The sequence below is a fragment of the Lagenorhynchus albirostris genome, chromosome 21, assembly GCF_949774975.1.
Source record: "Lagenorhynchus albirostris chromosome 21, mLagAlb1.1, whole genome shotgun sequence".
Lineage (NCBI taxonomy): Eukaryota > Metazoa > Chordata > Mammalia > Artiodactyla > Delphinidae > Lagenorhynchus > Lagenorhynchus albirostris.
The window spans coordinates 4398440-4520335 of record NC_083115.1 but is presented as its reverse complement, the minus strand read 5'-3'; the positions used below and the strand labels follow the sequence as shown (position 1 = coordinate 4520335).

General features: G+C 37.2%; 2 protein-coding genes across 2 annotated transcripts; one reads left to right on the top strand and one right to left on the bottom strand.

Annotated features, from left to right (window-relative positions):
- Positions 1-262: 262 nt before the first annotated feature.
- LOC132512679 (A disintegrin and metallopeptidase domain 3-like) lies at positions 263-110004 on the bottom strand. Its single transcript, XM_060136488.1, is given in 22 exon segments — positions 263-337; positions 3531-3587; positions 6004-6169; positions 15502-15616; positions 17583-17666; positions 26334-26526; positions 28289-28379; positions 28874-29069; positions 31810-31896; positions 31898-31909; positions 42639-42825; positions 47997-48136; positions 57925-58006; positions 59099-59265; positions 59501-59572; positions 67687-67749; positions 76680-76857; positions 77323-77399; positions 93948-94026; positions 105810-105865; positions 109328-109410; positions 109947-110004. Coding segments are annotated over 22 exon segments (2277 nt in total). The 3' UTR covers positions 263-303.
- LOC132512780 (endogenous retrovirus group FC1 member 1 Env polyprotein-like) lies at positions 101875-102980 on the top strand. Its single transcript, XM_060136704.1, has 2 exons — positions 101875-102644; positions 102822-102980. The coding sequence occupies exons 1-2, from the start codon at positions 102354-102356 to the stop codon at positions 102978-102980; spliced, it is 450 nt and encodes a 149-aa protein (XP_059992687.1). The 5' UTR covers positions 101875-102353.
- Positions 110005-121896: the final 11892 nt, after the last annotated feature.

Here is a 121896-nt window from a genome sequence, read left to right as displayed (position 1 = left end):
ATCAGGGAGTTGGCAGTTTTGAGCATGAGCTGCCCGTTCTCCTTGGCTGGTCCTTGCAATAAACATTAATCTGCTCCAAACACTGACGTTTCCCTTTGTTTGGCCTCCGTGTGCATTGGGCACACAAACGGGCTCGAGAACAGAATGAATCGACACAACGCGACATACTTTCACTCACAGGATTTACTTTTGTTTTTGAAATTGAAAGCTTTAAGCCATCACAAAAGGAGAGAAAAGCAGATTTTTTTATTCTTGAACCAGTCCAGTTAATGGTGTGTTTCTTGGCAATATCTTTTCTCCAAATTATGGCTTTTGACGGTATTGTTTAGTTACCATTCTAAAAGAAATACAGAAAAAAGAAATGCTACATTTTTAATGGTTAATAAAAGCTGTCTAATTTTACTACAAAGCTATAGGTATATCAATTAATTAATATAAGACAGTTGATACTGTCACAACCTATACCTGTGCTCTACAGAATCTGTAAACCCAAGTTCTTTTTGTTTCTTTGGTTTGATTTTTTCCAGAAACATTTGTGATAGCCACATTAAAAGGAAATGCTATAAACTGCTATTTATATATGTCTCATTTACATGGACTCTATGTTTCACATGGATCAAAGAAAGTCATGAACAAGGAAACAGAGAGAAAAAGAGCAATACAATATGTGAAGTAGGAAATAATTGCTCTTTTCTCTATTTTTATCTACAGAGGAGGAGAACTCCCAACAGTCCTCTGTGCGTTTCCAACAGGTGTCCCACACACACATGTTCAGAACAAACTCCTTCTTTACTCCCCTCCGCTTCATGGCTCCAAAACTAAGCTGGTTCTCAGCTGCTGTACAACACGCCGTTAGTAAAAGCTGTCATTATCCATTGTGTCGGAAATGTTTGTCTTTGTAGTTCTCTTTTATTCTAACCCAAATATATCTATCCAGTCACCACTTCAACCAAGTCTACCCGTTAGGTCTCTGAAAACTGTGTTGTTCTTTCCGTCTTAACGAATCCTGCCCTCATCACACTTTTCCTGTGCATTCCATTTCACTAGTCTCCAGTTCTGACTGAATCTGACTGAATTTTCTCCTAATTTATCCCTGTGAATTTTGTAAAAAGCACACCATATCTTGCTAAATCCCTCCCTTACCACGTCAAAAATACTTCAACTACGTTCCATTCATCTATGAGGAAATGTAACCTTTTAATCGTGGCATATCAGACACTGGTCCTGGCTCAAAGTTACCTAGGCAGATTTTCTCCTTCAACATCCGTACATTTTAAAATAAATTTTTAAATATATTAAGAGCACAAATTTAGACACAGAGAGGTCTGGCTTTACATGGTAGCCTAGCTATCTTCCTGCTGTATATCAATGAACAACATTTAAGTACTTCTTCTTACACTCTACAGCCAAACTCTCAACTCATTCTGTTGGTTCACCTTCAAAATTTATTCCTAAGACCATCTATACTATCCCTGGTCTGAGGTAACATCTCTTCTCTCCTGGATTAGTCCTGACATTTTTTTTTCATTGTATCATTCATGTGTTTGAAAAGCTCCTGCCCAGGTATATGCATGGGCTGCTCTGCCAGCTCTATGCCTGTCTAAGACAGACTTGGTTTACAGCTGGAACGGTAAAGCTCTCTCTTTACCTGTGGGAAAGGCTGAATATCTGGTTTCACTTTTTGCTGAGATAAGGGCAGTGGGATTTATGATGGGCTTTTTAAAATTTAAAATAAGGAACCTTGAGACCTTGTGCCTGAGGCGTCTCTCTGACCCACAGTGCTTGCCTGCACCCTCTCTTGCTGTACTGTATCCTTTGCATTTAGATAGAAGCCTTCTGTGAGCTGATGGTGATGTCAGGTGACTCCTTTCAGATATCTAAACTAGGTCATTATTTGCGCCTCCTCCAATTCCTTGCTGACACGTCACTTGCTCCCTAGGGCCTACTCAGTCAGCCACATTTAAAGTTGCCACCCAGTTCCTCCTTCAGTGTCAACTGCCCAGTTAGCCCCACTTCTCTCATCTTCCCCATAAAGAATCACCTTTCAGTACCAACTTATAAAATATGTTTATCGGACGAATGTGTCCAATTCTTGAGGCAAGACCTTAATATAACCATAAAGTACTGGTGGCAGGAGATGACTGTGAAAAATAGAAAAAAGTGTAAAAGAAAGCAAGATATTGCATTTACGAATTAAGACTTGGAGAAGGCCGGGGAGACACGTGCTCAGTGTACTGCTCTAGGAGAAAATGACTGAAGTTGTGTGGAGGTGAGAAGTTCAGGTGAAGACACCCAGCATGATGAAGGAACTATGACGGAGGACATGAGAAGAAGACAGCCGAGGGCCAGAATCTTCACCTAAGATGCGGGCCTTTAGTAAAGAGATCAGAGAAGAGGGAGAGGGTGGTCTAGGCAGAAATAAGACTACTTTACATTGAGGACAGGAGTCATAAATGATTTGCTTGGTGGCCGATAAGGAAACAGAGACCCACTGACTTTTTTCTCCATCAAAGTCAGATGTGGCAGGTAAGTAAAGAGATGATCTCGGGATCTCACACTTAGATGAGTTTTTGATTGTTTTCCTTTACTTCCAGGGATAAGTCTAATATGTCAAATATCACGATTTCTTTACACATGAGTTAGAAATTTGAACGACATATACAGAAGCCTCCTTTATCCTAACTGACGGTAAAGAATTGTTCTTCTGCCTTGGAGGGTGAGTGCATTTAGCATTTGCCTGGCATCCTCTAGGTCCTCAATAAGTGTAAATTCCATTCCCTATCGCCAGTCTTGTATCAGAAAATATGTGGCAAAATTGCAGAGTTCTTAAGAGCTTCAACCTTAGTGTCTGGTTGTCAAACTCAAACTCAAAAAACTCACCAAAATTCTATACATGTGCGGAATTATTTACATTCTTTATGTCTGTTTCCTTATTTCTAAAATAAGGAGAACACAGTGTTCTGTGGCAGCCTGAATGGGAGGAGAGCTTGGGGGAGAATGGATACATGTATATGTATGGCTGAGTTGCTTTGTTGTGCACCTGAAACTATCACAACATTTTCGTCAGCTATACTCCAATACAAAATAAAAAAGTTTAAAAAATATAAAATAAGGAGAACAATAACCCGGGAGTTATTGTTAGTGACGAATAAATACAAGTGTTGGGAGACAACCTGTGTAAACCTCTTAGTTAGAACGTTAAATCTACCAATCAAATGCATGATTGCACATAAATATTTTAAGAAAATATTAAAAATCCCTTTGAAGTCATTTCTTTTTACAAAGATATTGGTTAATAAATCTGTAGCTAATGTGAGTTAACATTAAATGTTTCTAGATAAGTATAAAATAAAATTAACATCAAATGCTTTTTTTAGTCTTTGTTTTAGTATATGATAGCAACAAATAGAAATCAAAATGATGAAATACGGGAATAATATCTTCCTTATACTGAGGTACTGTTAAAAATATTGTTTTAAGTATTTAATGAATTATATCATTTTGTCAATAGTTTGATTCTTTTACTTCACCTTTCATTGTAAGACTGGTTGCTGTTACTGTTCCTACTGCTGTCTTCTGATAGAGACCTGTTTAAAGAAACAGAATTATTTTTAAGGTTAGGAAACACTGTAATCTTAAAGTCAAGAAAAGTAATAAAGCTAGATTTGTCCTAATTACTCAATTAATATGTACCAATATCCACTTTGCTTCCTATATGGTACTCAGGGATCATATATTGTAGTGCTTGTTTTTTTTTCTGAAGTTAGCCTAACTTTTAAATATGTTAAGCATTTTTAAAATTTCAAACTAAAAATCCATCTATTACTTTTCTCTATTTTGTTTACATGGAAGACTGGATGAAATATTAAAATATCTATGATAATGCTTCTCCCAAGTTAAATAGATAATTTATATGTAAATTCTTAAATTATCATAACTTCAGTTATATGATTTCTATCAAATACCTACGTGAATAGTTATTATTTCACTTCTGTTAATGAGGTCCTTAATGAGGCCTCTCTATTAGCTATGCTTAGTTACACTTTATGGTATTTATACAGCCTCCATTTATTCTTTGGCTCCTATACACAGCTCCTGTTGAAGAGGAATGTCATGGTGTAAAGGTTCCTACAAAATGGCTACAATTCTTTGGCCACAGATGATAAAATCAGGCTTGAACACCTAACTCAGGATTATAAATCCAGACAGAACACTGGCTGAAATTAGATACACTTGCAGAGTTATTTCCTTCTGTCTCTTGAGAAAATGAACTAACAGGCATTGGTTTTGGCAGATTACTGGGATTTTTACTTGAAAATGAAACTAGAAAGAGTTGAGATAGGTACTCTGGGCCATGTGTAAGCAGAGCAGTCATCTTGGAGAGAATGGACATGGACAAGAAGAGACGATGTCAACCGTAAAGGCTTTGGGTGATGGAGACAATGGCCTGGCTCATAACCATCCAGTTCCTTACCACCCTTTTGTGTTTCAGCTCTACATCATTTCTTGCCCTTGCAGCCCTGAAACCATCTACTGCTGCTCTAAAATTTAGGCTGTCGCGAGCAGACTTTGTTCTTTATGATCAGTGGTACCTTACTCTAGCATCTCTTCCCAAAGTCAGGTTGAGTTCTTGCAACTATTCAGATTTGTCCAAGATGTCTTAAGTAAGAGCACAGGCAGACATGCCAGATATCATTCAATTAAGTCAGTTTATAACAGTTGAAAGATTGATGAGTCATGCAGAAGACTACCCTGAATTACCTGGTCGCTGCTAACTTCTTCATAAATAAGATTAACTAACTTGGGAAGTAGAGGTGTTGATTGAAATTTGATATCATTATTTTGTCTCTGGCTACACAAATGAGAAACAAAAATGATTTCTTTTACAATGAAGAAACGAGACCCACCTCTTTACCCTTGCTTCTGCATTCTCATTTTCCTAAATATTCACTAAGCAAATTGTGGCTTGTATGTTGTTACAGTAAAGAAAGAAGCAGTATGAAAGTGAAGTAAGTCAGACAGAGAAAGACAAAGTGTGATCCCACCTATATGAGAAATCTACAAAAAAAAACACCCTTACAGATACAGAGAACAGATTGGTGGTTGCCAGAAAAATGGGATGAGGGGGCGGTGAGCAAAATGGATAAGAGGGTCAAAAGGTACAAACTTCCAGTTGTAAAAAAAACAAGTCATGGGGATATAATGTACAGCATGGCGACTATAGTTAAAATAAGGAATTACACTCTTGAAACTTGCTAAAAGAGTAGATCTTGAAAGTCCTCATCAGGAGAAAACCAAATTTTTGTTAACTATGTATGGTGACAAATATTAACTAGACTCATTGTGGTGATCATTTTCCAATATATACAAATATCAAAGCATTATGACATAAACATGAAACTAATATGTCATATGTTAATTATACCTCATTAAAAAAAAGACCTAATCAAGCTCTGCTCTACAAAAAAAAAAAAACAAGAAAAACAAAAAAAAACGGAAAAGCTGCTCAAGTGCTTTAATTCTAATTTTAGAAACACATGAGTGATATTGATTATGTGTAAAATGGGCAGTATCCTATGTATGTTCTCTCCCTCATTCTTTGCCATCTTATATTTTCTCAGTTTCCCCGTATTCTATACTTCCCTGTCTCTATTATCTTCACCTTCTTTATTCTACACTGCTCTGTCTCTATTAATCTTCTTGGCACAAGTGAATGTCAGTGCAAGGAAACAGGGTTGCTTGGGAGTAGACAGACCTTCTAAAGCAGTTACAGCCAACATGGCTTGCTATTCGAAAGGTACTGAGGATTTACTGAGTTACTTCAGTTGTTCCTGGGCCTATATAAACACGAAACTTACCCACCTGCCTGAAATCTGAAAAAAATTTGGTATGTTTCTGAACATTTACCCAATCCATCCAAGAGTCCCTACTTATAATATTCTGAATAATATTTGAATTTTCTCCTAAATCATTTTAAATATTAAAGATAATGAGTTTACTCACCCTTCACTTACTGTACCCTCTCTGTTCCAAAATATCTTCATTTTATTCCATTTAAGAGCAATGATGGGAATTAAAATGAGGAAAGGCAGGAAAACGTAGAAACTGATCACAAGGCCGTTTTTTCGAGAAGTACCACGTCGTTTTACCAACATGTCTGTACTTTTATCTGAAAACATAAGAGTACCTTTTAACTTTTTCAAAAATGGTATTCAAAGCATATTAATAATTTGAATTATAAAACTTTGGAATTCAAATAATATAATCATAGAGTTAATAAACTTAAATTTAAAAGTGTTTTCCAATATTCTGTGACTGTGCCCCAAAGTGTATTATATATTTCTGTCAAATATATATATATAATTTATTTTTAACCTTTGTATGTATATTTAATATTTATTTATGTGCTACTTTCTAATGTATTTTATTCTATCATATTCCCTTCTATGAACTGCTACTTAGAACACATTAGATTGATATTTTCATCTAATAGGTTCTTCCATTTTAAATATAGAGCAAAAAAAGAAAAGAACTATTTTAAAACTTATTTATGGAAAATTATTGATATAACTGAGGCTAATTTAAAAAAAACAATAGTAGACTAGGTTAATTTACATAATAGATGTATAAAGTGATACTGTTTTAATTTTGACTGTACTAATTAGAAAAATAGATATTCCTCTTGGCATTATAAAGACATTACATAAAACTAGAAAACTAAATCTATGGAAACTTGGCCCAGTTAAGCAAAAGAAATAAACCAGACAATTAAAATACAAAAAACTATGTCAAGCAATCAGAATTACAACCAAAGCAACTATTGAGGATATTAAGTGTAAATGAATTTAATGCCCCCTCAAAAAGACAAAAGGATCCGTGATGTTGAAACACACACACAGTCCAATTATATGTTGATTAGAAGTAATTTACCTTAAAGTGATTTAGGAAGTTTTATGTATTATAAGAAATAAATTAGCAAATATATGCAAAAATATTGAAACTAATCAAACATGCAGCAGTCTCATGCTATGGTAGAACTCAACACTTTAAAGCTCTCCTTTCCTGGCCTCACCCATCAGAAAAGGTCCATTCTCCTTTAATCCATCTTTACTAAAATTATCATGTTGCAAGTGGAGCTTCCTTCTCATGTGGTTAATTACTCCAAAGACTGATTAAAGAGATCACTATTAGATTAACTGGGAGATATCCATTACTCTAAGGAAGAAAGATTGGGAGCTTCTACTTGTGGGCATGATGAAATTTTTCCATTAAATGTGTCAAATAATAAAAATATGAAACAGGATAAGACATGAAGGAAATGGTTTCTGGAAGTCAACAGGAAACACAGAACTAAAATATCTGAAGAAAAGAAAACATGATGTTGATTTTATGGAAATACAATTCTACCTATGGATAATTTGCTGATCTCAGAACAGAGAATTGGAGTCCTAAGCAAAGTACATCATTCCCATGGAGCAGAAGACAGAGCTCACAGCAGAAGAAATGGTGGGAACCTGAAGGGTGCAGCATTGAACAGAAAGTTGCTCTGAAATTAAGGATTTCAAAACTGTTAAGGGGATCCTTGCAGGTGTCCTTGGCAGAAGGATAAGGAATATATATGTGTATATATACATACATAGTATGAGACAATCTGAAGCTAATTAGACAGCAGCTCTTACTGGGGTGAGAGTGGAAAAGAGATACCAGAGTTTGAGCAGTAGTGGTAAAAAGAGCACCAAGAAGATCCCAATTTCTCCACATCCCCACTAGTACTTGTTGCCTGTGTTTTTTATTATAATAGCTATCCTAATGAGTGTGAAGTAGTATCTCGTGGTTTTGGTTTGCATTTTCCTAAGATGTTGAACATCTTTTCATGGGCTTTTTGGCCATTGGTATATCTTCTATGGAGGTGTGTTTATTTAAATCCCTTCCCTTTATTTATTTATTTATTTATTTATTTATTTATTTATTTAGGCTGCGTTGGGTCTTCATTGCTGCACGCGGGCTTTCTCTAGTTGCGGCGAGTGGGGGCTACTCTTCGTTGTGGTGCGTGGGCTTCTCATTGCAGTTGCTTCTCTTGTTGTGGAGCACAGGCTCTAGGCGCCCGGGCTTCAGTAGTTGTGGCTCACGGGCTCTAGAGCGAAGGCTCAGTAGTTGTGGCGCACGGGCTTAGTTGCTCCACGGCATGTGGGATCTTCCCGGACCAGGGCTCAAACCTATGTCTCCTGCACTGGCAGGCAGATTCTTAAGCACTGCACCACCAGTGAAGTCCCTAAATCCCTTCCCATTTTTAATTGGGTTATTTGTCTTTTTATTATGGACTTGTAAGTGTTCTTTATATATTCTGGATACAAGTCCCCTATGAGATATAATATTTACAAATATATTCTCCCACTCTGTAGTTTGTCCTTCACTGTCTTGGTTGTTATCATTTGCAGCAAAAAGTTATCAATTTTGATGAAATTCAATCAGTCTATTGTTTCTTTCTTCACCTGTGCTTTGGTGTCTTCGATAACACAGCCTATGCCAAGGTCACAAAGATTTACTAATATGTGTTCTGAGTGTTTTATAACCTTAGCTCTTACATTTAGATCTATGATCCAATTTCAGTTAATTTTTGTGAACCTTGTGATGCAGTAATCTAACTTCGTTTGCATGTGGATATCTACTTGTCCCAACACCATTGTTTTAGAAGACCATCCTTTGTCCTTTGAATTGTTTTGACATCTTTGTCAAAAATCCATGACTGTTAGCATGAAGCTTTATTTCTGGACTCTCTCTTCTATTGAACTAAATATCTATCCTTATTCTTGGGACAGTACTACACTGTCTTGATTATTTAGCTTTGTAATACGCTTTGGAATTGTGTTTTCAGTTTCAAGTTTTCTTGAAAACTATGTTTTCAAGATTGTTTTTACTATTCTGTGTTGCTTGAATTTCTGTAAGACTTTAAGATCAACTTTTCAGTTTCTGCAAAAGAGACAGCTTGGGTTTGTTAAGGATTGTGTTGAATTTGTAGATCAATTTTGAGAGTATCTGGAGTAATAACAATATTGAGTCTTCCAGTACATTAACAGGAGATGTCTTTACATTTACGTAGATCATTCTTTCAATAATGTAGTTTTAGCTTTCAGTGTATATCTTACACTTCTTTCCATAAAATTATATCTAAACTTTGTATTATTTTTGGTGATGTCATAAAATGGAATTTTTGCCTGACAATTTTGCTTTACTGTGGTAAAATACTCAACACATGAAATTTATTACTTTAAATATTTTTGAGTGTACAGTCAATGGCATTAAGTACATTCACATCTTTGTGCATCTATTATTACCATCAAACTCTAGAACGTTTTCATCCTCCCAAACTGAAACTCAATCCTTTAAACATCGATTTACCAGTCCCCCTTCCTCCGGCCCCAGGCAACTACCTTTCTACTTTGTCCCTATGAATTGACTACTGTAGGTACCTCATAAAAGCACAATCATCCAATACTTGTCCTCTTGTGACTGGCTCATTTTAGTTAGCATAAGGTTGTCAAGTTCCATCCATATTGTACCATGTGTCAGAATTTCATTCCTTTTTAAAGCTAAATAACTTTCCATTGTATGTATATACCACCATATGGGTATACTGTTGATGGACGTTTGAGTGTTTTCACCTTTCGGCTATTGTGAATAACGCTGCTAAGAACATGGGTGTCCAAATATCTGTGAGTCCATGCTTTCAGTGCTTTGGGGTATATACCTAGATGTGTAAATTCAGGATAATATGGTAATTCTATGTTTAATTTTATGAGGAACCACCATACCATTTTCCACACGGGCTGCAGCACTTTTACATTTCCACCAGCAATGCACAGGAGTTCCAATTTCTCCACATTCTCATCAGAACTTGAAATCTTCTGAAATTTTTAAATAATAGCCATCCCAATAGGTTTGGATTAGTGTCTAGTTGGAGTTTCGACCTGCAATTCCCTCACAATTAGTGACGTTGAGCAACTTTGCATGTGCTTATTGTCCATCTATGTATCTTTTTTGAAGAAATGTCTATTCAGGTCTTTTGCCAGTTTTAATGGGATTTTATGTTTCTTTGTAGCTGAGTTGTAGGAATATTTTACATATTCTACATATTAATTTTCATCAGATATATGATTTGTGAACATTTTCTCTTATTCTGTGGGTTAGCTTTTTCCTTTATCAATAGTGTCCTTTGATGCATAACAGTTTTTAATTATAAAATTCTAATTTATCTACTTTTTTCTTCTGTTGCCTGTGCTTTCAGTGTCATATTCAATAAATCATTTCTAAATCTAATGTTATGAATATTGCCCCTTTTGTTTTCTTCTAAGGATTTTATAGTTTTAGCTCTTGACATTTAAATCCTTGATTCATTTGGAGTTAATTTTTTTTTAAGGTGTAAGTAAGGGTCCAACTTCATTCTTTTGCATATTGATATCCAGTTATCCCAAAATTATTTGTTGAAAAGACCATCCTTTCTCCCCTTGAGTGGTCATGGCATCCTAGCTGAAAATCATTAGACTGCATATGTGAGAGTTTATTTCTGGACTCCCCATTTTTTCCATTGGCAAATTTCAGTTTTCTAATTTTGTTGCCCAAGTAATATATCAACTTTCAGGAAGGTACAAAAGAGCCCCTCCAGGGCTCTTGTTTTTAAACTTTATAATGGTGGTGTTGATATTGATCATCCAAATGAAATCTCATACTACAAGTCATCAGAGTGGATGATGCTATCATAATTTTCCTCCAACTGAAGAATCAATGAATGAACAGAATATTTCTAGTAACAGAAAGGAAATATGATATTCTCATCCAGTTAATCATACTTCAGCATGTAATATTTTGTCACAAATACCTAGAACATTCTGTATTGTAAAGAAGATCTAGGATAGTATCTTTTCACCTTTTATTACATTTGGGCATGAACATTTACTTGATATGATTCACAAGTGGACAAATATACATGCAAAGTTGATTGAAAGGACTTAGATGATGTAGGAGTGATAAACATTGATTAATCATTTTAATTGGTGCTTATAAATATAAAATTAAAATATGTTCTATTATAGTACAACATTATTTACAGTAGCTCTAAAGAAAGTGAAATAACAAATATGAAATAATAAAATGTACAGTATCTGGTGAAAATTACAAAATTATGATGAAGGAAATTAAAGAAGACATATAAGTGGAAAGAAATACTGTGTTCATACACTGGAAGATTCAATAGTAAATAATAAAAATGTGAAACTTCCTAAATTGATCCATACGTTTAACACAATTTGCATCAAAATCACGGCAAAATTTTTTTGTAAACATAGACAAGCTTAATGTATATGGAAAAGAGAAACCTTAAAATAGCCAAAACCATTTTGAAAAAGAAGAATGAAATGGGAAGACTCACTTTTCCTGCTGTTCAAGATTACCCTATAACTACAATAGTCAAAACAGTGTAGTATTGGTGGAGGGAATGACGCATAGATCAATGGAACAGAATAGAGATCTGAGAAATACATCAACACAAAAATGTCCAATTAATTTTTTTTTTTTCGGTACGCGGGTGCGCAGGCTCAGCGGCCATGGTTCACGGGCCCAGCCACTCCGCGGCATGTGGGATCTTCCCAGACCGGGGCATGAACCTGTGTCCCCTGCATCGGCAGGCGGACTCTCAACCACTGTGCCACCAGGGAAGCCCTGTCCAATTAATTTTTAACAAAGATGCAAAATCAACACAGTGGACAACAGACAGCTTTTTCAAAGAATTGTGCTAGAACAATTTGACACCCATATATCGGAAAATTAATCTCCTACCCTTTATAAAAAGTAATCAAAATGGATCATGGACTTAAATATAAAACATAAAACTATACCTTTTACAGATATCATAGCAAAAAATTTCAAGACTTAAGACTGACAAAGAATTCATATACTTGACACCAAAAGCATAGATCCAAAAAGGAAAAAAAGAAGAGCTTATCAAAATAAGAATTGGAAAAAAAAACCTTTTGGTCTGAGAAAAAAACACTTGGAGAGAATATGTTCAAATCACAAATCCCACAAAATAGATGTTTGTGTGAAAACTCAACATTTAATAAACAATAAAATTAGCAAATGGGAAAAAGATATGAACAGACTTTTCACTGAAGTGGATATGCAGGTGCCAAATAAACACATTAAAGATATTCAATTATCATTATCCATTAGGGAAGTACAAATTAAAAGCACAGTGAGATATTAAAACACACCAATAGAATGGCAAAAAAAAAATAGTGGTATCTTCAAATGTTGGCAAGGCTGCAAAAAACCCATTCATTTATCACTGGTGGGGATGTCAAACAGTATATAGCCACTCTGCAAAAAGCTTGGCAGTTGCTTTAAAAATTATAAATGGCTTACCATAGACACAGCAATTTTACTCTCGGCCATGCTTCCCAGAGAATTAAACATTTATCTTCATGCAGAATCTTCCACACAAAGTTTCATTGCAGATCTATTCATAATAACTAAAACTTGCCATCCACACGATGTCCTTCAATGGGTGAATAATTAAACAAAATATGCTACAGACATACAAAGGAATACTAGTCATCAATACAAAGGAATGAAGTGAGAGGAAAAGACAACCTCAAAAAGATACAAACTACATGGTTCCATTTATATGACATTCATGAAATAACATAATTAGAAAGATGAAGAGCAGTTTAGTGGTTGCCAAAAGTTCGGAAAGGGGAAAGAGGGAATGAGTGTAGCTATATAAAGGAGTAACAATATCAGGGAATCAGTGTAGCTATATAAAGGAGTAACAATATCAGGGAATCAGTGTAGCTATATAAAGGAGTAACAACATCAGAGGCCATGTAGTGATGATGCAGTTCTATATCTTGTTTGTGATGGTGGGTACCCAAACTTGAACATGTGGTGAAACTGCATAGAACTAAATATATGCACATGTGAATGCATACACACACGTATACACAGATAAGTGTATGTATACTGGTGAAATGTGAATAAGGTCTGTGTATTTCATCAATGTCCATTTCCTGGTTTTGCTATTCTACTGTAGTACTGAAACATGTTAACATTGACTGAAGCTGAGTAAAGTATTCGTAAGACTGCCCTCTAAATTTTTTTGCAACTCTTCATGAGTGTATAATTATTTCAACATAATAAGCTAACTAAAAATAACAGTGGGATATCATTACACATCTAAAGCTGGCAAAAAAAAAAATCAAACAAAACCAACAAAAAAGACAATACCAAATGCTTGTGAAGTGTGGATCATCTGTGCAGAGTAACTGGGACTCTCACAGATGAATGGAGGGAAGGAAAATGGTAAAGCCACTTTGGAAAATAGTTTGGCTGTTTCTTAAAAAATTAAAAATACACTCATTAAAAAAAAATACACTGGGCTTCCCTGGTGGCGCAGTGGTTGAGAGTCCGCCTGCCAATGCGGGGGACACAGGTTCATGCCCCGATCCGGGAAGATCCCACATGCCGCAGAGCGGCTGGGCCCGTGAGCCATGGCCGCTGAGCCTGCGCGTCCGGAGCCTGTGCTCTGCAACGGGAGAGGCCACAACAGTGAGAGGCCCGCGTACCGCAAAAAAAAAAAAAAAAAAAATACACTGAGTAAACGATCCAGCTATCTCACTTATAGGTATTATAGTGAGAACTTATATATAGACAAAAGTGCCTAGGTATTTACTCATCAAAAAGTGAGAACTTAAATACAAACGAAAGCCTATGTGCACGTTTACAGCAGCGTCATTCAAAATTGCCAAAATCTAGAAACGACCCAAATACCCTACAATGTGTGAATGGATAAACAAACTATATAGTTCATCTTTTCAATAGGAAGCTACTTAACAGTAATAAAGAATGAACTATTAAAACATATGCCAATGAGAATGAATCTCAAATGCATGTATGCTGTTCAGAACATTCTGGAAAAGGCAAATGTATAGTGACAGAGACCAGGTCACTGGTTGCAAGGAACTGGCAGTGGGAGATGGATACAAAGGGCAGCAGCCAGAGGGAGGATCTGAGGCGATGGACCTGTTGTGCATCATGACTGTGGTGGTTGGAACGGAATACATACATTTTTCAATACTCACAGAACTATATACCACAGAGTGAAGGCTACTGTGTGAACATTTTTAAAAAGCAAAATATTCTTAATAAAAATATTCTTAATAAAAAATAAATATTAAAAAAGAGAATATTAGTCATGACTAATAATTTTTTCAAAATTTCCAGAAATACACGAACCTATATATTCAAGAATCTCGCCAAACCAAGCAAGATAAATTCAAAGAAATACACATCTTGGTAAACCACTATGGAAAATCAAAGATATAAAGTAAGTCCGCAACTCAGACAAGGAATGAAAGAAGCATTATATTATTGGGATGAATAATAAGAATGACAGCTGCATTCTCATCACAAAACGGAAGCCAGGATACAATGGGATTACATCTTTAAATTGCTGAAAGAAGCAATTCTACTTCTAGTGAAAATACCGTTCACAAATTAAGACATTATGAAAACATTTTAAAGACAAAAGCTGAGACAATTGATCACTACAAGGTACACACAAAAAGAAATACAAAAGAGAGTTTTACAGGTTGAAAGGAAATGAACCCACACAGAAATTTGAATGTGCTGGAGGAATTGAAAAGTCCTAGAAAATGGTAAATAGGTTGGGATAAATGTAAATATTTACATTAAAATTCTTTAACATTTCATTGGCTATTTTAAGACAAATACAATGCTCTTTTGTCAGGTTTACAACATATACATAAATAAAATAAATAAAAACAGAGGCACAAAACAGAAGCACAAATGATGGAAAGACCTTAATGGAATTACAGTGTTCTGAGAGTTTCACATTGTGAAGTTTAGAAAAATCAAACATGCTACAGTTGTTCACGAATGTTCACCAAATAAATTTAAAAAAGTTTTGTGCCATCTACTATCCATATACTTTGGATGTGGAAGACTTTATTACTTTTACCTTTCAGTAGTAGAGTTAAAACTTGAAAGAGGCAACTCTGCTGTGAACTAGCACATCACAACAGTTAACATCCTTGGAATATACAGACTACATAATAAAACTATCACCTATTCTATCATTTAACTATACCTATCTAGAAAACTCTGTTGTACAAATAGAAAAGTTCTGGAAACCATTGTTAAAATTAAGAGAAGATCTGTTAAAGTGTTCATGTCTAGATTTGAATTTAAACTGTATACAAAATTTTGATTGACAATATGATCTAGAGCTGCACTGCCTAATTTAGTAGCTACTAATCACAAATGACTATTTAAATTTATATTAAATAAAGTGAAATAAGATGGAAACTTTAGTTCCTTGGTTGCACTACCCACATGCTAGGTGCTCAACAGCCACACAGACCGTGGAGGTGTATACTATTCCTCTAAGTGCAGACGGCTATGTTGGAGTACCGTGATCTGGATACTAACCTGACGTAAGCCAAAACCCATCATTGATACTTGCTCCTGGTGATGAAGGTGTTGGTTCACATTGTGGAGGGGCATATCCAGCATCACAGTGACAGTTATGGAGAGTACTGCAAACCTAAAGCCAAAACCAAATTTTAAAAGTGCGTTTGATGTATAAGATAGAAATTAAACACATTATTTGCTATTTTTAGTCAATGTAAATTATTAAAGTACTATAATTTAGTATATTATAGGTAGTTTTTTGTATTAATGTGGAAAGCAATTCTTAAATTAAAAATTAATATATGTTCATGCAATATCTTTTCAAATGTCCCATAGATTGTCTCTTATTTATCTCTTGTACTTTTAAATAAAAGTATATGATATTCTGATACAACTGAAATGTCTTATTCTAGAAAGGCATAGGAATTATGAAGCTAGAACTTATAAAATAGTGGGAGTTTAAATATACTATGAATTGTGCTAGTTCAAAAAAATTAGCCATGATAAGAGCCAATTTTTACCAAAAAAAAAAAAAAAAATGGGGAAAAACAAAAGGGAGAAGCATTCTTAATCAGACATAGATAGCAAAATTTATTTGGCCAGAAATAGGAAGGCTAGAAAATATCTATAAATGTGATCTGGTGGGTGAACTGAAAGAAGGGCCAGAAACATTATAGAGAATCTAGAAATAGGTTCGTGAAAAACTTAACAAGAAATTAATTGAAATTAAATAAGAGAGGAAAGAAACAGAAAAGAAACTGTAAATAATAGGACATGTAAGTGATCTGGGAGAGAAAAAATTTTTAAAAGACACACAGGTCACTTTTCTCCTGGATTACTATATAAAATAGGAAGCATCAGTATGGCAGGAGACACTAGCCACACAGTTAAAGCCAAAGACATGCTTGGAAAAACTTACAAAGTTTACAAAATTTCTATAACCTGGTAGATAATTTCACAATGGATGGACAAATAGAAATACACATGGAAAATGTGACCATACATACTTAAGGACTGTATAATTAATTACTGAAGAAATGCGAGTTAACAATGGATTTAGCATGTTTGAAGAGATTCAAAAGACAGAGAAACTAGTCTGACCAGAATATAAGGAAATATGCTTTTTTTTTTTTTTTTTTTTTTTGCGGTACGCGGGCCTCTCACTGTTGTGGCCTCTCCCGTTACGGAGCACAGGCTCCGGACGCGCAGGCTCAGCGGCCATGGCTCACGGGCCCAGCCTCTCCGCGGCATGTGGGATCCTCCCGGACCGGGGCACGAACCCGTGTCCCCTGCATCGGCAGGCGGACTCTCAACCACTGCGCCACCAGGGAAGCCCGGAAATATGCATTTTTATACGTGACAGGTGAGACCGAAAACTGGTATAATATTTCTTGAAGACAATATAATATTAATGAAAATTTAAACGGTACATATATTTGGCTCATCAGATTTCACTGCTAACAATTTAAGAAGTCAGATAAATGTGCAAAGGTGAAGGTACAACAGTGTCCACTGTACCATTAGTTACAATAGTTAAGTAAAAATTTAACATTATCTGAAAGTCCATCAGTGGATAACTTTTCAAATATAGTAAGGAAGAGACCTGCAGGGAAACACATTGAAGATGTTCAAGGATGAAGCAGATCATAATGAACAAGAAAGTCTGCTCCCATAAAAATATGAGATTATAAGTAATATGTATAATATATATTGTGTGAGTTTAAATATTTATCAGTACACATACACTCAATTATAAGCAATATTTTTATGTATGTATAAATGTATATGTGTAATCCTTAATGAGCTCATTTCCAAAATTTCATAATCTTAATCTAACATTATGATAATAGATTGTTTCATATTGAATTTTAGTACAACGTTCAAAGCAAATTATTTGCTCATGAAGCCTATATGCTCTGACTGAACACATAAATCACATACATACGTATGAATAATGCAGTCTGCTTTTCTTATTCGATTTCAATTTTCCAAATACATTTCTACACCCCCAAATAATTTTAAGCATTATTATACTGAAAAATGTTATTGACGTGAATCAAAATAACTATACTTAGAAACAGAATAACCATTATACATACCCCATGTCCACTGCACTTTATTTTGGAGATACAAGTTGCGTCTGAGCTGACGTTGACGTCTGTGCAAGATCCTCTGTTACAACACTAAAATGTGAAAACAACCACCAACGACAAAAAGTTTTAAATTTAAAGTCAAGAATTGAACAATTGTACTTGGTATGAAAATTAGATGCACAAGATATATATACCTCAGTTGAATCTGGAATTCAGATCTGCTCATTCTAATAAAAGAACTTGGAGTCAAATGGTGTGTTGTTACCTTGTCAAATATCGTATTTTGAGAATCAGAAACCATTTTTTCCCTTGAGGGAGCAGAACTGTTCATTTATCGATATTAATTGGTATAAGTACAAAAACAGCCAACTTGTATTGACTGTTGGTAATGAGCTAGGATCTGTCTTTGCACTTTCTATGTATTTTTATAATATATACTCATATTGACCCTGTGAAGGAGATATTTTCATCCTCATTTTATATTTGATGAGAATTAAATGTATACTTTTAAGGTCACACCACCACTGACTGACAGAGCCAATATTCAGTACAAGAACTACTTTACTCACAGAGCCCAATACCAGTGTTCCTGTCATTTTTACATTTTTTTCCCAACTTTAATGACCATATCTCTTATCTTTTGCATTAGGAAAGGTGACCTTGAGAAATTTATTTAATCTTCTTTACCTCAGTTTATCCATCTTTGAATCTGGAATAATAATTATAACTATTGCAAGGTTATGAAGGTGAAATAGCTTGTTACGGATAAAGGAACAAAAGTGGTGTTTGGCACACAGTAAATGCTCACTAAATATAGGATATTATCTTATTTATTTATTTATTTAACCTGATTTCTATGTAGACTCTATGTTAATATTTGTCTATCCAAATTTCAATTTAATTTGACTATCTTCGGGAGAATCTACTATCTGATAGATTTTCTTAAGTATCTGGTAGAATACCCCCTATCTGATGAATAGTCTAAAAATATCATTATTTTCTATCACCATTGCTAATTAAGGAAAGAACAAATATCAGCTTGTTCACTAACTGAAAGTGCTCTGATAAAGCCAGCAAGGATAACAAAATGTTGGACAAACCAGAATTACCTGTCCACAAAACTATTTTCATTCTAGTGTTCTTAACATTGTCATTGAGGTAATACCAGTCATACTTCCCTGGCTTGTTTTTAGGAGAAAAATAAACCAGGAAAAGTTAAGAACCATGCTTCTGATATAATTTCTTTCAACTAAACAGATCGATTTCTAGCTGGCTCTTTTGTAATGACAGGAAAAGCAAAAGATACTATGAAAATACTTAGCCTTGGTCAGTGGTTGGGACAGTGTTTTGAATATTAACTAACACATAAGATTTCCCTCTTTAAAAAAGAAACACTAATAGTGTCCCAGAAGAAATCACATCACAGTTCAAAAAAAAATCCTTGATATAACTAAAAAATTATTTCCTGAGGAGAAAATCTTGGGTTATGTGAGCATGTTTTCATACAGTTCTGTGCATAAGAATGGGTAAGGAAAAGACAGTTAATTTCATTTATTCAGTCATTGATTAGCTTAACTGTTTTTTGGACAATTACATGCCCCAGACATTTTCTTCAAGTTTGAAATGATTATGTTAAGAAGATATGCTTAATATCCCTCACCTACTTATATGAGCTACAATCAGTTTGATAAACTCCTGTTTTGTCTTCTAAATAAACAATTCAAAGACGTCTTCTATCACAACCAATATTGAGCAAACTTGCATTGCTGGAATAATGCCTATCTTCATGTAATATATTATTCACTTAATATATTACAGTATTAAATTTAGGAGTATAACATTTATAATTTTTATTATAATTGACAAGGAAGACATACTCTTCTTTATTTTGATAGATAAGAAATAAAATCTCTTTTTCTCTCTTTTCTTATCTATCAATTGATAGACTGATTTTTACAAAGGACCCACATTTGATGAGAATGTGGTAAAGAAGCCTTTACTCTCTAACCTCTCTGAAAACAACTGAACACTGTAGAATAACAAATGAACATAAAGTATATCCTTGATGACTTTTTAAAATAACCAGAGAATGATTCCAATTCAAATTCACAGACAATAGCCTCAAATTCACAGACTTGGCACTCACAATAGCCCCCCTTTTCCCAATAAATGAGAGTAAAGGAAAATCAGAAAGAGACAATTAGAAGAGGAGAGAGTAAAGGACTTCCTGGGATTTTGAAATAAAATGAAGGTCACTGTTGGGTGACATGAAGTGAGAAAGCAACCACAGGGAACACAGTGGCAAAGGGGAGAGCCTAGCTGATCAGCCTTACACTGCTTTAGAGGAGCTGCAGCCTCAGAGTCCTAAGGAAAAACAGGAAGAAGAGCTGAAAGGGCAAGATGGGAAAGGGTGGCTAAAATGTGGAACTATCAATGGAAGTCTGCGTCCAAAACCACAGAACTAGTTAGCTCTCAGTATCAGCTACTCACCTCCCCACTTCTCTCAGTTACAGAACACAGCCAACACAACACTTTATCCCAAGGGAGACAATTTAGAAGAGTATTTTGTTTCATAAAGCAATTGAATTAATGGTGACTACAGAATTCGGGCTTGTCCAGTGGTCTGTCCTCCAGAATTGGCACTATCCGATTAAACGACTGGAAGTACCACGGCCTAAAAGCCAGCTTCCAAAACAGAGACTGTCATATTATTAGAGCGGGGTGGGGGGGACACAGGCCAAATGGCAGGACACCATACATCTTGTAAACAGCAGGAGCCCACAGTCAGACAAAAGAAAAGCAGAAACCTCCAGACAGACAGGAAACCACACATTTTGGGGGTGAGAAATGTCCTGGAAGCAGACAAAGAAAGGTGGGAAAAAGCAGGAATCTCTGGCATCTCAATGCAACCTGTTGTCATTAGGCCCTCATTACAGTAAAATTACCTTGCAGATAAGAAGTTCCCACCATGCACTGACTCCATGACACTTCCAATCAAGGTTAAATAAGGACAAAAATCCCTCCTACCTTCGGGAAGATGGAGCTGGGATAAAAATCGGGGAATTTTGACCCTAAACCCCTCCCTCCCCAGTGAATATTCCATCCCTTCATTTCTACGCCCCACATAACTGACTTGCCATAAAACTCAGGGCAGCTACTCACCTGAGCCTGCCCGCTCTCCCCTTGAGCGCATACTATTGCTTACATAAATCCTTGCTTTGCTTTCTTGACTTCCCTATCTTGTCTCTGAATTCTTCCTGTGATGAGACAAGAACCTACTCCCTGATAACAATGTGACAAACTTCAATTGCATAGAGAGAGCTGCCAATTAGAATTTTTATTAAAAATGGTGCGGGATAGGGCTTCCCTGGTGGCGCAGTGGTTAAGAGTCCGCCTGCCAATGCAGGGGACACGGGTTCGTGCCCCGGTCCGGGAAGATCCCACGTGCCGCGGAGTGGCTGGGCCCGTGAGCCATGGCCGCTGAGCCTGCGCGTCCGGAGCCTGTGCTCCGCAACGGGAGAGGCCACAACAGTGAGAGGCCCGCGTACCGCAAAAAAAAAAAAAATGGTGTGGGATCAAAAAGTCACTGCCAGCTTAAAGCTCCTCCAGACCAAGCAGGAAAAGTCAAAGTCTTTGTTTTTCCTTCCCTTCCCTTTCTTTCCCGTCCCCCGCCTTTCTCTTTCCTTTTCCTTCCATGGGGACATTGCCCAGTTGGGCATGGGCTAATGACTGGACTTCCCCAGGCAGAGAATCTTGCTGGAGAAATGGATAAACTGTAATGCTTTTAGTGGTCAAACAGGGCTGGTGTGAGAAAGCAGAGGTCTTTTAAATAAATGACTCATTTTTCAACAGGACATTTGCTGAATTTAAATGTTATGTGGGATGATAGAAGGCTAGTTACCTAGCGTAGCAATTTTCTATTAGTATTTGTATGTCTAGTGCCCATATGGTTGTATTCCAAATGTTAGTGTAATTGTGTTTATCCAGTATATAAGATGCTGCTTCACTCTCACTAATTCTAAGATTAGTTTTCTTTGTCGTTAGTTTTCAGGAATTTTATTATGCTGTATCTTACTGGATTTCACTGAGTTCATTCTATATCATGCACTTTCAGCTTCTTGCATCTGTGGTTTATGCCTTCTGAAAACCTTCCAGGCATTATTTCCTCAAATACTTTTCCATCCTTAAGTTCTTTCTCTTATTCTTCTAGGATATTAGAATGGCTATTATCATAAAGACAAGGAATAATAAGTGTTGGCTTAGAACTGCAGTAAAGGGAACACTTGTTCCTGTTTGTGGGAATGTAAATTGGTGTAGCCACTATGAAAAACAGTATAGAGGTTTGTCAAAAAGTTAAAAATGGAACTACCACATGACCCAGCAATTCCACTTGTAGGTATTCATCTGAAGAAAATGGAAACACTAACTCAAAAATATATCTGCATCTTAATGTTCATTTAAGCATTACTTATAATAGCCAAGATGTAGAAGCAACTAAAGTGTCCACCAGTGGATGAATAAAGAAAATATAGTATATATACAAAAATATAGTATATATACACAATGGAATATTTTTCTGCCATAAAAAAATGAAATCTTGCTAGCTGTGACAGCATGTATGGACCGTGAGGGCGTTATGCTAAATGAAGTAAGTCAGACAGAGAAATATAAATACTGTATAATCTGACTTATATGTGGAATCCTAAGAAGAATAAAAACAAAACAACCCAAGCTCACAGATACAGAGTACAGATTGGTGGTTGCCAGGGGTGGGATTTGGGAGGTTAGGCACAAACTTCAAGTTATAAAAATAAATAAGTCATGGGGATGTATGGTGCAGTATGGTAATTACAGTTACTAATACTGTTCTCTGTATTTGAAACTTGGTAAGACAGTAAATCTTAAATTTCTCATCATAAGAAAAAAATTATAGCTACATATGGTGACAGATATTAATTAGACTTGGGGTGGCCATTTTGAAATATATACAAGTATGAATCATTATGATGTACATGTGAAGCTAGTATAATGTTATATTTCAATAATATAGAAAAATATAGTAACAAATAGTAATATTTCAAAAACAGACAAAAAGATGTGATAATATATTTGAATTCTTACACATTTATAAATCACTTTCCAGAAAGTATGTGCAAATTTATACTTGGTTTAGGATGATAATAAGTTGTGCTTCTCACCATCAATTATTATTTTCAATTCCTAACTGACTGGACGAACACAACTGTTGGATATTCATTTTTATTTCACCAACTTAGAAGCTCCCTGATCTCAGTGTTCCAAGTTTCTCCAGAGTTCAATCTCCAGCCACGCAACTCTCCTTAGTGGAAGTTGTGAGTAGAACTAAAAGTTCCATCCCTCTAATCAGTTGGTCTTTCTGGTAACCAGCAGGATCCTGAAGCCATCTAGATGCCCCACCCTGTTACTCTATTAGCATAAATTCGGTTTGATCAGAAGGGGCTCACTATGAATAACAACAACAAAATTCTTATCAATCAGGAATTCCAAGGGGTTTAGGATCTTTGTGCCAGAAACCAGGGGCAAAGACAAAATTATTTTTTTGGTGTTATGCCACGTATAGAAGCCATTAGAGTGCTTTTTTTCTAATTAATGAATGATTAAATTAGTTAATAAATTTATTTATTTACTTTGCTATACTTTAGTAAACATTTTGGCACTTTGTTTTTTTTTTACAGTGTTATTATTTTCCAAGTGTACCTTTTTTTTTAACTTGTTTTTTGATTTATTTACATGAATATATGTTGCATTACTATTAAAATTTTAGAAGACAAACATTTTGAAAATCTGAAACAAATTAAATACAATGAAAGAAGCTTATGGAGCTAAATCCATTTGTTTACAAATGACTGGTTATTGTTTAGCAATTTAGATTTTTGAACCATTTCCATTGTGAAATACGGTACTCACACAGAAAAATTGCAAGCTAAAAGTGGAAAGCTCAATGGTTTTAACAAAAATTCATTTACTCAACCCTCACTGAAAAAACAAAAGGACCTCTGCTATTACCCAAGATGGCATCCTCCCAGTTCCTCCTTAATCAGTCTTTTCCCTCCTTCTAAAAATAATTACTATCTAAATTATATGGTACTCCATTTCTTTCTTTCCTTTACATATTTAGATCTAAAACATGTATACATAGGCAGTTTTTAACATCTTTACTGGAGTATAATTGCTTTACAATGGTGTGTTAGTTTCTGCTGTATAACAAAGTGAATCAGCTATACATATACATATATCCCCATATCTCCTCCCTCTTGCATCTCCCTCCCAAGCTCCCTATCCCATGTCTCTAGGTGGTCACAAAGCACCTAGATGATCTCCCTGTGCTATGCGGCTGCTTCCTACTACCTATCTATTTCACATTTGGTAGTGTATATATGTCCATGCCACTCGCTCACTTCGTCCCAGCTTACCCTCCCCGTGTCCTCAAGTCCATTTTCTACATCTGCGTCTTTATTCCTGCCCTGCCCCTAGGGTCCTCAGAACCTTTTTTTTTTTTTTTTTAGATTCCATATATATGTGTTAGCATACAGCATTCGTTTTTCTCTTTCTGAGTTACTTCACTCTGTATGACAAACTCAAGGTCCATCCACCTCACTACAAATAACTCAGTTTCATTTCTTTGTATGCCTGAGTAATATTCCATTGTATATATGTACCACATCTTCTTTATCCATTTGTCTGTCGATGAGCACTTAGGTTGCTTCCATGTCCTGGCTATTGCAAATAGAGCTGCAGTGAACATTGTGGTACATGACTCTTTTTGAATTATGGTTTTCTCAGGGTATATGCCCAGTAGTGGGATTGCTAGGTCGTATGATAGTTCTATTTTTAGTTTTTTAAGGAACCTCCATACTGTTCTCCATAGTGGCTGTATCAATTTACATTCCCACCAACAGTGCAAGAGGGTTCCCTTTTCTCCACACCCTCTCCAGCATTTATTGTTTGTAGACATTTTTTTTTTTTTTTTTGCGGTACACGGGCCTCTCACTGCTGTGGCCTCTCCCGTTGTAGAGCACAGGCTCCAGACACGCAGGCTCAGTGGCCATGGCTCATGGGCCCAGCCACTCCACGGCAATATGGAATCCTCCCAGACCGGGGCATGAACCCACATCCCCTGCATCGGCAGGCGGACTCTCAACCACTGTGCCACCAGGGAAGCCCTGTTTGTAGACTTTTTGATCATGGCCATTCTGACTGGTGTGAGGTGATACCTCATTGTAGCTTTGATTTGCATTTCTCTAATGATTAGTGATGTTGAGCATCCTCTCATGTGTTTGTTGACAATCTGTATATCTTCTTTGGAGAAATGTCTATTTAGGTCTTCTGCCCATTTTTGGATTGGGTTGTTTTTTTGATATTGAGCTGCATGAGCTGCTTGTATATTTTGGAGATTAATCCTTTGTCAGTTGCTTCATTTGCAAATATTTTCTCCCATTCAGAGGGTTGTCTTTTCGTCTTGTTTATGGTCTCCTTTGCTGGGCAAAAGCTTTTAAGTTTCATTAGATCCCATTTGTTTATTTTTGATTTTATTTCCATTTCTCTAGGAGGTGGGTCAAAAAGGATCTTGCTGTGATTTATGTCATAGAGTGTTCTATGTTTTCCTCTAAGAGTTCTATAGTGTCTGGCCTTACATTTACGTCTTTAATCCATTTTGAGCTTATTTTTGTGTATGGTGTTAGGGAGTGTTCTAATTTCATTCTTTTACATGTAGCTGTCCAGTTTTCCCAGCACCACTCATTGAAGAGGCTGTCTTTTCTCCATTGTATATTCTTGCCTCCTTTGTCAAAAATAAGGTGACCATATGTGAGTGGGTTTATCTCTGGGCTTTATATCTTGTTCCATTGATCTATATTTCTGTTTTTGTGGCACTTAATTTTAAATGATCTTCAAAGGGATGACATATTACTTTATAATGTAGTCAGCACCAGTATGTTACTTTGTGATTACTTCATTATTTTTATGTGAGAATATCTCTTCCCATTCTGAGATAGGTTTACTATTCACTTCCATTTTTCTCTTATTTTTTCTTTTCTTAAAATATTATACCTCCATTTAAATTATTTAAATTTAAATGTGAGATAATTGTGTACTGTTTTACATTAGTCAACTAAATTTTCAATGGTACTAGTTTAAAATCATCTATTATGTTTCTTCAAATGTTTAACAAAAAGAAAAACAAACAAAGCTTAAACTCTGTTTTATTCTTGTGTCTTGAGAAAGGGCAAATTGTTAACAAGTATATTGTGCTTTTGGAAAAAGAATTAGGGAAGTAGGCTAATGAGCAAATCAATATTTTAGTTTTATTACAATCAAATTAATTCTCTTCGTTGTTCTTATTATTCAGGATTTTCTGACCTGCTTTTGGGGTGTATTATTTGATTCTTTTCTCTTCCTTGTTTTACACAAATTATTGCAGAGCAGATGCTGGCCTAACAAAGAGGTTAAGTAAGATACTCAAGTGTGAGTACACAACTTTAAATATCTACAGTAAAATTCATAATGAAAAATGACAAAAAGTAAAGCAAGTGTTCCTTTGATCAATAGAAATTTTGACCTTTAAGGCTTAAGATCATGACGCAGTAACCAAAATTGGTAACAATTACAAATTAAAAATCTTAAGTGCTCTCTTTCTCTCTCTCTCATACACAAACACACATACACAGACACTAAGACGCTCACACACCACGTATAGAATCACGAAGAATTTGTGTTTACCTTATTTGGACCACACATAGTGCCACTCTTTACATAGGTATAATCATCTCGGAAGGTTATTGGTGTCGAATTTCTTAGATGTGCACTTAGACACACAATGCCTCCAAGGAAAGTATATTGAGTATCAAAATTTTTAAATGGCACTACTTCTGTACGTGTCCAGAGACAAACTAACTTTCCACAATAGATATCCCTGTAATATAACACAGAAAAAATTACCCATATGTCACTTAGCGACACAATATATTGTTTAAATAACAGTTCAAAACATGAGATAATTCACAATGTTATTCAGAGCATAACACCAAAGCTATTCAGAACATACACCATCTTACTGGTGTGAGGTGATACCTCACTGTAGTTTCGATCTGCATTTCTCTAATGATTAGTGATGTTGAGCATCCTTTCATGTGTTTGTTGGCAATCTGTATATCTTCTTTGGAGAAATGTCTATTTAGGTCTTCTGCCCATTTTTGGATTGGGTTATTTGTTTTTTTGATATTGAGCTGCATGAGCTGCTTGTAAATTTTGGAGATTAATCCTTTGTCAGTTGCTTCATTTGCAAATATTTCCTCCCATTCAGAGGGTTCTCTTTTTGTCTTATGTTTTCCTTTGCTGTGGAAAAGCTTTTAAGTTTCATTAGGTCCCATTTGTTTATTTTTGTTTTTATTTCCATTTCTCTAGGAGGTGGGTCAAAAAGGATCTTGCTGCGATTTATGTCATAGAGTGTTCTGCCTATAATTTCCTCTAAGAATTTTATAGCGCCTGGCCTTACATTTAGGTCTTTAATCCATTTTGAGTTTATTTTTGTGTATGATGTTAGGGAGTGTTCTAATTTCACTCTTTTACATGTAGCTGTCCAGTTTTTCCAGCACCACTTATTGAAGAGGCTGTCTTTTCTCCATTGTATATTCTTGCCTCCTTTATCAAAAATAAGGTGACAATATCACCTCACACCAGTCAAAGTGGCCATCTGCAAAAAATCTACAAACAATAAATACTGGAGAGGGTGTGGAGAAAAGGGAACCCTCTTGCACTGTTGGTGGGAATGTAAATTGATACAGCCACTATGGAGAACAGTATGGAGGTTCCTTAAAAAACTAAAAATAGAACTACCATACCACCCAGCAATCCCACTACTGGGCATATACCCTGAGAAAACCATAACTCCAAAAGAGTCATGTACCACAGTGTTCACTGCAGCTCTATTTACAATAGCCAGGACATGGAAGCAACCTAAGTGTCCATCGAAAGATGAATGGATAAAGAAGATGTGGCACATATATACAATGGAATATTACTCAGCCATACAAAGAAATGAAACTGAGTTATTTGTAGTGAGGTGGATGGACCTAGAGTCTATCATACAGAGTGAAGTAAGTCAGAAAGAGAAAAACAAATACCGTATGCTAACACATATATATGGAATCTAAAAAAAAAAAATGGTTCTGAAGACCCTAGGGGCAGGACAGGAATAAAGATGCAGATGTAGAGAATGGACTTGAGGACACGGGGAGGTGAAAGAGTAAGCTGGGACGAAGTGAGAGAGTGGCATGGACATATATACACTACCAAATGTAAAATAGATAGCTAGTGGGAAGCAGCCGCATAGCACAGGGAAATCAGCTCGCTGCTTTGTCACCACCTAAAGGGGTGGGATAGGGAGGATGGGAGGGAGACGCAAGAGGGAGGATATATGGGGATATATGTATATGTATAGCTGATTCATTTTGCTTTAAAGCAGAAACTAACACACCACTGTAAAGCAATTATACTCCAATAAAGATGTTAAAAGAAATTTTAAAAAAAGAACATACACCATCTTACGAAGTGCACCATATAAATTTATCTTTATATACTATATTCATCTCTCATTTGTATTAAGTGATTCTTTGCAGTACACACACATACACACCCAGTGCATTTGGAAAATGTATATTTTTCAAAATACGCACCGATAATTACAAAAACGACCATAACAGTTTCCAAAGTCATCTGTATGCATATTCACTTCTTGTGAACATAGAGCAGAAGCCCCCTTCGAAACTGAAAATATAAATAAAGTTTCAATTACCCATCTTAAAAAAAAATTAAAAATTAAAAGCGTGGTAAATTTATACAAAGGCATTGAGACAACGAAGCCCAGGCAGTGTCATCTACTATAAATATTTGGTGCCATCTACTGGCTACATATGAAGGAGAAACACTTAACTAAAAACTACCTACTCGAGAATAAAATTGTTATTATCGTCCAGAAACGATTAAGAAGTAAAACAATCATTTGCTCACTTATCTGTAATTCTAGTAGTCTACTCCATTTCCACCAATCACCTGAAACTTGACTAATATCCTATTCTTTTTGTCTCGTACTCACTAGATCTACTTTACCTCCTGACATAGGTCAAAGATGCTTTGTTTTGCAGTTTTATCTCCAAATTTAGATTTAAGCAATAATTATTATTATGGCTATAGGGTGCATTACTGACTTAAGAAACAAATATAGCTTAAATATAAACCTCAGAAAAAAATACAACCATTACATTTTCCAAACAACTCCGCACACTGTTTATTTGTATCTTGGCATACTCCTTGATAGCAAAAGGCAGTCTTATTATTGCACAGTTCTAAATCAGCAGATTTCATATCAGGTACACAAAACTCAGCTATCCCATTGCAAAATTCTGGAAAATCACATATATCCGTGCTTTTCCTACATACCTGTCCTCTTTCAGCTATCTGTGAGACAAAGAAAACCAAATATTTGTTTTTAAAGTAGTAAAACAAAATATACAAATTTAAATAGGAGGATTGTATTTGTAACTATCATTTCCATTATTAATACATTTGTAAGTATTTAAAGTTAAATTATGAATTTACTTAAAAGTTCTGCTGGAATAGATCAGAAAGAAGCCAAATGTCCATCAATGGATAAACAAATTGTCCTATGGACAATGGAATATGTTCAGCCACATAAAGGAATAGAGTCCTGGTTTATGCTACAAGGTGACTGAAACTTCAGAACACTGTATTTAGTGAAGAAAACCAGACCCAAAGGTCACACATTGTATGGTTCTACCTATATGAAATGTCCAGAGTAGGTAAATCCATAGAGGCAGAATGCAGGTGGCTGGTCGCCAGGGACTGAGGGGAAGGGAGAAAGGAAGGCAAGTGCGTAATGGGTCGGGGTCTCCTGTTCGGATGAGGAACCTGCTATGGACCCAGGTCGAGGTGGTTGCACCACATTGTGAACGCACTAAATGCTACTGAATTGTTCACTTGAAAACGGTTAATTCTTTACTGTGTGATTTGCACTTCAATTGAAAATAATGGCTCTGGTGAAAGTTCTCATAGTTAAAATGCTCTGGTTATCCTGAATATTTACTTCAAGATAAATAGAAAATATTTGATATAAAACTACGTGTATTTGTTTTCCAGCTTTTGATTCTTGGGGACTAGTTAGTTGCACTCCTGAGATGTTTTAACTAACTCAGATGCCAGTCTTTGCCATGTTTCTAGAATGTTTCTTAATGGACATCTTTATCCTTTTTGCATTTCAAGTAATTTTCCTTTCAGGACTAACTCCACTTCCACCATGAGGAGTTTATAGCTGACATGAAACTGCTGCTGACGCAGGATGATAATCGGAACCTTCTCCCTAGACACAGTGGTGGGAATTTAACTTAGAACGTAGTGGTGGGTCAGGGTTTCTGCCTCTACCAGGGGTGGAGATGGATGTTGGGAAACAGAGGATCCCTCTGCTCTTCTGAAACATCACACGCTATGGACTAGAAAAGCCAGGAACTTCAATGAGCTATCTGTACTGCCTACAGGAAAAGCGTGTTTGAGAACTGCCAACAAAAAGGCAAGGATATCCAACAGATGTAGAATAAGAATCCTGTTGCTCCTGTTCCAAACAAAGATTCACCTGAGCACAAAGCTAGACTCATGCCTTACTTAAGCTTCATAAGTGTTTGTTATTCTTTGCTTGGCTGTTGATCAAGATACAACTGACCCATAATAACTGGTGTTATGCAGTACCAATCACAGTTTCTTAAATTTCATATAGGAATGTCTGGGTACTGGCTAAAAACACATTAATCACTGTTATGTGTCAAAAAACAGCTGGTTAAACTATTGGTCTTCCATGTCTTTGCACTTGGACTTGTGTCCGTCTAAAATGAAAATTTATAAGAAAAAAACTGGATCAGATCACTAAATTGCAGACAAAAGTCAGTGGAAACTAGCCTAACTGGAAGTGGACAGAGAAGAAAATAGAAAGCCGTTTAAGCTTATGGCCACCTGTAAGAGAGCAGAGTGTAAGGCACATGTCAGCCTTTAAATGACAGCAAAAGCCAAATTCTATGCTATAATACATAATAAAATTAATGTGAACTAACATAGGACATTTAGCTGTTACCCTGAAGCCCTCCCTAGTAACTTATGCTATGAATTTTCATTCGACCAAATGTAGCAATTACCTCTGTTGTAAAGAATTATCCTTTGAGATGTAGGCAGAGGGCAATGGACTGTTTAGAAAAGTCTGACTGCTCAGTTCCAGTGATTTGGAGACAAAGACTAAGATGAGAGCTCTGGTGAAGGAAAGGGCAGCAAGGTTTACTGCTAAGAAGTGGAAACCCTAGGCTGGCCTCTACATTCATGTGCCTTGAAACAAATGACCATTGACTTTAAAAACTAGCCCACTGGGTGAAAAAGAACGCGCATAGAGCAAAGTAAAATGATGTCAGGAGAGATTTCATGGACAAAGAAAAAACAAACTTGGCAGCAAAACCTCTCATTAATCAGTCTTTATGTTTGTCATAGACCCCTGAAAGTGACACAAAAAAGGTGAGTCGCTAAAATGTAGCAATCCCTAGAAAAGAGATTTTACCCTGCCTCCTATCAGGTGTGGCTATGAAGGAAAGTTGAACGGAAAACTTCCCAAGGGAAGTCAAGCGTTCAGTCAGTCACTTCCAGGGTCTTGCCAAAGCTAATCTTCACTATTAGATATGCTACATATTGCTGACTATTTTATATGGATTCCTTTTCTGCTACTTTCAAAATGAGGCGTTTTTATTATTATTGTCTGTTTATTCAAATATTGCATGTCAAGTGTGTGTTGGGTGGCTTATTCATAATTTTGTCATAAGTCGTTCAATCATGAAGAGCTACATTCAGGCACGACCAAGAGGAACTCAAAGCACCCAAATTATCTGGAATTGTTATTAAATGCAATAAGAGGATGGGTCTTGAGCAGAAACTGAAACAATACAGTAAGAGGCAGCACTACGAAAGAGGTTGAAAAAGATCTAAGGACCTTCTCTCAGTTCTGAATTAACTGTGTATGAATCGAGTACATAAAGTAATATAATTTGAAACATGAGTAAAAATAAAAGCAGAAAAAAAAAAGCTACAAAATGCACCCACAAGAACGCAAAAATTTCATGAAAGAAAATAAGGCAATATTTTGAAAACTTACCTGACAAGTTTTTCTGTCACAGCATGGTCCTGTACCACACTCTGCATCTCCAATCAGAGAACATGTTACAGCATCACAGCATTTTTTTATGAGAGCATTGCTAAAAAGCAAATGCAATCAATTTAAAAAAAAGGAATTTTCAATCAAATAAATCATTTTATTTATTGTCATAATATACTAAAGTATGTCTCTAAGTTAATTACAATCACAGTATAATTTTTACTTCTGTATCTATTTTTAACACCACTTAATATATATATCTGAACATAATATATTTTGATATAGAAAAAAAGATGGCAATGAAATTATTCACAATTCCATGCTCAAGAATTTGAACTGTTAAAAATGTAATGTAATTTATTTTAATCTTTGTGTTCATAAATATAGGAATTGTAAATTTTGAGATTTTTTTTCACTTACTACATCATGAGTAGTTACCAATCTTATCAAGTCTCTTCAAGATATCATTCTGTGAATATACAATAATTTTTGGATGTGACAAAATAGAGGTTTCTAAATTACAACAGCATATTATGTTGTAAATGACATTTCAAAGAAATTTTTTGTCATTTTTTTTAGCTCTAAGATTGTATATGAAAGATTGATTCTAGAAGTTATTAGGTCAAAGAATTTAAAAATATTAAAGGCTCTTCATAATATACACTATTTCCTTCCTTCTATATAGTTATCTATTCAGTGTAAGAGTGATGTTAAACAAGACTGATAATATTTTAAAATAAGTAAAGCTGTGACAAAGTGAGAGAGTGGCATGGAACATATATACACTACTACACTACCAAACGTAAAATAGATAGCTAGTGGGAAGCAGCCACATAGCACAGGGAGATCAGCTCAGTGCTTTGTGACCACCTAGAGGGGTGGGAGGGAGGGAGACACAAGAGGGAAGAGATATGGGAACATATGTGTATGTATAACTGATTCACTTTGTTATAAAGCAGAAACTAACACACCATTGTAAAGCAATTATACTCCAATAAAGATGTAAAGAAAAAAAAAAGACTCTTCTTGGCCTATCGAAATAAAAATTTAAAAAAATAAAAAATAATAAAATAAGTAAAGTGTATAGGCACAAATTACTAAGTGTTTATATCTGTTTCAATTTTATTAGTTTTATTATTAATGTGCTGAACATTTTACATATCTGTACAATCTGATTTATACTTTTATGCATACTTTTTGTTGAAGTAATCTTCTGTTTATTTCCTTTATTTGTAAGCACTTTTATATTAATGATGTTAACTCCTAGCCACTAATATACTTTACAGTGTTTTACAATTTGTCATGACAATTTATTTCTATTTTGGCAGTTTTTAAAAAAAATTTTTTGTTATTATGATATTGTGAAATCTGACAACTGCCAACTTTCCTTGGGATTTGTTCTAAAAGTTTATGTATAAAACTTTCCTCCACCCTAACCCCAGTAAATATGTGAAGGTACAGTGTGTGTGTAAAAGTTTTGTTATATATATACATATATGTGTGTATATGTATTTTTATTTGACATTAAATATTTTGAATAGTATATTGTAAAAGTAACTATAATAATGTATCTTTTCCCCAAAAATTAAATTATCAGTTGTGTTTATAGAATAATAATTTATTCCTGATATTTTATTATACCTGGATACTCATATAATGTCCTATATAAAATTAAATATAATGTCTTCAATTACATCAACTGCATATTATTAGAGCATATCCCAAATTCTATTACTATATGACACCTTGTAATATTTACAGGAATCAGATGATATTCTTTCTTTTTTAATTTTCATGTTTCATTATTAAGAAGAATGTGTTATGCTTCACAATATAAATATTTTAATGAAAACTATCAAGAGAATTTAGTGAAGATGGAAGATTAAACACATAGTAAACATTAACATTGGGGAAAATAAAACAAAAATCAATGACGTGAAAGGGAAATCTCTAACACCTAGAATCAAAGAGAAAGCCTACTACAGTGCAAAACATATCTGGACAATACTCAATGTATAATGGAAACCTAGACTAAATACCAGGCTTAGAAATTGGCCTTTTATGACATGTAGTTTAAAAATGGAATTCCATCATGGGACTGGAAGCGAGGGCTTTGTAACATAGGTAACTGTGGTTTATCATTGAGAAATTCGAGAAATCAAAGAACATTCTTTTACTCCTAGCTGTCCAAACATTTTATCAAATGTTTCTTCAATATTTAATATCTTGTAATTTTTATCTGTTACTTTAATGATATATGTTGAAAAATACTGAAACATTTCTCTATTTCTGGAATAAACACCATGAGCATACTCTTTTTCAGATATTTATTGGTTATTTGATAATTTTGACTTAGGCATTTTGCAGGTATTTTCCAAAATATAAACCAGTCATTCAAAGTAATGCTAAGCTGACTACAGGAGGAATCAACAACTTTCATTATTTAATTTTATTTCTATATACTTGCAAAATGCACTGAAAATTGAATTTTTTAAAAAAAAATATGCAATTTACAATAATATTAAAAAACATGAACTACTTAGGGTTAAATTTAAGTAATTACAGACACCTAAATAAATGGAACAATATACCTTGTTCATGGTTTGAAAATCACATTATGTATACTATTCAATTCTCCATAAATTCATCTTTAGATTTTTTAAAAAATTTCAAGAGTTTTTTTTTTTAGGGGGTGGGTAGAAATGGAAAAGTTGATTTAAAATTTTACATAGAAATATAAAGACCTAAAATAGCCAAATCTATCTTGAGAAAGAAGAAACTAAACATGAAGATACATTTTACCTGATTTTGTGCATTAGGATAAGGAGACCTGGTACTGGATAGATACGTAGATTATTGGGACACAAAGTATGTCATGAATGGTTTTTCAGTAAATGTACCAAGGTAATTCAATGGGGGAAGGACAGTCTCTTCAACAATTGAATACCTTGAGAAAAATATACCTTGATCCTTAACTTGCAAAGTGCTACAAATTACTCAAAATGGATCATACACATAAAAACTAAAATTTGTAGACTTCTAGAAGAACATTTACAAGGAAGCTTCACAAATTTAGGATAGATAGGCTACAAGTAGCATAATATATCAAAGAAGAAAATTATAAACTGGACTTCATCAAATTAAAAACTTTGACTCTTTGAAAGATGTCATTAAGAAAACACAAAGCTAAGCCACATACTGGGAGAAAACCTGGCAAAGGCTTGTGTATAGTTTATATTAAGAATTCCTGTAAGTATATAATAAAAAGACAAACAACCCCATTAAACTTTGTAAAATAGTTGAACAGACATTTTAAAAAGGAAACATATGAATGCCCAATAATCACATGAAATACTGTCCCATATAATTAGTCATCAGGAAAATACAAACTAAAACTGCAATGAGATACCAGCACAAACTGAAATGATTAAAATGAAAGACTGGCAGTAACAAAAGTGGTGAGGATTCAGAACAACCGCCACTGTTATACATAGATGGATGGAATGCACAATATTACAACCATTTTGGAAAGCATTTTGACACTTTGTTATAAACAACAGTACAATGAATGTGTTGTGACAGAAATTAGAAGTTTAGATATTTATGGGATTGGCTTGGATGAGGTAAGAGAAAAACTGTCTGTGGTAATGTAAACGTTCTACATATTTTCCACATTTAATCAGGTATAGCATCACTCAAATTCAAAAACTCAGCAAGTCAGAAAGAAAATATAAATAAGTATAATGAAGGCCACCTAGACACATCATGAGTCTCTGTGCAGACAAGAAAAGACAAGGTCACAATGCCTTTGTGGATATAAAGGCAGATAGGTCGCATGGATCATCTGGCCAGGTATGGTATGCAGAAGCTGACTTGTTCAGTAAAGTCTTCAGTGACAGTAAGGGCAAATGGTTTTTGACCACTGTTGTTGAGACTCCTGAAAGGTTCCATCAGTGGGAAGTGATGGTCTTGCGACACGAAACAAAGTTTATTGGGCTTGCTGTTCACCCACCTATACTTTCAAGAAAATAAAAACTATTTCCCTTCTGCTGGTGGCCATAACTATAGATAGAAAAGTCCTGGTGATCAAGACTGGTTTAGTCACTACAAAATTTACTGAGATATGTTCTTACAATGAGTAAGAAAAGAAAGAAATTAGAGATGTGCTTAGGCAAAAGCCTGATGAAGTCATAAAGTCTCATCCAAATAGCATATTATGGATCGTTGTAAGTTTTGCTGGATATGAAGGCTTCAAAGTCACACAGTCACTTTCAGAACCAACCTCATGCTCTAAGCACCACTGGTCAATGAACACACTGTCTAATGACATGGATGTGGAGAAAGAGAATGTAAAGACCTATCGGGGCTTACTGCCGTAGGTCTTGTTAAAAGATAACCTGAGGCATATTAAAACTTTTAAGAGTTTATTTGAGCAAAAACTGATTCAAAATGGGCAGCATCCAATTTAACAGTTAGAAAGAAGCTCCACGGGACTTCCCTGGTGGTCCAGTGGTTAAGACTCTGCACTTCCACTGCAGGGGGCACGGGTTTGATCCCTGGTCAGGGGACTAAGATCCTGCATGCCACACGGCATGGCCAGAAAAAAAAAAAAAGTAAAAAAAAAAAAAAAAGAAGAAAGAAACGCTTAAGAGCTGTAAAATATGGAAGACTTTTATAGGCAGAAGGGGGTGGGAACAAGGAAGTTATACTGGCAAAAAGGTGGGCTGATTATTGCAAAGTTACTTTCCTTTAGGGGATGGCAGGGGTCTATCAGGCAGATTACCTAACTAGTGCTGGCCAGATGATTCCTGATTGACTGGTTTAAGATTCCATTTCTGGAAGAGCCAAAAGTGTAGTTAAGGTAAATCTCTCAGTTTGGTGATGTGAGGTTTAGCATAAGGGACTCCATTTGGGGCCTGGTGTCTTGTTTTCGTTTTTGTTTGTTTTTAATTCATTAATTAATTTATTTATTTTTGCTGTGTTGGGTCCTCGTTTCTGTGCGAGGGCTTTCTCTAGTTGCGGCAAGTGGGGGCCACTCTTCATCGCGGTGTGCGGGCCTCTCACTGTCGCGGTCTCTCTTGTTGTGGAGCACAGGCTCCAGACGCGCAGGCTCAGTAGTTGTGGCTCATGGGCCCAGTTGCTCCGCGGCATGTGGGATCTTCCCAGACCAGGGCTCGAGCCCGTGTCCCCTGCATTGGCAGGCAGATTCTCAACCGCTGTGCCACCAGGGACGACCCTGTTTCTTTTAACAGTCTTTACAGCTATAATAAAACAGTGGCCTATCCAAGATGAATTCTCATTTTCCAATACATACCCTTGAAATCCAGTGGGGCGAGCTACCTCTTCCCTTAGGTCCACTGTGACTCCATCTTGGATTTTAAATGAAGACTTGAGAGTGCCCAGATGATGAAATAGTGACCCAAATCAGATTAATCAGTTCATCCACACAGTGCAAACAGGCTATCAGAGACAACTGAACGTACTCTTGTATCGCAGGAATAATCTTTGAAAAACTATTGAGGAACTGGGCAATAAACTACCCAGAATGGACACCTTGGCAAAAGCTAAATGTAATTTCCTGCAGGCCAAGGGACAGAAAAATCAATGGTTCAAGTCTGAGTCCTATGTTCACGTAGACATGGATATTAGGCCAGAGAGAATCTAATGCGGAAATTGTTTGTCTGCCCTTCGGAGAGAGTCTCTCTCACTACCGGGCTACAGAATAGCCATGGTACCCTAAGGGTTGGGCTGTGAGCAGGAATTATTCCTGGACACCATGTATTGACTATTGGCAGACTATCCTGTCTGACGTGATACCACTCGATTGGCATTCACCCAAATGTTTGGCACCCACTCTGTACACAGATCTTACCTCCTTCAACAATAAACAGGATAAGAATAAAGGGTTTCATCCACATGAAATGAAAGCCATATATACTGGTCAAGATGGATTGGAGAAGTGATGGTAACCAAGTTGTCAAGCCTTTCATCTATCCTGAGCACAGGCCATTATAGTACCAGGAAGTCCCCAGGGGTGAGATTGAAAGAATATTCTTACTAGATTTGGAAATGCTCTCAAATCACATACACTTCTGGTGGGTTCTTTAGGGCTAACACACACCCAAACAGTCATAAATAATAGATTTATGCTGAATAGATGATGGGGATAGATATTCTACATAAATGTAACAGTTCTCTTGATTTTAAGGGACGCTCTCAATGTGGAAATGCTACGATTAAGACAGTGGAAGTAGGGATGAGTATATGACTGGAAGCCACATAGCTATCCTGGCCTATCTAGATTGTTATTGTGAAGCGGCACAAGATACAGTGGTAAGGAGAGGGGGAGAAAGGAATAGGAAGGGGAAAGGGAGCTGGTCAGAAGATCACTGTCTTGATCAAGGAGACAGCATATACAGGGATACTCAAGAAAATCTGTCATCTTATAATAGCCCTGCCTGGCCAGTAAAAGGTGGCTTATATAAGCTAAACATGGCAGTGGCTCCAATAGCAATGGCAGTTCCAGGTATGATGCAGTTACAGACCGAAGGCACTTGGTGTGTGGTGGTGGAAATTATAGTAAAATCTTTCTTCAGTATCTCACTAGACCCAAAAGATCAAAATCAGCTTGCAAGTTTAGATATTGAAAACAATTTATAACACACCTATGTGTTCTGAGACACTTGCAATCCACTTATAATCCAAGACTGGGCTCCAAAACAAGACCTAGTGTTTCCAGCACTTGGGACCGAGGAAGACAGGCAAATGTGTCTTTTCTACCAGTTACAGTCAAGTGAGAAAAGGAAATCCAGGGCACACAGCCCAGGGCAATGGATATGGCCAGTCCTCACAAATACAGCATGTTAGCCCCTAATCTCCTCTCGAGGGTATTGTTTGACATTGACTGCAATAGACACCTTTCCAGATATGACACAGCAATTCCTCTGCACAGCAGACATGAATCATACTAATCAAGTACTCCTAAATGGATGATATTTACACATCTAGTCAGACAATGGTGCCACCTTGAAAGCCAAGGATACTCAGTACTGTGCGATTAGCTGGGGCAGGCCATGGACGTTCTATGGTCCACATCACGCACAAGCAGCTACAAGTAACTTTAGAGCCAGTTACATTTTCTGCAAATGTGTATGTCTGAGCTTATTAAACAATGAACTACCCTGGCCATTAGTTTGTTTTACGCCTTTTATATATTTTTGTTCTTTTGTTAGTCTTTATCATTGGATAAATTTGTTCTCAGGTCTCAGACGTGATGTATGTTGGTGATAAACTAAGAACTGCCTATACTCCTAAAGCGTTTCAAGGTTGTAAAATGTTGCAAACGAGAAAAAAAAAAGTACTGTCTGGCTAGAGGAAGTCACAGGTAATTAGAGTCTTATATTAAAGTACTGAGGTTTAAACGGAAGTAGAAACCATTGTTCCCAGAGTGATTAACAAATCAACAATAATTAAAATAATTTTTGCCACTACTGGCCTTTAGCATATAGCACTAGATACTGCTAGTACTTTTCACTAGCAGTAAAAACTTCCATTCTGGGAAGCTGACGAAGTTCATTTCAATTTCATTAGGCAAGACTTAGAGCACCGCTTTACTCTCCTCCCCACAATAATATGTCATCTCAGGATTATACCAAATCTGAAATATTATTATGCCAGTGTGAAATATTATTGAATGTATAGGTATTCTGTCAAAATCATAACACATTTATAATGGTCTGCAACTGAGAAAATTTGCATCCCATGCTATTTAAGCATATATGACTAAAGACAGACTCTACAATCCAAATAATCCATCTATACTGACTTACAAAACAAGCAGTTACATTTCAATGGGGGTAGGTGGAGCTCAGCCAGAAGAATCATTGAAAGCAGTCCAGGATAAAAGGGAAAAAAAACCCCGCCACTGGGCACTGTAACTGATTAGGACCCCCTACAACCGCAGGCATCTCTGATCACTTACACAGCCGATTTCATCCAATGGCCCTAAATTTCCTGATATCCACTGGCTCCTGGAATTTGGAACTAATGAACTTTATCCCATGGTTCAGTGAAGAACTTTTCCCGGGAAAGTTCCACTATAAACAGATTGGCCTCTGACACTGGTAAAGTCCACAAACAGGAAGCTGTACACCCATAAGAAACAGAAATAGCCCACCTACTCCTTTACCTAAACTACTAGGTCACTGAAGGTCCTCTCTGTAAGACTCGTCTCATGCCGAAAAAACTTAGTTTACTGAAGAATCAGCATACATCCTAGCCTTCCAGCATATTGGTGATAAATTCCTGATAATTCATACAAGTGAATGCGAATGAAATGACAGACAAATGTGTAAAAGACATGAAAAGACCATGCAACCATAGGAAAACCCGAAGTAAGTAAGATATCCTCAAAGTTATATATACATGTATACCTCATGACACAGCACATTCACTTGTTGGTACACATACACCCTAGTGAAACGCAGGCACGTGCAGCAGGAAACATGTGCAAGAAAATTCATAAATAAATGAGTCTTTACAGTCATAAATTGAAATAAACTTAAGTTTTCATTTCACAAATAATGCATAAATATACTGAAATTTTCATAAACTCAATACTAAAAGCAATGAAAACAACTGGAATATAGCTACATTCAAAAGTTGATGGATGTTCCAAGTACAATACTGGGTGAAAGACCAAGTTACAAATGACACAAATCATATGATTGCCAATTATATAATAGTAGAACACAGTTAATCAAACTATATTGTATAAAGATGGGAAAATAGGAGGTAAAACTAAAACTATGATGACAAGAAAGTACTGAAATGATACCTTTAAATTCTAAATGATGATTGGGAAAAGGAGGCATATTGAGAGTGGACACACAAAGAAATTCTTTGGCAGATGTAAGGATTGTTTTGACCTTAGTGCAAAGTATTCAGGTGCTTGTTAAGTATCTATGTATTACACTCTTCATCCATATTTCCTGTATATATTTCATATATATTATATATCACGGTGAAATAATGGAATGGTATAAATATTTACTGCTAAACAAAAGTGGGCGGAGTTTACTATAGAGAGAACTGTACTAAAATATATTTTAAAGAAAATTATAATTAAATGGGAGATTATTTCTGAAAGAAACTTCGACATACAAAAACACTGATAAAAAGGAATGGAAGGTAAAATAAAGCAACTATTTTCTGAATAAATTCTTCATAGTACTTTCTAATGTAAAGAAATGAAATATTTTACAAGAGTATTTTACAAGAAAGTTAATTGGGTTGTAAACACTGTGATCTGGGAAGAAGGTGGCCCAGATAGATGTTTACCATTAAACATCTATGGTAAAAATACAAAGATAATCACTAAAGGAAAATAAACAGTACATATAGACTAAATCACTAAAAGAAATACTGGAAGAAAGGAAAACAAAATAAACAGATTCAACAAAAATTCAATTAAGAACAAATGTGGCAAATTGAATATAGAAAATATAAAAATTTTGAGACAACTAAAATTATAAAAATATGCAATCTAGAGGAGCATAAGAAAAGTAAATGTAATGAGGTATCCTGGAAAAGATCCTGGGACAGAAAAATGCCATTAGGTAAAAACAAAGGAAATCTGAATAAACTATGGACTTTAGTTAATTTAAAAATATGTAAAAGTATTAATCACAATAATATTTGAGTTAATCTTATAAATCAAGGACAGACTGAATAATAAATTAAAACCTAAGGTAAATACTGAACTTAATAGTAAAGAAAACCTAAATGAGAATAGAGAAATATCAGGGAAATACTAATTTAAGGAAGGTGTGTGCATAGATATAGACATAAAAATATGTATACAGATATACAGATATATACCAGACCAAATAGACATTAAAACAGAAATCAACATTAGAAATAAAGAGATTCAGTATTTGAAGGTAAAGTATTAAATTTCTAGGAAGGTACAACAATTGTAAATAAATTTACACCATATAAAAGAAATACAAAATATATAAAATGTGAATTGAGTAAAAGATAATGAGAATTAGGCAAATCCAACTGTATAGTTGGAGATATCAATATTATTTCTCGAGTGCTGAGAGTTCAGGCAAACAAAATTAGTAAAAATATACAGAAGATTTGAGTCATTCACTTAAAAATTATAATGCAATCAGATTATACAGATTTTAGCTCCTAACAATTAGAGCTTACATCTCAGCAAGCAAATATGAAACATTAAAATAATCACCGCACGAGTATATGAAGGCAACAACAACAAAATGCAATGATTAGCTATCTTACCAAGCACAAATGAAAAACAAGAAGACAAATAGCAAAAAGCTAAATATAACAACAAACCAAGGATTGTGATTAACCCAATTCTGCGAAACGAAGTTAAAATAAATGAGGCTCTATACATGCAAGAACTGGAAGTAGGAGATGAGGAGGTGAACAAGAGCATACATTTAATAACTCAGTGATCCAATTCAGGCACTTTGGAGGAATTCAGGGATGATTTAGGTGATAATTATACTACTGTTGGAACTGATGTTTATGATACAGAAAGGTGGGTAATGTTTACACAACAAGGAAAATCTACTTCTTTAACCACACTGCACTTACCCCAAACTTAAATTCTTCAAATGTTTCAAATTCAGGATGAGCCAGTTATCATATGCCTTGTATCTCCCCATCTTAGCTATTTGATAAAATGGTGCAACATTAAAAAAAAAAGCTCTCCCACTTATATCACAACTATATTTATAAGACTACATGAGGAACACAGAAACAAATCTTTAGATAAGCTATTAATGTTTCTCACCAACCTCTGGCCCACCACAATCACATTGCTCTGGCGGTTCCAAAACTCCATTGCCACAAACTGAAACTCTTCCTTGTGGAACCACTTTTGAAACTGTTCGATTCTGAAGACATTCAAATTCAGGCTGTGAAGCTGTATGTTTGAATTCATCCATGCTGCAACTGCTGAAAAACTTTACACCACGGGAACGTCTGAAATTAAATTATATTCCTCAGTTAAAAGGAATAAAATCAGTATCAAAGTAATACTCCTTCCATAATGTACTATGAATTCTGTACTACTTCACTTAGAGAATAGCCAAAACGGGAGACTGCTTTATTTTTAATACAATTAGTAATGCAAGAATAAGTTCATTTCTATTATAATTCAATATAACAGACATCTAATAATTATAATAATATAAATAATAATAAAATATAATAATTATTATATTGGGTATTATTAAATTATATTATTATATTATATATTATTATACAATTATTATAATTATGATGGTGTTGTCAATAATAATGAAAATAGTAAATAGTAAGACATACTTAAACAGAGCTTTTTGTGTGCCAAGCACTATTTTGTTTAATATATTCTAAATCATGTAACCTTAACATCCTCTACTTAAGAAAATGAAACATACTAGGAATAATATGGAAAAATGAAGGAATAAACAACGGTGGACTGTGTTAATTAAAAGTCAGAATTATTTGTACTTTGGTAACAAAATTAATTAATTAAAATATCTCAACACTGAGTATATAGAATGTATAAACCCTAGATTCTTTTTATTTTGATATTTTTATATTTCTAAGCGCACTGTTTAATGGGCTTTTGTTTAAATTTGTAACAATCTCTATGAGATTAGAGAAATGATACAAAAGTTCGAAAACCAAATTTTGTTTCCTGAAATGGTTGAGTAAGTTGCCAACGGGAGATCCTGATTACTCTAAATATTTTAATGTATAACTCTTACATAATAATGAATTCTCTGAAATCACACCTTCAATATCAGGAAATAATGATACGGTGCTAAAATCTAATCCTCACATCACATTCAAATTTCCCCTTCATCACAGTATTGGCACTTTATAGCAAAAGGATCCAGTTCAAAATCAACCACTGCATTTAGTTCTCATGTCTCCTTAGCTTAGTTGATTACAATTTTTGTTGAATTTCATGACAGTGAAACGTTTTATAATTACAGGCTGATTATTTGGTTAAATGTCCCTCAATTTGGGTTTATGAAATGTTTCCCCATAGTTAGACTGAGGTTATACATCTTGGCAACCTCATCACAGAAGTGTTGCTGACTCTGTCTGCTCCATTGCATCCTAACAGACAGCACATGATTTCAACTTGTTATATTTTTGGTAAAAGTCACTTTGATCAGTTGATTAAGGTGTGTCTGCCAGTCTTCACTCTAACATTTCTTTCCTTTCTTATCACTTAATTATTTGAAGAGAAGTTTTATGTAAAATCTCATTTCTAATCACATTTTCAATTCATTCATCTACTTACATGAATATGGAATCATATCTTCCTATTACGCTCAGTGGGTTATAATCCATTACGAACATTACAAATGACTTTCAAATTGTCCCAGATTTGCCTATGGGGAGCCCCTTTCAAACTGCTTTGTGTCCCTGTGACAAATCTCCATAATCCTTTGAACGCCTCCTTATACTCTGACACAAATGTTCCAGGCTTGTTTGCTTTTGTCTGTCGTAGCCCTGGAATCAGGTATATGATGTCTCCAACTTTGTTCTTCTTTCTCAAGATTGCTATGGCTATTCAGGGTCTTTTGCTATCAAGAACTGCCTGTCTGTTATAGCTCCATGAAACCCAGGAACACAAGCTCCCCTGCCACTAGGGCTACATGATCAACAGGTGTCTCCAAGGCAGCAGCCACAAAAACTAGTGCACCAGGCACCTGTAGAAGCTCCTTTATGGAAGAGACTGGCACTCCAGGGTACAGCAGATAGAGAGTCCAGTGATAGCACTCGCCCTCTGCGGTCTCTGGAAAGGATCACAGTCAGTTGTTGGATTTGTGTTTAACTAGAAACCTGATTCTCATGCAGCAATTATGAAGGTAAGCTAAAAGACTTCTTTCACAGAAAGACTGCAATTCTGGTTCTAGGGTCTGTTTGCTGTGCCATGCAGGTGGCAACCAGCTGAAACACTTTCTCTGTGGGTTACTGTCCTGTGGTACCCACAAGCATAAGTCCTGCTGGCCACCGAGCCAGGTGGTCTACACAGGTTCCCTGGCAGCAGCAACAAAATTCAGGGCGCCAGACAAGGTTGTAAGGTCCTTTCTGAGAGACGCCGAGGAGCTGGAGCAAGGAAGGGGGAGGGTGAACAGTTATGCCCACTGGCCTCTGCTTGTTGAGAGAATCACCGTTGGCCCCAAGATGCGAGCCAAACAGTCAGCATGCCCCTCAGGCAGACGCTCCTGGACAAGTAAATGGGCCACTTTCACAGAAAATCTGGGGTGTGTTTCAGTCTGCTACCCGTGCAGTGCCCTGGCGTGACAGCTCGCCATGAACTACCGCTCCAATCGTTACTGTTACAGTCCCAGGGGACCCAGGAACGCAAGTCCCTCTGGGCACCAGAGCCGGGCCACCAGGGGGTGTCTCCTGGGCAGCAGCCTCAGAAACTAAAGCAGCAGAAGCCTGTACAAACTCCCCTCCTGGAGATACCGGTTCTCTGGAACATGGCAGATGGAGGCCTTGAAGATAGTTCCCATCCTCCAAGGCCTCTGAAAAAGATTACAGTATGACTTTAGACATGGGTTTCATTAGAAACCTGCCCCTCAGGCCACAGCTATGAAGATAAGCTAATAGGCCTCTTTCACAGAAAGATTGGGTTCCTAGGACTGTGGCCTCTCGCTGTGACCTGGGGGTCGTAGCTGTTTAAGAAAACTTGTTCCATTGTTTATAGTTTTGTGGGACCTGTGAGCTTAAACCCAGCTGGCCGCCAGAGCCCAGTGATCTAGAGGTGGCAACCTGTGGGTGGCAACTGCAAAAACTGGGGTGCCAGGGGACGGTGCAAGCTCCTTTCCAGGAGAATCCAGCAAGCTGTAGTGAGGTAGAGGGAGAACACAAAGGTGGCATCCACCAGCCTCCATCCCCTAGCAGGCTTCTAGATGTGTGTTCAATTAGAGGCCTGACCTTCCAGCCAACACGTTAATATGAGAAAATAAGCCTCTTTGGCATAAAGACTGGGTGCCTCTCAATAGGCCACAGAGGTGGCAAGTGAGTTCAAAAGTTTTAAGATCTCTTTCTTGGTTCACTATAGCCTTATTTGGCTCACATGTGCAAGTCCAATTGTCTTTCACAGCTAGATGTTTGGGGGTTCATCTCTCAGTTGCAGGTCTTACCGGTTAGGGTGTCCAATGAGTGTTCAAATCCTTCACCCCTCAGAGAGAATCTCTAGGTTTGAGTTCCCTCCCAATTGTGGGTCACCTTGCTGGGGTTAGGAATTATGGTGAGATTGGTTCTTAGCCTTTCCTACCCTCTTCGATGTCGTTTCTTCTCGTTTGCCCTCTGTGTAGGTGTCTTGTGTGTGTGTGTGTGTGTGTGTGTGTGTGTGTGTGTGTGTGTGTGTGTGTGTGTAGGTGTCTTGAGCATGCTTTCTGGTTTTTTCTGAGGAAATTGTTCCATGCGTAGCCATAGAGTTGGCTTGTCTGAGGGTGGACAGAAGTTCAAGTTCTTCCTAACTCACCATCTTGAACCAGAACCTCTATAAATCTTGACATCTCTCTTCCTCTCAGTCTTATGAAACTGCTGTAGATTATTATGAGAATCATTATTTACCAAATACTGTTGCCAAAGTGCTCCAGGTCTCTGCTCAAAACCTGCCAACGTGCACATTTATCAGGAGTTAACATAAATCTTTAAGGCAAAGGGTCCAGAGATAAGAAAGGAAGCTACAAACAAACAAAACAGATGGAACCAGCTGGGACCAAGATGGCAAGGAATCTGACCTCCAACAGACCCTGAGTCTCATTATACACTGATTTTACTATATTAGTTTATTAAATGACACACCTACCAGTGCCTATAAATGGCCACTAAGGAACAAAAAGGATTAATAAAAGGGGGCTCCCCACTCCCTCAAAACAGCCCTGCCTCTGCCCTTGTGGACTAACGCATATGCCTCCGCATCATCAGCCTCACTCTTCCAGCCTTTGTCCTTACTCTTTAAAAGTAAATCCCTCTCACCACATGGGTGAGAAGTTGATCTGTGAACTTAGTTGCTTCTCCATTCCTTGACCACTGAGGAGAGCTTGTGCTATGTCGATGGATCTCAGCTTCGGTTTCGTTACTCTGTTTCTTGAATAAAACAAAAAAAGAACTCTCCCCTGCCCAGGCAGAGAGCCTAGGGTCTATAGAACTTAATTCAGTAACAATATTACTATATTGCTGTTCTTTCTGATATATTTAACATTCATGTTACAAAATATATTATATTATCCATACTGCATAAATCAATTAAAATGTGTTTTTTAAAATTTATCATAAAATCCCAATTTCCACATCATGATTGCTTGCTCAGGCTCTTTCCTACATTTCCTATTACCTCCTGGACTTCTTCCTCTGACTCATGGTTCCTTAGCCTCTTTGTATTTTACTTTCCTTTTTTGTTTTTTTAAATGTCTATGCCTTTAACATTCTTCCTTATAGTTTCAGCCATTTCTTTTGTTTCTTTGTTTTATCCCTCCCCCAAGCCCTTTTTTCCAGTCTTTTGAGCTCTTAAAATTTTTTGCTATCCAAGTATCACTTCACTTGCTTTCCCTGAAAAGTTTTCAACAGGTTCTTCACATGACTAGATTTATTTCTTCTCTTTCAGGTCCTAACATAAGTTTTGCCTCATAGAAAACTTCCTAGACCACTTTATCAGAAAGTTTCTCCTCCCCATGTATTCCCTATTTATTTCCCTCCTGGCACTTATCATAAGCTGTTTAAATCTTGTTTATTCTTATTTCAACTGTTTAAGTTTCTGCCCTGATGGACTAATATAAGGTATATAGCTTTTTTCTATCTCGCTAATCATTTATATGACAAACACAATACTTGTGACACAGTACATACTTTAAAATTTTTTTGATAGAATGAATGAATTTCACCTCAAGGTTCTAGCACTCCACACAAAGGCATCATCAATGACTCGATACTATAGCACTGAATATAGAACTATGAAGCACATTTTCTACAATATCCAATACTCATTCCCTTTAATAAGCTTTAAAATAACTTGTATGTATTTAATAAAAATATTCTTATTCAAGTTATACTGAGAGAAATTATTCATCAAGAAATGTAAGAAACACCTCCCAAAAGAAGACAAAGATTTGATAAAAATAACATCTTACATTGCTTCAGGATTCATTATGCATGTAGTTCCTGGACAGTAACAACTGTAGATGTCATTATCATATGTTAATCCCAGGTTAATTCCAAGCAACTGTGCCAAAACAACTGAAAATGCCTCTAAGGTTATCATCTTTGGATACTAAATAGAAATGAAAAACAGAATGGTTGCTTAAGTTATTTTTTCAACCCTTGGTCTTTTCATGTAATTGTGGCCATATTACCTAAATGCAAATACTAATTTAATAAACTAGTATACCAAAGATCTTAAGATTTTCTTAAGAGCATTTTACAAAGTTAAATTTTGTTATTCTTTTTGAGTAATAGTACTTTCAACCCAAATGGCATTGACAAATAACAAAATAAGATTAATCATATGTTTTCATGACACATTACTGGTTTAATTCTAATAAACTTAAAAAAATATTTCGAGAAGATTAATCATTGTTTCAGTAACTATATCACTTTTAATGTTAACACTGAAAAATACACAGATTCTTAAGGGTTTAACTGACAATCAGTTTTGATGTCAAAAATAGTTTTAGGAGAGAAAATCAAACATTTTTTTTCTAAAGGCAGAATACTAGTATTAAAAAACTAAAACTTCAGAAGTAGTGATACTTCTGATATAAGTGATACACACAAAGCCCTGGTTGGTAATCAATGATATTTTTAACTATCTCCATAGTTTTGCCTTTTCCAGAATGTCATAGAGTTGGAATAATACTTTGTGTGGCCCTTTAAAATTGGCTTCTTTCACTAACCACTTTACTTTTAAAATTCCTCCACATCTTTTAATTGCATGATGGCTAATTTTTAAAATACTGAATAATATTCCGTTTTATGGATTAACTCCAGTTTCTCTATCCATTCACCGATTAACAGACATCTTGTGTGATTTCAATTTTTGGCAATTATAAATAAAGTCGCTATACATAATCATGTCTGAGGAGTCTGTGGATGTAAGTTTCCAACTAATTTTTGTAAATGGTATAGAGGACAGCTGCTGGATCATATGGTAAGGCAATATTGAAGTTTATAATAAATTGCCAAATTGTCTATCACAGTGGCTGTACCATTTTGTATTCCCATCAACATGAATGCGACTACCTGTTGCTGCAAATCCTCACAATATTTGGTATCATTAGTTCTGCATGCAAGTACAAAGCTGAATAAGAATGGTAGGTTACATTCTTGCCTTGTTCCGAATCTTAGTAGGAAGCATTTCATTTCTAAACATTAAGTTTGATGTAAGCTGTATTGTTTTTGTAGACAGTCTTTCTGAAGTTGAGGAAGTTGCTTCTATTGCCACTTTGGTGAGTTTAATCATAAATTGTGTTGGAATTGTCAAATGTGTTTTCTGCATCTATCGATATAATCAAATATTTTCCATTTTAGCTTATTGATAGGATCAATTAAATTAATTGATTTTTACATGATTATCCAGCCCTAAATATCTGAAAAATTCCAGATATAAATATCAATAGAGAGATATAAAATATTATAAAAAGAAATTCTGTGGTAAAGTAAAATCAATAAACAAACATTTACTGGAGGTCTTCAAAAGTAGACTTGGTCAGGCAGAAGAAAAATCAGAAATGAAGACAGGTCATTTGAAATCACTTTTTCATGGGAGCAAAAACCAAAAACAAAATGTAGAAAAAGAGACGAGCTTATGGACTCTAACAAATAGAGCAATACATGCATTATGGGTGCCTCAGAAAGAGAAGAGAGAAAAGAAAGGGACAGAGGGCTTATTTGAGGAAATCACTGACACAAACTTTATAAATCTGAGGACATGCAGATTCAAGAAACTCAATGACCCCTAACTAGGAAAATCAAGAGACCTACGGAGAAACGTAATGTAATAAAACCACTGTAAGTCAAAGACAAAGGGATGAATCTTGAAATCAACAAGAGAAAATGAATTGTCAGTTATCAGGGAGGTCTCAAGGTTATTATCGGATTTCTTAGCTGAAACATTACAGCCCAGAGGTATTGGGAAAAATACATTCAAAGTGCTGAAAGAAAGAATCTGTCAATCAACAATACTGTATCCAGTAAAACTGTCCTTCAAAAAATAATGAAGACTTTTCCAGGAAAGCTGTGGGGGTTTATTACCAACTGACCTGATGTATAAGAAATGAGAAAGGGTGGTCTTCAAGGTTAAAAGGAAGGATGCTCGATAGCAACATAAGGCCAAAAGAAAACTATAAAATCCTCTAATGAAGGTCAGTACATGGATAAACATACTAGCTTATATCTTCATAATTTTGGTGCACATATGCACTTTTAACTCCTGTATAAAATTTAAATGGCAGAACTAATATCTACGCAATAACATAAAGAGAAGGATAGAACTGTAAAGGAATAGAGTATATGTATGTAATTGAAGTGAAGTTGTTATCAGTTTTTCAGTTTAAAATTATAAAATTGAGATATTCTTAGTAATTGCATAACTAACCATAACCAAAATATCTACAATATACACAAAAGGAAAAGACAAGGGAACCAATGCATTTCACAATTTAAAAAATCAATGTAACACAAAGTACGGCAGAAAGAGAAGATGAAAGGGACAAAAAGCTACAGGATATAAAGAGAAAAATTAACAAAACGGCAAAAGCTCTTCCTATTAGTAATTAATTTAAATGTAAATGAATTAAACTCCTCAATTAAAAGACATGTATAGGCTAAATAGATTAAAAAACAGGATTCAACTATGTCACTTTAGATCTGAAGACTTACACAGGTTGAAAGGTTATGGATGAAAAAGATATTCCATGCAAATAGTAACCAAAAGAGGGCTGGGCATGGCTATACTAATATCAAACAAAATATACTTTAAATTCAAGACTGTTAAAAGAGACCAGGAAGAACATTTCATAATGATAAAAGGGTCACTTCACCAAGAAGATACATCATTTAATATTTATGCACCAAACATTACAGCACTAAATATACGAAGCACCTCTTGACCAAATTGAAAGGCTAAATGGACAGCAACATAATAAACTTTAATACTTCACTTTGAATAGTGGACAGAACAATCTGACAAAAGATATTATGTAAATAATGGACAACAGGATAGACTGACTGGTCTTAACTGACATGTGGAACATCCCATCCAACAACAGCAGAACTCATGTTCTTCTCAAGTGCACACAGAAATGTCTCTAAGGTAGACCACTTGTTAGGCTACAGAACAAGTCTGTCAACTTTAAAATATTGAATTTATACAAAGCATATTTTTCTGATGCTGATGGAATGAAACTACAAATTAGTAAGAAAAGTAGAACTTGAAAATCTGCAAATTTGTGGGACTCCAACAACACACCATTAAACACCAATGATTCCAAAGAAGAAATCACAAAGCAAAGTTACAAAATATGCTGAGAAAAAAGAAAATGAAAATACAATATATCCAAACTTATGGGATCCAGTAAAAGCTCTGTTAAGAGGGAAGTTTATGGCAGTAAACAAATACATTAAAAAAGAAGAAATATCTCAGATGAAAAAACATGAGTTTACACATCAGAGAACTAGAAAAATAGGAACAAACTGAACTCAGAAAGATAGAAACTCAGACAGAAAGAAAGAAATAATAAAGTTCAAAGCAGGGATAAATAGAATTAGAGAAGAGAAAAAAAAATGTAACAAAAAGTTAATTCTTTGAAAACATCAGCATAATTGGCAAACTCTTAGCTAGATTAACTGAGAAAATAAGAGATAAGGCTCACATGACTAAAATAAAAAACAAAAAAGCATACACAAGTCAATACCCTTTTTATGATTAAAAATCCTCAACAAACTAGGAATGTAAGAAAACAACCTCGGGACTTCCCTGGTGGCACAGTGGTTAAGAATCAAGCCCTGGTCTGGGAAGATTCCACATGCCACGGAACAAATAAGTCCATTTGCCACAACTACTGAGCCTGCGCTCTGGAGCCCATGAGCCACAACTACTGAGCCTGTGTGTCACAACTGCTGAAGCCCATGCACCTAGAGCCCATACTCCACAACAAAAGAAGCCACTGCAACGAGAAGCCCGCAAACCACAATGAAGTGTAACCCCTGCTCGCTGCAACTCGAGAAGCCTGCGTGCAGCAACAAAGACCCAATGCAGCCAAAAATAAATTAATTAATTAAAAAAAAAAGAAAACAACTTCCACATAACACAGAGCATGGAGAAAAGAACATAACTAACATTACACTCAATGGTGAAGTCCTGAATGTTTTTCTTCTAATATTATGAGCAAGGTAGGGTACTCACTCTTGCCACATCTGTTTAATATAGTATAGGAAGATCAAACCAGAGCAATTAAGCAATAAAATAAATGAAAGGCTTCTATCTTGAAAAGAAGAAAGTAAAATTATTTCCATTTGCAGATGATATGGTCCCATATGTAGAAATCCACAAATATTCCACATAAAAGAAACGGTGAGAACTAATAAATGAATTCAGCAAAGTTGCAGGATACAAAATCAGCACAATTGATTGTTTCTATACATTAATAATGAATAATCTGAAAAAATATAACAAAATGATTTCAGTTACAATAACATTAAAAAGAGCAAAACACTTAGGATTGAACCTATCTAATGAGATGAAATACCTGCACATAGACACTGCAAAACATGGCTGAAAGTAAGTACAGAAGACACAAATAAGTGGAAAGACATTCCATGATCATGGACTGAAAGGCTTAACATTGTTAAGATGTCATTACCACCCAAAGCAATCTGTAGATTCAATGAAATCCCTACACAATCCCAATAGCATTTGGGGGGCAAGAATAGAAACAAATAATCTCAAAATTCATATGGAATCTCAAGGGACATGAATATACATAAATTTTTTGAAAAAGAAGAACAAAGTTGGAAGACTCAGATTTCCTGATTTTAAAACATATTACAAAGCTCTAGTAATCATAAGAGTGTGGTATTGGCATAAAGATATATAAATTGAATACAATAGAGAGCCTATAAATAAAACATCATGTATATGGTCAAATGACCTATGACAAGGGTGCCAAGACCACAAAATGGGGAAAAGGACAGTTTCTTCAACAAGAATACTCAAGGGAGAAAAGACTGTCTCTTCAAGAAATGGTGATGGGAAAATTAAGTATCCACATACAAAAGAAAGTGTAGGACCCTTATATTACACCATATACAAAAATTAACTCAAAATGGTATAAAGATCTAAATGTAAGACAGCAAACTGTGAAACTCCTGGAGGAAAACATGGGGAAAAACTTCACAATATTGGGTTTGACGAAGATTTTGTGGATATGATGCAAAAATCACTGACCTCAGGGGCAGAAATAGACAAACAGGACTAAGCCAAACTTAAACCTTTGTTCTTCAAAAGGCACAATCAACAGAATGTAAAGGCAATGTACAGAAGGGAAGAAAATATTTGCCAATCATTCATCTGATAAGGGCTTAATATTCAAAGTATAAGAACTCTTATATTATCAAAGATTAGCAAACTGAATTCAACAATGCATTAAAAAAATCATACACCATGATCAAGTAGGATTTATCCCAGGGGTGAAAGGATGGTTCAGTATCCACACATCAATCCATGTGATACACCACTTTAAAAATTTCAAAAAGAAAAATGATACAATCCTCTCAACAGAGGCAGAAAAAGCCTTTGACAAAATTCAACATCCATTTATGATAAAAACTCACCACAAAGTGGGTATACAGGGACCATACCTCAACATAATAAAGGCCATATATGACATGCCCACAGCTCAGTTGTGAAAATCTGGAAGTATTTCCTTTAAGATCAGGAATGGGATAAGGATGCCCACTCTTACTACGTTTACTCAACATAGTATTGAAAGTCCTTCCCACAGCAATCAGACAAGAAAAAGAAATTTAAAAATCCATTTTTGAAGAGAAGAAGTAAAATGGTCACACTGTTTGCAGATGACATGATACTATATAGACAGAATCCTGAAGACAGACCCCCAAAATTACTAGAGGTTACCAATGAACATGCTTAAGTTGCCAGATAAAAATTAATTTACAGAACTATGTTGCATTTCTATAAACTAACAACAAACTATCTGAAAGAGAAATTAAGAAAAACATCCCATTTACAATCACATCACAAAGATTAAAATATCTATGAATAAATCTAGCTAAGGAGAAAAAAGACCTATCCTTGGAAAACCGTGACACTGATGAAAGAAACTGAATACAGCTCAAATAGATGAAATTATATACTGTATTTAAAGATTTGAAGAATGAATATTGTTAAAATAACCATATAGCACAAGACAGTACAGATGCACTGCAATTCCTATCAAAATACCAATGGCATTTTTTACAGAACCAGAGTAAACAATTCCAAAATGATTATGGAAACACAAGAGCCTGAATAGCCAAAACAATCTTAAGAAAGAAGAAAGTTAGAGGTACCACACTGCCTGATTTTAAACTTTACTACAAAGCTAAAGTAATCAAAACAGTATGGTACTGGGACAAAAACAGACCCATAGTTCACTGGCATAGAATAGGAGAGCTCAGAAATGAACCCACAATTATATGGGCAATTAATCTCTGGTAAAGGAGGCAAGAATATATCATAGGGAAAAGACAGCATCTTCAAGAAATAATGTTGGGAAAACTGGACAGCTACATGCAAACGAATCAAACTGGACTACTCTCTTACATCCTGCACAAAAATAAATTCAAAACAGTTTAAAGACTTGAATGTAACACCTGAAAACACAAAACTTCTGGAAGAACACACAGGCAATAAGCTCTTTGACATCTTAGTAACTTTTTGTATCTGTCTCCTTTGACAAGAAAAACAAAAGGGAAAAATAAACAAATTAGACTACATCACACTTAAAAAGCTTCTGCAGAGTAAAGAAAACTATTAACCAAATTAACAGGACACCTACTGAATGGGAGGAGATCATTGCAAATGATATAGCTGATTAGGGGTTAATATTAAAATTACACAAAGAACACACACAACTCAACACTGAAAAAGCCAACCCAATTAAAATATGAGCAGAGGATCTGAATAGACATTTTTCCAGAGAAGACATACATATGGCCAACAGGCACATGAAAACATTCCTAAACATCACTAATCATCAGGGAAATGCAAATCAAAACCGGAATGAGATATCATCTCACACATGAGAGAACTGCCATTATCAAATAAAAACAACCCACAACTATTGTTGAGGATGTGGAGAAAAGGGAATTCTTGTGCACTCCTTGTGGGAATGTCAGTTCATGCTGCCACTATGGAAAACAGTACAGAGATTCCTCAAAAAATTAAAAATAAAATTACCATATGATTCAACAATTCCACTCCTTGGTATTAACCATAAGAAAACAAAAGCACTAAAGGAAAAAATATATGCACCCCTATGTTCATTGCAGCATTATTTATGATAGTCAAGGTATGGAAGCAACCTAAGTGTCCATCAATAAAAGAATGGATAAAGAATAAATATATGTATACACACACACACACACACACACACACACACAGGAATACTACACAGCCATAATAAAGGACATCTTGCCATTTGAGACAACATGGATGGACCTAGAGCATATAACAGTAAGTATAACATGTCAGACAGAGAAACACAAATACTGTACAATTTAACTTATATGTGGAATCTAAAAACAAATGAAAAAGCATAACAAAGCAGAAACAGGGACTTCCCTGGTGGCACAGTGGATAAGACCCTGGGCTCCCAATGCAAGGGGCCCGGTTCAATCTCTGGTCAGGGAACTAGATATCACATGCATGCTGCAACTAAGAGTTCGAATGCCACAACTAAGGAGCCTGTGTGCCGCAACTAAGGAGCTGACAAGCTGCAACTAAGGACCCCGGGGGCTACAACTAAGGAGCCTGCCTGCCGCAACTAAGACCCAGTGCAACCTAATAAGTAAATATTTTTTAAGAAAAGAATTATTATTAAAAAAATTGCTGAAACAGAGTTACAGATACAGAGGACAAACAGGTGGCAGCCAGAGTGGAGGGGTTTGGGTAAGGAAAGAAAAAGGTGAAATAGATTAAGAGATACAACTTCCAACTGCAAAATAAATGAGTCATGGGCACAAAATGTAGTTTGGGGAATACAGTCAATAACTATGTAATATCTTTGTATGCTAACATGTCATTTCTAGAGTTATTGTGGTGATCATTTTGAAGTGTATAGAAATATCGAATTACTATGTTGTGTTAAGGAAACTAACATAGTGTTGTAGGTCAATTATAATTCAAAACAAACAAATAAACTCATACAAAAGAGACTAGATTTGTGGATACTGGGAGCGGGGGTTGAGAGGAGGGGGAACTGGATGAAGGCAATGCAAAGTTACAAAAAAAAAAAGGAACTCCTATAGCTCAACAACAAGAAAATCAAATAATCCAATTAAAAAATGGGCTAAGGTCTTGAATAAATATTTCTCCAGAGATGATATACAAAACACCAAAAAGCATATGAATAGATGCTCAGTATCACTAGTGATCATAAAAATACAGTCAAGGGGCTTCCCTGGTGGCGCAGTGATTGGGAGTCTGCTTGCCGATGCAGGGGACATGGGTTTGTGCCCTGGTGTGGGAGGATCCCACGTGCCACGGAGCGGCTGGGCCCATGAGCCATGGCCACTGAGCCTGCGCGTCCGGAGCCTGTGCTCTGCAATGGGAGAGGCCTGCATACCACAAAAAAAAAAAAAAAACAATACAGTCAAAACCACAATGTGATATCACCTCATACCTATTACGATAGCTAACAACAACAAAAAAAACAACTGTTAGTGAGGATGTAATGAATAAAATATATTCTGTGAAATGCTGGTGGGGGATTATAAAATGGTGCAACCACTATGGACATCAGTATAATGATTCCTCATAATATTAAAACAGAAATACCATATGATCCAGCAAACCCACTTCTGGGTAAATGTACAAAGTAACTGAACTCTATCTCAGAGGGATATCTGCACTCCCATCTCCCATGTAAAGTGCAGCATTATTCATAATAGCCAAGATATGGAACCAGACTAAGCGGTCATTGACATATGAATGCATAAAGAGAATGTTTCTATATATGGATAAATGTATACTATGATAGGATTTATATATATAATTCATATAAATATATGTATATAAATATGAAATATCATTCAGCAATACATAGAATGAAATCCCACCATTTCAAAAATATGGATGAACCTGGATGTATTATTTTAAGAGAAATAAGCCAGACACAGAGAGACAAATATTGTATGATCCACCTTATATGTGGGATCTAAAAATATCATACTCACAGAAGCAGGCAGTAGAATGGTGCTTGCCACAGGGTAGAGGTGTGGAATATGGGGCCTCGTTGGTCAAAGGGTACAGACTTTCATTTAAGCAAGGTGAAAGTTCTAAACATCTGTTTCACAACAATGTAAATAGACAACACTACTGCACAGTGCACTTATAATTGTTAAGATGGTCAATTTTATGGGATATGTATTTTACCACAATAAAGAAAACGTTTAAAAATGATAACACTTGAGGATTAAAGTAAAAAATAAAGCACTATAGGGCTTCCCTGGTGGCGCAGTGGTTGAGAGTCCGCCTGCCGATGCAGGGGACACGGGTTCGTGTCCCGGTCCGGGAAGATCCCACATGCCGCGGAGCGGCTGGGCCCGTGAGCCATGGCCACTGAGCCTGCGCGTCTGGAGCCTGTGCTCCGCAATGGGAGAGGCCACAACAGTGAGAGACCTGTGTACCGCAAAAAAATTAAAAATAAAAAAATAAAGCACTATAAAAAATATTAATTTAATAAAATGGTAGATATACTATATGTACTTCTGTTCCTTGAAGTGGATATTAAATTTCAAACTGTGATACAGTTACTGGAGAGATGGGAATAAAATGCATACCAGAGCAATTCCTGCAGCAAACTTTGGATCGCATGCCATTCCATGATATGTTGCTCCCACATAATTAGGATGGTCCCTATAACTAAATAATAAAATTTTTCTTGTGGATAAACGCACTTTAAATTTTTAAAAACTTAATGATCTTTTAAGAATTGGATTCCTCAATAATGCTGCTGCTTTCTTTTAGACGTGAATATTATGTATCATGTCTAATGCTTTCAATCATGTTGTATTTGGGTAATCTCCCACAGTGCCTACAAAATTAAGTTCTAAAGGCAACTTTAGCATCGTATGATACACAGCTTAAAATCCAGCAGTGCCTAATCCTTCCAGAAATTAATCACCACTGTTGTCAACACTGGATGGATATAATGCAAAGACATAAAAGTCAGGGTAGATTACTGCCATGATTTGCAGGTTGTAAAACCTTAGAATGCGTGAAAAGTGTTGGATTGGACAGAATGAGAAAGACAATATGCAGCACAGTCACTAGGAAAAAGAGAGATGGGATGTATTCTGTCCTCACACATTTCAGTCCTTAGTTAATGCTGCTCCTCCACCCCCAAGCCTGATCTTAAATTCCACAGAGACACCCAGAGATTCATAAATATATTCCATATTGCTTAAGATCTTCAGAATCGTGTTTCTGTTTTTTCCATCGAAAATAATCAAACTAGTAAAATAAAAATCTATATAAAGATTCGTGACAGTTACAGTGCAAGCAGTTAAACAGCTACACTTTAGGTCAGGATAGAAATACCATTAGGTCACCACATTACCATACTTATGTTTTCCAGTGTAACCAGCTTTACATGCAATTATTGCATTCTGTTAACTAATGTATGCTTTATTTAATGTTAAAATGCTGGTTTCAATTATCTACCTCTGAGAAAATCTTTAAAATCATAGAGGCCCTATGTTTTCCCGAGGCTTTACATATTATCAGTTCTTTAAATTTCCATAGGTAAGCAGCCCACTCTGAGGATAATGGCCTACAATGCTTTCGTGTCTTACATTTTATTAGATTTTTATAGCTTGCATTTTGCCAACAGTACCCACATAATCTATTTTTGAGATGTCTTGTCATCATAAATAATAAATTTTGTATATAATTTTCATGGTTAACTTACAAGTAATTTGATAAACTTTATACCAATGAAAATAAATCACTTACATTAATAAGTATGGCATATCATGGGACCTTTGAAGTAAAAATTTTTCTCTCCATGACACAAATCTTTGTAGAACTTCATTAGCATCCCCATTAGTTGAAATCTTATTTTGATCTGACCAGAGCTCCAGAGAAGTTAATGTAACCAACACTTTAAGCTGAGAATACATCTGAAAACAGAAGATACATGATATATGGTTTTAGGTAATCATAAATGTAACACTATATCTCTCTATGTAATGTTAATATATTCAATTTACTAATTTTTAGAGATGAAATCCATCGGTGGAAGAAACTAGTTGGTAGGACTATATAGTTTATAAAAGTGCATATGCTATTTATTCAAACAATGCTACTGTATTAATATGAATGTTTCTTATTTAAATATGAAACATAAATACTCACAGTGTTGATGAGACTAAAGATACGGACAACTTTCTCAGATGCAAGTGCCACTTCAGAGCCCATATAATCATACTGAAAGGCAAATTTTGTTTTTTAATCACTAATAAAAATGACTAAACTACCACGTTTCAATGGGTATAAAAATGTTAAAATAATGCCGTGCTCAAGTGAAAGGACAAAAGCAGAATTAAGACTTATCACATGCTTAGTAAGTTCTAGATTTAAGCCTAGGGACATTACATATTAAAATGTGATGGTGATGAGTATCTTCTTCTTTATGCATGTAGTTATTTAGGATCAAAAGTTAAGGTTCCAAGACTGCATAACTAATAAGGGTAAGAAGCAGGACTCAAATCTCTAACTAAACTCCTAAGTCTTCTTTGCCTGCTCAACTGTGTTGCCATCTTTTGTCTTCATTCCCATAAGACAACATGACTGTATATCCTGGAGAAAAACATGTACTTTCTAAACACAGAGCTCTGAGAACTACATAGTGAACAATTTCAAGAACATGTCTTCATTCAAGGGAAAAAAATCACAACATTTTTCACTGAAACATTTCTAATTTTGTGTGTACACGTATTTCTAAGCTTACTTATAATTAATGGTAGAGCAACTATATATATACATATATATATATATATACACACACACATATATAATTTAACAAATTTAGATATAGAAAATTACAATCATAGTGAGGGATTTTTACATAGTTCTCATAATCGTTAATAGCTCAAGCTGACAAATTTACAACAAGCAGCAAATTTACAGCAAAAATATTAAAGGTTTTAAAAACTCAAGCAAGCTTTGATATAATATGCATATATACAAGCTTATATAAAAAATGAGAGGGATATTTTTAAAGTATACCTGAAAGTTTTATATAAATTGACTCATATTAGGCCATAAAACATCGGAATATAAAACACAGTATCACTTAGCTCACATCATCCAACCACAATGCAATCAAGTGAACTTGATTGTAAACTTGATAAAAAGTATTTCAATGATGTTATTTTTACTTAGATGGATAACTTGATTGTGGATATATATGATCTTATTCTATGTAAATGCACACTGAAAAAAAGCTACAAATGCAATTTACAACTTACTTTCACATGGAGACAGCACAAGTAACAAAGGGAAATAGTATTAATAAATCTGAGTAGAGAGAATATAGCTGTTCTTTGTATTATTCCTATTCCTGTTTCCAAATACAATATTTAAAAACAGAGATAAAATAAAGATACTTTCAGATGAACAAAAACTGAATTCAAATGAATTACTACAGGTTAAACAGAAATATCAGAAAAACCAACCTGCGAGAAGAAGAAATGTAGAGTTTGGAAATAGTAAATATGAAATATGTTTTTCCTTTCCTTAATTTCTTTAAACAACAATTGGATATTTAATGTAAAATAATTTATTTTGTGGTTGATTACACAAGAAGAAATAAGACAGACTACAATAATATCACAAGGGGTTACACAGGATTTTACTGATGAAACATGTTTACATTTAAAAAAATATATTATTGAAGTGTAGTTGATGTACAATATTATATAAGGTACAGATGTACATCACAGTGACTCACGATTTTTAAAGGTTATACTTCACTTATAGTTGTTATAAAATATTGGCTATATTCCCTGTGTTGTGCAATATATCCTTGTAGCTTATTTGCTTTATACATAATGGTGGATACCTCTGAATCCCTACCTCTATTGTGCCGCTCCCTATTCCCTTTTCCCAATGGTAACCACTACTTTATTCTCTATATCTCTGAGTCTGTTACATTTTTTTTATATTCCTAGTTTCCTTTATTTTTTAGATACCACATATAAATGGTATCATACATATTTGTCTTTCTCCCGGTGACTTATTTCACTTAGCATAACAGAGCCTCCAAGTTTATCCATCCTGTTGCAAATGGCAAAATTTCATTACTTTTTATGGCTGAGTAGTATTCCACTGTGTGTGTGTGTGTGTGTGTGTGTGTGTGCGTGTGTGTATCACATCTTTATCCATTCATATGTTGATGGGTATTTAGGTAGCTTCCATACCTTGGTTATTGTAAATAATGCTGCTATGAACACTGGGGTGCATGTATGTTTCCAATTAGTATTTTCATTTTTTTCAAATATATACCCAGGAGTATAATTGCTGCATCATATGTTAGTTCTATTTTTAATTTTTTGAGGAACTGCCATACTGTTTTCTACAGTGGTTACATCAATTTACATTCCCTCTAACAGGTGTACAAGGGTTCCTTTTTAACCACATTCGTTATTTGTGGCCTTTTTGATGATAGCCATTCTGATAGGTGTGAGGTGACATCTCATTGTGGTTTTGATTTGCATTTCTCTGATAATCAGTGATGTTGAGTATCTTTTCATGTGCCTGTTGGCCATCTGCAGGTCTTCTTGGGGAAAAATGTCTATCCAGTTCTTTTACCCATTTTTTTTTTAATCGGGTTGTTTTCTGATATTGAGTTGTATGAGCTATTTATATATTTTGGATGTTAACCCTTTATCAGTCATATAATTTGCAACTATTTTCTCCCATTCAGTGGTTCACTTTACATTTGTTTATGGTTTCCTTTGGTGGGCAAAAGCTTTTAACTTTAATTAGGGACCATTTGTTTATTTTTTTCTTTTGTTTTCTTTGCCCAAGGAGACAGATGAAAAAAACCAAAACAAAACAAAACAAAAAAACATTGCTATGATTTACGACAAAGAGTTTTCTGCCTATATTTTCTTCTAGGAGTATTATGCTCTCCTGCCTTACATGAAGTCTTTAATCCGTTGTGAGTTTATTTTTCTATATTGTGTGAGAAAATGTTCTAATTTCAGTCTTTTACATGTAGCTGTCCTGTTTTCCCAGCACCACTTATTGAAAAGACTTTTTTTCTCCATTGTATATTCTTGCCTCTTTTGTTGTAGATTAATTGACCATAAGTGCATGAGTTTATTTCTGGGCTCTTTATTCTCTTCCAGTGATCTATGTGTCTGTTTTTGTTCCTGTATCATACTATTTTGATTACTGCAGATTTGTGGTATAGTCTACAGTCAGGAAGTGTGATGCCTCTCTCTGTTCTTCTTCCTCAGCACTGCTTTGGCTATTCGCAGTCTTTTTTGTTTCCATACAAACTTTAGAATTATTTTTTCTAGTTTTGTGAAAAATGCCATTGGTATTTTGATAGGGATTACATTGAATCTGTAGATTGCCTTGGATAGTATGGTCATTTTAACAATAGTAATTCCTCCAATCTATGGAAACAGTGTATGTTTCCATCTGTTTGTGTACAGGTCTTTCATTTATTCCTAGGGAGTATTCTTTTACATGTAGTGGTAAAATGAGATAGTTTTCTTAATTTTTCCTTCTGATAGTTCACTGTTAGTCTATAGAAATGCAACTGATTTCTGTATATTAATTTTGCATCCAGAAACCTTATGAAATACATTGATGAGCTCTCCTAGTTTTTGGCAGTGTCTTTAGGATTTTCTATGCATAGTATCATGTCATCTGCAAACAGTGACTATTTTACTTCTTCCTATCCAAGTTGGATTGATTTGATTTCTTTTTCTTGCCTGATTGCTGCGGCAAGGACTTCTAATACAATGTGGAACAAAAGTTGTGAGCAAGGACATGTTTGTCTTGTTCCTGATCTTAGAGGAAGTGCTTTCAGCTTTTCACCATGAAGTATGATGTTAGCTGTGGGTTTGTGCTAATATGAGCTCTATTATGTTGAGGTATGTTCCCTCTATGCCCCCTTTCTGGAGAGTTTTTCTCATAAATGGAGGTTGTATTCTGTCAAAAGCTTTTTCTGCATCTATTGAGATGAACATCTGTTTTTTTATGTGGCTGTTGGCTATCTGTAGGTGTAACACACTGATTTTTTGGTGGATATTGAAAAATCCTTGCATCCCTGGGATAAATTCCACTTAATCATGGTGTATGACCCTTTTAATGCCTTGTTGGAATTGGTTTGCTAATATTTTGTTGAGGACTTTTGCATCTATGTCCATCAGTGGTATTGGCCTGTAATTTTCCTTTTTTGTGATATCTTTGTCTGGTTTTCATACCAGGGTGATGCTGTTCTCGCAGAATAAGTTCAGAAGGGTTCCTTCCTCTCCAATTTTGTGGAATCATTTGAGCAGGATAGATGCTAACTCTTCTCTTAACTGTTTGCCAGAATTCACCTGTGAAGCCATCTGGTCCTGGACTTTTGTTTGCTGGGAGTTTAAAAATTACTGATTCAAATTCATTACTGGCAATTGTTCTGTTCTTATTTTCTATTTCTTCCTGGTTCAGTCTTAGGAGATTGAACATTTTTAAGAATTTGTCCATGTCTTCTAGGTTGTACATTTTATTGGCATACAGTTGTTCACTGTAGTCTCTTATGATCTTTTGTATTTCTGTGGTGTCAGTTGTAACTTCTCTTTCATTTCTGATTGTACTGATATGGGCCCTCTCTCCTTTTCCTTGATGAGTCTGCCTAAAGTTTTATCAATTTTGTTTATCTTTTCAAAGATTCAGCTCTTAGTTTCATTGGTCTTTTCTATTGTTCTTTTATACCTATTTCATTTATTTCTCTTCTGTTCTCCTTATGCTTTCTTTCCTTCTACTAATTTTGAGTTTTATTTGTTCTTCTTTTACTAATTCCCCTGGCTGTAAGGTTAGGTTGTTTGAGATTTTTCATGTTTTCTGAGACAAGCTAGTGTCTCTATAAACCTCTCTCTCAGAATTGCTTTTGCTGTGTCTCAGATTTTTGGATCACTGTGTTTTGCTTTTCATTTGTCTCCAGGAAGTTTTTATTTCCTCTTTGGTTCTACAGTGACCCATTGGTTGTTTAGTAGCATATTGTGTAGCCTCCATGTGTCTGGGGGTCTTTTGCAGTAGTTTTCTTGTAGTTCATTTCTAGTCTCATAGCATTGTGGTCAGAAAAGATGCTTGATATGAATTCAATTTTCTCAGATTTACCGAGGCTCGTTTTATAGTCTAGCATGCGATCTATCCTGTACAATGTGCCATGTGCAGTTGAAAAGAATGTGCATCCTGCAGCTTTTGGATGGAATGACCAATATATCCATTTGGTCAAATGTGTCACTTAAGGCCTTTGATTCCTTACGGATTTTCTGTCTGGATGATCTGTTCACTGATGCAAGTGGGGCACTAAATTGCCTACTGTTATTGTGTTACTGTCAATTTCTCCCTTTATGTCCATTGATATTTGCTTTACAGATTGAGGTGCTCCCATGCTGGGTGCATGTATATGTACAATTGATACATCTTTTTTTTTGGATTGATGCCTTGATCATTATGTAGTGTCCTTCTTTGTCTCTTGTAACAGTCCCTTTTTAAAAACTATTTTGTCAGATATAAGTATGTCTAATCTTTCTTTCTTTTGATTTCCTTTTGCATGGAATACCTTTTTCCATCCCCTCCCTTTCAGTCTGTGTGTCTTTAGATCTGGAGTGAGAGTCTTTCAGGCCATACGGGTCTTGTTTTTGTATCCATTCAACCACTCTATTTCTTTCTTTATTGGAGCCAATAATTACACTTAAAGTAATTATTGATATGTGTGTTCTCATTTCCATTTTGCTAATTGTTTTGGACTTGTTTTTATAAGTCTTTTTTGTTCCTTTCTTCTTCTTTTGTTCTCTTTTCATATGATTTGAAGACTATCTTTATTGTTATGTTTGGATTCCTTTTACTTTTGTGTGTGTGTATCTAGTATAGGTTTTTGGTTTGCAGTTACTGTGAGGTTTTTATAACGATATAGATATATAGATATGAATGACTGTTTTAAGTTGCTGATCTCTTAATTTCAAATACATTTTAACAACCATGCATGAATACTCTCCTCCCCTCACAATCATTGTTTTTAATATCTCATTTTACATCTAATTGCTTTATGTATCTCCTTATTCCTTATTCTGGATATAGGTGACTTTGTTAAAAGACATAAGTCTTTTAACCTTCCTTCCAGCTTTGCATGTGAGATGATATCCTACTTTTACTGTATGTTTGCTTTTACTAGTGAGCTTTTTTCTTTCATAATTTTTATGTTTCCAGTTCTTGGACCTGGCTTTTTTCTTAGCAAAATTGTTTTGACATTACTTGTAATACTGGTTTTGTGTTGCTGAACTCTTTTAGGTTTTGCTTGTCTGTATAGATTTGGATCCCTGTATCAAATTTGAATGAGAGCCTTGCTGCGTACTGTATTCTTGGTTGTAGGTTTTTCACTTTCAACATGTTAAATATATTGTGCCACTCCCTTCTGGACTGCAGAGTTACTGCTGAAAAGTCAGCTGATAGCCTTATGGGAATTCCTTTTTATGTTATTTGTTGTTTTCCTTTTCCTGCTTTCGATATTCTCTTTTCATCTTTAATTTTTGTCATTTTTATTACTATATGTTTTGGTATGTTCATCTTTGGGTTAATCCTATATGGACTTTCTGGGCTTCCTGGATCTGGATATCTGTTTCATTTCCCATGTGAGGGAAGTTTTCAGCTATTACGTCTTCAAATATGTTTTCAGTTCCTTTCTCTCTCTCTCTCTCTTCTCCTTCTGGGACCCCTAAAATGCAAGTATTAGTGTGCTTGACGTTGTCCCAGAGGTCTCTTAAACAGTCCTCATTTCCTTTCATTCTTTTTCCTGTTCCACATCTGTAATTTCCATTACTCCGTCTTCCAGCTCATTGATCCATTCTTCTGTATCATTTAGTCTACTATTGATTCCTTCTAGTGTATTTTTCATTTCAGCTATTGTATTCTTCATCTATATTTGGTCATTCTTTATATTTTCTAACTCTTTGCTTAAAATTTCTAACATTGCTCTTGCTCTGTGCATCCATGCTTCTGCCAAGTTCTTTGATCATCTTTACGAGCACTACCATGACCTCTTTCTCAAGTATGTTGCCTGTCTCCACTTCACTTAGATCTTCTTGTGGGCTTTGATCTTGTTCCTCCATCTGGAACGTGTTCCTCTGTAGCCTCATTTTGCCTAAGTTAGTATTTGTATGTTTATGTACCTGATAAGTTGGTTGTGTTTCCTAATGCTGGAGATTGGCCTTTTACAGAAGACCTCCTGTGTGTTCCAGCAGCATTCTCCACTCTCTTCACCTGTGGTATAGACTCAGGTGGTTCCCCAATGTGGGCTGTGTGGGTCTTCCTGTTGTGGCAGGCTGACTATGTGGGAAGTCTGGTGAGCTTTCTTGGCCCCTGGTTCAGGTGGTTGCCAGTGCTGCCTCAGGCACAGGCTGCCAGCTGCTGGTTGTCAGCACCAGGTCATAAGGCAGCTGATTGTGAAACTCCAGGGGGCTCTGGGGATAGTGCTGGCTCGCTGCTGTATGGAGTCAAGGTCCAGAAGACTCCAGGGCTGTAGCCCTCCCACTGGTGGGTGAAGCCAAGTCCTGGGGTTCCTGCCAGTCTACTGGTAGGCAAAGCTGGGTCTTGGAGTCTGGTTGCAGGGCCCAGGGGTCCCAGAGCTAGTGTCATATCATTACTTCCTGTTAATACTTTTATAAAAACTATTTAAAGATCTGAATATTTCCTTTTATGCCAAAAATCTAGAACATCATGAAACTCATTGAGAGACTTATACAAAATTACTAGTGATAACGGACAAAGCAAGTTTTTTCGTTAACTTGCTGCCTGCCCATAAGTTTTTGCTAAAACTAATTGTATAAACAAAAAGTTCCATAATCAAATATGTTCCTATGAATTATTCTTCCTATTTTTTAAAAATGAAATTTCCAACAGAGAACCCAAGCAATTACACAGCATAAAATAATCTTATAAAAGATAATATTTAATAAAAGGATCTTCAATTGAGTAATAAATGAAATAGATTTTAAAATGGAAATTGATTTAAGGAAGAGTTTCACCACAATTTTGGGTGGATCCAGAAGTATATGCAACTAGTTATAATCCAATAGATTACAGTGCAATACAATCCTCCCTTACATATGAAGTTTTACATTCTTTCTATTAAATATTGGTATTGATTCCCCCATGCCAATGGAAAGGCAATTGACAACATTTTTTATGTACTGCTATACTGAGATACAGATTTTGAACAGTGACGTATATCTGTATTGCAAATAAAGATTCTTTTACATATCCCCTTTCAATTTAAATACAAAAAAGATACAATGAAATATATCAATAATGCATACCAATGCTTTATCCATAATGACTTGTATTTTCAGAACTCTTTTCAACAGCACACCAGAATTTTTCTGCAAAACAGAGAACATGAATTAAATAAAACATTTAAAAAGTTTTACATTGTTTGTAATTATCATGTACACTATATAATTATATACATACAGACACACACACACACACACACATACAGAGTTATAGATAGATACACAGACAGAAAGATAGAGAGATATAGGTAGATAGATAGTTAGGTGGTAGATACATATACAAATACATAAAGCTATAGATATTAGAGAAATAAGAGGATTGATGCCCACTGAGTAAATAAGCTGGTGAGATTCTATATGAAAATTTTAGGAACAAATCAGAAGCTTTCACCTTATATTCTTGAGAATTAGAATCCTCAAAAAAGTTACTGAAATGAGGGAGAATCCTTGTTCCTTCCTCTGAAAACCTTCCTCTTGGTCCCTCACCCCAACCTTCAAGCTAAACAAATTCCATCAACTTTCCCCCTAACGTTACCTCTATTTTATCATCATTTTTGTACTTGTAATTATTTATATTAACTTTATTGTGGCCTACCCTCAATAAAATGCATTTATTTTAAGAATAAAGTTACATGAACTGGTAGCAATATTTACACCCATTCAACCATTTCCATCACTAAAATAAATAATGTTTCCATCACCCTCTTCCAAGTTAATAGCCTACAAGTCTCAAGGCAACCAGTGATCTGCTTTCTCTCACCATAGGTTACAATAACTTACCCTAGAATTTCATACAAATGGAATCATATTGCATGTCTTCTTCTATATCTGGCTTCTTTCACTCAGCACACATCTGTGTTGCTGTGATTATTAGTGATCCATTTGTTTTTATTGCTACGAAGTGTGCCATTTTAGAAACACAAAACAGTTTGTTTATACATTTAACTGTTGATGATCCTTTGGATTATTTAATCATCTTAGCTATTGTAAATATAGTGGCTATGAATATCCATGTACAGGTCTTTGGGCAGTTATAGTCTTTCATTCTTTCTTCGTTACTTAGAATTGGAAAACCTGATCCGCATGATACTTGTATATGTGTAAAGTAGTACAAAAGTTCCAGATTACTTTCTAAAGTAGTTTGATCATTCTGCTTTTTCTCCAAGAACTAATAAGAATGCCAACTGCTCCACATTCTTGCCTGTATTTGGTATTGTCAATCTTTTGCATTGCATGCATTCTTGTCAGTCTGTACCGAGATCTCACTGAGGTTTTAATTCGCAGTTCTTGGGTGATTAATGATGTTGAACATCTCTTCACAGGCTTATGGCTCATTAATGTGGTTTCTCCAAGTCCCCTACTAGAAATTTTATGTTTAGCCTTGACTATGCTCTAATTCATGTTTTTGGAATAAGGGTCAATTCCCATTTTATTCCACGTGGAAATCCAATCTTCTTGCATCACTTGATGAAGAGATCATTCTTTACTTTTCAAAGGCCTTAGCACCTTTGTGGATAATAATTTTGGCAAGAGCACTTGGGTCTACTTCTCATCTATTGTGCTCCACTGTCCTATACGCCTACCCTTATACCAAAAACACGATATGTTTCTCCACAGCAGGGGTCAGCAAAAGATGGCCCATGGTATAACCACCGGTCTGTAAAAAAATATTTTATTGGAACACAGCCACCCCCATTTGTTTATAGTTTGTCTATGCTGATTTCACGCTGCAAAGGGTGAGTGAAGTAGCTGCAACAGAACATATGCCCCACAAGCCTGAAATATTTACTATCTGGCCGCTTAAGAAAAAGCAATGTAAGTCCTTCACCTTGTTCTTTTTTTCAATTTTCAAAACTCTTTGACTCTTCTAGGTATTTGCATCTCCTTATGAATTTGAGAATCAATTTCTACAAAATGTCTTCTGGAATTTTGATTGGGATTACACTGAATCTACAGATCAATTTGGGGAAAATGAATATCTTATCTTTCTTTTTCCCTGTGACTTTGCTAGACTCTCTTAATTAGTCTGGATTGCCTTAATGGAGGTTCTTTAGGACTTTCTATGTAGAGAGTTAGATCACTAAAGAAATAGGGTTATTTTTCCTTTCAAAAATTTATACCCTTTATTATTATTCTTTGTCCTTTTGCACTACCTAAGAACTCTAGTAAAATGTTGACTGGAAGTAGTGAAGGCAAACAACCCTGCATTATCCCTAATCTCAGGGGTGGTTTTCTTCCGTTTGGGGCTATAACAACTATACCATAGACTGGGTGGCTTAAACCACAAACATGTATTTCTGACATTTCTAGAGGCTGGAAACTTCAAGATCAACACACCAGGAGATGTGATGGCTGGTGACACCACTCTTCCTACTTTGCAGATCTCCTGTACACTCATGTGATGGAGAGCAGAGAGAGGGATCCCGTGCCTCTTCCTTTTTGTATAAGAGCATTAATCCCACCATGAGGGCCCCACCCTCATACATAATCTAACCCTAATTACTTTCCAAAGGCTTCAACTCCTAATACCATCCTATTGAAAGTTAAGGTTTCAAAACATGAATTTTGGGGGAACACAAGCCTGCAGTCCATAACAGGAGCAAAGCATTCAGTTATTTACATTCTTTACGTTAGCTGTGGATGCTAATAGATGCTCTTTATGAGATCAAGGAAGTTTTCTATTCCTACTATTTACCATGAATGTGTACTGAATGTTGCCAAATGGTATTTCTGAAACTATTGCCATGATTCTGTGGTTTTCTACCAAAATCTGTTAAATTCATTCAATTCTTGTTTTCTTTACTGACTTATGTAATATTGTCTCAAAGTCTTTGAAAAAGCACACGTTTTTGGAGTATAATGGCAACTTGACCAGATAACAAATTGCTGGGATATTGTGTACCTCCCTGGAGAAGCCATTTTCTCTACTCCCTAGTTAGACATTCTGACTATCTTACAAGCACTACATTTTGGCAAAGGCTAATTCCAGTCTGAGTTTTTCTACCTTTGTCGGTGACTTTCTTTGAGGCCAAGATGCCTATAGCATTATTCATTATTTATTGATAAAGTCCAAAATACATTGTATCTTGGTGTCACTGGTTTTCATAAGGATTTTTTGTAATTTGAAAATTTTCAAGTTCAGGACTTGTTTATTTCAACAGAGTTTTCTTCCTTCATAAGTTGGAATACTTTGGTTGTGATTTTATTCATGAATGACAATATTGATTATCCTGAGTTTCCATTAGCAATCTTTCACACTCTATTAGTCAGGGTTCCCCAGAGAAACAGAACCAATAGTATATGTGTGTATATTTACACATTTCATATACTTATTATAATTAGATGTATGACAAGTAATTGGCTCATATGGTTATGGAGGCTGGCTGGTTAGCGGGATGGAGACATGGAGAGAGTTGATGCTCCAGTTCCAGTTGGAGAACTGTCGGCTAGAGAGTCCTGTCTTACTCAGGGGAAGTTACATCCTTTTCTTATATTCAGGACTTCAACCTATTGGATGAGGTCTACCCACATTCTGGAGGACCATCTGCTTTACACAAACTCCACTGATATAGTTCTTAATCTTATCAAAAACACCCTCACAGAAACACCCAGAAAATATGACTAACCATCTGGGCACTGTGGCCCAGGGAAGTTGATACATAAAATTAACCATTACACAGTTTTGGTTTTCTCTGCCATCATTTTTATGTCATTGCTTTCTCTATTTCTTTAACCCTGACTATAACATCACCTTGGGGTTTTAGCACAGTGTCTATTCTGTTATTCACTCGTTCTATTGTCAATGTCTTTCATTTTAAAAATGGCTTTATTTTTCTCTTACGTTTATTTCTTGAGCACCTCCAGGATCTTTAATAAACAGACTGTGTAAGGGTAGACGTGTGAGTGCTAAAGAACGTTATCTCTGGGGTTGTATTATTTAGGTTAGAATTTTAAAGCTGTAACTTACTGGAGGATTTCCTAGGATAATGATTTAAACTCTCTAGGTCCCTGCTTCCTATCTGAAGAGAGGGACAATGGTCCTCACTCTCAGAACTGTAGAAAGAACTGGAAAGACAGGGTATACTGTAAAGCTCTTAGAACAATAGGTGGCACCTGTGAGGCAGACCATGCATATATAACAACATCAATATGGTTTTTTAACTCACTTTGGATCCTGTATATGTCTTATATGCTATATTTCTATTCATTCTTATGCCTCATGTTTATTCCTTTTGGAGTCTTCTTCTTTTAGAATACATTCATTTCTTTTGTGTCAAACTTTCATTGAACAAGTGGTGGGGATAGGTGACTTATACTATAATTCAGCAGTCCCCAACATTTTTGGCACCAGGGACTGGTTTCATGGAAGACAAGCTTTCCATGGACTGGGGTGTGGGGATGGTTTCAGATGATTCAAGCACATTGCATTTATTTCTGTTATTATTCCTTTATAATATATAATGAAATAATCATACAACTCACTAGAATGCAGAATCAGTGGGAGCCCTGAGCTTGTTTTCACTTGCCACTCACTGATTGGGTTTTGATATGAGTCTACAAGCAATTGATTTATGATGGTCTCTGTGCCGTCAAACCTCTCTGTTAGTGATAATCTGTATTTGCAGCTGCTCCCCAGCGCTAGCATCACCACCTCAGCTCCTCCTCAGATCATCAGGCATTAGATTCTCATAAGGAGAATACAACCTAGATCCCTCCCTCGCATGTGCAGTTCACAGTAGGGTTTGCACTCCTATGAGAATCTGATGTCACCACCAATATGACAGGAGGAGGAGCTCAGGCAGAAATGTGAGCGATGGGGAGTGGCTGTAAATACAGATGGAGCTTCGCTTACTCGCTGCTCACCTCCTGCTGTGTGGCCCCATTCCTAAAAGGCCATGGACCAGTAATGGCCCGGCAGTTGCTATACTTGCTTTATAAGAAATGGCCAATTATCCAAGAATGATGTTTGCTCCTTCTCCAAGAGAGAAGTCTGTGAGAGATAGCTGTCCAGGGCCAGCAGCATCAAGGAGGGGATGATATAGACACTCTTTTCCCTTAACTCCTGTCTAGATTCAAAAACTAGTGGGGGACAGTTTGGAGCCCCGTGTTGAAGCTAGAAAGGGAAACAATCAGCAGTTTCATCCACCTTGGTCTTTGCCTGAGCAAAGCACATATGTGATGTTAAGCCACTGACAGTCGGGAATTGGTTGCTTCAAAATCTAGTGGTATTTGACCTAATAGTGGTTCTCGAGAAGAATACAGTTTGAGGAAGCGTACATAGTTGTTCCATCTTTTGATCTGACTGAAAGTTCACTGTATTTGGCAACTACCCCTTATGAATTTGGTTGTGATTGTGGCTGGCTATTATTTTCATTCGGGATGAGATTAGAGTCTCTTTTTTTAAAAAGTGTGGTTTGTTTCACACATTAGGAAGGACAATTCACAATAGGGAGGAAAGAAATGGCTTCAACCAAAAAAAATCTCAATTTTATAGTTCTGACTGGGTATAGAATTATAGGCTGGAAATCACTTTTCCTCCTTTTAAGTAACTGTTGTATTGCCTTTCAACCTCCAATATTGCTGCTAGGTAAGACCATGCCATTCTGCATCTTCTTTATATATAAAAAGCCAGATTTTTTTAAATATTGGTCCAGAACCTCCACTTAAATCATTCTGAGAATTTTTCGTGGATTGTTTTGTGATTTATTCAACACAATTTTCTATGTTTATTTGTACCAGAACTCAGATTGCATCACCCATATTGTTATTTTAATTGAATTTCTTCTCTCTCAAATTTCCCTGTCATTTTTGTTTATATTTTAGTTTTTGTGTGATTTCTGGAATTTTATCTTGTGAACTTTCTTTTGAGCTTTTACATAGCTTCAGCATGCTTTTACCTTCCAGGAACTGTTATCTGCTGAGTGTTATTTTTTCAATAGCACTCTGTTCTTATTTTGTGGTGAAATATTTTCTCCTACCTCTCTGAGGATATTGTCATTTTGTTTTCTTCACTCTCTCTATTCCTTGGGACCTCAGGCTTTAGCACTTTGAATTTTTCCATGTCTCTATCTACCATATTCAATTGTTTCATCACATGTCTAGTGCCCCTTCATATCAGGCATCGAGCATCTGACAGCTTATTCCAACATCTATGACCACATACGGAGCTTATGGCCTGCTGTCTTCACAGAGAGTAAATTGTCTGGGTTGTTTGCTGGGAACACCCTGCTGTCAACATGGTTAGTTTTGATTCTTTTGGGTGGTTTCATTCCCTCCTGGGTTCTAATGAACATCTTGGATTGTGTAAACCTGTTTCCCAATATCTAGTGTGCCAAGTTTAATTTACAACAGAAACAATCGATTAGGAGAGGAAATCAGGTTTTATACATATTTATACAGCTTATTTTCAACCACTTCTCTTCCTAGCCCACCCTTAATATCATTTCCTAAGGTATTCGGACTTGCAGTTCCAAAAATATTTGAGTAGTTCTGTAGTGTGTATCAAGTTTCCTATAGCCTATCCCAATTGCCAGTTAAGGATTCAGCTTTTTAGTGGCTGAATCAGCTGTCTATCTGCTATTCAACTTCCAATGTTATTACTATTCTTCTGTTCTGTTTGTGTGTGTATGTTAATGCCATGTTAAAAACTCCTTTTCGCTTTAGTGGGGTTTAAGGAAGGGGCAGGGTAAATGCATGTGTCCAATATGTCTTTAACAGGTAAGCCCTTTATGTATTTTGTTTGTTCTACTTTTCACTGGTTATCATGAAGGCCTTCACCTTGATTATGAGTTTATTTGTGTTTCCTCTCATAAATGTCAAAACATGCCTAAAATATAAGATTTTGTTTTTCTCTCTCTCTTTAAAATATCTGTTATATTGAAGATACTCACTTTGTCTATTTGTGCTTGTAAAACATGCTTGGGAAAACATGCTTCTCTAAAGCTACAGATTTAAGCCTATCAAATTCAGGGTGAAAAGCAATCATTTAATTCACAAACATGTCAGTACCCATTCTTTCCATTCATTCCTGCAGTGATATCCCTGGCTTCCTCTAGGTTCTGAACTTTTAGTCTCTTTTATTTCATTATTGCATTTTGTTTTGTATCCAAACTTTCCATAATTAGTCCCAGTTACCTTGCTTTACTACATTAGAAACTAGAGAGAGCAAATGTTAATAGTAGTAGTAGCGATATTTATTGATCACTTATTTTTCCCATATATGCTAAGTCATTTTCAATTATAAATTTATGGAATCTTTAAAATATTTGTGTGAGTTAGGGATTATTTTTATTATTGGATTTTTACAGATGAGAACATTTAAACACAGAAGGATGATGGTACTCGGCCAAATTCTTGTGGCTACAGCCTGACCGACCTGAACTTCAAGCTAAGGCAGCTGGAACTGTATGCTATCTCTGTCTCTTCCCATCCCTCTCTTATTGCTGAGTCACTGGAGGGGGATGGCTTCCAGTGCAGTGCTCTTTGTCTCTCCCAAAGCATGTCAATCCCTTCAGGTTTGCCCACTGCCACAGAAGAGTATTCATGGAATCCTTTAAAGTTATCCAATTTACTTCATGTGACACTGCTCTATTTCAGTTATGAAAATGGTCTGCAACTGTGTCCAGTGTTGTACTGCAATATGCAGATGGCATAGGGTTAGGGGTCACATCTCAGTTCCATTAAAAATGAAATTTTCATTTCTATATATGATTATATTTTATCATTTCTATGACTTTCTGAAAGGGCAATTTTACTAATCTGTATTTGTACCAACATCTTTGGCAAAATAAATAAAAGCACATTAAAGCAACAGTGAGATGGAGATCATCAAAAATTAAATTCAAGTTTAATCTGTTACGATTTTGTTCTGCTTCTCTAAACAGGATATCTAATTTTCATGAGAATATGTGGACAGAGATTCATTTCCTTAACCACTGATGGCAAAATGTAAAGTTGTGCAATCACTCTTAAGGAGGAATTTAGTATGTATACATATCTAAAAAACTTTGGAAATATGCCTATTCTTAGATACAGGTATTTATAAAAAAAAGTGTGACTGCTCAAAAATTTGATACATTACTGCTGTTCATTTCTGGATTAAAGTAAAAATACAAATATGCAGAATATGCCATAATTTTGTAAAGTAGATATTTTAAGTTTATATATATATATATGTATAGCATGAAAATATATATATTATATATTATATATATATATTATATATATATATATGTATTTCATGAAAAAGCATGAAAGAGTACAAATTAAAATAATTGCTCTGAATTCCACACAACATTTTCTCTAGAAAACAGTATTATGGTAATTTCTTATTTTCCTTATGCATACATTTAATTTTAAATCAACATTAACTAATGTTAATTTAAAATAATAATAAATGTAACATAATTTAATGATAAGAGAAAATATGCATTATCCTCTTAACAGCAATTTTAAGGGGAAATTTCAAAGAAGCATATATGATTAGATAATTTTTTGTTAAATAAATCTTCTTTTATAAATCAACCTTTATAACTAGATACAGTAAAAGAATTAGAACAAATACTCCAAAGTTCTAAGAGCACTATATCTAGACAATGACATTTCAGATGATTTCTTGCCTCTTTTCTACTTTTACCTTTTCTATCAAAATAACACTTCCTTACAAAGAAAAAAAATGCACTGGAAAAATTGATGACAGAGTCAGAATCAGCAAATTTGAGTATCATTATATTATTAGGTTGCAAATTCAGTAACAGTGCAACTGTGCATATATGCATAAGAATACTTGCAATTAAGTATATGGGAGAATATTGATTTTTGGATTATATATTTATATCTATTACATTTTTAAATATTATATGACTAAACAGAAAATACTTTAAATAAATACCTTACAAGAGAAGGTTTATTTATCATCAACATCAGTTTAAATTTGTTTTCCAAATGTAACAAATTTCAACGTGAATATGTTTATCAAAAGTTGCACAAATGAAGATCCCATAAAAGGGGTTACTTACTTCTGATTTCACAAGAATTTTGTAGGACTGATCTGCCAATTGGGTTGTAGAATTATTTTCTGCTATGGGGGGAAAATCAATTTCATTATCCTTTATCTGATAAAGCATGTGTTCATATGTAGCTGAAGATTCCAATGGTTGAATTCCGTAACTGACATTCTCCAACTGCAATAATCCCCTGAATATTTAAATACATAAAAAGAAATTTAAAACATAGATTTCTCAATGATAAACATAAATCAATATTAAGTGAAAACATTATACAGAAATTTGATAGTGGCCTTTGTTGTCTAATATCTAAGAATCATCCCATCTTCCTTGGATTAACATTTAAACCCAATTTTCTACCTTCTTCTATCTCTTACAGCATTTAGGAGTCATTGCAATTGTAGTGTGGCTCAGTAATGTGGATATTTCTTATACTAGTGGCAGCTTTTTCTGAATAAATGTTATAACTGCAAGCCTGGGAGAGAGACAAAGCAAATAGGGAAAATGATAAGACAAGCAGGCCAAGATAGCAGATAAGAAGACACATAATGAAAGTGTCTATTTTCTGTGTCTTCCATCTACCCTTCGAGAAGATTCTAAAAGTAAAAGGGTACACAAGATTTCAGTCATGTACATCTCTGGAATATGCCATTACCTGAGTCCAGAGCAGGTGCTAAGTGTCACAACCGAATTTGCAATCTCTGTGGCATATCCTTGATAAAAGCAATGGCCCTAAACAGGAGTAATATAAAGATACATTTGTAATGATTAGAACATAAAGTGTTTGGTCTTATCCTTACTTCCTGGACATCTTCAAACATTCACAATTAGGCATTCCATAGTGTTATTCACCAGATATTCCACTTCCTTCTTATCTACCTACAATCTTTTCCACTTGACCCTCTTCTGCCTATAAATAATCACAACTCCTATCCTCCCCCATATGATTTTTGCTATAATTCTAAATTTTTGATAAACAACTTTCTGATCTGCATCTTGTCTTTCTCAGCCCCATTTCTTGAATATATAGTCTATGAATGCTACCTCAATGTAATTAACAGCATTACTTTGACTTCCACTGTGAACATTTCATTTGTTTTTTCTAAGTTAGCCCAAAATATCTTAACTGACATTTCCTCACTATTTTCTCTCTAATATCTCACCATGTTGATCATCCTTAGTTCAAACTCTCCTCTCAATGGACTTTCACAACATTAGTCTTCCCAGCTTCTCCCCGGATGTTTTCTTTCAGTGAATATTCCCTTCTCTTCCCTAAGAAATCTGTTGATATCTAGAATCAGTCCTGTTCCTCTGCTAATCCTGGGCTATGAAAACATTAGTATCATCACATTCTCTTGCATGAAAGTGTTTATACGTCATTAGCGCCCAGACTTACATCTCCATCAGTAACCATCCACTCGTCTCAATACTAGGATTACCTCCTATCTCCCACCCATGGACAGTGGCAGAGCATACCCTGCTCCACACCAGGCAGCAGCAGTAGCCATTTCTGCCTTCACTGGTGCCAGCAAACTATGCCACAAGCCTTCACGAAGATGTAGAATGCAAACCAGGTCCCAACCCTTTAACCTGCAGAAGAGAGCATCTCAGTTTCTGCAGCTCCTGGCCTTGTACTGATAAGAGAAAATGATCCTCACGAGATAATTCTCAAACCCCCCAACTCTAAGCAGCAAAAAGTGACTGAGATAAAACATTTCCCCACTCAGGGGCACTAGCAGAGGCAGAGTGAGAAGCATACCAATATCCAGTGGCTGGGAAACTGCCAGAGGAAATACTCTCTCTTCTATGGGTCCTTCATCACCCAGCATCACCTAGCAATACAAGGTGGCCCAGGAAAGAACCTTGTCCTGCTATGGGTTGCACTGGCAGAAAGCCAGTGAGCTCCAGCAGAGCCAGAAGAATGAAACAAAACAGAATAATATTGAAAGCCCCAAGAAAGCTAAATGGTCACTGGAACAACAGACCACACTAAATCTGAACTTAAACTGGCTGACAGACTTCAACAATAGAAGATTTCAATGTCAAAGATACAATAGAAAACTACACACTATACCAAGAACCAAGAATATCACAACATAATGGGAGAAAACAACCCAGTGATGCCAATATTGAGATGAGTCACACATATCTGGAACTATCGGATGGATTTTAAAGCAGCTGTGATAATACTCGTTCAATGCACAATCAAAAATTACCCTGAAACAACTGAAAGAACAGAAATATCAGAAAAGAAATAGAAACCATTAAAAAGAACAAATAAAAATATTAGAAGTGAAAAATATAATAAACAAACAAACAAAACAATGCATACTGGATAGGCTCAAAAGTAGAGTGGAGATGACAAGGGATAGAATCAATGAACTTGAGAAAGATCAGTAGAATTCACTCAATATATAAAACCCAGAAAAATGAGTTAAGAAAGTGAATAGAGCCTCAAGGACATGTGGAACATTCCCCAAAGTCTTAAAATACATGTCAGAATCCAATAAGGAGAGCAGAAATAATGTAGAGCAGAAAAAAATTCAAAGAAATAAAGGCTGAATGCTGGTCAGAGAGAAGTTGGTTTAGAAAACCCTGGACCTTCCATCTCCAAACAAATACACCAAGTGAGTAGCAATTCATGGACCAATTTCCTTTGTGAGAAATCAGGAATTAATTGACTGGCTCATGCACACCTTTAGAGGATGCAAAATCAGATGCACCAAAGCCAGGAGGGAGATTTGGGGTGCCCTTTCACCAGAGACTCTACCCCAGAGTACTGCCATAAGATCACGAAGAGACCCTATAGCTCCCAGAGTCACCCAGGGGAGGAGAGGGTGTTGTTCAAGCATCCAGTGACCCGGTGTTTTCGAGGGGAACGAACACCCAAGGAACAGTGTCACCAGACCCGGGGCTCTGATTGGTTCAGGGCAGTCTAGCCACCCAAACCACAGTGGAGGTGGTGGCTTGATTCCCTCCCCAGCTTGCCCAAACTCAACACAGAGTGAGGGGATGAAAAATCCCACCTCTCTGCTTCCCCTGGGGAGGTAATAGTGGATCGACTGAAGGCAGTGTTCCCACTTCGCCGGTTCTGCCCCAAGAGCCAGCACTTGTCTCACCAATCCTGGAGCACTGATGGCTCGCCCACAGTCTAGCTGTCGGAGGAAGAACAGGGGTGGCAGCCTGGGATGACAGACAACAATGATCGTCCCTACTGCCCAGCAGAAACAGAGCAGAAAAAACCACAGCGGCTTGCTTCTACCTGGAGAGAGAAACTGCTGGTAGAGGACCCCCAAGTCATTGCAAATCACTGGCCAGGCTGATCTGTGGGCGTTTCCTTCTGCACATGGCCAGTCATGAAGACTGGGTGATGTGACTGCTTTGTCTAATGAGCAGACACCAAAACAGAGTGTCGAGTGAAATGAGTCATAAGGAAAAGACATTTTGAACAAAGGAACAAGACATAGACTGAAACTGACACTAGTGAAATGACATTAAATAACCTGCCTAATGAAAAATTTAAAATAACTCCCATAAAGATGCTCAATGAAGTTGGGAGAACAATGCAGGAACCAAGTGAGAAATTCAGAGAAGAGATACAAAGTATTAAAAGTACCAAACAGAAATCGTGGAACTGTCAAATAATAACTGAACTGAAAAAATTCACCAGAAGGGTTCAACAGCAGATTAGATCAAGCAGGAGAAAGACTTAACTCAACTAACTCAAAGACAGTTCAAAGGAGCAAAAAGAAGACAGTGAAAAAGTGATAAAATCTTACGGGACCTATGGAACACAAACAAAAGGAACAATACACAAAGTGGGGGGGGGGTCCCAGAAGGAAAAGAGGGAGCAAGAAAGAATGATTACGTGAAGCAGTAGAGATGTTAGCTAACACGATGACAGTAATCATATTGTAATATGTAAATGGATCAAATCAACACATTGTACACCTTAAACCTATACACTGTTATATGTCGATTGTATTTCAGTTAAAAAAACAGGAAGCACTTTCAATACATATTGGCTGAAAACTTTCCAAACTTACAGAAGGAAATTGATATCCATGCCAAGAAGATAAAAAATCACTAAATAAAATGTCCCTAAAGAAATCCACACTGAGATATATTGCAATCGAAATGTCAAAAGTCAAAAGTAGAGAGGGAATTTTGAAAGCAACAGAAGAAAAGTGACTTATGTGTAATGAAACACCCTTAAGACTTTCAGTGGATTTTTTAGCAGAAGCCTTGCAAGCCAGAAGAGACTGAGATGATATATTCAAAGTGTTGAGAGAGGAAAAAAAAGTTGACTAAATATCTTATACACTGCAAAACTACAGAAATGAAAAAGAGACTTCTGGTTTCTGGTTCTCCATGTCAGAAGGTTGGACGTTGCTATTCCATCCTGACAACAAGAGACAGCAGAACTTAAAACTCAACAGCTCTTCCTGGATGTGTAAAAGAAGGGAGGACACAGTGCAAAGCGCAGCCCTCAGGATGAGAGAGGGCACATGGGGAGGCACAGCTCACTGGAGCAGAGAATCAGTAGTGCAAAGTGCTGCCGGAACCAGTGCCAGGGCAGGAAAACCTGACTGTGATTGATGAAAGGCTTCAAGATCAGTGCGGACAATTCTGAGAAATAAAAACTCCAGAGAACCCATGAACGGACCCCCAAAATACTGTGAGATTTACCTTCAAGAGTTTCACCAAGATGTCACAGCTAATATCAGAGAAAAAGTCCTTGTGCCTCCGGCAAGGGGAGGGGGAAAGGACTCAATTTGAAATACATCAGTGCACTCTGTTCTTCTATACAGGGCCTGCCTTCAGGGGAAACTACCTAGACAGAGATGAACTGGCTGGGGTATTATCAGAGCCTAACTGACCTCAGGAAAGGAAATACCCAAATCCAGCCCACTCTAGCCATTCTGTCGCACTTGCGGAAAAACAAAAACAAAAACAAAAACAAACCACCAAGAAACACTTTTGTTCATAGCCCTGATGCATAGGCTCACTAAAAAACTGAGACTTAATCACAGGACTATAAAACACTTTCTCTCACCCCACACCTCACTCACCACCACATTACTAAAGGCATATTTACAGCAGTTACGATACCCTAGAAATAGAAACAATCTAAGTGTCCAAGAGTGAATGAGTGGATAAAGAAAATGTAAGATATGTATCCTATATGTGAGACAACCAATGACATATGATATACATCACACATATGAATGAATATTATTCACCCATGTGTGAGAAGGATTAGTCTGGAGAACATTATACTAAGTGAAAATAGCCAGACAGAGAAATAGAAACACTTCATGATCTCACTTACTTGTGGAATCTTACAACAAAAAGGTAAATTCCTTGAAACAGAGGAGAATGATGGTTACCAGGGGCTGGAAGTTTGGGGAGATAAGGAGATGCCCTCAAAGGGTACAAGCCTTCACTTACAAGATGAAAAAGCTCTGGCAATCTAATATACAGCATGGCGACTATAGTTAACATAATTACATACTGTGTTATACACTTGAATATTCCCTTAACAACCTTAAGTGTTCTTACCACAATAAAGGTCACCATATGAGGTGATGTATGTATTAATAAACCTGATTGTGGTGACCATTTTACAGAGAATAAAAATGTGAATTAATCATGTTGTATTTTAGATATATAAAAACTTATCTGTAAATGTCACCTAATAAAGCTGAAAAATAAAAAAGAAATATTAAAAATTTTAAGAATGGAAGCATCAATGAGATAGGTTTGGTCAAAATCTAGAGCACTGACAACAGACGCTGGCATGTTTGTGGAGCAACTGAACACTCATTCATTACTGGTGGGAATGCGAAATGGTAGAGATAGCCAGTCGAGACAACCTGGGGATATTTCACAAAACTAAACATACTCTTACAATCCAATCCAGCCAGCAATCACACTCCCTGGTATCTACCCAAAGGAGCTGAAAACTGAAACCCAAACAAAAACCCTGCAAATGTACATTTTATAGCAATTTTTTCAACACTGTCAAAAATTGGAATCAACCAAGATGTCTTTAAGTAGGTGAAAGGATTCATAAACTGTAGTGCATCCAAACCATGGATTATTATTCAGTGGGAAAAAGAAATTAGCTATTAAGCCACGCCAATACTTGGAGGAACATTGAATGCATATTACTAAGTGAAAGAAACCAACCTGAACGGCTGCATATTGTATGATTCCAACGACATTAACAATTTGGAAAAGGCAAAACTATGGAGAAAGTTAAAAGTTGCCCAGGGTTACAGTGGCAATGAACGATGAATAGGCTGAACACAGAGGATTTTTAGGGCACTTAAAATACTCTCTATGATACTACAGCGATGGATACATGTCATTATATGTTTGTGCCGTCCCACAGAATATACAAAACCAGAAGTGAACTGAAATGTGAACCATGCACTTTGGGTGATTATAGTGTGCCCACACAGGTTCCTCAATTGTAACAAATCTACCACTGTGCTTGGGGGAGTTTATTAAACACAGGAGCTATGCGTAGGTGGCCCCAGAGGATATTTGGAAAACTCTATACCATTGTCTTGATTTTGCTGGCAACCTAAAACTGCTCCCCCCCAAAAAAAAAATCTTAAGAAATGGAGAGAGAAAGACTTTTCCAGACAAAAGCTGAAGTATTTCTCACCACTATATCTGCATTACAAGAAATACAAATGAGAATTCATCACTTTGAAATGAAAGGGTGCTAAAGAGCAACGTGAGAGCAAAAGAAAGAATGAAAGTCATTGGGAAAGGTAAATGTATAGGAAATTTCAAATACTGTATTACTGTATCGGTAGTGATTAAATCACTTTTAATTCTAAAATAAAAGTTAAGAGACAATAGTATATAAAAATAACTGTAACTAAAATCATGTTAAAAGTTACACAATATGCAATAATGTAAACTGTGATACCAATAACAAAATGTAATGAGGGGGACTAGTAAAATTGACTTTTTGTATGTTATTGAGGTTTTTACCAGCTTAAAGTACACTGTTATAGCTGTATGATATTTCATGTAAGCCCCATGGTAACCAAAACGAAAATATCAGTAAAGGTTACATAAAAGAAAAAGACAAAGAAATCAATACACATGGAAACAAAAACAAAAAATCAATGAAACACAAGAAAAGACAGCGAGAGGAAAAGACAGACAAAAGAACTACAATCAATCAATCAATCAAACAAGTAACAAAAAGGCATTAGTAAATAACTTCCCTATCAATAATCACTTCAAATGTAAATGTTTAGACTCCAAAAACAAAAGATATCAAGTGGCTGAAAGGAGGCAAGGGCAGGTTTCAACTCTATACTGTCTGCAGGAATTTCACTTTAAATTGAAGGACATATAGCGGCTGAAGTTCAAGGGATGGAAAATATTCCAAACAAATGGCAACAGAAAGAGAGCAGGTGTTTTAATTGGGAAGAACACGTCTGACTCCATATTAGATCTGTTCCTTTTACTTTAACCTTTGTGTTGTTTTGCCTGGGCTTAGTCATGCTGGCTCTGCACCTTTTGTAAAAGAATGTTGCCTATGGCTTGAAATGTACAGGACAGCCTGACTGTGACCTGACCTGAACAGAGAATAACATTTGTCTTGTTGGAGGTTTACAGGAACATCGTGACCTGACATACATGGACGCTGCAAGAACATTGAATCCAACACCAAGAAGTCTGCAGCAACTAACTACACCCCTCCCTCAGCTTGCCTTTAAAAGTGCTTTGCTGACAGCCTTTGGGAAATTCAGGCTTTTTAGGGCAGGAGCCACCCGTCTCCTTACACGGCCCTGCAATAAACCTTTCTCTGCTCCAAACGCCGACGTTTCGGTATAGTTTGGCCTACTGTGTGTCGGGCACAGGTCTAGCTATACTTACATCAGACAGAATAGACATAAAGTCAAGACAGTCACAGGAGTCAAAGATGGACATTTTATAACGATTAAAGGGCTAGTCCACCAGGGGAAGATAACCATTATAAATATATACACCCTCAGCATTAGAGAATCTAAATATACCCACAGCAAACACTGACAGAATCTGAGGAGAGATACAGACAGCAATACAATAAGAGAAGGGGACTTCAATACCACACTTTCAGTAATGGGTAGAGGAAGCAGACAGGAGATGAGTAAGAAATAAAAAAGAGGACTTAAATAACATTATAGCCAAAATCTACCCAGCAGCTACATACAGAACATTCCCCTCAAAAGCAGCAGAATATACATTCTTCTCAAGTGGACACAAGCTTTCCCCACAATAGATTATATGTTTGGTCACAAAGCAACTCTTAACAAATTTAAGAAGATTTAAATCATACAAGGTGTCCTTTCTGAACACGTTTTGGAATGAAACTAGAAAGGAATAGCAGAAGGATAAGTAAAAAATCCACAGCTATGTGGAAATTAACAACATACTTTTGATCAACAATGAATCAAAGAAAAGAATCAAAAATGAAATTTAAAATAGCTTGAGACAAATGAAACAGAAAACACAACATACCAAAATTTATCGCATCCAGTGAAAGCAGAGGAAAGAGGTAGATGTATAGCTACAAACAAAATACATCAAAAAGACCTCAAATTAATAAACTAACTTCACATCTCAAAGAACTAACAGAAGAACAAAGAAAGCTCAAAGGAGCAAAAAGAACATCACAAAGAATAGACCAGGAATAAAATGATAATAAGTGGAAAAACAATAGAAAATATCAAAAAACTAAGAGTTGGCCTTTTGAAATGATAAATAAAATTGACAAACCTCTATCTAGATTAAGAAAAAAAGAGAAGTTTCAAAAATAAAATCAGAAAAATGAAAGCTCATGCCACAAAAATAAGAAGGTTCAAAAGAAAATAATATGAACAGTATATGCCAACAACCAGATACCATAGAGGATGGACAAATTCTTAGCGACATGAAACCTAAGAAGAGTGACTCATGAAAAAATAGAAAATCCGAACCGACGTATAACTAGTATGGAGACTGAATCGGTAATCACAAACCTCCTAATAGGGAGAAGCCCGATACCAAATGGCTTCCCTGGGGAATTCTATAGAACATTTAAGTAAGAACTAACACAAGCCTTCTCAAATGCTTCCAAAAAGTAAAAGAGGGGGGAACACTTTCAAAGTCATTTTATGCAGCCAGCATTACTCTGATACAAAAGCCACATGGAAAGAACAGTACGAGCTAACATCCCTCATGAATATAGATGGAAACGTGCTCAACAAACTAGTTGTAAACCATGTGTAATGTTACTAGTTGTAAACTAGTGTAATCTAGCACCTTAAAATGGTCATACACCATGACCAAGCTAAATTATTCTTGCAATGCAAGAATGGTTCAACATTCAAAAATCAATGTGATAAAACACATTAAAAGGACAAAGAGTCAAAATCACAGGATCATCTCAATATATGCAGAGAAAGAATTTGACAAATCTCAGCATCTATCAAAAGAAAAACTCTCAGCAAACTAGGAATAGAATGAAATCAGCACAACCTAATAAAGGCCATATATGAGAAGCCCACAGCTAACAACATATTCAACAGTGAAACCTGAAAACTTTCCCTCTAAGATCAGGAAGAAGGCAAGGACGCCCACCTCACCAATTCAATTCAATCTAGGATGGGAAGTTATACCTAGAGCAAGTCGACAAGGAGAGAGAAAAAAATAAAACGGCATCCAAATTGGAAAGAAAGAAGTAAAAATGTCTTTGCAGATGACATGATCTCATAGATAGCAAAACCTAAAGACTCCACAAAAACCCTCAAAGTTTTAGATCTAACGACAAGCTCCATAATATTACAGAATATATAATCAACATTCAGTAATGAGTTGCATTTCTCTACTTACAGAGAACTATTTGTAAGGAAAGGGATATTAAGAAAACAAATCCATTTACAAGATCATACACACACAAAATACCTACGAACAAATTTAACCAAGGAGGTGGGAACCTTGTACTCTGAAAACTACAACGTATTGATGAAAGAAATTAGATAAGACACAAACAAAGAAGACATCCAAGTGGCCAACAGGGAGATCACTAGTTACCAGAAAAATGCAAAGTAACACCAAAATGTTATTTTTGTGAGATATCACCTCACGACTGTTAGGATGGCTATTATCATGTGAACAAATGACAAAGAGTGCTGTTGAGGGTGTGGGAAGCTGGAACTGATGTACTCTGTCACTGGGTAGAGCATATGAAACAGTTGCTATAGAATATAGTAAAAACGAAAAACAGAACTCCCTGTGATCCAGCAATGTCACTTCTGGGCAGTTACGCCAAAGAACTGACACAGGAGCTGCAGGAGATATTGGCACTGCTATGCTTACTGCAGCACTATCCACAATAGCCAAGATGTGAATAAACCCTAAGTGGCCACATCCACAGAAGAGTGGATAAGAAAGTGTGGTGTATATGTATTCTGTGGAATACTAGATAGCCTTAAAAAAGAAGTAAGTTATGCAATACGTGACAACATGATTCACCTTGTGGACATTATGATAAGTGAAACAGACCCATCACAGAAAGACAAATACCACATGACTCCATTTCTATGAAGTATTTAAACGTCAAATGCATACCACCCAAAAGTGGAATGGTGTTTGCCAGGGGCTTGGCCAGGGGGAAATGAGGAGGTACTATTTAATGGGCATAAAGTTTCAGTTAAGCAAGATGAATAATAAGCTCCAGGACCTTCTGTAAAACATACTGATGTCAACAGTGATGTAATTTATGATTAAAATTTGTTAAGAGAGTAGAACTCATATTAAATATTTTTACCACCTTAAATTAAAAAAATTATATATATATATATATATATATACACATACATAAATTCAGAAAACAGTCAACAGAGATCCTCACAAAATTGATGAAGGACATAAACATTTAGATTCTGGAAACTGATCAAACCGAAAATAGAATGGGTCCAAAGTCACTTGCAACAAGAAAGATCATGACTAAACTGAAAACAATAAAAATATCTTCAAAGAAACCAGACAGTGATGTCATATAACCTGTAGAAGAACACCAGTTTGAATGACAGTACATTTCTCGTCTGAAAGTCATGAAGTCTCAAAGGAAATACAAGAGCAATCTCACATGTTGACAAGAACATTACTGTCAAACATGAATTCTATATCTGGCAAATTTATCCTTTAAGGATGAAGGAAAAAGAGAAACTTTCTCCGACAGAGGAAAACTAACAGATTTAGTCTACAGCACACATACCCTAAGGTAATGGCAAAAAGAAACTCCAGGAAACAAAGGTAATACATCACAAAAAGGCTTGGTTAGTGTTAAGGGACTGGGACAAATAGAATGGTTTAAAATACGGGTGAATATAATGAACTATCCTTTCCTTCATGAGTTTCTGAAATCATATTTGGTAGTTGAAACAACAATCACACAGTATCATGTTATGCTTAATGTATGGAGAGGAATATTTGAGCAATTATATTTATAAAGAACAGAGGATAAAGGATCCTAAATGGAAGTAGGGTTTCAGGGTTTCACTTGAAGAAGTAAAAAGTCCACAACAGTAGGCTAGGTTCTATATGTTTATTGTAATACCTCAAGCAAACCTAAGAAAAGTATAACAGGGAAAAATCTATTGACACTATAAATAAATCATGATGTAATCTTTAAAATGTTCAAGTAATCCAGAAGAAGAAAACAAGAAAAAAGAAATGAGTAGCACAGAAAAAAAAAATAAAGGAAAAAAAATATAGCAGACAAAAGCCCTAACATATCAATCACTACTTTAAATGTAAATAGTCTAAAAACACCAAATAAAATACTGAGTCCCAAGGCAGATGGAGGAAACAAAAAAATCAAACAAACAAAAGCACACCTTATGACCCAACTAAATAGTCTCTACAAGAAACTCACTTCAAACATAAATTTTTTCCACTTCCAATGATTTTATTTTTTTACTTAATTTTTATTTTATATTGGGGTATAGCTGATTTACAAGGTGGTGTCAGTTTCAGGTGTACAGCAAAGTGGTTCAGTTACAGGCATAAATTTTTAGGCAGATTGAAATAAAAAGAATGGAAAATATGTCATGCAAATATTGATAAAAATCATATCGGAGAAAGTGAACTTAATTGCAAAGAAATCTACAAGGGAGAAAGAGAGTCACTACGTGATCATAAAAGTATCCACTTATCAAGAAGCAGAGCAATCCTAAATGTATAGGCATCAAACAACAGAACTTCAAAATATGTGAAGCAAACCCTGGTACAGCTGAAAGAGAAAGACAAAACCCACAACAGTAAAGGAGGAATTCAACACGCTCCAATCGGTTATTGCTAGTACTAGACCAAAAATCAGCAAAATATAGAACTGAACCGCAGCATCAATCAAACCTGATCTCCATGACATTTATGGACCAGTCCGCCCAAGAACAACAGAATACACTTTTTTTTTTCAAGTATCCAAGGACATTCACCTACAAGCATAATATACTGGCTCATGACGCAAACATTCACAAATTAAAAACAAATTGAAATTGTACAAGGTATACGCTCTGACCAAAGCAAAATCAAACTAAAATTCAACAGACAACAGAAAAAATAAACAAACCAAAACCTCCAAACACTTGTAAAGTAACTAACAGACTTTAAAAAAACAAACAGGAAGCCTTAAAGGAAAATTTAAAAATACATATATCTGTAATGAACATGAAAATTCACCATATTGTTGTGAGATACAACTAAGCAGTGTCGAGAGGGAAATTTTAGTACTAAAATGCTTACAGTAGAAAAAGGAATGGTCACGTATTGATAATATAAGTTTTTTCCTCAACAAATTAGAAAAAGAAGAGCAAAATAAACCCAAAGCAAGGTATAAGGGAGAAAAGAATAAGAGCAAAACACTACAAAGTTGAAAATAAGAAAACAGTAAAGAAAATCAAAGCAAGAAAAAGCTGGTTCTTTGATATGTGCAATAAACTGAAAAATCTCTAGCAAGACTGACAAAGAAGGGACGACATACCTCATCAGTGTCGGAAGTGAACAAGCATATCACTACAGCTGCTGTAGCCATTAAAAGGGTATGAGGACTGCAAGAAAATACATGCCAAAATGCCACTGAGATGAAATAGACCAATTACTTAAACACACACCACCAAAGCCATACATAGGAAACAGATAAACAAAATATTTCTATAACCATTAAATAATTGAATTGGCAATTTAAAACCTCCCACATACACACTCAAACACACACACAAAATCCCCAGGTCCAGTGATTTCACTGGAGAATTTTACCACACATCTTAAGCATTAACAAGTGTTTTATACAATATCTTCCAGAAAAACAAAAGAAGAGGTAATCTTTCTCAGTGTATTTAATGAGGCCAGTATTACTACTCCAAAAATTAGACAAAGTCAGTACAAAAATAGAAAAATCATAGATCAATATTTCTCAGGAACTTTGACCAAAAAAATCCTCAAGAAATTATTAGCGCATCAAAGCCAGGCATGGATAAAAGAATCATACACCAGGACAAAGCTGTGGGGTTTTTAGGTTTGAAAGGTATTTTCTAGGTAATGTTTCAATATTTGAAAATCAGTCAGTGAAATCCGCTATATCAACAGACTAAAAAAGAAAAATCATATGATCATATCAGCGGATGCAGAAAAGGCAACCAATACAATTAAATACACACCTCCCCTCATGGGGCAGAAAAACAAACAAATTCTTAGCAATCTAAAAATAGTGAATTTCCACAACTTTATAAAGAGTATATAAAAAAAACCCCTTACATCTAATGTTATCCTTATGGTGAATGACTGAATACTTTATCCCTACAATTGGGAAAATTGTGAGGATGTCTGCCATCAGTATGGTTATCTGACAGAGTACCGGTAGTTGTAACAAGCACAGTAAGGTAAAGCAAAGAGATAAAAAGTATACAGATGGAAAAAGAAGAAAACAGAAGGCCATATTTGTAAAAGACCTGACTATGGAAAAATTCTCAAGGAATCTATCAGAAAAAAAAAATAACAAATCCTCATAGAATTAATATGTGACTTCATCGAGGTTGTAAGGATATAGGATTGACACAAACAAATGAGAGTAGTATTTCTAGATAACAACAAACATATGTAAACGGAAATTAAAATAGAGTACCATTTACAATTGCTCGAAAGAAAATGAAATACTTTGGTATAAACCTAAAAACATATCTACAGGATCTGAATGCTAAAATTACAAAATACTAATGAACGACATTTTAAAAAAGACTAAACAAATGGAGATTCTTACTGTATTCACGGTTGGAAGAATCAACAGAATAAAGATGCCTATTCTCCCCAAATTCATCTGTAGGTTTAACAGTGTCTATCACGATGCTAGCAAGGTTGTTTGCACACAGAGGATAGTTTAGTCTAAAATTTATATGAAAAAGAAAAATATCTAGAATAGTGTAAAAATCTTGAACAAGAATAAAGCGGGAGGAATCACTCTAGTCAACATAAATGCTGAATATGCAGGCAAACTGAAGATAGCAGGATACTGGCAGAAGGAGAGACACATGGAAGATATAAAGAACCCAGAATATAGAACCCAGGAATATATCTGCATCAGTATGACCCCGCCCCCGACTTTTTGACAAAGGTGCAAAAGCAACTCAATGCAGAAGAACAACCCTTTCTAGAAATAGTGTTGGAACAATTCCACGTCCCTGGTCAAGTGAGTGAACCTTGATCCAAATCTCACACTTCATACAAAATCACCTCAGGTGAACACACCATTAAATGTAAATAAAACTATAACACTTTTAGAAAATAAAAACACACAGAATCTTCAGGAACTCTAGGGCAACATAGATTTCTTAGGTTTGAGAGCCAAATTACCATTCATAAAGGAAAAGTTGATAAATTAACTCTCATCAAAATGGAGAAATTCTGCTCGGTCAGAGACCTTATGATGAGGATGAAAGGACAAATTACAGACTGGGAGCAAACATCTGCAAACCGCATATCTGGTAAAGGACCTATAATTAGAATATATAAACTCCTCAAAGGTCAGTAGTGAAAAACCAACCAACGAGAAAAGTCCAACGAGAAAATGGGCAAAAGACATTAACAGATATTTCACAAAAAGTGACAAACAAGCTCATGAAACTATAATCAACTTCACTAGTCATCAGAGAAATGCCAGTCAAAATTACATGAGATAAAGTACACATCTATCACAATGGCTAAAATAAAATTGTAAAATTTAAATAGCAAACAAAATGGCAAGAATGCAGATACTCTTTTCTCTCTCATTCACTGTCAGCAGAAAGTTAAAATGGTACAGCCACTCTGGAGAAAAGATTGGTAATTTCTGTCAAAAGTGAATATACACTCACCATATGATCTGGCAATGATATTCCTGGGTATGTATCCCAAAGAAATAAAACTGCACACCTACACAATTGTACATGAACGTTCACAGAAGCATTCTTTTCAATCGCTTAAAATCGGAAGAGCCAAACTCTCAGTTGGTGAAGTATGAGAATAACTAAACCTGGTGTTTCTTTGTGGAAAGTAATTTCCACAAAGTAATTCCTCAAATTCCTGTTGAGGAATTCAACTTTTAAAAATAGATTTCAAGGGATTGAGATTTTCTATTACTTCTCTCAATCTTGATAAGTTGTACTTTTCAAGGAAGCTGTCCATTTCATCTAAATCATCAAATTTATTGGCATAAAGCTGTCATAATTCTCCAAGATATCATTTTATCTTCTGTATGACTAGCAATATCTCCTTTCACCCCTAATATTGGTGGAATTTGTTTCTGATCTAGATAAGTCATACTGGGGGTTATTAATTTTATTAGTCCTTTGAAACAACTAAATTCAGAGCTTTAATGATTCCATTCTTTCTCCTTTTTCTCTCTCATTGATTTCTGAACTTATCGCATTCTTTCCTTCCTCGGCTATGGCTTAACCCTTTACAGAGCATCACAGTTTGTGTCAGAAGGCAATTAATTTAATGGTAACCATCCACAATCGTCTCCGCGCTGTGTTTTAGGCTTTGAGGTGGGGAATGGGGGTGACCAAGAGTGTCTCTTACTCTAGAGCTTGATCCTTCCTTCAGACACTCAGCCTTTCTGTCTCAGCTGAACGTCTGGGGTTTTAGCAAGGTCACTTTACACTGCCTGCGCTGAAAATCCAACATCTCCCAACACTGTTCCGTCAGTTAGTATTATCTCCATTTCACTCTCGACCCTTCAGTAGAGTCTTACCCACCACACATGCTGTCTAATCCTCAGTCAGGGAACAAAGGACAACTCCCCTTCTCTGAAAAAATGTACATCAACACAGAGTCCCTTTTCTCTCTGGTCCTGGGTCCTGCAAGTTCCAGCTGCTTCAGCAGCCCAAACTCTTAAAATCCAAATTCTTAAAGAGTCCTGTTTGCTTCCACCCTTGTGCTATAGTTAAGACGTTATTTCCAGTCAGAGGGCCAAGTTCAGTGTGAGATTCACCTTCCATGTTTTCCTTCTGTCAGAGAGAGATTTCCTGATTTTTTTTTAATTGTCAAATGTCTGAAAACAAGTGTCTCATGGATTTTGTCCTGCTTTCTACTTGTAGATGGTGAGAAAGACAAATGTTGTATGAGTTACCATATTTTAAATTTCATTCTCTCTCAATTGCAACACAGCAACAGAATCTGACCACTCACTAGCATTTGCCTCTTCCCCATCATCTATTCTGGCAAAATACGTACCTTAGACTAAAGCCAACTTTCTCACATACTTTTAAGCATTTCTTGACTCTTACCTGTATTTTGGGATAGAATTCAAATTCCTGTGTTTTTCATGTAAACCTATTCAGATTCTGTACCCAAACTGCTTTTGCAACTTCACTTTCCTGTGCTCTTTCTGTAAAGTGGTTTCCACTGTTCCCTACACTGCTCAGGTCCTATGGTACCTCCATCAAAACTTCTCCCTGTGTTCAGTGGCTTCTTAGTTCCTTTCCCCACTTTTTTTCCCCTCTCAAACTCCTACTCCTACTTCCAGAGAGTGTAAATGACCTTTTCAGGTAAGTGATTCCTGAGTTCCAAATTTTAAAGGTAGTCATTCTATTCTATATGCTTTCAGAGCAACTGTCACATTACGTTTGGGTTTGTGATCAATCTGTTTGCCCAGTAATTCAACCGAGTATAAAGCATTCTTCTTCTTCCCACCAATGGCACGTTCACCACATAACAATAAAAATCTACACAACATAAAGTAAAACTTACCTTTACAAATGAAGAATCTGGATACAATATCCCTGACTTGTTGTATGAATATACCAGGAAATGAGAGTCTAAAAATGACCTAATTCAACCAAAATAATAATACTTCGTTGTAATAATAGCATTAGTAAAAGTAACTTCCAGAGTCATGAAATTAAACAAACTTACATTTCATTTTATAAGCTCAAATACGCAAAAATTAAATGGGCTCATCTCTCCGTTATCTAGCTTTCTTTCTGATAGCGCATTATGTATATAAGAGAAAGCAAGAACCAGGATGACTGGATACCAGTGTGGGCACTGGAATGACACAGATTGCTGTCTAGTAAAATCCAGGACTTCCAGATTCCCTCAACAAAGTTTTCTTTTATAGATTCAACCATCAATACATCTCATGGCGTAAATCTCTTAGTTAAAATTTGCTAATAAGTAGCCATGTATTGATAAAAAAACAAACAAAAAAATACATGCTTATTTCATTAGCTTGTTTCTGTGAAGTTATGCTGTGCTACAAAGCACCCTCCAAATTCCCAGTGCCTTAAAATTACAATGAGTGTTCTTCACAAGGTTACTGCAGGTTCAACTCCACATTGCCTTCATTCTGGAACCTAGGAAACGGCATGGTCCCTCCACGGAACATGCTTTTCTCGTAACAGAAGGAGAAAAATTGTAGAAGCACATGATAGATCTTAAAGCCTTTGTTTAGAAGCGGGATTCTAGTCTTTTGCTCAAATTTCATATGCTATTTCTATAGAAAAACGTGACATAAACAGGGTATGGAACTAAAATCTTCTTACAAGGAGGATGGTGATTATCATGGAACAATCTAACATCGTTATTTACTGTAGGGATGAGACAGGCTGGGACCCGGGACCCTTTACTGGAGCGCTTGGCCTGGACACATGTCTCCTCGAGCAACAGAAGACAGAGGGACTCCAAGGGACTAAAACTAACTGCCTGCATGTGCAGTCTGGGTAATTATGAACAATAAGACACACAAAGGCCACAAACCGACTGCCACTCCGGAGGCGCCAGGAGCAAAAGCAGGGTACTTACTGCGCATGATCCCTGAACACAGCACCACCAGGCGAGTGGGCAGACCACCAATCAGCCCCTACCTCACCCCATTGAAGGATCCAGCCCACCTTCCTCGGAGAGTGAGCCAGGGAACTGTCACTTGTTTTCGCTCCCTCCTGCTGCAGCACGAGCCCCAACAAAGCCTTGCCTGAATTCCTTCTCTGGCCAGTTATCAATTTCTATCGATTAAAGAGTCCAAGGACCCTAGTCCATAACAGTGACACTGGGATTTCTCATGGATTCCAAACATCAAGAAGGTTTGAAGGCCAGAATGGAAGAGAAACTAGAGCATTAACAGAGTACTTTTTTCACCACTACTTTTTTTTCACCACTACTTTTCTTATCTCCTTCATGTCCTCTCATTCGTTTTTAAAAATTTTTAGTGAAGTATAGTTGATTTGCAATGTTGTGTTAGTTTCAGGTGTACAGCAAAGTGATTCAGTCATATATATATACATATATATATATGCACACACACATACATATATATATATTCTTTTTCAGATTCTTTTATCATACTAAGAAAAGTAAGTTGGACAAATATCCTATGATATCACTTATATGTAGAATCTAAAAAAAATGATCTCCTTTATAAAACAGAAATAGACTCACAGACATAGAAAACAAACTTATGGTTACCAAAGGGGAAAGGAGGGGAGGGATAAATTAGGAGTTTGGACTAAACAGATACACAATACTGTATGCAAAACAGATAAACAACAAGGACCTGCTGTATAGCACAGGGAACTATATTCAATATCCTGTAACAATCTATTTCCTCTCCTTCTTGAAAACTTTTCCTTTTCTTCAATTCAAATAACAAAACCAGAGAGGTTCCCGGAGAAAAACTGGTATCTGTCAGTTTATATTCCACATATATTCAAGGAAAAACTGCATGGACTGGGTTGGTTTAGGTGCAAGCATCTAGAACGTGAATTCTGAAACAAGGGCAGAGCCACCTTTTAATAACTGTAAGCATTTAAATGGAGGTGGTGGAAGTGGGAATCCAGAAGTACTTCCCAGGAAAAAGAAATTAGAGATTAAAAACCTTAACAGATATTTGACAAGCATTATTAAAAGGATAAAAATTTTGTTTGCGAGTTTATTCATCCTGGGCCCTTTTTCAAAGGCATACTTTTGGCTTCTGTATGAAACAACAAAATAGTCTGCCTTAATCAGTGACATAACAAAAATACAAATGAGCACTGAAAGAAAAACAATGTCCAATGAAAGGAAAATAAACAATAAAAAGCATGCAAAGCTTAAAAGTTAGTTCCAAATGAAGTAGCATTGATGAACAAAATAATCTTAATTTCAAGAGAAATGAATAAGCATTCCAAGGAGATCATTCCAAGAGAAAAAAGTATACTCTGAAACTAAAACACATGACAGTTAATATTAAATAACTCAATAAATGTATCGAAGAGAATTTGCTTACTGTGAACAGAATTATAGGTCTAGCCAACAGAAAACAAATGCTGGTAAAATGCATGTCAAAAATAAAGATTTGATCATAGTTGTAGAAAAAACTATGATATGGAACACAGACAAGTAAGACCCAGGATGAAAGCAATGATTTCCCATAGAAGAAAAAAAAATGCGTAGGGACTGAAAATTAAAATGAAAAATTTAGGGACTTGGGATATATTAGGGAGTATTAATGTAATACACACACACACACACACACAAACTCACACTCACCCACACACAGAAATTGCTGGAAAACTCACTTCACACAGACTATATCAAATTGCAAAAATTTATAGAAAAGAAATATGACTCACAAATTCTACACATTGCCAAATGTCATTCAGTTATGAGAACAAGAAAGACATCTGCAGACATGCACCGATTCGGGAAGCATGCCACCTGCAGATTCCATCTGAAGAAAATAATCTGAAGTTATTCTAACTAAACGATACCTGAGTCAGCATAAAGCTGCAATAAAAAAAAAAGTAAAAAGAAGCTTTGAAGAAAGTTGGAAAATGCAATACTGTTGTTAAAGAAACTGAAAGCTGTGAATTTACATCTTAAGTGGAAAAAGAATTTTAAGAAATACTATACGAATGTGATGCTATCACTTGTAACAGACACAAGAGAGGAATCTGAGAACCTAGGATAGAAAATATGAATATAATGATTTTATGAAAATTTCATTTTTATAGCAATAAATCCCAAAAACAAAGGAAGAAGACAATCAATAGTGTAGGTGGCATAATTGCAACATATAGAGGAGATAAAGTGTTAATATCTACAGAAAACAAAACTTCCCACGATAGATCATGGAACAAAAACCAGAAAAACAGAAAGATAAAGCCATAGATTGAAAATAAATAACTCAAAACAAATGAATAAAAAATAACGACTGCCCCGCTCCCGGCAAAAAAAAAAACAAAAACAAAAAAACACCAAAATCTCAGGAAAAGCAAGTCAATGAGAACGGTCAGTAAACACTGGAAAAGACACTAAGTGTTATTAATAACCAGTGAAGTGCATATTAAAACAACAATAAAACAGCATTTGTCATCCACTAATTAACAAAAATAAGTGTGTGAAGATATTCATTTTGTCGAGAATGTGGAGAACAGAAACACTTTTAAGCTATTGGCATGAGTAAAAATTGGTTATAAGGCTTTTGAAGAAAAAAACTGGCATTATATAGCACTTGAGAAATTTATTTATAATCCATCAATTTCACTGGGGCCCAGGAAGTCATGGTCAAGGATGTCCATGATAGAGCTGTTCTTGCTGTAAATATGGGAGGATAAATAATTAATGGTATACATTCATTTTATGGCTACATATGCATTTTAAAAAACAAACCCGTTTTGCACACATCATTATGAATGAATCTCAACAAATAATATTATGCAAAATGTTGCACAACGAACACTAATAAGTATAAGGCCAACTGGCCCGAGGCAGGGGAACACAATCAGATTCACAGGTTGCATCAGACCGAAATTCTCCGGACCACCCAGTTCCAGAAACTGCCCTGGAGACATTCCGGACCACCCAGTTCCAGGAACTGACCTGGGGACTTTGAACCCAGCCCAGCCTTGCCGCCTTTCGAGGGGCGGGACCAACGGTCCCCCAGGATACCCGAAAAGACCACCAAATAAGGAATACCCTGCGCCCTCCCAGATTCACCACACCCCTTTCCCTTCTTCCCCTATAAAATCTTGCCCAACCCTCGCCCGGGTGCGACTTCTCTGGCCCCTTTCTCTTGGACCAGTGAACCTCGCCCGGGAGCGCTCCCTAATAAAGCTCACTTGAAGCTTTCCTCTGTTTCACGGTGCCCTTTGTTAAGATCCAACCTTACATTTGGTGCCGAAACCCGGGAGGGGTACCAAGCCCCGCGGGTTACGGTGCGGGCCGCTCCTCCCCTCCCCCAGGAGACAACAAGGGAACCTCTACTCATCCACCCGATCCGGCAGAAAACGGGGTAAGTCCCCCTCCCTAGTTCCCTCCGACCCTCAGAGTCCCTGCCCACCGGACTCCCTGTCTTTAATCGCGGCCGCGTCAGAGATTCCTCCATCCTCTCTCCGGGCCTCGGGCAACTGTGGAGACGTCCCAATCGCCTGACCGCCCTCCGACCTGCCGTGAATTGGAGACTGAGACCAGGGACACCTCTCTCCCTCTCCATTCACTCAGGGACAGACTGGGGGTCATGGGAACCTCACAATCGAAACCAGATCGTAAGACGCCCCTGGGGTGTCTCCTAGCCAATTTTACAGCCCTCGGCTTCTCCCAAGATCTCCGTCGCCGACGGCTTATTTTCTATTCCACTGTGGCCTGGCCAAAATGTCCTCTAGACAATCAATCCAAATGGCCTCCTGAAGGGACTTTCGATTTTAACATCCTCCGTGATCTAGATAATTACTGCCGCAGGACGGGCAAATGGTCCGAGGTACCCTATGTTCAGGCCTTCTGGTATTTGCGCTCCCGCCCCTCCCTTTGCGTCTATTGTTCTACCTCTCAAATCCTCCTTGCCAAACAAACATCTCCTCCATCCAAAACCTCAATCCCCTTGGATTCCTCCCCACTAACCGACCCTCCCGAATCTCTTACCACTCCCCCCTTCAGAACTCCTCTCCAACCCTCACCCTACCCTGAAGCGGTCCCTCCTCCTCCCGAACCCGCTCCGGCCCCTCCAACCACTCCCCCGCCTCCCTCAACGGTTTCTCCTCCCACGCCCCTTGCTTACACGCTCTCAAGACTCCCAAGATCCAAATCTCCTCTGCCCTCTGAGGGAGGTAGCAGGAGCGGAAGGACTGGTCAGAGTCCATGTCCCTTTTTCTCTCCAAGATCTCTCTCAAATAGAAAAGCGATTAGGCTCCTTTTCTGCCGACTCTTCCCGCTACATCAAAGAATTTCGCTATTTATCTCAAGCTTACGCTCTAACCTGGCACGATATCTTCGTGGTTCTGTCCTCTACCTTAACCCCTGACGAAAGGGAAAGAATTCAAACTGCTGCCCGAAACCATGCAGATCAGGTTCACCTTACCGACAACTCCATGCCTGTCGGAGCGACTGCCGTACCTGGCACCGATCCAGGCTGGACTTATCAGGATGGCCAAGATGGCCGCCGTAAACGCGACCTCATGATCCAATGCCTCCTGGCTGGCATGCAGGCTGCCGCTCATAAGGTAGTCCATTTTGAAAAACTAAAAGAGATAACCCAAGAACCTAACGAAAATCCAGCTATCTTTCTCAATCGCCTCTACACCCGGCTGGACCCCGACACCCCGGCAGGCGCAGCGGTCCTAACCACCCATTTTATCACCCAATCAGCCCCGGACATCTGAAAGAAATTAAAACGGGCAGAAGACGGCCCTCAAACCCCTATTCGAGATCTGGTAAGAATGGCCTTTAAACTCTATAATGGCCGTGAGGATTTGGCAGAATCCAGCCGACAGGCTCGGATGCACCAGAAGGTGGCCCTCCAAACCCAAGCTCTTGTAGCCGCCCTAAGGCCATACATCTCCCATGGATCACAGCATCCACGGGGTCCGCAAAAGGCAACCCCGCCGGGGCCTGCTTTGAATGCGGAAAAGAAGGCCACTGGGCTCGCCAATGTCCCAGTCCCCAACCTCCTTCTAAGCCCTGTCCCAGCTGTGGGCTAACGGGCCACTGGAAGAGTGACTGCCCTACGACTGGCCCTCCCTCAGCGTCTCCACGCGGGGGGGAGCAGGCCGACCCAACGGCATTACCACTCGAACTGCTGGGATTGGCTGACGACTGACGGCGCCCGGACTCGAAGACCCCCATCACCCTCGCCGAGCCCAGGGTAACACTACAGGTAGCGGGTAAGTCCATCTCATTTCTGGTGGACACGGGGGCTACCTATTCGGTCCTGCCTACTTATTCCGGGCCAGTTTCTCCTTCCCAGATCTCGGTCATGGGTATTGATGGCAAACCATCCTTCCCACTCCAGACCGGTCCACTCCCATGTCATATCGAAGGACTCCCTTTTACTCATTCTTAGTCATACCATCCTGCCCAGTTCCCTTGCTAGGCCGAGATGTCCTTTTCCACTTAGGGGCCTCCCTCCAGCTGGTTAGACTTGACCCTAAGGTCCCCTCCTCCCAACTCCTGCTTCCTCTTCTCAGCCTGTCTCTAGAACCCTCCCCCTCCTATCCCCCTCTTCCAATCACACCGAACCCAATCAATCCCCAAGTCTGGGATACTTCTAAGCCCATAATAGCAACACACCATTCCCCCGTCCTCATCCGCCTAAAGGACCCCTCCAAATTTCCATCAAGGCCCCAATTTCCCATCTCTGAGACTCACCTTAGGGGCCTACAACCTATTATCACCAGACTCCTAAACCAGGGACTCCTTATCCCCACTGACTCTCCCTGCAACACCCCCATCCTGCCTGTCCGCAAGGCCTCTGGGGATTATCGCCTGGTCCAGGACCTCTGAATAATCAATGAGGCCATAATTCCTCTCAACCCAGTAGTACCAAACCCATACACCTTGCTCTCCCATATCCCCCCATCCACAACCCACTTTACGGTTCTGGATCTCAAAGATGCCTTTTTCACTATCCCCCTACATCCCGACTCCTATTTCCTCTTCGCCTTTACCTGGACGGGTCCGGATACTCATACTTCCGGTCAGCTCATCTGGACAGTTCTTCCCCAGGGCTTCCACGACAGTCCTCACCTCTTCGGTCAGGCGCTCGCATGAGACCTCACTTCCTGCTCCCTTACCCCCAGCACACTCCTTCAATGTGTAGATGACCTCCTCCTTTGTAGCCCATCTCTCAGCCTCTCAAGACAACATACTGTAGATCTCCTCAATTACCTTGGCCCTCGCGGTTATCGGGTCTCCCCAGCCAAGGCTCAGTTATCTGTATCTTCTGTAACCTACCTGGGGCTCCACCTTACCCCTACCACAAACGGTCTAACAGCCGACCGCACCCGGAATATCCGTGAACTCCAGCCTCTGGAAACAGCGGAACAAATTCTCTCCTTTTTGGGCCTTATAGGATTTTTCCGACACTGGATCCCTAACTTTGCTCTCCTCGCTAAACTCTTATATCTAGCCGCTAAAGAAACCCCTCAAGGACCCCTCTCCTCTCCTTCCGCCGTTCAGCAGGCCTTTCTCACCCTCCGTAACGCTCTGATATCTTCTCCTCCCCTTTCTCTGCCCAACCCAAACCGCCCTTTTCACATTTTTGTGGATGAACGGGCCGGAATAGCCACTGGACTCCTTGCCCAGCCTGTAGGGCCTTCCTACCGCCCCGTGGCTTACCTCTCCAAACAGCTAGACCCAACCATGCAGGGATGGCAACCATGACTTCGGGCCCTAGCAGCGCAGCCGAACTGACCAAACAAACACTCAAACTGACTCTGGCCCACCCACTAAGCGTACTTTCCTCCCACCGGCTGGTCGACCTCCTAGGCCACAAGTCTCTCTCCCTCCTGGGCCCCTCCCGCATCCAGGAGTTCCACCTACTATTCATTGAAAACCCAGCTATTTCTCTTGATCTCTCCCCTCGCCTGAACCCGGCTTCCCTCCTGCCTATCTCTGGCACCGGGGGTTTTCCATCCCATTCCTGCCCTCATGTCATAGAACCCTTCAAACCACCAAGAGAGGGACTCTGACACCCCTCTTTCAAATCCGGACCGCACTCTCTTTGTGGACGGTAGCTCAATACTCGGTCCTGATGGACGCCGACAGGCAGCCTATGCGGTGGTAACTATCTCAACTATTATCAAGGCTAACAGCCTCCCAGAAGGGACAACCTCTCAAAGGGCTTAACTGATAGCACTCACGCGAGCCCTCGACCTCTCTAAGGGCCAAAGGGCCATCTTTCTCCCTATGGTCGCAGGCATTTCCCTAGCCTCCTCTCTCGTTGCTGCGGGCATCGGGGTAGGAGCCCTAACACACAGTGTCTCAACATCCCGTGACCTAGAACAGAAACTCCAGCTAGCCATCGAGGCTTCTGCCGCCTCCATCACCTCCCTCCAGCGCCAGATCACCTCAGTAGCCCGAGGTGCCCTCCAAAATCGACGAGCCCTGGATCTCCTGATGGCCGACAAAGGAGGTACCTGCCTCTTCCTACAGGAGGAATGCTGCTATTACATCAATGAAACAGGATTCGAAGACAACGTAAGACAACGTAAAAGCCCTCCATCGCTTAAGAGAAGAACTCCAACGCAAACACCAACAGTCCGCCTCCCCAATTCCCGATTGGTGGCGATCCACCCTCTATACCTGGCTAACACCAATCTTAGGCCCCTTAATTCTCATCTGTATCTTGTTCATGCTTGCTCCCTGTTTTCTTAGGTTCCTTCGCAGGCGCATGGAGGAAGTCTCTCGGGTGGCCACAAACCAAATGCTACTCGGTCCTTACACCTTGCTTCCTACAGAACCCCTCACTGGTCTCCCCTAAGCCTCGGACCTCTGGTCGCCCGACTCCCCTTTCGACGTCCCCACTCAGCATGAAGTAGCCAGAGATCAGAACGCCGCCCCATTACACCAAAGATGTCGGGATGCCCGAGGCAGGGGAACACAATCAGATTCACAGGTTGCATCAGACCGAAATTCTCCGGACCACCCAGTTCCAGAAACTGCCCTGGAGACATTCCGGACCACCCAGTTCCAGGAACTGACCTGGGGACTTTGAACCCAGCCCAGCCTTGCCGCCTTTCGAGGGGCGGGACTAACGGTCCCCCAGGATACCCGAAAAGACCACCAAATAAGGAATACCCTGCGCCCTCCCAGATTCACCACACCCCTTTCCCTTCTTCCCCTATAAAATCTTGCCCAACCCTCGCCCGGGTGCGACTTCTCTGGCCCCTTTCTCTCGGACCAGTGAACCTCGCCCGGGAGCGCTCCCTAATAAAGCTCACTTGAACCTTTCCTCTGTTTCACGGTGCCGTTTGTTAAGATCCGACCTTACAATAAGTACCTATTGCTCACACTTGTGGGTCATGTGTGGGTAGCCATGGCAGCTCTGCTAATTGTGGCCAGGCTTGCTCAGTGGTACAGGATTCAGCTGAATGTTGGCTGCTGTAGGGATAAATAGAGCACCCTGGCTGTGATCCACATGTCTTTAATCGTCCAGCAAGCTAAGCCCGAGCATATTCTCATGGGGATGACAGACAAACAAGATGGAAAGCAGAAAAGCGTGACAGCTTTTTCAAGTCTGTGTTGGAATCAAGGCAGCCAACATCTCTCTGGCCAAAGTAAGTGACATAGCCCCAAACTGGTCTAGTAATTTGCCAGGCCCCCAAAGTAAAATGAAAATGCGGGGCCTCTCATTCAAAAGTTCTAAGAATCTCAGGATAGCATCAGAAGAGCATGAATCCAAGCACAGAGCCCTTCTAACCTTGGGCTCTTCACACCCATGAAGAATGAGTGTGAGGTAGTTGTTGAGCTGTATACACTCCACCTCTTGATGAGAGAACCTCAAAGTTATATGGCAAAGAGTGAAAATACAGGGAAAGGTAAAAAATTGGGGTCACTTTTGTGATTCACCATGTTAAGGTCCGCCCTTACCTACCCTTCTGATCCACCATAACAAATTGTATAATGGAATATACACTCTTGTGCCATTCATGTCTATTTGAAGGACGCATCAAAACATGATTTTTATTGCTCTTTAGACATGGATGAAAGACCCTAAAAATATGGCAGAAGAATATGTGTCAATATCATAATGGTAATCGGCACTGGGGGGTGAGACGATTGAAGAGGTCTGGGTATGGGAATAATAGATTTCATTATTATGGCCATGTACCCTTTTTTTTTAATATGTAGGAAAAATGCTTATATGTGCATCATTCATGGTAAGAACTTAATTGTTTATACTAATCTCAGAATTTTCCTTTTTTATTTTTATTCATTCATAGAAAAAACAATATAAAAAATAGCATGCTAATATAAACTACGGACTTTGGGTGATAATGAATGATGTGTCAATGCAGGGTCATCAGTTACAGCAAATACATCACTCTGGTGGGGAATGTTGATAATGGAGGAAGCTATGCACGTGTGGGGTGTAAGGATATACGGGAAATCTCTGCGCCTTCCACTCACTTTTGTTGGGAACCTAAAACTGCTCTAAAAAATAAAGTATATTAAAATGAGAAGAAATAATAATGAGAAAACTACGTGAATAGGCAAACCCCATACAGGAAAATGAACTAGCCAATAACTATTTAGAGAAATCATTTAGGGAAATACAACCTGACATTAAGATGAGATACAACATTTTAGTACATCACGCATGCTTTTGGAAATCTAAACTGCTACGGTTTTTAGAAAGTAACTCGCAATATCTCTCAAAATCTTTACATGCTATAAAATGTGAGTAATAAAGAAGGCCTACCTTAGAGGTGGTTGTGAAAATTAATCAGTTACTACCTGCAAATTGCTTAGAAATACGCCTGGAATATGGTACGTGCTCAATAAATGTCAGTTGCTTTCATTATTATTATTTATTATTATTACTGTTACTACTATTATCAGCACTCATCCTGCTTGATCCAGAAGCCCACTTATTAATATCAAGACTATGAAACAAAATCTCCCTGGAAATAACTTCATTACCCATCAATATTACATACTATGGGATCTCATCCATTAAAAATGAGTAAAAATTTATACATAGAGCAAGAAAGTAAGTGCCATTATTAGATAAGACCTGACACTCGCAGAACACTATTTCCATTTGTGCAAGAAAACAAAACAAAACAAAAAAAACCCTTTTCTGGTAGGTTTCTATATGTTTTATTTCAGGTAAAGATGAAATTTAAAATAGAAAATCATGGAATGATACACACAGGATATTGATACTGGTTTCCTCACAGAGTGGAAGTAGAAAACTGAAGAGATTAAAAATATATCCTATAGCAAAATCAGACAAAACTAGAGTGTAATATCAAATAAAATGCTTAAAAATCATATAATTATGTAAAATGACATGAAACAAATAAAATTAATCATGGACAGATAAACTTATTCCCTTGATAGCTGCAATTGTAATTATACTTTAAGGAGTTACATAAAATGATTTTCATGTGTCTGATATACTTTAATACTTATATCATTAAATTACAGTTGGGTTTGAATATTAGATTTAAAAATCTAAAGATAAAGACTCGAAATTCTAGTCTGACATGAATCACCAAGAAGACTTAACATATTAAATAAATATAACATTTATGCTCTTGCATATTTAGGCTCTAAATTTAGGCTCAATTTAAGGTAGTCACTGTAAAAATGTAAGAAACTAAAAACAACTGTATGAAAAGAAGCATGGCCACTTACTGTTTTTCAAGGTGGAGAGTGTATGTTTTCCTGTCAATTTTGATGGCATAGGTGACCTACAGCAAAGTAGTCAGAGAGAATGTAATTATTAGATATTTCAAATCCTTAAAAGTCAGAAGCCCTAATTTTTAAAAATATATGTACTCTTTCATATAAGCATGTATTGTATCATGAGTGTATCAAAATTATATATATATATAATTATAGTTACAGTTATCTTTCTTCAATCTTGGAATGTGTGACAGAATTAATCATAATCAAACTTACATAAAATCTAGGAGTCTAAATCTATTTCAAAAGTAAGAGAATAAGTCATTAGCATTTAACTATCATAATCAAATTTTTAACTTCAAATGGTTACATTTAGAAATGCTGAGTAACCTTTGAAGGAACTTGAATTTTATTATCTTTTCCTACTTTGCAATTTCTAGGGCAAATAAATGGAAAATTAAACAATACAAAGCAAGTACCCTTTTAAGAGGAAACTAAAATTAAACTAAAATCTGATGTTCACCTAAAGACACCATTAAGAAAGTTAAAAGGCAATTCCTAAAGAATGATATTAGCAATTCACATCCAATTGGCCAATCCACATTTGTGTATGTCTTATTTCTAACAGTACATCTTTTCCTTCTCCTTTTCGTTTTCCTTAGTCTATCTCACCAAAAGTTCTGTTTTATATTCTTCTCAGAAATCAACTTTTGACATTGTGAATCCAGGCTACTTCAGCTTACTTTTGTCTTTCATTAATTCTACTTCTTAATTTAAGCAGCATCTTTAAGAATTTTAAGGTTATAATTATTTTTCTAATTTTAAATTGCTGACCATTTTTTGTCGCTTGTTTAATTATTTGTGGTTATAAATTATGCTCCTATACCATCTTCAGAGTGGAATTCAAATTTTTCTTTGTAATTTCTTCATTCTCGTTCACTGTTTATTATTTAATATCCATTGTGATTTATGATTTCTCCTTCAACCCGTGAATCACGTAGAAGTATACTTTTAAATGTCCAAATACATTTTTCAGTTATTCTGTTAAGTTTTAACCTAATTGTATTGTTGACAGATGATGAGTTCTGTACTATCCATATTTGCATTTATTTATTTATTTTCCTTGCTGTGGTCAATTCTGTTGAATGACACTATATGTTCTTGAAAAGTATGAGAACTAGTCTTGAGAAGCATTATTTACAACGGAGATAGAGCATTAAGTGCAGCTTGATTAGAAAAGCTCTTATCTATTTCTGGGGATACCGACAAGTCTGGGTGTTTCTGACTCTCGCCTGAAGAGGGCAGTAAGATTTATAATGCACTGTGTAGGGTTCAAAACTCCCCTGGCCAAGGTTAGCTTCCGTTGTGTTTCCCTACCTAGTTTGACAAGACTGGCTTGGCTACTTAAAAAGTCACTGAAAGCTTTGCAAGGAGCTCTCCCAAAGCCAAACTTCCTCCCATAAATCTTGTGATTTCAAGCCAGAGACTCAGCGTGTTCCGGGAGCACAGAGGCTCGGTTCGCGGAGAGCTAGCTCATTGCGGATGCTTCCTGGATTCCTGACATTTGCCTGAATTCTCTTCGTCTTGCTGCACCAGGGGTTTTATCATTTACTAAAAGCCTCACGTGTGATATCCCTAGACTCTAGCAAGTCTTAACATAGAACAGAAAGGGGAAAACAATACACAAACTTCATTGGGTTCACTTTATCCATCAATAAAATGTTTCTTTTTGTTGTTCAAATTTTCTTTCTCTTTATGAAGAATTTTATGGTCAATCATAAAATTGAGAAAAACATTTTAAGATCTCCCTATGGAAATGGATTTGAAAATGTCTCCCTGTCGTGCTATCAATTTTCATTTTATATATGCTGAGGACATTTTGTTAAATTCATACAAATTTAGAATTTTTATATGTTACCTAGGAACTGAATATTTTATTATTATTATGTAACGATGCTTATCTCATAATGGTGTGTGTGTGTGTGTGTGTGTGTATGCATGCGCACACGTGTGTGTACCAAATACTGTCTTTTTCCTGCTATCATCATGGATCCTCATGTTTTCTTTTGGTAGCATCTTCCCAGTGTACGTTATACTCTCCTAAACATTTCAGCGTCTCCAGATATTCATGTTGGGGGTGTGACAGCTTTTATAAATACATAATCGCTGGTGTTTCTTGGTACCACAGAGTGAGCCAGTCAGAAGTAGACCACTCTATAAAACCTGCCCCAGTGTCTAGTACAGTTTTTCAGCTGGCATTTGAGGACATTCCTCTCCGATCTTGCCACTGAGGTTCTAATCAATGGATTCCTCTCCCATCCCTGTGTGTGTTTACATCAACACTTCTTCCTTCTTGAAAACAAACTGTCCTATCTAAAGCTACTAATTCTTATTAAAAAAGAAGTCAAAACCAGAAAGAAACTGACAACTAACAAAATGATTCAAATAGTCAATATACAGAAAGATATCTTTTGTTAAGGTTTAACCAAAAAATACCTGTTAAAAGTGAAGCATTCACTAGGATGTACACAAGAGCAAAGATGAGAAGACTGAAGAGACCTGGAGAGGCCTCAGGAAGATAGGCGTCACTATTTCTGTTAATGGGAGTCAAATATAATGCAACTTTTCCGGTAGACATTTTTCAATGCTTATCAAAATTTTTTATAGTGGTTTGCCTGTTGATCCTATTGACTATTCAGGAAGGTTTATGAAACTACCTGCATGTATAAAATTTGAAATACTATATGATGTTACACATAAGTTACCATGAAGTTAGGAAAAATAATGACAGGGCTGGATTTATTATCATAAAAATAAATCCTAACTCTACACATAAATGAAAAACCCAATTACAAATCTCATAAATGATCATTAAAAGTATATGTGCATGTGTGTATGTATGTCTCTAAAACTTCATTCCCTTCAAACTTACTGCCTTTAGAAAGTGAGGCAGCCATTCACTTACTTAACGTCTCTGTACTGTCTAGATTTAATTTTACAATGTACACGCTTTACTATTCTAAGCAGATCAGAAATAACATTACTTTTACTTTTTACAAAGCTTTATATATGCCTATGTATGTAAATACAGGCATGAAGATACGCTTTATACACTGCCATTTTAAAACCATGCTACAAGCTAAAGATTAGTATGGCCTCACTTACATAGAAGGTATTTTAAATGTAGAAATTATTTTTACTTATTTATTTATTTTTTAGAAAGTATTTTTAAACGTACATCTTTTCTAGAAAACAGTCTACGGTAGACTGTAGACTCCATTTTGTGGGATAGGAATTCGGGGCATTTCTTTTCTCTGAGTCTGTGTTTTAAAATTGTTTCGTAACGTTCATATATTACTTGGGAAATGAAAACAAAACACTTGCTCTCCCTCAGACAAAACCAAAAAGTCTCTTGAACACTGTCATTAGGACACAAAATTTCATGAAGGGGTATGCATGAATTGATTTGGGTCTTGCAGTCCAGTAAAAATAAAATACTCATATCTTTTAAGTGATTTCTTAATTACATGCGTTTCTGAAACACCGCCGTCATTGGTGTTTGTCCCAGTCTTCTGTGGCACTGTAACTTGTAGAAGTGATGTTTCAGTGTCTGCAGTAAGGAAAACAAGTGTGAGCGTTCCCCAGCGCACAGCAGCATCCTTATCCTTCTCTTACTTGTCCTCTCCTATCACATCACTCATGGATCTTCCAAGCCCGAGCGCACGCACGCGCACACTCACACAATCATACTGCGCAGGGTTCCAGGAAGAGGCTCCTCTAGAAGTGGGAGTGTTACTACCCCACCACCGTCCAGAGACCCTCGGGGCTGGCTGACCTCAGCCCTGGGTAGGTGAAGAAGGGCTGCTCCCAGGACCCCATCCAGGCTCCCTCCTCCCCCCACCTCCCTGGAAGACAGGCGCCCCTCTTGCCGTGCAGGGTCCCGGAGTGAGGGACAACTATCTCAGTCCTGCTCAGAGCCCTCCGACCAGCGGGCCTGCCAGCGGCCTGAAACTGGGCGGGCTCGGACCCGACCCCGGACTCTCCCCAGCCTGGCCTGGGCTTCTGCAGCAAGGAGGGCGACGTCCCCCGCGCCAAGGGACCCTGCGACGACGGGCCACCCTCCTATCCAGCAGGGTCCTCACTTACGATGGCCCGCGGAGGTCAGCCGACCCAGCCCTGAGAGGAGCAGCAAGAGAAACAGCATTGCGTGGCCGGCCGGCCTCGCCACCGCGATGGCGGTTGACTGGAAACCGCAGCTAGCGCGCGAGGCCCTGCGCTCTAGGTCCCGTCGGGGAGGGGCGGGAGCGGAGGGGCGGGGGGGGAGGGAGGGCAGAGAGGGCGGAGGGGCGGGGCTGGGAGGGAGGGCGGAGGGGCGGGGCTGGGAGGGAGGGCAGAGCAGAGGGGCGGGGCGGGAGGGGCGGGGCTGGGAGGGAGGGCGGAGGGGCGGGGCGGGGCGGGGCGGGACTGGAAGCCTGGAGCAGAGGGCCTGGGAGGGAGCTGAGGGGCTAGGCTGGAGACTAAATCTCGAGGTGCCAGGGATACAGAGAGTTATTTTCCATAATGCTTATGATTGCAACAGATGACTACAAAGTACTTAAGAAAAACATCCCTGGAATGTAAAGCTGGCAAGAGTCGCACTTAATTTTCAAAAAGATTTACACCTTCAAGAGACAGAGAAAGGATTAACAATTACATGTTTTTAAAGGAAGTTGTCTAAGAAAAGGGAGTGTCTGTGTGCCTGTGCCTGTGTGTGTGTGTGTGTGTGTGTGAGAGAGAGAGAGAGAGAGAGAGAGAGAGAGAGAGAGAGAGAAAGAAGAGTCCTTTTTCATTTTCATTTCTGGTACCAGAGAAAATTAATGTTTTATTTTATAGATTTGTGTTTACCCTTATAATAGATATAGAAAACACAGGTTTGTTGACTACTTTATATGAAGGTTACTGAAATTGTTAATGACTAGGCAACTGAAATTATAGTGGCAACACATTTACAAGAAGCAGATTTGTACAGGAGTTGGGAGATAATAAGTTTGGTTGAAGATATGTTGAATTTCAGGCATTTGTGGACTATCAGGTATTCAACAGGTTGTTGGAAATGAAAGTCTGGATCCCTAGAATTTGAACTGAATACATAACTTTGCAAATGACATCATACTATACGTAGAATAGTACGTAGCCTTCCAGCCCAGTCAGACAACTCCAATCCTTCCCCGCCCCAGTCCCGCCCCACCCCTCCCCGCCCCAGTCCCGCCCCGCCCCGCTCCCGCCCCGCCCCGCCCCTCTGCTTTGCCCTCCCTCCCAGCCCCTCCCCTCCGCCCTCTCTGCCCTCCCTCCCCGCCCCTCCGCTCCCGCCTCTCCCCGACGGGACCTAGAGCGCAGGGCCCCGCGCGCTAGCTGCACGGATTCCAGTCAACCGCCATCGCGGTGGCGAGGCCGGCCGGCCACGCAATGCTGTTTCTCTTGCTGCTCCTCTCAGAGCTGGGCCGGCTGACCTCCGCGGGCCATCGTAAGTGAGGACCCTGCTGGATAGGAGGGTGGCCCGTCGTCACAGAGTCCCTTGGCGCGGGGGACGTCGCCCTCCTTGCTGCAGAAGCCCAGGCCAGGCTGGGGAGAGTCCGGGGTCGGGTCCGAGCCCGCCCAGTTTCAGGCCGCTGGCAGGCCCGCTGGTCGGAGGGCTCTGAGCAGGACTGAGATAGTTGTCCCTCACTCCGCGACCCTGCGCCGCAGGAGGGGGCGCCTGTCTTCCAGGGAGGTGGGAGGAGGAGGGAACCTGGATGGGGTCCTGGGAGCAGCCCTTCTTCACCTACCCAGTGCTGAGGTCAGCCAGTCCCGAGGGTCTTTGGACGGTGGTGGGGTAGTAACACTCCCGCTTCTAGAGGAACCTCTTCCTGGAACCCTGCGCAGTATGATTGTGTGTGTGTGTGTGTGTGTGTGTGTGTGTGTGTGTGTGTGCGCGCGCGTGCGTGCGCTCGGGCTTGGAAGATCCACGAGTGATGTGATAGGAGAGGACAAGTAAGAGAAGGATAAGGATGCTGCCGTGCGCTGGAGAACGCTCACACCTGTTTTCCTTACTGCAGACACTGAAACATCACTTCTACAAATTTCAGTGCCACAGAAAACTAGGACAAACACCAATGCGGCGTTGTTTCAGAAACGCATGTAATTAAGAAACCACTTAAAACGTATGAGTGTTTTATTTTTACTGGACTGCGTGAGGGTAGGGATAGTTCATTATATTTACCCGTATTTTAAACCCTTCTGTTTGTCCCAGTTCCTTAAGACTACCTAAGCCTTTTTGTGATGTATTACCTATGTTTCTTGGAGTTTCTTTTTGCCATTATCTTAGAGTATGTGTGCTGTGGACTAAATCTGTTAGTTTTCCTCTGTTGGAGAAAGTCTCTTTTTCCTTCATCCTTAAAGGATAAATTTGGCAGATGTAGAGTTTATGTTGGAAAGTAATGTTCTTGTCAACATTTGAGAATTGCTCTTGTATTTCCTTTGAGACTTCATGATTTTCAGATGAGAAATGTACTGTCATTCAAACTGGTGTTCTTCTACAGGTTATATGACATCACTGTCTGGTTTCTTTGAAGATATTTTTATTGTTTTCAGTTTAGTCATGATCTTTCTTGTTGCAAGTGACTTTGGACCCATTCTATTTTCGGTTTGATCAGTTTCCAGAATCTAAATGTTTATGTCCTTCATCAATTTTGTGAGGATCTCTGTTGACTGTTTTCTGAATTTATGTATGTGTATATATATATATATATATATATAATTTTTTTAATTTAAGGTGGTAAAAATATTTAATATGAGTTCTACTCTCTTAACAAATTTTAATCATAAATTACATCACTGTTGACATCAGTATGTTTTACAGAAGGTCCTGGAGCTTATTATTCATCTTGCTTAACTGAAACTTTATGCCCATTAAATAGTACCTCCTCATTTCCCCCTGGCCAAGCCCCTGGCAAACACCATTCCACTTTTGGGTGGTATGCATTTGACGTTTAAATACTTCATAGAAATGGAGTCATGTGGTATTTGTCTTTCTGTGATGGGTCTGTTTCACTTATCATAATGTCCACAAGGTGAATCATGTTGTCACGTATTGCATAACTTACTTCTTTTTTAAGGCTATCTAGTATTCCACAGAATACATATACACCACACTTTCTTATCCACTCTTCTGTGGATGTGGCCACTTAGGGTTTATTCACATCTTGGCTATTGTGGATAGTGCTGCAGTAAGCATAGCAGTGCCAATATCTCCTGCAGCTCCTGTGTCAGTTCTTTGGCGTAACTGCCCAGAAGTGACATTGCTGGATCACAGGGAGTTCTGTTTTTCGTTTTTACTATATTCTATAGCAGCCGTTTCATATGCTCTACCCAGTGACAGAGTACATCAGTTCCAGCTTCCCACACCCTCAACAGCACTCTTTGTCATTTGTTCACATGATAATAGCCATCCTAACAGTCGTGAGGTGATATCTCACAAAAATAACATTTTGGTGTTACTTTGCATTTTTCTGGTAACTAGTGATCTCCCTGTTGGCCACTTGGATGTCTTCTTTGTTTGTGTCTTATCTAATTTCTTTCATCAATACGTTGTAGTTTTCAGAGTACAAGGTTCCCACTTCCTTGGTTAAATTTGTTCGTAGGTATTTTGTGTGTGTGTGATCTTGTAAATGGATTTGTTTTCTTAATATCCCTTTCCTTACAAATAGTTCTCTGTAAGTAGAGAAATGCGACTCATTATTGAATGTTGATTATATATTCTGTAATATTATGGAGCTTGTCGTTAGATCTAAAACTTTGAGGGTTTTTGTGGAGTCTTTAGGTTTTGCTATCTATGAGATCATGTCATCTGCAAAGACATTTTTACTTCTTTCTTTCCAATTTGGATGCCGTTTTATTTTTTTCTCTTTCCTTGACTACTTGCTCTAGGTATAACTTCCCATCCTAGATTGAACAGAATTGGTGAGGTGGGCGTCCTTGCCTTGTTCCTGATCTTAGAGGGAAAGTTTTCAGGTTTCACTGTTGAATATGTTGTTAGCTGTGGGCTTCTCATATATGGCCTTTATTAGGTTGTGCTGATTTCATTCTATTCCTAGTTTGCTGAGAGTTTTTCTTTTGATAGATGCTGAGATTTGTCAAATTCTTTCTCTGCATATATTGAGATGATCCTGTGATTTTGACTTTTTGTCCTTTTAATGTGTTTTATCACATTGATTTTTGAATGTTGAACCATTCTTGCATTGCAAGAATAATTTAGCTTGGTCATGGTGTATGACCATTTTAAGGTGCTAGATTACACTAGATATGGTTTACAACTAGTTTGTTGAGCACTTTTCCATCTATATTCATGAGGGATGTTAGCTTGTACTGTTATTTCCATGTGGCTTTTGTATCAGAGTAATGCTGGCTGCATAAAATGACTTTGAAAGTGTTCCCCCCTCTTTTACTTTTTGGAAGCATTTGAGAAGGCTTGTGTTAGTTCTTACTTAAATGTTCTATAGAATTCCTCAGGGAAGCCATTTGGTATCGGGCTTCTCCCTATTAGGAGGTTTGTGATTACCGATTCAGTCTCCATACTAGTTATACGTCGGTTCGGATTTTCTATTTTTTCATGAGTCACTCTTCTTAGGTTTCATGTCGCTAAGAATTTATCCATCCTCTATGGTATCTGGTTGTTGGCATATAATGTTCATATTATTTTCTTTTGAACCTTCTTATTTTTGTGGCATGAGCTTTCATTTTTCTGATTTTATTTTTGAAACTTCTCTTTTTTTCTTAATCTAGATAGAGGTTTGTCAATTTTATTTATCATTTCAAAAGACCAACTCTTAGTTTTTTGATATTTTCTATTGTTTTTCCACTTATTATCATTTTATTCCTGGTCTATTCTTTGTGATGTTCTTTTTGCTCCTTTGAGCTTTCTTTGTTCTTCTGTTAGTTCTTTGAGATGTGAAGTTAGTTTATTAATTTGAGGTCTTTTTGATGTATTTTGTTTGTAGCTATACATCTACCTCTTTCCTCTGCTTTCACTGGATGCGATAAATTTTGGTATGTTGTGTTTTCTGTTTCATTTGTCTCAAGCTATTTTAAATTTCATTTTTGATTCTTTTCTTTGATTCATTGTTGATCAAAAGTATGTTGTTAATTTCCACATAGCTGTGGATTTTTTACTTATCCTTCTGCTATTCCTTTCTAGTTTCATTCCAAAACGTGTTCAGAAAGGACACCTTGTATGATTTAAATCTTCTTAAATTTGTTAAGAGTTGCTTTGTGACCAAACATATAATCTATTGTGGGGAAAGCTTGTGTCCACTTGAGAAGAATGTATATTCTGCTGCTTTTGAGGGGAATGTTCTGTATGTAGCTGCTGGGTAGATTTTGGCTATAATGTTATTTAAGTCCTCTTTTTTATTTCTTACTCATCTCCTGTCTGCTTCCTCTACCCATTACTGAAAGTGTGGTATTGAAGTCCCCTTCTCTTATTGTATTGCTGTCTGTATCTCTCCTCAGATTCTGTCAGTGTTTGCTGTGGGTATATTTAGATTCTCTAATGCTGAGGGTGTATATATTTATAATGGTTATCTTCCCCTGGTGGACTAGCCCTTTAATCGTTATAAAATGTCCATCTTTGACTCCTGTGACTGTCTTGACTTTATGTCTATTCTGTCTGATGTAAGTATAGCTAGACCTGTGCCCGACACACAGTAGACCAAAGTATACCGAAACGTCAGAGTTTGGAGCAGAGAAAGGTTTATTGCAGGGCCATGTAAGGAGACAGGAGGCTCCTGCCCTAAAAAGCCTGAATTTCCCAAATTCTATATATTTCTATATATAGAATATATTTGTATATATATACCAAATATTTAGAAACATACCAAATTTTTTGCAGATTTCAGGCAGGTGGGTATGTTTCATGTTTATATAGGCCCAGGAACAACTGAAGTTACTCAGTAAATCCTCAGTACCTTTCGAATAGAAAGCCACGTTGGCTGTAACTAATTTAGGTCTGTCTACTTCCCAAGCAACCCCGTTTCCTTGTACTGACATTCACTTGTGCCAAGAAGATTAATAGAGACAGAGCAGCATAGAATATGGGGAAGGTGAAGGTTAATGGAGACAGGGCAGCATAGAATATGAGGAAGGTGAAGGTTAATAGAGACAGGGAAGCATAGAATATGAGGAATTTGAGAAAATATAGGATGGGAAAGAATGAGGGAGAGGACACACATAGGATACTGCCCATTTTACACATAATTAATATCGCTCATGTGTTTCTAAAATTAGAATTAAGGCACTTGCACAGCTTTTCCTTTTTTTTTTTTTTGTAGAGCAGAGCTTGATTAGGTCTTTTTTTAATGAGGTATAATTAACATATGACATTATATTAGTTTCATGTTTACAGCATAATGCTTTGATATTTGTATATATTACAAAATGATCACCACAATGAGTCTAGTTAATATTTGTCACCATACATAGTTAATAAAAATTTGGTTTTCCCCTGATGAGGACTTTCAAGATCTACTCTTTTAGCAAGTTTCAAGAGTGTAATTCCTTATTTTAACTATAGTTGCCATGCTGTACATTATATCCCCATGACTTATTTTTTTTACAACTGGAAGTTTGTACCTTTTGACCCTCTTATCCATTTTGCTCACCGCCCCCTCATCCCATTTTTCTGGCAACCACCAATCTGTTCTCTGTATCTATGAGGGTGGTTTTTTTTTGTAGATTCCTCATATAGGTGGGATCACACTTTGTCTTTCTCTGTCTGACTTACTTCACTTTCATACTGCTTCTTTCTTTACTGTAACAACAATACAAGCCACAATTTGCTTAGTGAATATTTAGGAAAATGAGAATGCAGAAGCAAGGGTAAAGAGGTGGGTGTCGTTTCTTCATTGTAAAGGAAATCATTTTTGTTTCTCATTTGTGTAGCCAGAGACAAAATAATGATATCAAATTTCAATCAACACCTCTACTTCCCAAGTTAGTTAATCTTATTTATGAAGAAGTTAGCAGCGACCAGGTAATTCAGGGTAGTCTTCTGCATGACTCATCAATCTTTCAACTGTTATAAACTGACTTAATTGAATGATATCTGGCATGTCTGCCTGTGCTCTTACTTAAGACATCTTGGACAAATCTGAATAGTTGCAAGAACTCAACCTGACTTTGGGAAGAGATGCTAGAGTAAGGTACCACTGATCATAAAGAACAAAGTCTGCTCGCGACAGCCTAAATTTTAGAGCAGCAGTAGATGGTTTCAGGGCTGCAAGGGCAAGAAATGATGTAGAGCTGAAACACAAAAGGGTGGTAAGGAACTGGATGGTTATGAGCCAGGCCATTGTCTCCATCACCCAAAGCCTTTACGGTTGACATCGTCCCTTCTTGTCCATGTCCATTCTCTCCAAGATGACTGCTCTGCTTACACATGGCCCAGAGTACCTATCTCAACTCTTTCTAGTTTCATTTTCAAGTAAAAATCCCAGTAATCTGCCAAAACCAGTGCCTGTTAGTTCATTTTCTCAAGAGACAGAAGGAAATAACTGTGCAGGTGTATCTCATTTCATCCAATGTTCTGTCTGGATTTATAATCCTGAGTTAGGTGTTCAAGCCTGATTTTATCATCTGTGGCCAAAGAATTGTAGCCATTTTGTAGGAACCTTTACACCGTGACATTCCTCTTCAACAGGAGCTGTGTATAGGAGCCAAAGAATAAATGGAGGCTGTATAAATACCACAAAGTGTAACTAAGCATAGCTAATAGAGAGACCTCATTAAGGACCTCATTAACAGAAGTGAAATAATAAGTATTCACGTAGGTATTTGACAGAAATCATATAACTGAAGTTATGATAATTTAAGAATTTACATGTAAATTATCTGTTTAAATTGGAGAAGCATTATCATAGATATTTAATATTCCATTTGGTCTTCCATGTAGACAAAATAGAGAAAAGTAATAGATGGAGTTTTAGTTTGAAATTTTAAAAATGCTTAACATATTTAAAATTTAGTCTAACCTTCGGAAAAAAACAAACACTAGAATATATTATCCCTGAGTGGCATATAGAAAGCAAAGTGGATATTGGTACATATTAATTGAGTAATTAGGACAAATCTAGCTTCATTACTTTTCTTGACTTTAAGATTACAGTGTTTCCTAGCCTTAAAAATAGTTGTTTCTTTTAAACAAATCTCTATCAGAAGACAGCAGTAGGAAGAGTAACAGCAACCAGTCTTAGAGTTAAAGGTGAAGTAAAGGAATCAAACTATTGACAAAATTATATAATTCATTAAATACTTAAAACAATATATTTTTTTTTTTTTGCGGTACGCGGGCCTCTCACTGCTGTGGCCTCTTGCGTTGCAGAGCACAGGCTCCGGACGCGCAGGCTCAGCGGCCATGGCTCACGGGCCCAGCCGCTCCGCGGAATGTGGGATCCTCCCGGACCGGGGCACGAACCCGTTTCCCCTGCATCGGCAGGCGGACTCTCAACCACTGCGCCACCAGGGAAGCCCTTAAAACAATATTTTTAACAGTACCTCAGTATAAGGAAGATATTATTCCCGTATTTCATCATTTTGATTTCTATTTGTTGCTATCATATACTAAAACAAAGACTAAAACAAAGCATTTGATGTTAATTTTATTTTATACTTATCTAGAAACATTTAACGTTAACTCACATTAGCCACAGGTTTATTAACCAGCATCTTTGTAAAAAGAAATGACTTTAAAGGGATTTTTTAATATTTTCTTAAAATATTTATGTGCAATCATGCATTTGATTGGTAGATTTAACATTCTAAATGAGAGGTTTACACAACTTTTCTCCCAACACCTGTATTTATTCCTCACTAACTCCCCGGTATTGTTCTCCTTATTTTATTTCTTTTAAACTTTTTTATTTTGTATTGGAGTATAGCTGACGAACAATGTTGTGATAGTTTCAGGTGCACAGCTAAGCAACTCAGCCATACATATACATGTATCCATTCTCCCCCAAACTCCGCTCACATCCAGGCTGCCACAGAACATTGTGTTCTCCTTATTTTAGAAATAAGGAAACAGACATAAAGAATGTAAATAATTCCCCACATGTATAGAATTTTAGTGAGTTTTGAGTTTGAGTTTGACAACCAGACGCCAGGGTTGAAGTCTTAAGAGCTCCACAATTTTGCCACATATTTTCTGATACAAGACTGGTGATGGGGAATGGAATTTACACTTATTGAGGACCTAGAGGATGCCAGGCAAACGCTAAATGCACTCACCCTCCAAGGCAGAAGAACAATTCTTTACCGTCAGTTGGGATAAAGGAGGCTTCTGTATATGTCATTCAAATTTCTAACTCATGTGTAAAGAAATCGTGATATTTGACATATTAGACTTATCCCTGGAAGTAAAGGAAAACAATCAAAAACTCATCTAAGTGTGAGATCCCGAGATCATCTCTTTACTTACCTGCCACATCTGACTTTGATGGAGAAAAAAGTCAGTGGGTCTCTGTTTCCTTATCGGCCACCAAGCAAATCATTTATGACTCCTGTCCTCAATGTAAAGTAGTCTTATTTCTGCCTAGACCACCCTTTCCGTCTTCTCTGATCACTTTACTAAAGGCCCGCATCTTAGGTGAAGGTTCTGGCCCTCGGCTGTCTTCTTCTCATGTCCTCCGTCATAGTTCCTTCATCATGCTTGGTGTCTTCACCTGAACTTCTCACCTCCACACAACTTCAGTCATTTTCTCCTAGAGCAGTACACCGAGCACGTGTCTCCCCGGCTTTCTCCAAGTCTTAAGTCGTAGATTCAATATCTTGCTTTCTTTTACACTTTTTTCTATTTTTCACAGTCATCTCCTGCCACCAGTACTTTATGGTTATATTAAGGTCTTGCCTCAAGAATTGGACACATTCGTTCGATAAACATATTTTATAAGTTGGTACTGAAAGGTGATTCTTTATGGGGAAGATGAGAGAAGTGGGGCTAACTGGGCAGTTGACACTGAAGGAGGAACTGGGTGGCAACTTTAAATGTGGCTGACTGAGTAGGCCTTAGGGAGCAAGTGAGTGTCAGCAAGGAATTGGAAGAGGTGCAAATAATGACCCAGTTTAGATATGTGAAAGGAGTCACCTGACATCACCGTCAGCTCACAGAAGGCTTCTATCTAAATGCAAAGGATACAGTACAGCAAGAGAGGGTGCAGGCAAGCACTGTGGGTCAGAGAGACGCCACAGGCACAAGGTCTCAAGGTTCCTTATTTTAAGTTTTAAAAAGCCCATCATAAATCCCACTGCCCTTATCTCAGAAAAAAGTGAAACCAGATATTCAGGCTTTCCCACAGCTAAAGAGAGAGCTTTACCGTTCCAGCTGTAAACCAAGTCTGTCTTAGGCATAGAGCTGGCAGAGCAGCCCATGCATATACCTGGGCAGGAGCTTTTCAAGCACATGAATGATACAATGGAAAAAAAATGTCAGGACTAATCCAGGAGAGAAGGGATGTTACCTCAGACCAGGGATAGTAAAGATGGTCTTACGAATAAATTTTGAAGGTGAACCAACAGAATGAGTTGAGAGTTTGGCTGTAGAGTGTAAGAAGAAGTGCTTAAATGATGTTCATTGCTATACAGCAGGAAGATAGCTAGGCTACCATGTAAAGCCAGACCTCTCTGTGTCTAAATTTGTGCTCTTAGTATATTTAAAAATTTATTTTAAAATGTATGGATGTTGAAAGAGAAAAATCTATATAGGTAACCATAAGCCAGGACCAGTGCCTTCTGATATGCCACGATTAAAAGGTTACATTTCCTCATAGATGAATGGAGCATAGTTGAAGTATTTTTGACGTGGTAAGGGAGGGATTTAGCAAGATATGGTGTGCTTTTTACAAAATTCACAGGGATAAATTAGGAGAAAATTCAGTCAGATTCAGTCAGAACTGGAGACTAGTGAAATGGAATGCACAGGAAAAGTGTGATGAGGGCAAGACTGGTTAAGACGGAAAGAACCACACAGTTTTCAGAGACCTAACAGGGGTAGACTTGGTTGAAGTGGTGACTGGATAGATGTATTTGGGTTAGAATAAAAGAGAACTACAAAGACGAACATTTCTGACACAGTGGATCATGACAGCTTTTACTAATGGCATGTTGTACAGCAGCTGAGAACCAGCTTGGTTTTGGAGCCATGAAGCGGAGGGGAGTAAAGAAGGAGTTTGTTCTGAACATGTGTGTGTGGGACACCTGTTGGAAACGCACAGAGGACTGTTGGGTGTTCTCCTCCTCTGTAGATAAAAATAGAGAAAAGAGCAATTATTTCCTTCTTCACATATTGTATTGCTCTTTTTCTCTCTGTTTCCTTGTTCATGACTTTCTTTGACCCATGTGAAACATAGAGTCCGTGTAAATGAGACATATATAAATAGCAGTTTATAGCATTTCCTTTTAATGTGGCTATCACAAATGTTTCTGGAAAAAAACCAAAGAAACAAAAAGAACTTGGGTTTACAGATTCTGTAGAGCACAGGTATAGGTTGTGACAGTATCAACTGTCTTATATTAATTAATTGATATACCTGTAGTTCTATATTAAAATTAGACAGCTTTTATTAACCATTAAAAATGTAGCATTTCTTTTTTCTGTATTTCTTTTAGAATGGTAACAATACCGTCAAAAGCCATAATTTGGAGAAAAGATATTGCCAAGAAACACACCATTAACTGGACTGGTTCAAGAATAAAAAAATCTGCTTTTCTCTCCTTTTGTGATGGCTTAAAGCTTTCAATTTCAAAAACAAAAGTAAATCCTGTGAGTGAAAGTATGTCGCGTTGTGTCGATTCCTTCTGTTCTCGAGCCCGTTTGTGTGCCCGATGCACACGGAGGCCAAACAAAGGGAAACGTCAGTGTTTAGAGCAGAGAAAGGTTTATTGCAAGGACCAGCCAAGGAGAACGGGCAGCTCATGCTCAAAACTGCCAACTCCCTGATGGCTCTTGGGGAAGAGTGTCTACAGGCAAAATTTGGGGCAAGGGCTGCAGGGTATGGAACCTTCCCCTGATTGGTTGGTGGTGAGGTAACAG

Coding starts and splice junctions, on each gene's coding strand:
- LOC132512780 (XM_060136704.1), top strand. CDS start 102,354: ATGGTCGCAGGCATTTCCCTAGCCTCCTCTCTCGTTGCTGCGGGCATC. Junction 102,645..102,821: donor AAACAGGATTCGAAGACAAC/GTAAGACAACGT, acceptor CTGTTTTCTTAG/GTTCCTTCGCAGGCGCATGG.